We start from the raw sequence: 144,179 nt of genomic DNA, 5'->3' as shown, positions 1-144,179 counted from the left end.
AGGCTGGATTAACCCATAGGTAAACATAGCAGTTTAATCCTAAATGGACCTGGCACCCAGACCACTTCATTAAGCTGAAGTGGTCTGGGTGCCTATAGTGGTCCTTTAAGGTCAAAGAGACACGCTGGAAACCTTCTCTAAGTCAGCTATGCTTTCAAATCAGCCACTCTCCATAAATTTGAAATTCACTTTGAATTCTCACGTTAGTTAATAGCCCTGATATTGTGCCCTTGCCTGGACTGGTCACTTACGAGTTTTACCTAATGTTTGCTAGAGATGGGGGCCATATGATAAATTGGGCTTGAGCTGTCTGTTCCTAACGCGGTGCTGGGATTATACTGGTTACATCTCTCGAGAAATTAAACTGTGAATGTAGCCGGGTCTGGTTTCTGTTGATGAGCTGAAAGTGCCTCAGTTTTCCTCCAGGTTTAGCTATAATCTGAGGAATAGTGAAACTCTTTTACGAACAACAAAATGGGACATTTTTCACTCTTACCAAATGACATTTGTACATTTTCTTACAAGCCTGTTAGAATCTTTACCATCACTGCAGACATCCAGGGGTCCCTTCTCTTTACCAGGCTGAGAATGATGGGAGTTACTGCATTTTGTAAGCACGTTCCCTAAACCCTACAGACCCCATAACCCTTACCTTAACACTGACATTTAAAATAACTGCACTCTTTGTAATTGGTCAAACAACGCTTACAATTGAAAACCAGCCCTTTCAGGGGGAATGGAAGGATCACTTGCCACCTTTTAAGTGACAAACCTCTTACTGTTTTTTTAACTAAAGTGTTAGTTGTTGGGAGCAAAGGGGGGGATTCAGAATTTCACAAATTGGACAAACAAATAGCCAAATTGAAGACATAGCTGACATGGAGTTATCTTTTTAATTCTCTTTGAATAACCCCTGTTAGTCTTTTCTTGTTTCAATTCCAAGCTGGACAGACTAGACTCCATGTACAGTACGTGGTTCTGTCCCTTTATTTCCCACATTGGCCCTGTGCTACTTCCATGACCCTTCGCCCTCCAGCAAGAAGCTTGATTCTGGCACTGTCAAAATACTACACAAGAGGGACATAAGAGGACCCATTTACTGCCCCGTTCACTGTAAAACACCACTAATTGTTGTGTGCCTCTCACTGCGGACAAATGGTTTCCCGGTGAGATTTATTTATTTTATATTGATCCCGGGGAAATGAAGAGTATGTAGATTCTAAGTGCCATCTGCCGCTTCTGTGAGCAAATGAAAGCTCCCACCTAGCCCCGTTGCAGGTCATCCTCTATTGATTAATTCTATTTTTGTATATATTGATTAACTGCAAGTGGCTGCCTGGTGTTTAAAATTCAGGATTAGCCTTCCTTTCAGACTTTCTTTATTTTAAAATGCAGCTGATTAGTTTAAATCCAAAGCCACAGAAATGTACAGAATTAAGGAGAAATATTTGGATTATTTTAGTACCAATTCATAAATAGACCAGGATTTAAAATCTATACCATAGAACCGTGAGAACATTTGGCTCGGGTGGACCGTGTTTGTCCTGACAATAGAATTTCTTTCGTCCTAATGTTAGTTTGGATCCTCTGAATTCAGAACTGGCTTTCTGATTTATGAACCAATTCCGAAGAACCAAAAGTGCACGAAAATGGGCCAGTCAGTATGCTGCAAAATATATACATAGTGGAATATTGTTTACCAAGTATATAAATATAGATTTATTTTTTTAACACTCCTTTCCCCCCCCCCTCCCCTCTGTTGCTCACTTCTAATCTAATATGTAAATAAAATCAACATTCAGTGACTGCCTGCTAGTCATCAATCACATTTTTTTAAATCAATAATGTATTTCTTTATTAGACCCAGAAACCTGAACAAACATACATTGCCCATTTTGACTCGGAGTTTTGGGAATTCGACCAATTACCTGATTGAACCAAATCTGGCCAATATGCAGTTTGGCCCAAAAATAAACTCCAAGTCTATAATAAAACTCTATAATATTTTACGGAAGTTTTTAAGACCCTAACACTAATTTGGGTGCACTCAAGGGAGGTAGCCATGGCAAACTGGTGTAGGAGAAGGAGCACTTATCTTATCTCTAAGGTAGGAAAAAGAAGACAGAACCAATTCTAACTTGAACACTAGTTTTGTTTACACTCTCCTAAGTGGTATATAAACACAATAAAATATTCACATTATTTAAATACTGCTACACACCGGAAGAACAATTCAAAATGATGATTATTAAGGACAGATGGATGAATAGAGGATGGATGGGTTGGTAAGTGGGTGGACAGACAGACAGATGGACAAATAGACAGGCAAATTTGGGGGAGGATTGGCAAAGAGAGCGGGGTGGCAACAATGATTTTAGGCTGCTGTTACATAAACTATTTAGTATTGTACCATGTAAGTATAGAATTGTATTATTTTTTATTATTTTTTTTAGCAGAATTAAAGATTTCCTTTAATTTAAAAATGACAGAGAATTGACAAGGGAATTGCACGTTAACGGCAAAAACTGCAAAAAATAAAGACTCTCCAACTCAGCTGTTCACCTAGCTTGACTATTTTTGTATCAGATTTGCAGTTTTCTGCATTTTCAGTTTAAACAAATAAACCATAGATTGTCATTGTTAGAGGTATCATAGTGCATCATTACCATCTGGGTACATGGCCACCGATTACTACGCATGGAGCAATGATTGGCACCAATGCCAGTTGTTGCTGCTCGGGAGTCAGGGTCATATTTAGCATCCAAAGCCAGACTCGCAACACCTGCCTCAATCATCGTACTAGAAAACCCCAGGGTGTGCTCCGACCAGTTCTTGGTTATTCACTGAGTTTTGCTTGTAATCCAGCATTCTTCATCATCTCCCCTTGTACTCTTCCTAAATTCCCACGCCTAGTATCTGACTTTACTAATCTAGTTCTTGACTTCTAGATGTCAAACCCTTGGTTTGATTCTTAGATGGTTGTGACCTTGAGACCTGACATGAAGATGAGACTTCTTTGACCTTCATCAGACGTGGCAGCCTCTGTTGTTCCTGAAACCCCCAGTTCCAGTTTCGCCAGTGCCCCTTTGTTTTTATTTGATTGGGCTTCCTTCTGTGGATCACAAATGTCCCCTTAGCTTGTTCCCATCTCCAGTGATTCATTGGAAAGGGTACTTTGGACATCCGTCCAATATAATTATTATACAATTGGCTTCCAGCTCTACAACACAGTGTGCTGAATATTCATTATTTCAGTGCCATCAGTATGATACGCATTCAATCCAACTATTGCTTTGAATAAACTGTGTGAATATTGCATTGTAAAATTGGGAAATATTGCCTGACAATAAATTAATTCTTAGCTGTACATCTTTGTTATAGTGCAAGAAATCAGGCTAAATTTTTATTATTATGTTTTTTACAATAAAGACAAATTGTGTTTAAAAAGAGTGAGTCGGAAAAACCTTCAACTGAGCTGAAATACTTTTCCAACTGTTATATTCCTTTTATTTTTTAAGTCGGTTGTTGGTTATTTTTATTATCATTATTATTATTATTTTTATATAGCGCCAACAAATTCCGTAGCGCTTTATAATGGGGTACATTGTTATGTACTTTTTAGTGAATAAACCCTCTATAGCAGAATATCAGCAACCCCTTTGTTCTCCCGTAGTGCTAACGCTGAACATGTATGAGATGTAGCTGTAGGAATGAACATATTGCACTATATGATACTTTCTTTCTTTCTATTATAACAATGTGATATTATAAAGCTCTGTCTCATTAATAATTCATTGCTGTGAAGGTCATTTTAGGCAATGTTGTGCCTTGGCAGGAATGTATTTCCTGATGGTGAATGCAATCTACTAGATTAGTGGAGACTTTCTGAATGTCCAAGTACATCAGCTCGTAAGAGATACACAAAAGTACCTTTAAATTAAACAGCAAACCTGATTTCATTGAAGCACACTCCACAGTCCTGTCTGCAAATGCAGCAATTAAATTAAAAAGAAATCCCATAGAAGATTGAAATTAGCATTTTATGTCACCATCTGGCATAAGGAACGGGCGACGGAAAACAAAAGCAGCCTTGGGAGAAGTAAAGAGATGAGTGTACCATCTCCTTGACCTGCAAGAGGGTCTTTGTCAGTAAATTAAAGCTTCCCAGACCCCCATGAACCTCCCAAAATGTGTACCATTAAAACCAGCATGAAACAAAGGCCCAGCCCACGTTCAGACTGTGCCCACGCCTTTTACAAAGCCATTCAATATAGAATAATATAATACACAAACAACACAACATAAAATATCATATAGAGTATAAATATAATATGGTATCTTGATACTGTCTAATAACAGCACTAAAAATGTCATTTATAGTATAAATATCACATGGCATCATGACACAGCATGTACAATATCACAGTGAGACGTAATAATGTCAACACATAGAATTGTGTATACTAGTATGTTGTTTTGTCCAGAATCACAGTATGACAATATTAAACATTATAACGCAGCATAATATCATACTGCATTCTGCCATGTAATAACATGAACATATAACGTGTTTGAGTGTCAACTTGTACAATATGATGGCATAATAGACTATAATATACATATTACATTGTACAGCAGGTGCAATATCACAATAAACAATAGATTTGCATAGAAAACAAAGGCCTAAGCTGCCTAAACGACACTTTGTACTCTTGCACACGTGAATAGTCATATCCAAATAATCACAAAAGGAAAAAAAGAATAATATGTCTAATTACCGGTAAGTCCAAAAATGGTTAAAACAAATAAATATCACCTAACGACGTTACATGTAAATGTGAATTACCAATTACTCTATTATCAAGGAATTGCCTGTATTATCTCAGGTTTATTGACTACAGAGAGAAGTCTAGGGAACTCAAAGTGAATTTCAAATCTGAGGTCAGAACAGTTAAACTGTAACCAGCGAGCACTAAACATATGTCTACAAACCTTTTAATATATATCTCGCAGACTATCACCCTATTACTAGGACATCTCACCTTTTGTACACTCATAACTTACTTAGTGCAGACAGTATACCTAGCTTGAGACGAATGTCCATAATAAAATAGTGCAGAACCATTAAGAACGCCATATGACGCGAAACTGGGATATGCGTCTCCTTAGGAAACGTGTTTTATAAATCTTGCGGGCAAGTTACTGTCCACCCATATGCATTATTTGTACCATACTAATCAGCCTAGCTAAGGGTGCTCTCTGGTTATCAAATGTTACAACTAGTGGTTACTCCTCATGTCCTATGCATAATTGGTCTGACGTGTTTAAACTTTATAACACATCTAGGTACGATATATCTCGTTAATCATCAGATGACTACTCATGCATATCCAACTTAAACCTGTGCTTCCTGATGTATTATTGTGATCTCTTACAATGTTTAATTTTCCTTTTACTTTTACAAAAAATTTGTGCAGATTACCTTGACATGTAAACTACTTTTGTCTCCCTACTGTTCATGGATATACTGTATGTCACTGTGTTATTACCACTGCACAAGAAAAGTAAAGAATTATACAAAAAAAAAAGAACAGTTAAACTGGACAAATAGCTTGCTTTTTCCAGTTTTCCGCATATTGGTCATATATACGAAATGCACTTTACGTTACGGACAATTCTCACTTGAGTGAATAGCCTTTCTGTGTAAAAAAGAAAAATTTTAAAGATAAATTGGATAAAAAAAATAAAGTGTATATATTGGAATACCAAATATACATTATTTTCACGCACAATAATGATAAATAATGCATTGTATGCAATAACATGGCGTATGTTAATGCCATTTATTAAACACAATAAAATGTACTAACATGGCGTATGTTAATGCCATTTATTAAACACAATAAAATGTACTAACATGGCGTATGTTAATGCCATTTATTGAACACAATAAAATGTAAACAATACATTAAACAATATTACAGTTAATCATCATACTTACATAAGGCTACGTAAGTTATAAATTATATTATGATACATAACACCATATAAGAATTGCACAATACATGCAAAATCACAGTGTACAATAAAACCCTAAAGTAATAACGTTACAGTATAGAGGTATTTAAATTGAAGTCTTAAAAAGTAAAATGAATAAATCATAATTGATAGCAATCAAAGGAGTTAAATTAAAGGGTCTCACACTATTGTATGAGTAATATTAATTTAAATACATACAATTTTTTAAAAATGCTGTTAATTGGGAATTTTTAAAACAAAGAAAATGTATTCGGGTCAATATAATGCTTAAGTGCGTTATGTATTAAAAATGTATTAGATATCTTAAATTGTAAAAAATCTTTTACTTGTTTCGTTTGAATCTCTACTGATCTTTTCTATACTTTTTAGTAATTTTAGAAGCTCCCTAATTATTTTAAATTTCTTTAGACTATTCCTTTTTTTTTTTTTCTTTTCTTATTTCATATGAATCCGATTAAATAATATTTATTTTTAACTGTCGACCTATCCACAGCACTACTCGGTGTAAAATGATTATTATTATAAAAAAAAGCACAATATAAACAATACAAATACAGTATACAAACACTCCACGTTAGCAGAATTTAAAGTACGTCATGTGACCTATATTATCCATTCAGTGAGATGTATTTGTTTTACAGAACACTTGTGTGTTGGGGACAGAGATTAACAAAGTAACAATGTCCCCAAAAGGCCAGCGCATGTCCCTCCCCCCCTCCTCATTTGATGGATGAGCGATACATTTGACAAAGTGCCAGCCTTAAAGATTAAGTCCTATGGATTTTCTTCTCTAATCTCGGAGAAGTGAATACAGATAATCTTTATTACCCTGGGGTTTCCTAGCAATGTCTCTCCCATTGTCCGTCCCCTTTTATTCCCCTTTCTTTCTTTTGATCGCAGGTGTCTTCAAGTTGATGTTTGCTCGTCATGCTCCCGTGTTTCTGTAGCATTTATTGTCTACGCCATGCTCCGATCAGCTTGTGTTTCTATTGACAGATAGCCCGTCTGGTATTACAATTAAGGCAGGAAAATCTTGCCAGCTCAAAGGGTTAACGTTTTCCTTTCTCTCTTCAGTAATCTAAAAGGGAGTTGTCAGGAGGTAAATAACCAGGTATTAATCGACATAATGAGCAGAGAACCATTTTATAGACATCCAGCCTGTGATTTTCAAAGATGGCTTAGTATGACCGTTATGGCCTCTATCACTAATTTATGCAAAGGACTCATTTCCTAACATTCTGAGTTATAAAATCAAATCAGTCGCCGGTTAAAATGAAAGAAAACTTTGACCCTCACAGGCTTCCTGCAGAATATTGACTGGAATTTTCGTATCATTTGAATATATATTTTCTGTAATTATTAGAACAAAGGATCTAGGGATTATATATAACGTTTGGATTACTCTTTTAAACGTAGATAGAGTATGGATATGGGCCAGCAATTCAGGATTGGATTACTTTGTTTGCCAAATTTAAGAGAATGTCCTTTACGCCAGTTGTATCGCTTCCAATCTCCCCATTATAGCTACGTTCCCAGCACCTATATGCAAATGAAATACATGGCAATATCCCATGCCCCCTGTCCTCATTAACATATCTATGTGGACCTGCGCTTCGGGTTACGATGTGGAAGGTTTTTTCTCTGTGCCAAAATCTGATTTCATGCTTGAATTGGATTGTACCTTGACATGGTATAGAAAAGCAGTGTTCTAATCGAGAGCAAGCACCATACCCATAATACTTAGTTGGATATTATAAATGGCCTATTTACTAAGCAGTGATGAGTACTAGGTCATTAAAAATGGTTGGTTGTACCAGTCAGGAGAGTCGATATCCCAACCCGAACAACCATGCGATGAAAAGGCTTGCTGGCAGTTCAGTGACGTGGTATTTTGCCTGGCACAATGGGGGTTCCCGTATAAATAATAATTCTGGGGAAGCGTTCTAGAAGTGGGGCAATCAGAAGGAACATTGCATTGGTTTTTATGAATAAGTCTCTACCTTTAGACGTTTGCCCTAGAATTAATCTTTACTCATAACTCCCTATATTTCTGGGGTATATGGGAACTAGAGGGGGGAAGACTGGATGTAATTATATGTAACAGGATTGGAGAACCCTTAGTTAATTTTCAAGTATGGCTCCATCCCACTGAACAGAACATGAGGATAGTAAGATGAGAACTAGTGGCCTCATTACATAAAACTGAACTTTTCTCCTGGTTAATAGTGGTTACACAGATGCCCCTGGAATCCCACAAGCCAAGGTAGTACATGTACCCCATATTGGTTTATGAGAAGTTAGGGTCACTCATCATTTTGACCCTATTTAGTATGGGGTCCTTGGGACCAATGGGAACATTTTTGTCACCTCATATTTCTGCATATAGTGTCATGTATAGGGCACATAGTGATATGTATGGGGAGGCAGATGTGGAGGAACCCTCACCTTTAAAAAATATAAATAAATATATTTGTATTTGTTTTTTTTTTTTTCTTTTAAGTAGCTTTCAGCTCTTCTTTTTACATTTTGTTTTAAATTATACATTTAAAGGTATATTTTGTGCCTTTTAGAATTGTACACTTGCCGTCACATCAGTAATTGTCCACCACGTATAACTAATGATCAATTTGCTGATAAAAATTAATTGCAGTAAATGTGAATGATGAGCTGGTGAATTAGTAGGTGCCGCACAGCCAATATAAATAAAAAGTGCTAATCACACTGCACCTGTACACTGTACAGTGTTTATTATATCCAGTCTTGTATAGGTAAAGCATTCTTTGTATTTACCACCACATAGTGTAACGTAGTGTAAATTGACAAAATAATTTTATACAGGCAGTGTCGAAAATGTACACACTTACCGACTAATGTGAGTTCCGTTTCTAATAATGCAGCAAAGTATCGGAAGTTATCCTAATCTAATTTCTAGTTTCTATATATAACAACACGTAGGAAATCCCATAATCCCAATGTGTTTCATCCAGACACTGGGCTCCCAGGAGAAGAATGGTCAAAGTGTTGCTTGCACTTGTGATCTAATAATCAGCGAATTTTTAGCACAGTTTATTAAATCTGTCTGTTTTTTTTTTTTCCATCTGCTGCCTCATTTGTGCCATAACCAACGGTTTTGAATATATGGCAATGGTTTTATCAGTCGTTCTACTACTTATTCAGACAGAAAAGTGTTCTATTTAACATACTAAGCCCTCATTGAATACTATCCTAGCAACCTACTTTTCTATCGTACCCTTACCTTTTGTGTCACATTACCCCACTCCCTCTAGCATGTAAGCTAATTAAGCAGGGCCCTCAATCCCTCTGTTCCTGTGTGTCCAACTTGTCTGGTTACAAATACGTGTCTGTTAGTCCACACATTGTAGAGCGCTACGGAACTTGTTGGCACTTTATAAATAATAATAATAATAATAGCTTGTGTAGAGACGCCAATACCCAGCTATTAACCCCTTAAGGACCAAACTTCTGGAATAAAAGGGAATCATGACATGTCAGACATGTCATGTGTCCTTAAGGGGTTAAAGTAAGATAAATTCACCTAGAGAAGAATTAAGTTTCCTTGCATTTGTAAAAAAAAAAAAAAAAAATAGTGGTATAAATTTTGGTTTTCAGGCAATTCTCTTCCAGATTTGGCGAGGGCAAAATCATTGTTCCTACCTCTAAAGCTCACCTTAAAGACTTCCCTAGGGCTGCACCGTTCCTATGGAACGCCCTTCCCTTCTCTGTTAGACTTTCACCCAATCTCCACTCCTTCAAAAAAATCTTTGAAAGCTTACTTCTTTAGGAAAGCATATCAATTAAACTGTGAACAGCTTTCCCTCCCCGCACCCCGATTCCTCTCCTGAAACTGTCATCAAAACAAAAAGACTAAGCCCTCAATGAATACTATCCTAGCAACCTACTTTTCTGCCCTACCTTTACCCTTTGTGTCACTATACCCCACTCCCTCTAGCATGTAAGCTCATTGAGCAGGGCCCCCAACCCCTCTGTTCCTGTGCGTCCAACTTGTCTGGTTACAAACATGTGTCTGTTAGTCCACCCATTGTACAGCGCTACGGAACATGTTGGCGTTTTATAAATAATAATCTATTTATTATGCCTCTCTAATCTTCGCAGCCTTTCTTTCTGTTAAAACTTTACTATGAAGAAAAACACCACTTTTTAAATCAATATTACAACACACCAATAGATACAATCAAAATAATGATTTATTTAGAATTGACAATTTATTTTACCATCGTTTTTCAGTTGATAAATCTTTCCTAAAGTATCTCTCAGGAAACATCATCTAACAGCCAATTAGTATCAAGAGATCTATCAGTCTAAATTCAAAGTCATACATTTATGAGACTCTTATTTAAATTAAACCCATGCTTTTATGAGACTCTTATTTCATTGAAATAAACATATGCTGAAATATTTGAGGCTTTAAATGCTAAACTGAATTGTAGAGAGATTTTGGAGTTTTATTTTTACAACTTAGGCCTCGGGTTTAACATTTTTATTGTTGGAAAAGCATTTCAAACGGTTCAATATTTCTGGACAAACTTTTAAAATTATATCATATATATTTTATTTTTGTAACATTTTTAAATATTGATATTGTCTTACATGTGACACATTTTTGATATTTACAAAAAAATATCTCAAAAGTTAAAAAAAAAATAAAAATTATTAACTCATTTGGAAAATGTATCCAACAATATTAAATCAAGGTCTAATCATGTTGACCTATGTGTTAATTTTCTGTTTAGTTATGAAATGCCAAAGAGATTTTAGATGGATCTTGTATGCATGTCATCTTAATGGAATTGTGGGTTTTTCCATATTCGTATATGAGCAATTTAATTTTGGGATAACAATTAAAGGCACGACATGGAATTTAAGAGAGGAAATATATTAATTTTCGGTTGCATTGTTATAGTATGTCCATTCACTCTTAGATTTGAGTTAAAGGTTGGTTTCACCCACCTACATGGCAGGGGGCAGTAGTTGGACCAATTTCAAAATTCTGTGCAATAACAATTGGTCTCCTTTATTTTATACATTTAACCAATATGATAATGCATCTCCAACGTCACAGACAGGGAAAGAGGTCAAGTCATTCTTTATACAATACAATAACACAGTTGTTACACTAACGTCTAACAAAGACTACAGTGTTCTGGTATCAGATTCTAAATAAAATATTACAAAAAGCTACGAGACAGCAGAGAGGTAATAAAAAATGTATTCTTCTTTTTTTTTTATTCTTTTTTTTTTTCTGTGCATGACATACAGAAAAGCCCGCTATGCCACGACAGCGTGAGCAAGCCGAATGGAATCAATCAGAGAAAATCAAAGGCATGGCACATGAGACATAAGCACAATTTTGTGAAGATATATATATACTCAAGATGTCAAATATGTCTGAATAATAAACAAGAATAAGATAAACAGTTGACGGAGTGTTTCTAGACATGAGATGATTTGTTGGAGATGGATACCACTGGTTTTGAATCTCTGAAGCGCTACTGCACCATACTATGTAGAGCGTAGAAATTATAAATGTACTAAACATAATAAAAGAACAACCAATATAATCATGTACATATGAAGACAATTAGCCAAGCATGTAAGGGCCAGATGAGGAAATCCTGATACTGACAACTGTATTCGAAGGCGTCCCATTATGTGAGCGATTACACAGCACTCGGGGGCAAGCCAACATTCAGCCTATTCCCAAAGATGGGAAATGTGAGTCCTGGATGCGGAAGGTTTCAGAGCCCGCTGTTCCCTGATGGTGCTGTGGGACGTCCCCCCAGCCCCTGGCCAGTTTACAGGTAAGCATCTTCGAACCACAGACGTGGGGGCTCCTAGAGTCCAAGTCCATCCCCAAAGGGAATAAACAGAAGGCTTTGGTGGTACATTGCCGCTGATAGGGGTAGGTCCTCCGTTGGTGTGGACAATGCTGTGGGGCCCTACCCCTATCGGGCCAGTAATAACTTACATGCGCTTGGGAGATGTAAGTGCCTGGAAGAGGCCCACTCACCGCCCAGTCTTAGGCCCCACTGAAAACCTCCAGGCAAATGCGCTGTGCAAATTCAGATCAACAGATCTGAGGCAACACGACGGGCTCCAGGAACAGGTAAGTCGCAAACAGTATCGATATGGCTGCTAGTCGATTAAGTAGCCGATTAGGAGTATCGGGCTCCGAGATCGCACTAGGCACAACCAGCCGCCATGAAGCTAAGGCCCCGCCCCATGTATTCATTTTTCTTCTTGAAATATAATATCCTCAAATAAACAGATTTTAGGAAAATCCATGGTAAATGTGCCTCATATCCTTATAATCTACAAATAATTTGGTTTAAAGCAAAAATCAATGTTGAATTCCCCCATCCCATTTTGTTTTATTTATCTAAATTATATATGTACTAAATTATATATACTGTACAATATATAGGCTGTTTTACCTTGTAAGTTCTTTATACAAGCCCAATGTAAGGACAATATACTGGTCTTCATATAAGGCTGCTATGCATGTCACTATTTATGGTCTTTGAACAGGTCCCCATATAAGGTATCGCATAGGTCCCTTTGTTGTGTCATTATATAGATCCCTATATAATGCTGCTATACTTGTCTGTTATTTTAGTTTCTGGATTGCCTGAAAGTCATCTCAATCCATGATAACCGGTACGGATACATTGGGCAGCAACACCAAACAATGGTCTGTGCCAACACCAAAGCCATTACATTTAGCTCAATAGTACATATGGCACTAGAGATAATGATTTGGTGGCACACAGTGACAATGATAACAATTAACCCCGTCTTTTGATGACAGATGGCACAATATCACAATCTGCACACACGGATTTACTGCATAATGGGGCAATTGCCAGAAATGTCTATTTAGATTCTAACAGCGCAAATTCGCAATTGAAGAGAAAATAATATATTGTTTTCTGTTATATATAAATAATAATAACAAAGTATTTAACCAGGAAAGGTACATTTAGATTACTCTGGTTTCCAAGTACGTCCAGGGGATGTTACCTTAGCCCAACATCCAGAATACTTACATTCTGTTCTGCAGTCAGAATTGCATTAAAATCTAGTGCAGACATTTAGTCAAATAAAATTCACCAGTCTAAAAAATGTAAATCTTAATTTTTAGGGGGGGTCTTATGGTAGGCATTTTGGCAGTTTACACATTTATTTGCTCAAAGAACAAAATTAATGCAATTTTTTTTTTTATCCATGTGAGGACTCCAACTACACCACCAGAAAGAAGAGACTCTGGTTAGGGAAGACCAAGCTGCCACATATACGAAGCACAGGCGCCAAAAGCCCATCCCCTTATTATTCTCATCTAAGTGTGCCTGCTACAGTTTGATTCGATTGGTTTGCATGCTTTCCTGCTCGACCTCAAAGAAAGAGGAAGTGGGAGGGTCTGCCTAAGTGGTTTTATACTGCTGTTATTTTGTTCTGATTGGTTGTTCTGAAAAGTTATGTTAACTGTTTCTTTGCTGCTGGAGGTTTTCAGTAAAGAAGGTAAAGCAAATATTCGCCTCCCGTCTTTAATAAAATTTAGATGATTCCCTCACCGAGGCTAGAATAATCCCTAATTGGTGTTTACTGGGGTGAAAGAATGAGGAAGTGTAACTCCTGTGGAAGTGGCAGTTCTACTTCAAGTTTGACATGTCAAATACACCTTTTGATGATTGCTTTTCCAGAACCTCTAGTCCGTAATAAGATATTAGATTAGCCTGCAATGCCTTACCTTGAACACATTAACAAAACATTTTGATCTGTACATTCTCTGCATTAGTAATAAACACTTTTATCACTCACTGGGTTTATATGTAATTATCTTACCTTAACCCCTTCACTGCACTCAAAAGGCACATTCAACTAAAGCTACGATTAGGAGCTAACCCTTTAATCCAACCTCTGGGTGAGGTATGAAATAAATACTAATCCCAAACATTCAGTGTCACACGCTGTAACAACAATGCCCACATCTAGAGGCCGTAACTAGTGTAGAAAGTAATTTATAAAACTATCTTTATATAGTCTATGCTGCACTGACCTCTAGTGGTTGAAATGGAAAATGCTACAAACCAGTTTGTGCTGTTTGCTACCTTTTTTTTTGTAAATCTTTATTTTATTTGGGCATAGAGAGAACAAACATGTTTGCACTGCCACAATAGCTGGTGCAAGCAAATATATAGACATAGCTGAACATTTGTCTGGCATTTAGAAACTTTGCACATTTTTTGTTTTAAGAGTCAGAATATGAAACGAGTTGAGTTTTAAACAGTGAAGGTGATCAGACTGATCAGTGTTCCGTTAGTAAAAATTAAAGATAGCTTGGAAAGGGTTAAAGGTATGTCAAGGGGAGTAAGCCACGCTTGTATGTTAGCGACCTACTTAACGTGTAGGTCTACACTCAGGGTAATTCTTGGCAAGAATAATTACAGATTGGTATGGTTACAGGCTTAAACGTGCAGCTATGGTTAAACGTAGGCTAGGTTGTGGCTGAAGGTAAGGCTGCATTAATTGAAAACAATGCAACATGACTTGTCTTGTCACTGGTTGCAGATATAGAGATATCGCTGGTTGCCAATATAAAGCGTGTGAAGGTTATCACTGGTTCAAATTTAAAACATTGTAAGATATCGCTGGTTGCCGATATAACATATATAAAGGATATCACTGGTTGCCGATATAACACATATAAAAGATAGCAATGGTTGCCATTATAAAACATTTGGAAGAGATCCCTAGTTGTCTGTATAAAACATATGCAAGAAATCACTGGTTGCCAGTATTAGACATGTTAAGGATATCACTGGTAGCCAACGTAGAACATAGGAAAGATACCACTGTTTGACAAGGACCTAGTCCCATGTGGCTGGCATAACTTTAACTTTAGCTTAACAATATCATCTGCCTGGGTATCATTGGGTGGGTATATAGCAGTAAGTCCTGAGGGGGGCACGGGTACTTCGCTCGGGGGCATGTGGCACTGTTAGCCGATGCCTCGGCTTGGTAGGTCCGTACCGTCCCTGGGGTTCATCAGATGCTGGCCTCGCTGCCTTGCCTTGCAGAGTCCCGCTTGTCTCGTGTGGATGGAGACATCTAGGCAGTCACTTAGGGCTGTAATGGTGATGAGGGAGTTCATCCCTCAAGCTTTTACCCCTTTTCATTAGGGAGGTTACACAGCGATGTTCAGATGGGGTTTCCCCTCTGCCCCAGGACTGTATCAGAGCCGGAGCCATCTTGCCACGAGCTTGGGAGCCGGTATGGGCCTTTCGGGATAATGCGGGGAGTCCTGCTGATCGATGCTGGTCATCGTTTTGCCGCTCTCCGCTGATGTGGCCGGCACCCATGGGGTATGTCCCCTACTGCTCTCAGCCTGGGAGGGCTTTTAATGTGCGAGTTAGTGGCGTGGGACTTCTTTGTGCCCTGAGGTGGAGTCCCGGATTTCCCAGCGCCATGAACCCTGTCCCGGGTGAAAGGATTGCGGTGGGTCATCGCCGGTTGTAGATGCAGTGCCAGCTTGGCCCAGAAGCGGTCAAAGATTTCGTCGATGGAGTCTTTAGCATGGCCACTGGGGCCTGATGGTGCATGTTGGTGCTGTCACGTGTCTCTTGTGGTTGGATCAGGCTTTTCCGCCATGTTGGAGGCCCCCGCTCTCATGCTGCTTGAGGGGATCGCCAGGACTGTCGTGTTATATTGCGGGTGGGGTGCCTCTTTTGGCGGGGACCGGGATATCCCCCACCGGTCCACAGGGGGGGGGGGAAGCAGTACTTGCTCGTGTGAGGGTTTCAGTGACGGGCGGGAAGGCGGCCGTCCTTCCCCCTCGCCTCTCTCAGTAGGCCCAAACCGGTTGTTGCGGTTCCCGGACAGATCGGGTATCGAGTAAGGTGTCTCCGGGTCCATAAGAGCTTCTTTAGTCCAGTGGGCTGTGTTGTGGGTGAGTCGCGTCACTTTACCCCGTTTTATCGGCATAATTGAGCCTTTGCTGCAGGAGCTCATTTTGAGTGCGTCTGGTCGCCTCGCTAGCTCGGCTCCGCCCCTGTTTGCTACCTTTTAACAATATTTAAATTGCAAATTATCTCAGTGTTGTAGTAATGTAGTAATTTGTTAATATATGATAAACATTGCAAAGGTTGTAAGAACCAAAGAAATTTAGTTTAAAAGATAATTTGGTGTTTATCCTCCTCTGGTTTCTCTATTTCATAAAGTTAGGGTCAGTGTCCCCTAATAAGTGTCTCCATTACCAGTTGGTGTCTCAGGGTACACAGCAGCTCACACAGGAGGGGGACGATTAACCAAAACCCCAATATCTTTTATACTAAAGGGATATGGACATTATAAACAGCAGCTCATACTGGAGGTATCTATCCGTCTATCGACCCGTAATTTCTTGATTATAAGACGAACCTGATTATAAGACAACCCCCAAATATTTTGGATCTTCTTGAAAAAAATTCACATTTCTGAATATAAGACTACCTTATGGTAAAATAATCAAATCCACTGTTTTTGCTAGACACATACTGACCCATACAGACACAAACTGGCCCATGCAGATAAACACATTGACCCATGAAGACACAAACACTGACCCATGCAGACACACACACTGACCCATTCAGATACACACACTGACCCATTCAGATACACACACTGACCCATGCAGACACTCAAACTGACCCATGCAGACACTCAAACTGACCCATGCAGACACGTACACTGAACCATGCAGACAAGCACACTGACACATGCAGACACACACACTGACCCATGCAGACAGGCACACTGACCCATGCAGACAAGCACACTGACCCATGTAGACACACACATTGACCCATGCAGACACATCTCCCATGATGCTTTCACAGCCATAATGCAGGCAAAGCATAAGGGGAGCTGTAGTTCTTGACATTTAAAGTGCTAAAGGTTGCCTACCCCTGCCTTTGGCCCTTAAAGACAGAGTTGTGTAATGTTTTTCTCTTTAGGGCGACCATTGAGCAGCAGCATAAGAGGGTAGAGCTGAGCCCAGGGCTGGTGCCACCATTAGGCGAACTAGGCATTCGCCGGCCTGCTGGGGGCGCCCACTGGATGTTTCCTGGTGGGACCCCCTGTCTGGGGCTGCAACGCTGGGCGAGTGTGTGTGTGTGTGTCTGTCAGTGAGTGTATGTCTGTCAGTGAGTTTCTGTGTGTGTCTGTCAGTGAGTGAGTGTATGTATGTCAGTGAGTGTCTGTGTTTGTGTCTGTCAGTGAGTGAGTGTATGTATGTCTGTCAGTAAGTGTCTGTGTGTGTGTGTGTGTGTCTGTCAGTGAGTGTATGTCTGTCAGTGAGATTCTGTGTGTGTGTGTCTGTCAGCGAGTGTGTGTCTGTCAGTGAGTGAGTGACATGAGGGGCCGGCAAAATGGATCTTTGTCTAGGGCAGCAGAAATCCTTGCACTGACCCTGGTTGAACCCATATTGTTTATGGTGTTGAACAGGGCATGTCTTCTCATTGGTTAAGGGGTAGAATGCACAGTGTTACATGGGCAGATTCCTACAAGTCTGAGGCTAGAATCGAGTTCTATGGTAGAGTCTGTCTCCTGATAATCTTTAAACTTCACCAGCCACCATGGCACTGTTTATAAGAGTACTATAACTACTCACTTATATGGGAGGCAGTGGTTTAACTACCATGGTCGCAGGGGTCAGACCAGCATCACTTCAGGGTAGGTGCATAGCCACACCGGCTCTGAGTGCACGGTTGCCTGGTGACTGGCAAGAGGGCAGGGCTGCTCCCCTCCTGCTGTTCATTTTATGTAGCATGGCTGAGTGGACAGCTGACAGGAAGTGCTCACTGTCACACCAGGTACCACAGTGAGCATTTACAGGAGAGGAGGGGGGAGAGACATATGGAGGGGGTGGAAGGATGGAATAAGACACATGGAGGGGCTGAGGGGGGAATGAGATACATGGAGGATCTGGAGGCAATAAGACACATGGAGGAGCTAGGGGTGAATGAGACACAGGGAGGAGTGGGGGATGAGACACATGAGGGTCTAGGGAGAAATGAGACACATGGAGGGGCTTTGGGGGGAGGAAATGAGACACATGGAAGAGCTAGAGGAGGAAATTAAACACTTGGAGGGGATGAGACATGGAGGGGTTGTGAGAATAGACACACATATGGGCTGGGGAGGCATGAAACACATTGAGGGGGGAGGGAATGAGACACATGGAGGGGATGGAGAGGGAGGGAATGAGACACATGGAGGGGAGCGAAGGAGACACATGGAGGGGGTGGGAAGGAGACACATGGATGGTGGGGGACGGAATTAGACACATTCCAGGGCATATTTTTGCCATATTTTGGGGGATGGAATTAGACACATGGAGTGACTGGGGGGAAATGAAACAGATGGAGGGGTTGGGATTAGACACATGGAGGGGCTGGGGGGAAGGGAAAGAGACACATGGAGGGGCTTGTGATTAGACACATGGCCATCCATGTGTCTAATCCCAAGCCCCTCCATGGGGCTAGAGGGAAGGGAAAGAGAAACATGGAGGAGCTGGAGGAGAATGAGACAAATAGAGGCGCTAGGGGGGGAATTGACACATTCCAGGGCATATTTTTGCCATATTTTGGGGGATGGAATTAGACACATGGAGTGACTGGGGGGGCAATGAAACAGATGGAGGGGCTGGGATTAGACACATGGAGGGGCTGGGGGGAAGGGCAAGAGACACATGGAGGGGCTGGGGATTAGACACATGGAGGAGCTGGAGGAGAATGAGACAAATAGAGGCGCTAGTGGGGGAATTTACACATTCCAGGGCATATTTTTGCACTGGGGCCCAGTGGTTTCTAGTTACACCTCTGATAGGAGGCTTGTCAGGGTTTCTTTGCTGTTTTAAACAGCAACCCTTTCTGTTTCAGTGATTGAGTTTTCAGCTGCAATTACTATGAGCTGCTTCTGCTTGTTGCCACGGTTACTCACCTGTGAGTAGTAATCAACCCTGCTGCTAATCAGTTCTGCCTATTTAAGCAGCTAAGCCCAGAACCTCCTTGCCCTTGCGTGGTTTCCTGTTTCCCAGAAGTCTCCTTGTTCCTGTGTTTCCTGTTTGCTCCTGGTTCCTGACTCCGGCCTTGTTCCTGACTCCGCTGCTCTCCGTGCTCCTGATCCTGGCTTGTCTGACTACCCGCTCTGGTGACTGACCCCTGCTTGATTCCTGGACTTTGCTTTTGTTATTTATTAGTTATTTATTAATAAAGGTGTGTTTGCATCTACTTCTGTCTCTGTCTGGTTCCTGGTTCCTGACATTACGCAAGGGCCATGAATACAGATGGTACAGGCAAGACACCTATACCTAAGGACCTTTTGGACCAGTATGCCCATCTGGATCCAGTACCCGGCCAGCCTGCGATTGCGGCCGCCTCTGCCTCACTTCCTGTTCTAGCACCGGTTGTAGCCTCCAAACCTGTAGCGGCTAGAGAAATGACTGGGTCTGTCCCGCTCCCTCAGTATTTTGGGGGCGACCCAGCACAGTGCAGAGATTTTATAAATCAGGTTAAAGGATACCTTGAAACCCTGCCCCAGGCATTTCCTACAGACAGTGACAAAGTTCACTTCATGATTTCTTTGCTGTCTGAAAAGGCCCTAGCTTGGGCAAAACCTCTCTGGGAGGCAGAGAAGCCTATTATTTACAATTACCCTGAATTTGTTGCATCCTTCAATAGGGTTTTTGATATTCCAGCTCGCTCCACCCCTACTGCCGAACTACTCATGTCTAATTCTCAGGGCACAAAAACTATTGCCGAGTATGCCAGTGAATTCCGTACCATGGCAGCAGAGGGTGGCTGGAACAACGAGACTCTCGTGGCTGCCTTTGCACAAGGTCTCTCCGATGTGTTTAAAAATGAGATTGCAGCCAGAGAATTACCTAAAGATCTCGAGGAACTGATATCATTTGTCACCCTCATTGACATCAGACTCCGAGAGAGATCCTCATCCAAGGAGCGTCTGCGGAGGCCTCTTGTAAATTTGGCACCGAGCTTTTCTTGCCCACCCGAACCTCCCTCACCTCCCATGCCTCCTGGTCCTGAGTCCTCTGTCTGTGTGGAGCCAAAGCAGTTAGGCTTCTCACGCCTCTCGGTCGAGGAGAGAGCCTTTAGGAGGAGGGAGGGTCTGTGCCTATACTGCGGACACCATGGTCACTTGTTAAAATTTTGCCCGATTCGTCCGGCAAAGGGCCCGCACCCAAGATACTGTCAGGGGCAGATCTTGGGTGGTCTTTCTGCAGACCCAGAGATATGTGTGCGCAAACCCTTGGTGCCTGTTATCCTCTCCTGGCCTGATTCATCCATTGAAACCCGGGCGTTACTTGATTCTGGGGCCGCAGGCTTGTTTATAGATTGTGCATTTGAAGCAAAGCACTCTATACCCTTACAGTCTCGCAACTCCCCACTAGCCTTCGAAGCCATCGATGGCAGACCAATACAGCCAACCCACGTGACCCAAGAAACCGTGCCCATATCTCTGGCTGTAGGGGCTCTACATCATGAGACGACCCAATTCCAGGTCATTTCCTCTCCATATTACCAGGTTGTTTTGGGATACCCTTGGTTACAGAAGCATAACCCCACAATTGATTGGCGCAAAGCTGAGATATTATCATGGTCCCAGCAATGCACATTGTCCTGTCTCCAGAAACCGGTCAAAGTTTTGGGCGCATGTTCTGCCTCTTCCTTACCCGCTGAGTACCAAGAATTCCAAGATGTATTTGACAAGGGTCAAGCCAGCGTTCTGCCACCACACCGTCCGTATGACTGTGGTATCGAACTCCAACCGGGTACCAATCCTCCCCGGGGCCGGATTTACCCACTGTCTGTAGCAGAGAATCGAGCCATGGAGGAGTATGTTACCGATGCACTGTCTAAGGGTTTTATTCGGAAGTCATCTTCTCCTGCCGGGGCCGGCTTTTTCTTTGTAAAGAAAAAAGATGGCGAGTTGAGACCCTGTATCGACTATAGGGGTCTCAATCGCATTACTATTAAGAATGCCTACCCCATTCCATTAATCACGGAATTATTTGACCGCCTCAAGGGAGCAACGGTCTTCACCAAACTTGATCTGAGAGGGGCATATAATCTCGTCCGGATAAAAGAGGACCACGAATGGAAAACCGCATTTAACACCAGGAGCGGCCATTACGAATACCTAGTAATGCCCTTTGGTCTTTGCAATGCTCCGGCGGTTTTCCAAGAATTTATAAATGACGTCCTGCGAGATATGCTGCAGCAATGTGTGGTGGTTTATCTTGATGATATTCTGATCCATTCCACATCTCTCGAGAACCATCACGCAGACGTTTCTCGTGTTCTACAGAGACTTAGAGAAAATAGTCTGTTCTGCAAATTGGAGAAATGTGAGTTTCACTGCAAACAGGTTACATTCTTGGGATACGTTATCTCAGATACTGGATTCTCTATGGATCCGGAGAAACTTTCGGCTGTACTAAAATGGCCTCGACCTACGGGTCTTCGCGCTATACAACGGTTTCTGGGCTTCGCCAATTATTATCGGAAGTTCATACGCAACTTTTCTTCCTTGGTTAAACCTCTCACGGACATGACCAGGAGAGATGCTGATCCACAGCATTGGTCACAGGAAGCCATTACTGTCTTTGAGTCTCTCAAAGTCGCCTTTGCTGCTGCTCCTATACTGGCACACCCTAACCCTGCCTTACCATTCATTCTTGAGGTCGATGCGTCTGAGACAGGAGTGGGCGCCCTCCTGTCTCAACGTCCTAACCCAGAGAGCTCCAGGCATCCGTCCGGGTATTTCTCGATGAAATTGAACCTGGCGGAATGCAACTACCAGATTGGTGATAGAGAACTTCTAGCCATAATTTTAGCTCTCAAAGAATGGAGGCACCTTCTTGAGGGTACTTCAGTGCCAATCCTCATACTCACAGACCACAAGAATCTAACATATCTTTCTGAAGCTAAGCGACTTTCCCCCCGGCAAGCTAGATGGGCTCTCTTCCTATCAAGATTCAATTATGTGGTTTCTTACTTGCCCGGTACAAAAAACATTCGGGCTGATGCCTTGTCTCGACAGTTCTCCCCTCCATCTAGAGAGGAGATAACCCCTACTCCTGTGATTCCTCCGGACCATATACTGGCAACCATCCGTACTAACCTCACCTCACCCCTAGGCGAGGAGATTCTGGCTGCACAAAGTAATGCTCCTCCAGAGAAACCTAATGGCCGTTGTTTTGTACCTATTAACCTCCGTACAAAACTATTGAGTACATACCACGACCCCAAAGCAGCTGGACATCCAGGCAAAAACCAGTTAATCTGGTCCGTATCCCGGCAATTTTGGTGGCCTAGTCTCCGTTCGGATGTCACCGCTTTTGTAGCTGCCTGTCCTGTGTGCGCTCAAAACAAAACCCCACGACGCCCTCCAGTGGGTCTCCTGCAAACCATACCTAATGGTGAACGACCCTGGACCCACTTGTCCATGGATTTTATCGTAGATCTTCCGGTCTCCCGTGGCAATACAGTCGTTCTCATGGTTGTTGACCGATTCTCGAAGATGTCGCATTGCATTCCCTTGAAAAAACGACCAACTTCCCAGGAACTTGCAACAATTTTTGGTCGGGAGATCTTTCGTTTGCATGGGTTACCCAAAGTGATAGTCTCAGATAGGGGTAGCCAGTTCGTGTCCAGATTTTGGAGAGCTTTTTGAACGCAAATGGGAATTCAGCTTTCCTTCTCCTCGGCCTACCACCAGCAATCCAATGGTGCAGCGGAACGAGCTAACCAAACACTGGAACAGTTTCTGCGTTGCTACATTTCTGACCACCAGAACAACTGGTCTGATCTGCTACCCTGGGCGGAGTTTGCCCACAATAGTGCGATTAATGCCTCCTCCCGGCTATCCCCGTTCCTGGCAAACTATGGGTTTCAACCGTCCATGTTGCCTGATACGTTCTTGCCACAGGAGATACCGGCATTGGAGGAACATCTCAGGGAACTCCGTTCCACTTGGGTGCAGGTTCAGAGTTCTTTGCAACGCGCAATGCAGAACTACAAACTCCAGGCCGACCGCAGACGCCTTCCTGCACCTACCTATCAGGTCGGAGAGAGGGTCTGGCTGTCTTCCCGCAACCTACGCCTCCGTGTTCCCTCACAAAAACTGGCACCCCGATACGTTGGGCCATTTCGTATACTTCGAAGGGTTAACCCTGTAGCTTACGCACTTGACCTTCCTGCTAACATGCGCATCTCAAATGTTTTCCATGTTTCCCTCTTGAAACCGTTGGTTTGTAATCGCTACACCACCTCAGTGCCACGTCCACGTCCTGTTCTGATTGACAATCATGAGGAATATGAAATACGCAGCATCATTGACTCACGGGTCTTCAGAGGACAGATCCAATACTTGGTGCACTGGAAAGGATACGGTCCAGAGGAACGCTCCTGGGTTCCAACCTCTGATGTCCATGCACCATCCCTCCTTCGTTCCTATCACGCCCGCTTCCCCATGAAGCCCGGACCCACCAACAGAGATGGGGGGAGTCGTTGAGGGGGAGGTACTGTCAGGGTTTCTTTGCTGTTTTAAACAGCAACCCTTTCTGTTTCAGTGATTGAGTTTTCAGCTGCAATTACTATGAGCTGCTTCTGCTTGTTGCCACGGTTACTCACCTGTGAGTAGTAATCAACCCTGCTGCTAATCAGTTCTGCCTATTTAAGCAGCTAAGCCCAGAACCTCCTTGCCCTTGCGTGGTTTCCTGTTTCCCAGAAGTCTCCTTGTTCCTGTGTTTCCTGTTTGCTCCTGGTTCCTGACTCCGGCCTTGTTCCTGACTCCGCTGCTCTCCGTGCTCCTGATCCTGGCTTGTCTGACTACCCGCTCTGGTGACTGACCCCTGCTTGATTCCTGGACTTTGCTTTTGTTATTTATTTGTTATTTATTAATAAAGGTGTGTTTGCATCTACTTCTGTCTCTGTCTGGTTCCTGGTTCCTGACAAGGCTACGGGAATCTTTTCTTTCATAGTATAAAAATTACAGAATCCTCTTTATTCTCTGCTATGGGATATTGTTTTTCTATCGAACCTGTTTTTTCTAGTATAGAAAAGTACACATTTCTTCCCTAGCATGGGAAAGTACAGAGATTTCTATCGGCTCATTTTCCCAACGAGTGCACTGAAAGTAAAAGTGACTGGCTCGATACAATGTAAAAAACCTTCTCTTCTATCAGTGAGTAAGCAGTTAGAGAGAGGGAGGGAACTGTGTGAACTTTGCTCTAAACTCAGGAAACAGATCAGGAAATAGAGAAAGCCGTGCAGAAAATTTAAACTCTCTGATTATTTTAATTCTAAAGCAACTTCAGGCAAGAACCGTACGAGTCTGGGTCTACAAGACAGAAATGGCCTCGGTTCCAGGACAGCCCAGCTCCACCCGCAGAATTATCCGGATGACATATCTAATAGCCACAGTTGATATTTCCTGTCTGTTCATGCAGTTTGCAGTGACACCAGTGAGTATTGTGTTCATTCAGCGAGCGTACGAAACACAGCACTGCCCCGCACAAGGTCACATGCTGCAAGACGTCTGCAAATTCCCTTTTTCAATGCTGCACACATATCCCATGATGCCTCGGGCTGCCATTACGTAAAAGTGGCAAAGACTTCTGGGAAATGTAGTTTCATGCGGTTTGTAATATTACCTGGTTACCCCTGCCATAAGAATAAAATCATATTAGTAATATTATATTTTAGCTTAAATTAAACATTGCAATTTAGTACCCCCTCAGTCTGTTTGTTGTCTTTTACTATCACTGTAATAAATGGACTAAAATAATAATAGACAATAGTTACAATATATATAGTTTGTACTGTGTGGCAAATGCCAACAAATCTGTGTGTACTAGTGTCTTGGGAGTCAAATGCCATTGTGCCCTCCTTAAAATAAGATACAAGACTATGTCGCACTAAGGACAAAATATCACGTGAAAGTTTATTGTAAATAAATAAAAAACATACACTAATAAAAATGTTAAACTTATATTGTATAATACCATACAATGAGGCAGGCCATAAAATAGCTGAATAACTGCAGGGGTCGCAATACTAACATTAATTCAAGGGATCCTAGTGGCAGGACTACCCCTCCCTCCACCCTCTCCAGCCCTCCCTCCCCCTCCCCCAATGGTAAATAAAGGGTTAAAAATCCTTTATTTATTTACCTTATCCCATGGCCAATGTCCCTTAGCTCTGAGTCGATGTGTCACCCCCTCCAACATCCCATGACGAGCCGGCGCTAATGCGTGGCAATGGATATTAGACCTACTAAGTGCAAAAAGGACACTGCACCCAGACAACTTCAATTAGCTGAAGTGGTCTGGGTACCTGTAGTGTCCCTTTAACGATACAATAACCAGCAAAATGCCGCCCAGCAAACAATGAAGTGGGACCAGTCGCTGGTTAAGAATTCTCTAGATATCAGGAAATTAATCCACTTATAATGTTTACAAGCTTAAATAATCACACAGTATTATAAGTGGATTAATTTCCTTTTATCTGGAAAAAAAAATTCTTATCCAGCAGATCATTTTATTTTTTTCGGCACTGTATGCTTAGGGTTTGGCATTTTGCTGGTTATTGGTTCCTTAATTCTGGCAACATTGTGCACACATTGGAGTTAATTACTTTGTGTCTATTTAATATTGTGATCTCTGCAGTTCAGGGGCTGTTTTATGATCTGCCTCATATCCACATGACGGCATTGTACAATATGTTTTACATTCTTAGCATTACAGGTTTTATTTCTTTACTGTGAACATTCAGATGATATTTTGTCCTTAGGGCGACCAAGTCTTGTATCTTATTTTTCATTTAGTATTTAACTGGACACCCCCTTTTTTTGTTGACAGGTGTGCTGCTGTTTCTTTTAGTGTAACATACGGTGTTTAAATGTGACAATGGCCAGTGTTTTTGTTTTATTCACTTCGTTATATTTTACTATTTAAATTCTTGTAGTTTGGGTACGTTTATTGTAGTTTTTTTTTGTTTTTGTTTTTTTTACCTCCCATGAAAAAGATTTAATAACATTAAATTATGGTGATGTATTTAACACATAATAGTAACACATAGTAGCCAACATTTCAATGCAAACAGTATCTCTCTCTCTCTCGTTCATCTGCCTCTATCTCTTTATCTATCTGCCATGGGGCCTTTGTCAATGCATACAATTGACCATTAAAATTATTGAGTTTGTAAAAAATATTCTTATTTTCTTAAAACAAAATCCACAGCCCACTCCCTCATGAAATGTGCTGTGTGTATATAAATATGTATAAACCCTATTTTATTTTTTTTAAATGGTCACTATCTGCACTAGAACCAAATGTAGTGGTTTTGGGACATAGAGAATGCCCCTGCAGGCTGAGCAGCGTAAACAAATGCAGTACTTACATTGCTGCCTAACTCCACCTCTAGAGGCTGTCACTCAGCCACTTGAGGAACTTCCTCCATTCCTGGTTCCTGCATATCCCAGGTGGGGATTATACCACCAAAGCTGTCAAAGGACCACTATACATTTTTTTTTACAAAAATCCTCTCCCCCCACACACACACAATTTAGTAGATAAACCCCCAATGAATACATGCATGCATATTTTTATGCATGTATTCATAGGGAGTATAATCTAAAGAAAAAGAGTACACGATTACAAAAGCTGTAGTTATGACAGCAGCATGAAATAATTAAATAATTAAACTATATTAATTAACTTTATGAAGTATAATGTATATAAATGAAACCAAGAGGGCTGCACTCAGCTGAACATGTATACATTATAGGGTGCTGCTTTGGCCAATAAATACAACATACAAAATACACAGTCCAGCGCACTCGCTTATTCACTAAACAATGATTTCAAATCTCGCAGATTGTAATAGTTTTATTTAAAAACACCTCACCTAGGCTAAAATAATGGGGGTTTAGTTACATTATATGATCATATATTGCATAAGCCTGCCACAATGTCAATGTACCCCATTCTTGGCAGGTCCTACTCCAGCCAAACCTTATGAGATTAATCCACTTACTTGGGAACTACTTCCTCCTGGGACTCTCTGCAGGTCAAGTCTAAATAGGGTCCTGGAATGAGGCACCTGTGACAGGGAGGCGTGCAAAACCCAGGAGTTGGTCTGGACTCCCAAATATATAAATGAAACCAAGAGGGCTTTACTCACCTGAACATGCTTACATTATAGGGTGCTGCTGGAGTAGGACCTGCCAAGAATGGGGTACATTGACGTTGTGGCAGGCTTATGCAATATATGATCATATAATGTAACTAAACCCCCATTATTTTAGCCTAGGTGAGGTGTTTTTAAATAAAACTATTACAATCTGTGAGATTTGAAATTATACATATATATATATAAAATAAAAGAATATTAATAGAAAACAAATAGGGGGCAGCAGTATACACTTTACATGTTTCTCCCAGCAGGGCTTCCTCTGAAGCATACATTTGGAGCTAGTTATCAGCCTTGTCTATCTAAATTTGGATTTCTGGACACCCCATAAGGTGCTGCTTCGCTCCCCCTTTTTCTACCAGTATTTATCTATGACCAGAACGAAGAGACTCAGGTTTGGGTTGTTTAAGCTCCCTACCTCATACTGTAAACAAGCACTAGAAGTCTGCCCCTGTGGACTATTTTAATCTGTAACCCCTTAAGGATGGCAGGAGGGCCGGATGCCAGGCAAGTCCCCCCATCGCAGTCGCCGCGAAAAAATATGATATACTTATATATATATATATACATATATATCTTTTAATTCTACATATATATTTATGTGATATTTTTACATAATTAAGTCATTTTATTAATTACAATTTGCTGGACCTGTCTGATAACCCAGGCAGAAAATCCAGAGAATTTAATTTGCTTGCACTATATTTAACCCTGTAACTTTCCAAGACACCATAAAACCTGTACATTGGAGGTACTGTTTTACTCGGGAGACTTCGTTGAACACAAATTTTAGTGTTTCAAAACAGTTAAATATTTTACAATGATGATATCATCAAGTTTTTGGCATTTTTCCCACACAAACGGCAATTACACTGACGATACAATTGTTGTGATTTGTTTTATGGTTTTGAAACACTAATATTTGTGTTCAGCGAAGTCTCCTGAGTATAACAGTAGCCCTCATGTACAGGTTTTATGGTGTTTTCAAAAATTGCAGAGTCAAATATAAGGCTCGTGTTTCAGTTTTTTTCACATTGAAATTCGCCAGATTGGTTATGTTGCCTTTGAGACCATATGGTAGCCCAGGAATGAGAATTACCCCCATGATGGCATACCATTTGCAAAAGTGGACAACCCAAGTTATTGCAAATGGGGTATGTCCAGTCTTTTTTAGTGGCCACTTAATCACAAACACTGGCCAAAACTGGCGTTCAAATTCGTTTGTTGCATTTTTCACACACAAACAAATATTAACGCTAACTTTGGCCAGTGTTTGTGACTAAGTGGCTACTAAAAAAGACTAGACATACCCCATTTGCAATACCTTGGGTTGTCTACTATTGGTATGCCATCATGGGGATAATTCTCATTCCTGGGCTACATACGGTCTCAAAAGGCAACGTAACCAATCTGGCAAATTTCAATGTGAAAAAAATAAAAAATGTGGCATGCTATATTTGACCCTGTAGCTTCACAAAAAAACATAAAACCTGTACAAAAGGGGTACTGTTTTACACACGAGACATCACTGAATGCAAATATGTGTATTTTATTGCAGTAAAAGCAAACAGTATTATGACATTCACAGTTAAAATGTCATGCAGAACTAAAAAATAACATTTCTTAATTTCTCAAATTATATTATATTTTATTCATATGAAATTATTTTTCATAGCTAAATATTTGATGTTAAATGAAAGCCCTGTTTCCCCTGAATAAAATGATATATAATAAGTGTGGGTGCATTTAATATGAAACAGGTGAATTACGCCTGAATAGACATAAAGTCAAATTCCAAGTTTTGTTTACGTTTTATTTTGATCAAAACATGTACATTTGGCTCAGTCCTTAAGGGGTTAATCTACACATCCAATCTGTAAAAATCACAAATTGCCTGTTTTGCCTAAATTTGTATTATTTGTAAAGTTAAAGCATTCTTTTGATTTGGTTTCAAACATTTTATTATATGATAGACCGGTGTAACGGCAGATTTTAGCCATGTCAATAATACAATACTATGTTTCAATCTTTTAGCAACTGACAAAGAGACTTGGTATGGACACAGTTGCTTTTGGTTATCTTCAAACATTCTTTGGCATTCTCCAATTACTCGGTGGCCCCGTCTTTGGAAGGTACGTTCATTTATGCACCTTTTTAGGACTTTGCAGTAAGCCGACCAGATTTAAAGTTTAAGGGAGGGGCTTATAAAAAAACGCAAAAAACCAAAGATCATTAATAATATTCTATAGCATACATAACAACCTTTTACGGTACTATAACAAACTTTTATTGTACATGAATGGGCATTAAAAACTGTATTTTGTGGTTTTGTGCTGAGAGATCGGGGGCTGAAGAGTGACTGTGTCTGCCGGACAGGGACTCTTAAAAGGAAATGCAACTTTTAAAAGTGCACGAGTCAAGGAACCAGGGTGTTCAAAATCCAATTAGATTTCTTACATATATCCAGGACATATGAGCACTTTGATTTATATAAAGTAAAGGTAGGCAGACAATGCAATAGAGCAGCAGGAAATGCTAGCAGAATGCTTGGTTGTATAGGGAGAGGTATTAGCAGTAGAAAGAGGGATGTTCTCATGCCATTGTACAGAACAGTGGTGAGACCTCACTTGGAGTATTGTACGCAGTACTGGAGACCGTATCTTCAGAAGGATATTGATACTTCCCAGGGAGTTCAGAGAAGGGCTACTAAACTGGTTCATGGATTGCAGGATAAAACGTACAAGGAAAGGTTAAAGGATCTTAACATGTATAGCTTGGAGGAAAGACGAGACAGGGGGGATATGATAGAAACATTTAAATACATAAAGGGAATCAACACAATAAAGGAGTAGACTATATTTAAAAGAAGAAAAACTACCACAACAAAAGTCTTAAATAAGAGGGGCAAACCTTTAAAAATAATATCAGGAAGTATTACTTTACTGAGAGGATAGTGGATGCAAGGAATAGCCTTCCTGCTGAAGTGGTAGAGGTTAACACAGTAAAGGAGTTTAAGCATGCGTGGGATAGGCATAAGGCAATCCTAACTATAAGAGAAGGTCAGCGACTAATGAAAGTATTTAGAAAATTGGGCAGACTAGATGGGCCGAATGGTTCTTATCCGCCGTCACATTCTGTGTTTCTATGTTTCTATATATTTGTGTGATATCTACTGTTTATAAGTGAAATGACCATTCATCATTCTACAACAATTCTTCTGAACGTGCGAAGCATTGCAGGACCAGAGATAGCCTTTGTTCTATTATACTTCATATTCCCCACTCAAATAGTTGATGAAAGGACGACTGAATAAAAATAAAAAAAAGAAAGAAAAAAATATTTTTTTCTAAATCTCCAGACATCCTGAACAGGTATCTCTACATGAAAATAGTATGACTCTGGAAAGGTCTTAAATTTGGGTCACATTGAGGTGGGCCACAATTAGCTGGAACAGGCACATTGTAATTGTCAGGTGCCAGGAAGCTGCCCAAATGAAACTGGTCAATGTAAGATCACTGCCTTCATTTTTGCATTGTAGGCCCTGAGACTGTGAGTAGTCTTACGAAGGGACATTGCAGAAATGGCATAGTTACACGTTAACCCTTCATAATAGATGACATGTGATGACTGTCATGTGCGTCATAGGATTTGTCTAATATCCTGTCATCAAATGGTTATATTACAATGGAAGAATGGATTACTAAACTAATTTGAGATTTGACTAACGGATCACCAACATTGCACTATGCATGAAAATTGGAGACAGATAAGTATCTGCTTCTATCGACCAACTCGTGTAATAAATACCATAATCCAGGGGTGAGGTTCTATAGCAAAATATCCGATGTCTGATATAGAATTCCGGTTACTCTATGGAGATGAAAAGTGATACAATTAATCACAGCTTGTTTCCCTTTTTACAGGTTCTCAGATCAATATGGCCCCCGAGCTGCCCTCGCTCTCTCCTTTCTGTCCTCGTCCCTATTTTACCTGATCCTGGCATTTTCCACCAGCATTCCATTTCTCTTCCTGTCCAGACTTCCATGTTTCTTCATGCATGGACTACCAGGTACTGTATACAAGACATAAACACTACATGCTTCATATTATGCTTCATATTATAGACATAACTGTGGATATGAGCCACGGGATCAGCCACTTTATTAACAATTTAATATTTTACAATCCTTATACACAGAGCTTTACTAATTAAATATAAAAAAGACACTGGGGGGTTCAGTTAGAGCACAAGTAAAGGACCCTAAATATCCAACACATGCAGAGTATTAAGGGAGATAGACAACTTATTGTATTCCCTCAGCCTCTCATCCAAACATAAATATAAAGAATACAGTATTTTGGGGTTACAGCTTGTTATCTAAAACAAAACAAATATAGCACATAGTTTAATACTGTTTTTGAAAATCACGCGAGCTAATATGAATTGCACTCACGAGATGTCATAAGTGCATGGCGCTCACTGATGCCTCCCTGCAATGCAGGTGGGGGGCTTTTGGTATCTTCACCTCCTTTCCACTTTCCTTGCGCAATAAAAAGATTATTTAACTTGACTCCAACTCAGGTATCAAGGTGTAGCGGTATAAATGTAATTTAATATAGGCGTCTGTTCAGTAAAACCTACATTTTAACTCCTGAGTTTCCTAGTGAAAATCAGACAGAACAAACAAAGAAAAACTGGAAATTCTCCCACTTATAAATAAACTCAAAAGTGAGGTCCTAAATAGTCACGAAGACGTTAACAGATTCAACAAAAGGCAGTTATTGATGGCGGATTGTTAATAGTTAAAACTTACATGACTTTTATTTAAAATCTTGAAATATAAAAGAAGAACAATAGTTAAAACCCCAATGCTACATTTAAAACCATCGCTCAAATATTTACAGTGAACCAAGACAATCTGTGGAACAAGAATGTCTGTGAGTTGAAGGTTAGGAATGGCAAATTGTTTTCACTTTTTAAAAATGATGGAGCAGCAAAGACTCGTTTGTAATGCTGGCGTTTACTGATGTAACAAATAGAAACTGTTGCAACAGTTTACAACTACTGGACTAATGGACTAAAGCCAGTGTGAAGTCCTCAAAGACAAGATAAAGAGAAAATTGATAAGAGAACTGATGATTGTTAACCTGCACAGTCATTTACTAAAGTGAGTATTCAATGTCAATTCAAAGTAAATTTCAAATTTAAAGCCAGAGTAGAGTAGTAGATAACCTAACATATAGTTCTAAAAGGTTACAATAAAATACGCAAGATTCTTGCACCTAACAGGGCTGCCATCAGAAATTTTGGGGCCCTTGACAAAGCACAAGGTCTGGGGCCCGTCCACGAGTCCGCCCACAGGACTCCTACCTAGTCCGCTGACAGTGATGCAGGACTGAATGTGGAAGTGAATTAGAATGTGTGTAATGGATGTAGTGTTTGTGTGTGTTAGATACTGTTTGTGCAGTGAATGCAGAGTTGTGTGTTTGTGTAGCGGATGCAGTGTGTATAGTGAACGCAGAGTGTGTTTGTAATATCTGCCTGTGTGTTTATTTAGTTGAATAAGTCTTTTATATATATATGTATATATAGTCTTGGGCCAAATGCTCGCCACAATAATATATGTCTATATTATTGAAAAGTATTAATACGCAATCTGACGTTCTTTATAAAAAATAAGTATTTATTCTACTTCAATAGCAAATCATAATATACTTAACAGATGGTATGTCTTAATGGAGTTACAGAGTCGTCTTTGTATCAGCAATTCAGGACATCGGATCGTAGCAGGAAAGGCAAGAGAGCGTGGTCCTTTGTCCTCTGCCCTTTCTAGCCCAAATTACGTCATAACATGTAATTTAGAATAGCCATATAAGGAAATTCTCCATATAAAGACCACCCCAAATCTCTTATACAGCAAATTCCAGAGACCTCATGGTACAGAATAGGAAACACCATCTGTTCTGTTTAACCCATTAGACAGCCACACCTTAATATGTATTTGAATAGGAATATACAGAATATGCAATATTCTACAGTGTTTGTGTAGTGGATGTAGTGTGTGTACAGTGATGTAGTGTGTGTTTGTGTAGTGGATGTAGTGTGTGTATTAGACACAGTGTCTCTGTATAGAGAATGCAGAGTGTTTCAATGTGTGGTGGATGTAGTGTGTGTACTGTGAATACAGGATGTTTGTGTAGTGGATGCTGTGTGTAAAGTTAATGCAGAGTGTGTGTCAGTGTAGTTAATGTAGAGTGTGTGTCAGTGTAGTGAATGCATAGTATAGGTCAGTGTAGTAAATGCAGAGTTTGTGCATAGTGTAGTAAATGCAGAGTGTGTGCATAGTGTAGTGAATGTAGAGTGTGTGTCAGTGTAATGAATGCAGTGTGTGTTAGTGTGTAATGAATGCAGTGTGTTAGTGTAATGAATGTAGAGTGTGTGTCAGTGTAATGAATGCAGAGTGTGTGTTAGTGTAGTGAATGCAGAGTGTGTGTTAGTGGAGTGGATGCAGAGTGTGTGTTAGTGCAGTAAATGCAGAGTGTGTATTTTACTAGTGTAAGCATGTTGTGCAAATGGAGCATTTTTCCACCCACATTAAATGTAATTACTGTTATTCCCCCATCCCTGCTGCTTACCGGGTTCAGGGAGGGGGAAGATTCCATCCCTGGTGGTCCGGAGGCATTGTGGGGTCCCCCGACTCCCTGTATTTGCAGAGGGCGCCCAGCAGACTGCAGCAGTAGATTACAGCTCTTCCCTCTCTCTATCTCCCGCGAGCGTGGCATGCGTGCCATGCGGAGCGTTGCCATGGTAACCTGTGGCAACGCTCTGACGGCCGCACGTCTCGCGGGAGTTAGCGAGAGGGAAGAGCTGTAATGTACTACTGCAGTCTGCTGGGCCCCTTCTGCAATTACAGGAGGGCCCGTGGCTGCACATATATATAGCGATCATTGCTTTATATATGTCCAGAGAGGGAATGTGGGGCATGGGACTGCCAAAGCAGTCGGGGGCCCCCGGGACCGCCGGGACCGTGACAACCATCATGGTTGTCACCCCCTGATGGCGGCCCTGCACCTAAATATCCAGACAATCTCGACGCAGCTGGCCCTACCTGGTCCGAGCTCCATGGCTAAGATCATCAATCTTGATGATCTCAGCCAATCCAATGCTTTCCCATCTCCTCATAGAAATGCATTGAATGAATGCATCTATAGGGGAGAGCTCAGCATCTCCATGCAGTGCTGGGCTAGGAAGCTTGTCTAAGGACCATCTTAGTAACTACCACTAGAGGTGTAACTAGCCAGCAACGTAAACACTGCATTTTTTTCTGAAAAGCCAGTGTTTACATTGCTAAGGCTGCAGGGAAATGATATAGACACCAGAACCACTGCATTGAGCTGTAATGACATTCTGGTGGCTATAGTATCCCTTTAAATAATGCTTAAACGATATTGCTATTGGCTGAATGTTGTCATTGAGGACTTCGCGTTGGGTTTAGACCATTAGTCTAGTACAGGGGTGGGCAACCTACAGCACGTGTGCCATGCACGGCACTAAAGGTGTTTTTGCACGGCACTCAAGGCTGCTAGAGCCAAACAGGATCTGGCCTATCAGGAGTCCCAGGGGAAATATATGCATTACAGCATGTAGAGCAGGGGTGGGGAACATTTTATCTGCCAAGGGCCATTTGGATATTTAAAACATAATTTGTGGGCCATACAAAATTATCAACTTAAAAATTACCCTGCTGTATTTGGCCAAACATTGAATTAACTCACTCCCAATGTGATGGTTGGAACTGCTTCTCTTTGGTGTGATGTTAGCTGGTATTGATGATGTTGCAGTGTGTGTGTGTGTGTGTGTGTGTGTGTGTGTGTGGTGTAGTGTGTGTGTGTGTGAGAAGTTCAGTGTGTGTGAGAGGGGTGTAGTGTGTGTGTTTGTGAGGGGTTCAGTGTGTGTGTGTGTGTGTGTGTGTGTGTAAGGGGTGCAGAGTGTGTGGCGTGCAGTGTGTGTGAAGGGTGCAGAGTGTGTGTATGTGTGTGTGTGTGTGTGTGAGGGGTGCAGTGTGTGTGTGTGAGGGATGCTGTGTATGTGAGGGGTGCTGTGTGTTTGTGCGAGGGGTTCTGTGTGTGTGGGGTCTATGTGAGAGGTGCTGTGTGTTTGTGTGAGGGGTGCTGTGTGTGTGAGGGGGTGTAGTCGGTTTGTGTGAGGGGTTCTGTGTGGCATGCAGTGTGTTTGTGTGAGGGGTTATGTGTGTGTGAGGGGTGCAGTGTGTTTGTGTGAGGGGTTCTGTGTGTGTGTGGGGTGCAGTGTGTTTGCGTGAGGGGGTTTGGTGTGTTTGTGTGAGGGGTTATATGTGTGTTTGCGTGAGGGGAGCTGTGTGTGAGGGGTACTGTGTGTTTGTGTGAGGAGTTCTGCGTGTGTGTTAGGGGTGCTGTGTGTTTGTATGAGGGGTTCTGTGTGTGAGGGAGTGCAGAGTGTGTGTGAGGGGGTGCAGTGTGTTTGTGTGTGGAGTTCTGTATGTATGGGGGGTGCAGTGTGTTTGTGTGAGGGGTGCAGTGTTTGTGTGAGGGGTTCTGTGTGTGGGGGGTGCAGTGTGTTTGTGTAAGGGGTTCTGTGTGGGGCGGTGCAGTGTATTTGTGTGAGGGGTGCAATATCTGTGTGTAGGGTTCTGTGTGCATGGGGGTGCAGTGTGTTTGTGTGATGGCCTGTGTGTGGGGGGGGGGGGGGGTGCAGTGTGTTTGTGTGAGGGGGTACAGTGTTTGTATGAGGGGTTCTGTGTGTGGGGGGGTGCAGTGTTTTTGTGTGAGGGGGCCTGTGTGTAGGGGGTGCAGTGTGTTTGTGTTAGGGGTTCTGTGTGGGGGGGTGCAGTGTATTTGTGTGAGGGGACATAGTGTGTTTGTGAGGGGTTCTGCGTGTGTGTGAGGGGTGCAGTATGTGTATGAGGTGGTGTAGTGTCAGAGGTCTATATTGTGTTGGGGATCAGGGAGAAAATCTATTTATTTTACTTAAAAAGAGGAAAAGAAAACTATGCATGTCTCTAGTAAGAGTCACACATTTAAACATCTATTTTCTGTAAAAACATATATATTTAAAGCTTTTTGTGTGCACACCATCATTTATGCCATGGATCTATTTTATTAGTACGGTAATTTTTGTACAGTAAGTCCTTATTTCAGAAACACTGAAATTGTATGGAACCAACCAACTCATGACTTGGACAAGTTACAAAGAACAATGATATGTAATAATAGTATTTGCCTTCACTGGGTTTTTTATGTTTGGGTCAATCCAGATACTGTTATCACCATACAAATATACAATAGAAAAATAAATTGCATCATTGCACAGAATATAACTATTATGTCAGCTATGTTTAACTACATCCCCCCAGGGCCGTCTTTAATATGAATAGGACCCTGGGCAAAGAATTTTGTTGGGCCCCCACGGCCCTGCGACCCTCTCAATCAACCAACCCCCCAATTACGCCCAACCCCCAATCACACTGACATATTGACACATACACACACACAGACAGACATATTAAAACATTCACAGATACATACTGACACACACATACACTGACACACAAATATATACTGGCAGACATATTGACACACATTCAGACATACTGACACACACACACACAGACACATACACTGACACACATACAGACACATACACTGACAGACGTATTGACACACACACAGACATGCTGATACACACACGCATACTGACACACACAGACACAGTGACACACACAGGGATACTGACATACACACAGACATACTGACACACACAGACAGACATACTAACACACACACATACACAGACACATACACTGACAGAAATACTGACACACACACATAGACATACTGACACACACACAGACAGAAATACTGACACACACACAGTCATACTGACACACACACAGACATACTGACACACACACAGACAGAAATGCTGACACACACACAGACAGAAATGCTGACACACACACACACAGACATGCTGACACACACTGACAGAAGTATTGACACACACACAGACATACTGACACACACAGGCATACTGATATACACACACAGATACACTGAAACACAGACAGACATACACACACAAACATACTGACATACATTTAGCCACCCTCCAACCACCCTTACCTTTTCTGGAGGGTGGTTTCCCTGGGGAACAGTGGCAGGCTGAGGCAGTTGGGAGTTCTCCTCTTAAACTCCCCTCCTCCCTGCCTTTCTCCTCCTGTGCGGCTCTGATCTCCGGTGGGAGGAAGTGACGCGCGGCACTCACTTCCTCCCAGCCGGCTGACGAACAGGAAGGGGCCCGGTCGCGCTGTTTAAGCGTAACAGCGCCCGACTGGGCCCCTGCTGGCACATGTCCACCGGGTGGCCCTTAGTGCATGGGCCACCCGGGGGCCCTCTTTAGCATGCGGGATGGTGCGGCTCTGTGCAGCCGCACCACCGGGTCCAAGGGGGGCTACCCAAATCGCGGGGCCCACGGAGCAGCTGCTCTGGGCCCCTCAGGAGCAACTGGGCCCGGGGCGGCTGCCCCGTTTGCCCCGCGCTAAAGACGGCCCTGCATCCCCCCCTTCTTACCTCTGGCCTGGAAGGAGGGGACGTATCACTGCAAGCCCTGGTGGTCCCGTAGTTTCATGTGCACCTTAGCCTGCAGCTCCTCCAGCTGCAGGCTGTCTCCACTATTTTCTTCCTGCGAGAACAGCGCTGTCGGAGCGTTGCCATGGTACCGAACGGCAACGCTCCGACCTGCCTATTCGCAGGAGGATCACAGCCTCCAGGGTCCTCCTCCTGTTCAGCAGGCTCCCGGGTCCTAGCTCCCTCCCTCTCGCGTAACAAACTGCTCGAAGACCGGTGAGGGAGATCTTTGACCGGCCCGAAAAAAGCAGACAGCAGGGCCGGCTCTCCACAGGCCGGTCCAAATGATTTTGCGAGCCGGAGGTTTCCCACCCCTGACGTAGATTAAGTAATCTCAGATCACGTCATTCCAGCACTTGTTATTGGAATTCCACTCTGGAGTAGAGCAGCCCACAGCTGCTGTTGCAGTTCCTGTCCTTGACATGTACCTGGCCAGCCTGGCCCCCACTGGAACTCAGGGAAGCCACCCACACTGCTAGATATAAACAGAAATGAAGAATAACCCTCCCCTCATACAAATAATACGAACAGCCCACACACAAACATACACACAATCTACACAAACTCAACACCACTAACAATCCACATACGTGCACACAACCCCACATGCAATCTCTCACATGCAATACCACAAGCAGCCCCACACATACACACACTGCCAAACACACCATGTGACATATTCATCCACATACACAATTCCACATGCAGCCCCCATGCACAGCCCACATTCATATGTATCATACACGATACCACAAACTACTCATGAACATATACAATATACAAAGCAACTACAGTATAAATAACACAAGCAGAATACGGCAACATACACACCTCAATTTATAAAAATAGTCCTATTTCGGCACAGTACTGCTAACAGGTTGCCTACCCCTGGTCTAGTAGTTAAAAACTACTGCAGCAAATGAGTCTTGATGATACACCATCAATTTAGAAAGTGAAACCAATTTGCAATTCCTAATCTTCAACTCACAGGCGTTCTAGTCACACACTGACCGTGTTCACTGTAAATATTTGGGCGTTGGGTTTAAATTTGGCAATTGGGTTTAATTTATATTTTTCTTTTTAATTTCAACATTTAAAAACTTTAATGAATTATTAAAAGCTTTAATGAATTATTAGCATCTTGTCACCAATAATTTCCTTTTGTCAAGCAGATTCGGTAGGAGGCAACTGCAATGGGACATAGGTTGTAGATATAACTTTGCACCTGTTCAGCTTCTACCTGCTGCTTGGATTAAGCACTGAGCATTGAGCAGGATCAAATCTACAGAGATATTATGCTGAATAGCCAAGTACTTTCAAAAGCAGGAGAAACTAAGAAAACATACTTATAATTATTAGCCCGTGGCACTCATGTGCCTTACTGATGGTGAAACGTATTTAAAGTTACATAGTTACATAGTTACATAGCTGAAAAGAGACTTGTGTCCATCAAGTTCAGCCTTCCACACATATGTTTTTGCTGAAGCACTTCCAATTTTGCAACAAACTAGGAAAAAATTCCTTATTGACCCCAAAATAGCAGTCAGATGTCTCCTTGGATCAAGCAGCTATTACCCCACTAATTAGAAATTATATCCCTGTATGTTATGTTTTTGGAAGTCCAATTGCAGTTTAAACATCTGTATAGACTCTGACAAAACCACCTCTTCGGGCAAAGAATTCCATATCGTTATTGCTCTTACTGTAAAAAAAAAACTTTTCTTTGCCTTAGATGAAATCTCCTTTCTTCCAGCCTAAATGTGTGACCTTGTGTCCTATGTATAGCCCTGTTTATGAATAGATTTCCAGATAATGGTTTGTACTGGCCCGGAATATATTTGTATAATGTTATCATATCCCCTCTGCGGAGTAGTTTTTCCAAATTATAGAGGTTTGAATTTGTTAACCTTTCTTCGTAACTAAAATGCTCCATTCCTTTTATCAATTTTGTAGCTCGTCTCTGCACTTTTTCAAGTTCATTGACACTCAGACCGATACCTTCAACATGGACCTCATCTTCCATTAGGGTTATTTACTTACATTAGAATTTAAGGTGATTTCAAGGTGAATTACACTTTTAAGGCCAGAGTAGCCAAACTGGAAACACAACTGACTTAGAAAAGTTTTCCATTTTGTCCATTTTGACTTTACATTTTAAATTGACTTTAAAGTCTCACTTTAGTAAATAACCTTGGATATGTACAGTGTAATACCTGGTCTATCCACTGGGTGGCCATATACAACTATTCATTTTGTGTAATGTTCATGTAACAAATTGCAATGGTCCTGCAAAACTCCTCTACATAAAAAGTCATGTATGGAATTTATCATCATCAGTTATTTACTAGGCTCAGTTTTAAAAAAAATATATATAACTTTTAACTTCTTCACATTTTGTTAGAAACCTCTCTCTGGGATACTGTAGTTAGATCGTTTTGTCCATAACCCCTTGATATGCAATCAGAAGTGTATTATGGAAAAGGGAGATTTATTGGAGTGCGCTGTTGTAAAACAATGTTGTAAAATAGTACACATGGGGCGTTTCACTGGTTTTACATTTTTGCATCATTTTGATATGCCCCTATGTGTCTCTCTAACCCAGGGGTCCTCAAACTCCGGCCCCCCAGATGTGGCTGAACTACAACTCCCATGATTATCTGGCTATCTATGTAATTTAAAGAATCATGGGAGTTGTAGTTCAGCAACATCTGGGGGGCCGGAGTTTGAGGACCCCTGCCTAACTAATACAAACTTCATATAGAATAAGTGACTGTTGATAGAATTATAATATTTTCTATTTATTTAGTCACTGGAATTAAAAATGAATGATGTTGAAAAGCCCTTAATTTTGCGTAAAAAAAAAGAAAAAAAAAAAAAGAATAAAATATGGGTTGGAACAAATGCCTCTCGGCAGCAAAAAACAGCATATTGAACGTAAGGGGTTATGCAGCACACTATGTCCCTTTAATAAAATGAGCAGAAGAGTTTGTCTCTAAAAACAAACCTGGTGTGCTATGTCACTGCCTAGTGTAGGCTTGCAGGAAGTATCCACAATTTAGAGTAACGTTTGAGAAACCCAGAAATTAAGGTGAGAAAATGATAAAATTAGGGGATGTGAACGTGAAGATTATCTGCAGTTTTCGAAGGAATAAGTCTGTAGAGTTTGTATTCTCCCCTGTAAAATCTCCATAAAATTAATTTATAAGATATGTTTATTCATGTACTGTCATACTTTGGTTTATCCAAGTCACCTTTAATTGACTAAACTTTAAAATGTTGAATGTCATAATGGTGATGCTACGATGACATTGTAGCCGTGTTATAAAATATTCATGTTGACTGGAATCATTACTGTGCAAGGTACAGCAGTGTACACCACACTGTACCACGGTGTTCTCAGACTGCTTGTGGTACAAAACTGTACCTCCCTAACTCCCTAGGACAAGGGATGGGCAACCTTTGACACTCCAGATGTTGTGGACTACATCACCCATGATGGTCTTACAACCATAATGCTGACAAAGCATTAGGGGAGATGTAGTCCACAACATCTGGAGTGCAGAAGGTTTTCTACTCATGCCCTAGGTTTGCTTAGCTGAGAATGATCGAAGTTTCAACCAACATAGTCTTGAAGGCATCTACTTGTTTCTCCTGACCTTTACCCTAGACCAGGGGTAGGCAACCTTCAGCACTTCAAGTGTTGTGGACTACATGCCCCATAATGCTCATACAGCCATAATGCTGGCAAAGCATCATGGGAGGTGGGGTCCAGGACATCTGGAGTGCCGATGGTTGACTACCCATGCCCTAGACCATATGAAGGTTCGACCCTGGGTACCATTTAAAGGTTCTGATATGAATAGGGCTCTTATGGCTTTGCAGTCTGAATAATGCAGAGTTATAACAATCTGAAATACCATGTAAGCCCTCACAATTATTCTTCATTGAAAATGTTTGCATAAATTGTAGATTAGGGATTATTTAATTTTATATTTTGGCTTTCTGTGCAGGGGCTCAGATGATCATCACGGACCTGACGACAGACAAGGAGCGAGCAGATTCACTAGGAGTTCTTGGTCTCTGTTTTGGAATAGGAATCATTATTGGCTCATCCATTGGCGGGTTCCTAGCTACACGATATGGGTGAGGTACCATGTTGAATGTAATTTGTTATATGTGTCTCCTGGATATGCAGAATCTTACTATTTATTGTATGGCTGCTCATAGAATAGTTGTACGATTTAATGACTTTATATAGAACTTTGACATGGGTTAGGTGGCTGCCTACAGAACCCTCATATGGACTAGGTGACAGCCTGCAGAGTTGTGACAAGGATTAGATGAGAGCCTACAGAACAATGATATGGATTAGGTGACAGTCTACAGAACCCTTATATGGATTAGGTGACAGTCTACAGAACCCTGATATGGATTAGGTGACAGTCTACAGAACCCTGACATGGATTAGGTGACAGTCTACAGAACCCTGACATGGATTAGATGACAGTCTACAGAACCCTGACATGGATTAGGTGACAGTCTACAGAACCCTAATATGGATTAGCTGACAGTCTACAGAACCCTGATATGGATTAGGTGACTGACCCAGATATAATTAGGACGCTGCCTACAGAACCATCATATGCTTTGTATAGAGCCCTGATATGAAATAAGCAACTACCTGTCAAGCCCTGATATGGCACAGTCAACTGCCTATAGAGCCTTGATATGGATTAAGGAATTGCCTATGGAAACTTGCTATGAATTTGGAAACTACCTATGGAGACGTGATATAGCTTAAGTGATTGTCTATATTAAAATGCTAAGCAATATGAAAGCAATCTTTAAATTAATATGTCACATATAATGTACTTTTTTGGAACTTAAGTGGGGTGGTAGGGAGAAAATAAATACTAGTAGCCTTGGCCAGTGTCTTCTATAGTCTAAAAACCCTCACATAGAGGTTGTACAATTCAATGCTGTCCCAGGTCCTCCAGTGTCTGTGTGTGAGGCTGGACATGAAGTCCATCTGCCCACCAACAGCCTCTCACACAGGAAATGCTTTGCAGGGGAAGTAGGGAAAGCGCTGACTGATGCACACTGTATAGCCGTTCTTGCAGCTCAATCATTCGCAGGAAGCTGAATACAGAGAACATCCCACCACCACATCCTATTATTACCCAACAGTCATCTTCTGGGATGATGCTCAGTATTTGTGGGCTTGCGGGATGTTCCACAGACTTGCAATGTTTACTGCCAAATGCATGTTAGAGTGAATCAGGGACCAAAAATCATGTTCTCGGCACATCAAGCATTTCCGGCATTGAATAGGCATGTTGGTGCCAAAGAAACCGGCTCAGGTAAGTATTTAACTTCTCTTCTACCACCAAAGAGATAGTCATGTAACCTTGGGGAACTTTGCAAAAAATGCACAGACCCTACGAATAACAATGGTACTTAATATGATAATAACTCTTTTTTTTTTTTGGCAAGATGGCACGATTGTTTGAAGAATTCACAATTCTCAAAAGTTTGAGGAATGAACACCATAACTTTAAATCACAGCAGCTCTACAAAGAATGCTATTATAAACTATAAGATAGAACTGGGGAAAATAGTTTAAACAAGCGTTTCCCAATTGGGATTCCACCAAAAGTTAAAAAAATAAAATGGCCGCGGGCGGCGAGGGAGCCGTGATCTCCCTGCTCAGCTCCCCCGCGCACACAGCAGTGATGCTGGAGCCGGCCTATCACGTCACTCTGGCTCCATCATCACTAAGAGGCGCGCAAGGTAGCTGAGCAGGGAGATCACTGCTCCCTTGCCGCCCGTGGGTCAGCCGCTCAGCAGCCCCACTGGACCCCAGGGACCACTCACCAGTCACCCAGCAGCCCCACTGGACCACAGGGACTCCATGCCAGCACTCCTAAGGTAGGGGGGCTGGGTGGAGTAAAATGTAAAAAAAAAAAAAAGTGTATGTGTATCTGTTAGGGAGTTTGTATGTGTTTGTGTGTCTGTCAAAGAGTAACTGTGTGTTTGTCAGTGAGAGTGAATGTGTGCTTGTCAGTGAGTGTGTATGAGTGTATGTGTTTGTCTGTGAGAATGTATGTGTTCTTGTCAGTGAGAGTGTATATGTGTTTGTATGTATGTCTGTCAAAGAGTATGTGTGTTTGTCAGTGTGTATCTGTGGGTGCAAGTGTGTGTACATGTCACTGTGTAACACGATGTTGATACACTATGACAAAGGGTTCCACGGGAAAAATTAATTGGGGACCCCTGATTTAGACACCTCGCCTAATGGCAGATCGTGCCTAAATTTAATTTAGATTTTAAGGAGCATTGTCAATAATGTAGTATCTCTGGGAAACCAGACTGTTAGCCCACGGGATTGTTGGCTGTGACTTCTGGAAATTTCCTGACACCAGCTAGGGCGCCGTGTGGAAGAAGGAAAGCCAGAATTTGTTTCTGTTGGAGACATGAAGTTGAACGAGGATGGGAATTTTTTATTCATTCTATAGAGTTTATCGTGTAGACTATTGACAGTGATTTGGCTTATATGTAAAACACTGCTTAATGTCAATGTAAATTTTATGTATAGCACATTATTTTTTCCCAGAATATTTAATCTTTTCTTTGAGAGCTGGATAAGACTATTTTGAAGCACATCAGGGTGTACAATTATACTGCACTGTATTAAGAGCTAAGGGTAGTCTCTGTGATATGTGAGTTTTATTTTATTTAAAGCAATGTAATATGCCACATGAATTTCGTTTATGTTTTGTGTTATGAAATGAGGAAAAACAGGATATGTGTGGTTTTGTTGTGCTTTATCAATTTATATTTATGGTTTTGAAACTTTAAAACCAGTTGCTATGTTTCCAATTTTCCTTACGATACACTTTAGATTAATAGGTCGGTCTCCAGTATTTCTGCAAAACGTATAAGGTCAGGGGAATTTCAGTTTTAATTTCTACTCAGAATGTTTCAGAATGTTTCAGAGTTTTCACAGCAGAGTAACAAAATTCATGGCTCTCAAGTTGATTGATTGAAGTAAGGACACATTTCAGGGTACTGGTAAATGTGATGTGCTGATCTGTCCCAGTAGTTTACACTGTCATTTTAAGGGCATGAGTTTTATTTGGTTTTGTTGGGTTCTAATTAAAAAAAAAAAAAGATGGTCTGTAAATCTGCAGTACCACGTACACCCACTGGGGGATTATCTTGATTATACAGAACTTTCAATAATTTGATGATTTTGCAGCTTTTGATTGTATTTGATGTGAGCCAGGATAGGATAGTCGGTGCCTGTACATAAACTTATGATTAGCGATGTTTACATTCACTAAATATGTTTGGTTGACTCTGATACCTTTTCCCACGCTTCTAATAATCTGATTATGTAATACAAAGCTGTAATCCACTGGCAGAGCTAGACCAGGAAGTTGAACACGATATCATTATCCCACGAGGATCCACCAACCTGAAACATTGGGCTTTTGTTTGAATGCCAACCTGTTATGCCTTGTGTTACTCTAATAAAATATCAATTGTATTCTTCCGCTATAATGATTGCCCTCTGCAGTATACGTTTCTATAAATTCCAGTCCCACAATCCCAAGTAATGTCTCCAGTAGATCCAATGTTATTACTCCAGTGTCCATTTATTTGGGACATTATGTCGCCATGTTACATTACATTTTCAGCATTTCACTTAAAGGAACACTAAAGCGTTGGAAAAAGAAACTTGCATTCCTAACACATTAGTGTCCATATCCCTATCAATACAAGCTCCCTGCCACAATTTGCCATAAAAACAATAAAATTATAGGTTAATACTTTCCTTGATCTAGCTCTGTGGCTCCCTTGGCGCAGATTACGTCTCCTACACCTTTGGCATGGAATCCTCCAGAGTTAGTCTAATTCAATGGTCCTCTTACAGAACCCTTTGGGGACCTGATGCGCATGCATGGCTGGCATTATGTGCATCAAATTTCCCTACAGGATAGCATTGAATTAATGTTTTTCTATATGGGCTGCAGCAAGAAGGGCCTCTAGTGGCCGTCATTATTACAGCCACTGGTGGCGTGTTTAACCCTGCAATATGCAACTTCTAAAAAAAACTGCAATGTTTTACATTGCAGGGTGAAACCAACAGGACCACAGCACCACTTTATTAAGACCTTATTGACATTATTGGTCCTTTAAATCAATGATATCACTGGGATGCTTGGGAAAAGAGCTACAAAGTCATAAAACTGTATTAGACAGAGGGTGGAATAAAGAAGGTGTGTCTTTTAACCTCCATAAAACATATGAATACTAAAAGCTTTATTGTCACAGGAAAGGTTAAAAATAGTAAAGTAATAGCTTTCAGTATACTTTGCTAATATGAGTTGTAATGAGAATCTTTGCATCATATAAAAAGGTAAGAAAGAAAACCATCAAATCTACCATTTCTTTCTCAGAATTTAACTTGGGTCACCATCATACAAATCCTGGGATTCAATGGCACGTGTTAGAGTAGCTTAAAAACATGGCTGTAAAGTTTTTTTTAACTCAATTAACAATATACACCTACAATATACAAGCAACGGTGATTAAAACTCAGAAGAAATTACACCTGTTATGGAGTTCAAACAAGCTTCAAACCAGGTGTAGGCAACCTTCGTCACTCCAGATGTTGTGGACTACATCTACCCTGGTAATGTTTGGCCTGCAAGAGCGTCATGGCTAATGTAGTCTACAACAACTAAAGTGCCGAAGGTTGCAGACCTTTGCACAGTACACGTTAACAACATTCTTACGATTCTTGCCCAGCTGCAACATAACTCTCTCTCAGTAAAAGTGTCAAAACACAACTCAAATGTGTCACTGAATATTAATAAGCAGTTACATTGTTGGGGTGTGTAGGATCCCCAAATAATCTAAGGTTAGCAGGAGAGAAATACCTCAAAAAACAGTGAATGGCCTTCCTCCAAAAAGAACAGGTGAATGGGGACCCATATACCACAGTTTACCAGGAGCCTTACAAAAATCACCCCCTCTTTCTCTATCGCATGAGCAGGAAGGGAATGAATGATCCCTAAAACTTCCTTTATTCCTTGGCTTGTGGAGTAAAGGGTACTATCATGGCAAAGAGACACTCACCCCAAGAGTACAATGATTAGAGAACCAGGGAAAATCCTGTCTGCACCCCATATCTATGGCAACATATGGTTTCTAAACTGTAGTAGAGGACAGACATGGTAGGAGATCAGGGGCTTGGGTACATCTGCCATGAAGAAAGATTTAGAATTGAGACTATGAGATTAGACTTCCTTCATCCTGTATTGTGTTGAATGCTTGATGGGTTTGTACTGGTGCCACAACTCTTTGGGACCCTTTGATCCAAGTGATATCAGGGTTAGGGCACCTGTTTGTGGGCAAGGGGTTTGTGGATTAAAGTGCCACCAAGTATATATTTTCTACTGTCCACTAACCGGCCCATGGAGTGGAGGAAGGGGTAGGAGCCACTTCCAGTGCCCTTAAACTTTTTGAGGGATTCTCTGGGGATCCCTGTTCGTTTTGTTTTCCTCTGAAACCCATTGTGGGGTCCGCATTTATTGTTTAGGGTTAAATAACTACTAAGATTTTCTCCAGCCAAGTCCTTTTTCACTCATCTGTTTGACGTTAATGTAACATTTTTCCTTTTAAATTCTTTTTTCCCTCAATTTGGTTTTCTGTTCATTAGACAGACAGACCAAAAAAAATCATTATTATTTCCTAAATTAATGTTCTGATTTATTGTTCAAAGACTGGTAATCACAGCAATAAAAAGATTTAATCACTGATCCATTTTTTTGAAAGCCAGTTTCTTTTTTTTTTAATTCAGTGATATTTTGTAACACTGATAATTACCTTATGTTTCCATTCTTTCAGTGATTTATATCTTCTTCATCCTTATCCGGATTGTGCCAATACAAATAGTGTTGATCATGTGTCCTCTTTGTCTGTGTTAATATTCTTGGAGAGTTGTCAGCTAATACTGGGTGTTCTAATTCACTGTTAATTTATGGATTTCGTTTGGGGCTATGTTACGCCCTGTTTGGGTGATTTGCTTTGTTTTGTGTGACTTCTGCACCACCCATAAACACTTCGAAATTGTGCAATCTGATATTCACAAATTAGCCTGGCTTATAAAAATCTGCTTATAAGCTGAAGAACCAATGCTATATCTTACATTGTATTGGGGTGAAGAAGGGTGGCTCAAATCCCTACAATTCCTGTGTCATTAATTTGAGGAAGACATGCTACTGACAATGATAATAACAGAGGGACAACATCCTTTAGCATAGTACACATTGCTATTCAAAATGTGGACGCTCACGGTGTGAGTACTTGCGTTTGACTATATGCTTTCAGGCTGTTTGGGTGAATAGGCTGGTTATAGGGGTCTTCAAGAGAACTTCCATGGGTGGTATACTTATCTTTTCTTCTTTCTTCCTCCTTGATAAATCTACTTTCCATAATATGTTCCACTAAAAGAATTGGTAAGAATGGGTATGTTTCTATTCAAATAACAAGACTCTCATGATGCCTCTCCCATTTGGAAATATTTAGGAAAGGATTTCAGCATTGGTACGTGCTGTTACCCCACAGATTGACGTGTATCAAGTGAAATTGTAGCGACTTGGCCTGTCCACTCACAGTCCCGGACTGGCCATCGGGCAAACCTGATGGATACCTGGTGGGTTGTGATGGCTATGGGCAATGGGGGGGGAGATCAAAGTAGGGGTTCACACAAAACTCATCCTCTCTGACTCCACATCCTCCTGCTGGGCTGCTGTAAATTAAAATGTCCAGGGAGAGGGTGCTTACTTATCACGTCATTTTGGCATGATATTTCCCAAACCAACTTACCCCTCCAGCTATATGTATATTAATTAGATATGTTCTGGACTGAAATGCCAATATAAGTTAAGCACATACTCTACATACTCTAGTGGCAGAGAAAAAAAAAGCAAAATCTTGGAGAAGTCCATCTGCCCCAACTGCCCCCAATGTTCAAGCAGCATTGAAAGTAACTAGAACCTAGACAAATTGTCTAACTGGATCACAGGAACATGCAAGAAATATGAAAAACTTTAAAAACTCGCTCAAAATGTTTCTTTTGTCCTACTGTCTCCTTTCTTCAAATGTTATATGCTTCAGTCAATCTGCTACCAAAGACATATTTTATGACAACCATGTATGAGGTATACTATATTCTTACATGTAATTGCCATAGGATTGTAATATATCTGTTGTTCTATCTTTGTATTCTGCAAAATGTTTATCACATCGACACATGGAAAAAGGTCCATTCATTATTATCAGCTCGTCATAGAGGAAGGCTTATTAAAGTGTTGCCAAAACTATCACCCTTAATTTTCAGCACATTTTGGCTTACCTTTATTCAGTTTGTCTGTTTCATTAATCTTTCCTTCTTTTTGCACCCTTTCTATCATTTTTTCGAAGACACAAGAGATTTAGCAATCTTTCAGTCTTTTTTTTCTGATAGAAAAATTATATCTAATTTCTCTTTTTTTTCTGCAACTCTAAACCTGGTGGTCTTGCATAATGGAAATGTCTCCTGAAATATGCAGAATTTTCTATGAAGAAAACCGAGACTTTTAAAATCACTTTTAGAACACTTAATTAAATTAATGATAGAATTTAAAAATCAGTTTTCAGAGCACTTTGATAGATAGACAGATTCTCTACATTTCGCAAAGATATGGGTAGAATGTGACTCTAGCAAGAATGGTGGCTAGTCCAGTTGAGCTGCAGCAAAGTTCACTTAGTCAAATACCTATCCTAATTTCACGGCAGCTCACATTCTAGAGAACAAATGGCTTCACCTGCCAGAGGCACTTATCTGTTTAAACCTTATATTTACATGAAAGAAGGTATGTGGTTGATTTCCCTTTTTCTTTTTTCTTTATTTTTCATTTAAATGCTTAAACTGCTTGAGGGTTTAAGAAATATTCCACACATATCAACAAAGAGATACGTGCACATGACCTTCTAGAAGGTAATATAGTAACTTGCAGTTCAAATCATAGTGTTATATTTATTCAAAAATTAATATTGTAGGTTTGGTAGTTACATTATTGGGTTATTTGATGCAAATTGTTCTTGAAATCATCAGATGGCCTGATTCGATCACTTCTCTATTTAGTGCTCTAGGTGTATTGTGGTATAACTGGACACATTTAGATGGATCTTGTAAGGAGGAGATTGTGACGGAAGCTCCAGTGCCACAGCCTTCTGAAGAGCCTCCAGTCCACAGACTATGGGCCCAGTAATTGTTGTCCCCGTAGTGGTGGAGACCCGGCTGCTTGTTGTATTTATAATAGAATTTCCAGGTCCAGCGGCCCATGGTCTGCAGTTCTTTATATAGTGTTCTTATGAGTGCCTGTTTGTTTCCCCCTATAATTTAGTTATATATATTAAATTGAATGTATTGACTGTCCCGGTGGTATGTGCCTTTCCACGCCTCCTTTTCCATGTTTTATTGGTTTCCCAGCACAGCATTGTCCCATTGTTCCACGGACACTTCCAGACCAGTTTAAATTGTTCCATGCCGCTATTGGTTGACTTGGGATAGTAGTGTGATTGGTTGCTATCCCAAATTCATGCTGCTATTGGTTGACTTGGGATATGTAGTGTGATTGGTTGCTATTCTAAGTCCATGCTGCTATAGGTTGACTTGGGATATGTAGTGTGATTGGTTGCTATCCCAAGTCCATGCTGCTATAGGTTGACTTGGGATATGTAGTGTGATTGGTTGCTATTCCAAGTCCATGCTGTCATAGGTTGACTTGGGATATGTAGTGTGATTGGTTGCTATTCCAAGTCCATGCTGCTATAGGTTGACTTGGGATATGTAGTGTGATTGGTTGCTATTCCAAGTCCATGCTGTCATAGGTTCACTTGGGATATGTAGTGTGATTGGTTGCTATTCCAAGTCCATGCTGCTATAGGTTGACTTGGGATATGTAGTGTGATTGGTTGCTATTCCAAGTCCATGCTGTCATAGGTTGACTTTGGATATGTAGTGTGATTGGTTGCTATTCCAAGTCCATGCTGTCATAGGTTCACTTGGGATATGTAGTGTGATTGGTTGCTATCCCAAGTCCATGCTGTCATAGGTTGACTTGGGATATGTAGTGTGATTGGTTGCTATCTATAGCCAAGTCTATACTTCTAATGGTGGTCTTGGGTTCACTGTTTGTGAGTGGGTTACGGTGGAGGACCTGAAGTGGATCTTTGTGTTCCATTGTAACTCTTTTGTATGTTGGGGGTATAAACAGATGTGCCGATTTTAATAAAGGTTGTTGTTGTTGTTCTCCCCTGCACTAAGTGTCGTCTAGTGCTTGGGGAGGTGAGCTATGATCACTGAAGCTCCATTTCTTCCAACCTAAAGGGACTTGAGCGGAGATACTAAGCCGGAGAATTGGAGCTCCACTACAGAGGTCTAGTGACCCCAGGAATATTGATATTGCTTTAAAAAGAACATTTAGTTTAAGCAACTCATGAAACTACAAAACGTACAAGAAATTTGCTGAAGCATTAAAGGGAACCCATAATTTCTGAAATGTGTGGATAAAATGGTCAGCTTCAGATAGATAGAATTTAATATATAGGCTACGTACCTGACAATGTATAGATTGAAATATATACTGAGCCCATTGTACAGCGCTACTGAATCTGCTGGCGCTATATAAATAATAAAATAATAATGTGATCTTTGTCTCCACATCTACCACTGTGGTCGCCACAATGTATTTGTGTGGATGGACCTGAGATGGATAATTGCAGTTATCTCCTGTAGGTCGAGTCTCAGGGGCCCGCCTGTTTGTTCAGGGTCTATTGGGTCATTTCCAGATTCTCAAAGCCCCTAGGGGTTCAGGGTCAGGATTTCTGTTTTTATACTCTCCAGTTTTGTGTATATTTCCTCATTCTCCAGGGTACAAGGGCATGTTCCCAGTGACTCTACAAGACTTTCTAGAGGGTTGCATATCCAGATTCTCAGGGTTTCTAGGTGCATATGCAGAATATCATGCTTCCTGGGTACATATCCAGATTTTCAGGATTCCTGCGTATATATCCAGATGCACAGGATTCCTGAGTATATATATATATACTGATTCTTGGGGTTTCTGGGTGCATATCCATGTTCTCAAGCTTTCTGGGTAAATAACCAGTTTATCAGTATTCCTTGGTTTATATCCAGATCCACAGGGTTTCTGGGCACAGATCCAGCTTCTTAGGGTTTCTGGATACTTTGCCAGATTCTCAAGGTTTCTGGGTACATATCCAGATTTTATGTATCTTTTAGCACACAGTCAGATTCTCACAGTCAATGGATGCACACTGCCAGATTCTTTAAGTACATGTGTAGATTCTCTCAGTATCTGGGGGCACGTTATCAATTTGAAGACTTTCCATATACAATGAGCAACAGTACTTTCTCTGCTAAACAAAAATCATTTATTGCATTTGGAATAGTGCCAAAACAGGGGTCAATAAAACCAGACAATAGCTCCTCCTAACGCGTTTCATGCATGTGAACGCACATAATCATAGCTATTTTGGCTTTATTTCATATGCAATTAAGGATTTATTTTGTACAGCACAGATGGTGCAGTTATTCATGATATGGTAGGAGAGTCCCTGGATCTGGTCTTCAAATTTATTATTGTTTCCCATGACCTTAGTGGCTAAGTTTCTGGTCCTGCTACAAAGAGGTGAAACTGAGAGTGGACACAATGGGATACTGTAATTAGTGAGTAGGGCATCTTAGTACATTTGCAGCATTAAAAGGACACTATAGTCACCAGAACAGCTATAGCTTAAGGTAGTTGTTCTGGCGAGTGTAGTCAGTCTCTGCAGGCTTTTTAATGTAAACACTGCCTTTTCAGAAAAAAGGAAGTGTTTACATTAAAACCTACGAACACCTCTAGTGGCCACTCTAACAATCTCAGACAATCCAATGCTTTCCTATAGAAAAGCATTGGATTGGCTGAGATCATCACTTCTGATTAAGTCAGCCAAGGAGGCAGATCAGGGGAGGATGCAAGTGCCGGCAGACCTACGTGGCACTGGAAATAAAGTAAGTTTTACAGCTATTCAGGTGGGTCAGGGTGGATTAAATTGGATATGTTTGTGTTCCTGACCCTATAGTGTTCCTTTACGTTTTCTGTGGGTGTATGCCCAAATTCTATGCCAACGTATTTCCATTTAAATACTCTAATTTCAACATATAACACAATGTAGCCTTCCATTCTCAGTAACTAAAGTTTCTTTAAGTATCCCTTTTTTGTTGGTTTTTTTCTTCAGAAATGAATTAGGCCCAGAAAATATTTTTTATCGAAAAAGTAGCAGTTCGTCTGATAATCACTCAATGTCACGTTATTCCAGTGTGATCTGTCAAGGTGTTAAAATTATACATATGAATGCACATTGTTTCATCCTTTAAAGATTCTAAGATTCTGCTCTGGGCTACATGTATACTGGGTTAAACATGCAAACAGAGCACTCAGTGACTGTTACAGGCTTTCTAAAATAGGTCAAACTGCCATGGGTAAATGGTAACATTTGAAATATATCTTTAGATTTATCTAGAGTTAATATTACTAAAAAAAAAAAAAAAAAACACTGAATAGCCAGTGTCGTTCTTTATAGAAAAGTGAACGAGTATCCCTTAAAAGAGGTATGACACCTTTTCAATACACAAGCAAGCCAAAGTAGAGTTTGGGATCTAACTAGCTGTGACTCATGTAATGTCTTTGCATACATACATCATTCCTTTAGATTTGTGTTCATTTTTAATTTATGTATTGAGGATTTTGCATCTTATTGTAATTATTATGGTGCCACAGTCTCTGTGTGTTAAAAAGAGTTCTACTGGAACGTAAATCCTGGTCCATCTGCTGAGGTTGTGTTAAAGGGCCACTCCAGAGCCCAGACCCCTAAACCACTTTAGCTTGCTGGAATTCTTTATATGTGAAGAGTGTTTCCTCTTTGTTTGTTTTTTTTTTTGCTTGAAGGGAAGATGTCAATAGAAATTGGCACTTCTATAAATGAACCTGGTTACACCCTCCTGGCTGTTAACCAGACATCTGGTCCGGTTACTTCCTGGTTTGTTTAGCTCAGTGGAACTAAACTCCAGAGGCAGGAATTGCCCAGAGAACCTGCCCTGCAAAGACGTATCATTGAGCTGCGTTGGGAAGTCTATGATTGGACAGTCACAAAAAGTCTGGGCGGGGTTAGAAGGGGAGGACTTGCAAAGGCTGAAGACAAGAGATAAGAAATTAATGCATAATTAAATGCGTGCACATTTTATTTTGGGGTGTACCTAATAACCAGTCTATATATATTGTTTTGATTTATATATATATATATATATATATATTTTTTTTTAATTCTTTATTTTTACTGTGCACGTAAATTGTACAGGCTGTATAAGTATGTTAGGATGTTGCTATAACAATGCTATAAACAATCTGAGTAGTGTAATTGCATATCAGTAGTAGTAACACGCTAGAAACATGTACATATGACGTTAGATATTCATCGCTTCACGTTGCTAGATTAGTTACGCCTATACATATGAGACTGAAACTCAATAGCGTTGCTAGAATAGTGCAATAACCCTGTTATGGGCAATCCGGTCAATGTAATTGCGTATCATTGGGGATTACAGGTTAGGCATATGAGCCTATGTCGTACGATAATCATCGCTTAACTGTGCTAGATTAGCTATGCTCACGTATATCACAGATTGATAGGATTGATTTGCACGTGTTTTGTTTTAAACAAGATGTAAACGCATGGTCAGCAGAAAGGTTATGCGTAATGACATTGGTTATAAGCCAACTCAAGTGTTAACTTAGCTTATGCATGCATGCTTTCCTTTACTGTTGCTGACACTGAGAGCTTAGTATAGCAGTCCCGATAACAGTCGCTTGGACATGTAGCTGTACAGTCCTCTTGCAAGCTTTCCTCGCTGTTCTCGAGGGTTTAAACCCTGGATCAGTCCATGCATCGACGGTGTTGCTTGTTGATGTGAGGTAGCGTGGTGAGGACTGTCGCAATCTTGGGTGTTTGGAGATCTGCGTTTCCCAGCGGGGCCCGCTTGTGTGCTAACCTGCATGTTCTGCGGGGCGATTGTCACATCTCCAGTCCTGGGTGCCGCTTCAGGGTGTGGGTTGCTTGGCGCTGGTTGTTGCTTAGGCCTGGTGGTGCTTGCACACTGCAGTGGTCTCTGCAGTCTGGTTCCCGCTCTTGCAGCTGCCGCCATCTTAAGTTGGGCCTTGGGCCTGCACGGTGGCAGTGTCTCCGCTTTATGGCCACATGGCTTTATGGCCAGGACCGGGATCACCCCCCCGGTCCAGAGGGGGGGGTCGGGACCGGATCCGCCGGTGTTCCGTTTGGCTGTCGGGTTCCGTTGGGCAGGATAGTGGAGTGGCGGCCGTCCACTCCACTCACCGCCAGGCAGGCCCCCACCCGGTACAGCAGGGACCTCTCCTCCGAGGGACTAGAGCCCCAACGGCAAGCCTCTCCTTGGTTCTGGTAGCCCATGTGCGTTAAGGTACGTGGATGCCGAGCAGTTATTTCTCCCATAACCGCCGATTAATGTGTCTATCTAGGCATGTAGTGCGGGAGCCAGTCTCTCATGCGACCGCTCGGCTCGGCGGCCCGGCCCCGCCCCCTTGTTTTGTTTTTTAATTTGCAGTCTCCATATAATGCATTAGCCCATCCCACCAAAGATGTAAATGTTAGGCTTAAAGCACTGTGATGAGTAAGTCCAGCATTCTAAACCTGTCATTGCCTTCGGAGATTGACTGGTTAATACAGTTATATACAACATGGGTTTACTTCAGGGAGATCATGCCAAACTAATCTTATTGATTTTTTTGATTGGGTAACTAAAATTATAGATCAGGGTGGTGCAGTAGACATTGCTTACCTAGATTTCAGTAAGGCTTTTGACACTGTTGCACATAGAAGGCTTATCAATAAACTGCAATCTTTGAGTTTGGATTCCAATATTGTTGAATGGGTAAGGCAGTGGCTGAGTGACAGGCAACAGAGGATTGTAGTCAATGGAGTATATTCGAAGCATGGGCTTGTCACCAGTGGGGTACCTCAGGGATCTGTACTTGTACCCATTCTCTTTAATATTTTTATTCGTGATATTGCAGAAGGTCTTGATGGTATGATATGTCTTGGGGCGGAGCTATGGCCGTTTGGGGATGGGGCCAATCCGCGAGCGGGGGCGGGGCTTAACACGGCCCTTACCCGCTGCTGTTACTGCTGCACATGGAGGTGCAGCAAGAAGAAATCCCTGCTCCTCCACCTACCAGGCTTCAGGAATCCACTCCTCCTCCAGCTCCTGTCTGTAAGTGTGTGTGTGTGTGTGTGTGTGTGTGTGTGTAACTCTCTGCCTGTAACTGTGTGTGTGTGTGTAATGGTCTGCCTGTAACTGTGTGTGTGTGTGTGTAACTCTCTGCCTGTAACTGTGTGTGTGTGTAATGGTCTGCCTGTAACTGTGTGTGTGTGTGTGTGTGTAACTGTCTTCCTGTAACTGTGTGTATGTGTGTAACTGCCTGTAACTGTGTGTGTGTGACTGCCTGTGACTGTGTGTACCTGTCTGACTGTGACTGTGTGTGACAGTCTGCCTGTGACTGTGTGATGCTGCCTGTGACTGTGTGTGTGTGGCTGTAAGTATGTGTATGACTGTCTGCCTTTGACCGTGTGTGTGACATGTATATGTGACTGTCTGCCTGTATCAGTGTGCGTGACTGTGTGTTACTGCTTGTAACTGCTTGTGTGTGTGTGTGTAACTCTCTACCTGTAACTGTGTGTATGACTGCCTGTGACTATATGTGTGACTGTCTGCATGTGACTGTGTGCGTGTGACTTTCTGCTTGTAACTGTGTGTGACTGTCTGCCTGTAATGGTGTGTGAGGGGTTGCAGGGATTTTGTAGAAGGGGGCAGAGGTTTTAAAACGTTTACAAATTTGTGTAATATATCTATAAATATGTAAAAAATAACACATTTTTAAAACATTTAGTAGGTGTTTTTTTTTTGTGTTTTTTTGGAGGGGGGGGTGCCAAACCCAGGACCTGCCCCATGGGTGCCACATGCTCGAGGTACGCCCCTGGGATAAGAGCAAGATAATAATACATCGTGGGTGTAAAAACAAAAGGTCAAAGTATAAAATATTAGATACAGTCCTAACCTCAACATCTGAGGAAAGGATATTAGAACTTTGGAAAGAGTTCAGAGAAGGGCTACTAAACTGGTTCATGGATTGCAGGATATAACTTACAAGGAAAGGTTAAAGGAACTTAACATGTATAGCTTGGAGGAGAGACGAGACAGGGGGGATATGATGGAAACATTTAAATACATAAAGGGAATCAACACAGTAAAGGAGGAGACTATATTTAAAAGAAGAAAAACTACCACAACAAGAGGACATAGTCTTAAATTAGAGGGGCAACTCTACTACTGAGAGGGTAGTGGATACATGGAATAGGCTTCCAGATGAAGTGGTAGAGGTTAAAATCTGCGAGAGTGTTTAAGCATTTGTGTGACAGGAATAATACCATCCTAGATAAGATCAGGGATTAATGAAAGTATTTAGAAAATTGGGCAGACTAGATGGACCGAATGGTTCTTCACTGCTGTGACATTTTATGTTTTTTGTTTTTTTTTTCCCCCATAAAACGTTTAAAAAGGAAGACAGTACTCTGAGACCACTTGCACCATAACCATTACAATGAGTTGTTATGGTGTTTAAAGTAGCCTTTTAAATCAGAGTCGAGCAAGGTGTGGTTAGAATGCAGGAAGTTATTCCTGGTATATTAGGGGATTTCTGAAATAATCACAGGCCTAAAATAGCCTGCAGGGCTTACATTATTTGTGGCATGTGCTATAAGTGATACAGAAAAAAAAACATATTCTTGTTTAGAGATTTAAGTAAAAACTGAGATCTCATCTGCAGAGCTCTAAAACATTATTTTTATATGCCACTACAATATATCATGTCAAAGCTGAGCATCTGGGAAATATCATCCAGAGTCAAGAATTCCCATTGAGCAACATGTGAAATATGTGCTTAAAACACATAATACAATTTAAGCATTAGAAAATATAACAATTTATTAGAAGAAAATGAACTTTTTATATAAACTGATAATGATGTGGGTCACAGTCTGCTGCATCAGGGGGCCCAGTGCATAAGCAGATGTGGATAGATCCCTAAACCATCAGTACGTATTCCAATAAACAGTATCCTCTTACCTACTCCCTACCCCAAATATCCCATAACACCAGTGGAAAATATAAAAATAGTACTTTTTATTCATGGTGTATTAATTATACTGCGCTCTTACACATGCAGCACCATTAGAGCATCACTCAAGCAATGCTCGACATTTTAACTGCAATAATTTTAATGGATAGCGAACAATGTAGACGCAAAAAAAATAAACCTTGTTCAGCAACATCTGGAAGTCCACGGATGGGTTACCCTAAAATAAAAAATAAAAATAGATAGATTGATACTGCGCTATGCATTAATGCAGAGTTTGGCTGTTCATTAATTAAACAGTACTTAGATGTAAGTGGATGACACCTGAGTAATGACCAAAAAGGCTAGTTTGCTAATTCTCCAGTCTATTAATAGTTTGAGCTTATTAGCCGTCAATTTGCTACAACTTCCTTCTTTGTAATTAAACCCTTTAGAATTTTGTTGCGTTTTTGTGCATAGTCCAATTTATTATTATTATTATTGTTGTGTCATATTTAGGGGTTAGTTGCAGTTGTGATAATTTTAAGATTTCTTGTTTTTGAATTACCAGGCAACGCTTCCAATAAACATAACACACTGCCGTGCAAAATATTTCACTTATTTGCACAATGACATCACTTGTTACAAAAATGCAAAACAGTGAGAATTGTCTGGGTTTGCAAAGATTTCCCAATCCGCCCCTATCTCTGCTGAATATTTGATTCTAGACCTAGAAATGCTTTCAAATTAAAATTATACAGCATAGTGGGATGTGTTCACTTTACTGGGAATTGTGAAGAGTTGAGCAGGAAATGGTCAATTTTAGACAAAAAGTGACAAAGCTGTAAAAATATCACTGAAAAATGTTTCCAATTTAATTATTTTGCACTAAATTGTAAAATGAAAAAAATTTCCTTGTTTCGGTACAATTCCCAGTTTAGTGAAAACAAGAGAGGGAGTTGTTTGGGACTTTCTAAAATGAGTGATAATTTCTTGTAAACTAGCATTTTATTTCATAGAGAAATGAACCACGCTGATTGCTACAGTTGCAATCTGCCACGCTGCTGAAGCCCTAGACAAATGCAACTATAAAGACTTCAAGGAACAGACAAGCTGTAATAATGGGCACTATCAGGGTTTATCACTTGCAGGGAATTCAAAGTGAATTTCATTGGTTCAGCTATTTTGACCTTTAATTTGAAATTTACTTTTAATTCACTTTTAATCACCCAAAATTCTCACTTTAGAGAATAACTTTCTACGTGCATGTTAAGGGCCAGTTAAGGACCAGTAGAGACACCCAGACCACGTCAGCTGAATGCAATGCAGGGGTTCTTTAGTTTTAATCCTGCAATGTAAAGCAGTGCCTTTTAGTAGACACGGCAATGCTTACAGACAGTGCAGGGTTCAAGGGACACTACAGGGACCAAAACAACTTTAGATCAATGGAGTAGTTTTGCTGTACAGATCATGCCCCTGCAGTCTCACTGCTTAATTCTCTGCAATTTGGGAATTAAATCACTTTGTGTATGCAGCCCTAGCCACACCTCCCTCGAATGTGATTTGCACAGCCTTCCTAAACACTTTCTGAAAATAAATCTAATGTTTACACTTCCTGTATTGCACATTCAGTTTTTCAAAGAATTTCTTATCTCCCGCTCTGTTAAGAGCCTTCTAGACCCTGAAGGAGCCTAACGTATGTGATTAAAGTTTACAGAGCAGAAGATAAACACTTCTAAAGCAAGTTAACATCTGATTGAAAATAAAACCATTTTTGTTTCCTGTAGGCTGTGTGAGTCATAGCCAAGGGAGGCATGGCTAGGGCTGCATCAACTGAAACAAAAGAGATTTAACACCTAAATGGCAGAGAATTGAGCACTGAGACTGCAGAGGCATGATCTATACACTGGGAGTCCCACAAACCCGGGTGCAGTAGAGGATAATGGGATTTGTATTTCAGATTTCAACTTTCTACATAACACTGTACAGCTTGCCACATATGCAAGCATAGCCCATGGGGACTTGTCTATAATCCTGTATATATATGTGTGATACCTCAATTTCTACTGAAGTGTAGTAAATAGAATATATTGGTATCCAAATATACTTATCTGATATATTCAATCAAACAGCCTCTCAAGGTCGTGGCCCAGTTCCTGACCTTTTACAACATATATATCAATACAGAAAGAAATGAGATATATTGCTGTATGCAATCTAAAACAGGGAAAAAAAAACACATAGTGTAATACAGTAAAACAAATACTAATGTGCTAAGATTATAATGCACTCACGAGATCAATATGAATAGTGCGCCCAAAAGGTGCCTGCCCCGATAAACTTGGACGGCTAAGCGTCTCCACCCTCCACTGGAAATCCAAGCGGACCAAGATATGGAATGAGACTCCGGTAGGTATATGTAAAATAAATGTATAAATTTATTGTAAAAAAGAGGCCATATATATTAGCCACACAAAATAAAATAGAGGATAGGTCCTACGCGTTTCGTTCCTACGGTTGAGAACTTCCTCAGGGACCAAAATCAAATGATATAGAGGGACTTCTAGGTGTTTAGATGACTTTTGGTCTTCTAAATGACATTGGACATTCTCATGCTATGCCGCGTCACCGGAATCCCCATAGGAAAGCAGTGATTAATGCTTTCTTATGGGAATATTCTAACGCAAGCACAGCCATTGACGTCAGCTGGCGGGGGAGAAGCGTGGGCGGAGCCTGATCCAGCTCCGAGGAACAACTGTGCTGGATTCAGGTAAGAGACTAAAGGGGTTTTAACTCCTTCAGTTAATCCCTTTAACTGTCTTGCCTAAGGAAGTGATGTTGCCACTGCTCTAACCAGCTGATATATATTGTTATTTTTTTTTTTTTTTTAACGGAGCAGTTTTTTTTATTGACTTTTTTTATTTCATTTGTTAATTCATTCAAATCAAAAGCTTTGTGAATAATCAACGTGTAGGATAAATTCACCAAGCATTGAATTGTAGTGATTCGAACACCAAATCCCCAAATTCTGGCAAAAATTGTAGATTTGAAGAAAAAAAAAATGAATTCAAACTCGCTAAAATCACAGTTTGGTTATTTAAGCCTAAATTTAGCAATTTGGATTTTTATTCACTAGAGTACTGTAAAAAAAACCCTAAGGGTAAGACACATTCCGAAAGCACAGCTGAATTCTTACCTAGCGAAATTATGTCACTACGTCAGTCCTTCCCCAGCTTCAAGCCACCAGGCTCTTGTTATGGTATTTTAATTCAACTGCCTAGCAATGTGAATACCACTTAATATTCACAACCTCACATGAGAATAAGCATTGCTCTGTGGGCAATCCAATGCCCACTAGAAAGCATTTTGTTCGTTTTTTTCCAAAGAAAAGAAAGATTATTTTGTTATGTCATGCAAGAGGAATTCGGCTCTGTTCGTCTTCCTACGCTGCATTATTTTAGATTGGTTATTAACATTATACTATCCACTTCTATTCCATATGGGCATGTTGTTTACCAAAGTTATGTAGGAAAGCCGTATTAGGAAATAAAATGTTCAGCAGCGGAATCACTTCTTATCTGTAGGGAAACAAGTTTAAATTTATTGCTGGATGATTAATTGAATATTATCATTATATTCCTATCACATCATTACCTGCAGGTTGTAATGATAAAATATTATTGACTGTGTTGGGATATTTTTTTTTTTTACTTTCTAAAATGTATCAGTTGACTTTTTGTGATGTGTCTGGCCTACACTACGTTTTCTTTTTTCCTTATTTATTTCCTCACTGCAACCATGATTGAACATAAATGATATTTAGATCTTACAACAGGCTGTAAAGAGATCTATTCTTATCCTGGATAACAATATGGTTTCCTGACCATGAATTTTGAGTTCTGATCACATGGAACATTACAATACAAGTGCATCTACAGGGCAATTCCTATAATCTCACAAAGTCTCTGTTTGTTCTGGAACACCCTAACAGATTGCTAACGCCACACACACTCCCAATGGCCATGAGCAATGTTGCAGCCATATTGTACCCTGTCTGTACCAACAATATTGAAGATTTAAACTGTGCCCCTTCTCAGTTCTCTGAAAAATCTCACCAAACAAGAAAATAATGAACTTCAGACTGTAATTTTGATTTATGTTATTATGAATGAAAAAATAAATTTAAAAAAGTCTTCCCTTGACTGCTCCTTAAATGGACATTACACGCACTAAATCAACTTTAGCCTAATGCAGCTGTTTTGGTGTGTAGATCATGCCCCTGCAATCTCACTGCTCAATTCTTTGCCTTTTAGGAGTTATATCCCTTTTGTTTCTGTTTATACGGCCCTAGCCACACCTCCCCTGGCGGTGTCTGACACAGCCTACATGAATAAATGTTTAATTTTCAATCAGATGTTAACCTGCTTTATACGTTTTTATCTCCTACCTTGTAAATTGAACTTTATTCACACACAGAATGCTCCTGCAGGGTCTAAAAGGCTATTAACAGAGCAGGAGATAAGACATTCTAAAATAAACAGAACGTGTAATAAAGGAAGTATAAACAGTAGATCTCTCTTTTTAGGAAGTATTTAGGAAGGCTGTCTAAGTTACATACAGGGAGGTGTGGTTGAGGCTGTATAAACAAAGTGATTTTACTCCGAGTCCTAAATGGCAGAGAATTGAGCAGTGTGTCAGGGTACCTGTGGTCTCTACCTCCGAAAGAGGTAGAGACTTAGCTGTTCCTCCATCCAGACGGTCTGATGGCTCCCTTCCCCGCGGTCTATACGGTCATGCTAGGCCGGCCGCGAGGGAGTGACTGCCTTTTACAGCATCTAGGCAGGAAGTAGTCATCAGGACACTCCCCCGGAACGACCTGTCAGTCAATTGCTGCAGGACCAATCAAGACGCCTCGGAGGCGTGGTTACTGCTCTGAACAGGGTATTTAACAGAGCTTCTTTCATTAGCTCATTGCCCTGTCGTGGTTCTAGCTTGTTCTAGTCACTCAGTGCTTGTGTATTCTATTATCCCTTTTGGTTTTGACCCGGCTTGTTTACCTTACTCTGATTATCTCTGTTACCCTTGATTCGGCTTGTCTCTCGCTTACCTGTCTTCTGTTACCCTCGACCTCGGCTTGTCTTTGACCATTCTATACTGTACTACTTACGTTAGTCCGGCCATTCTAAGGTCCGGTATACGTATCTGGCTACTGTTTGTACTCTGCGTGTTGGATCCCTGTCCCGATCCTGACATTACGACAGGGCCAATGGATCCTGCAAGTACAAACAGTAAGCTGGCTGCTCCTGATCCTAGGTTTGAAGCCATGGATCACAGAATGGATCAGATGGCGCTTGCGCTACAGGCTCTATTAGCTTGTGCCAATAACCCACCAGAGGAGATACGTAATACCCCTGTTTCTCCTGTCGGTTCAGGTCTAGAGGTAGCCACAGTGGGTGCTTCTTCTCACATTACCCCCCCAGTATGCTATGGTGGGGCTCCTGAGAAGTGTCGTGGTTTTTTAAACCAAATTAGTATCCACTTTGAATTACAACCTCGCTCTTATCCTACAGATAGGGCAAAAGTAGGATTTATTATCACCCTACTCATTGAGAAAGCTCTGAGATGGGCCAACCCACTATGGGAGAATGATAACCCATTAGTTTATAACTATAACGCATTTGTAGCTGCTTTTAGAAGAACATTTGACCCTCCAGGTAGAAAGGTTAATGCAGCCAGATTACTGTTGCGCCTGAGACAGGAGAACCGAACACTGGTGGATTATGCACTAGAGTTCAGGTCTCTGGCGGCAGAAATCAAGTGGAATGAGCAGGCGTATATGGATGTATTTTTGAATGGCCTATCTGATGTAATCCTTGATGAGGTTGCTACCAGAGAACTCCCTGAGAATTTAGAGGATTTAATTTCATTCATCTCTCGTATAGATGAACGTCTAAGAGAGAGACAGAACACTCGAGAGAGGAACCAGAGACCTTCTTTTAGGTTAGCTCCCGCTTTTCCAAGTCCTGACTCCACGATATCTTTGCTTACTGAACCTATGCAGATAGGGTATACCCGCCTCTCTGAGGAGGAAAGACAGCACAGGAGAAGAGAGGGTTTGTGTATGTACTGTGGGGCCAAGGGTCATTTACTCTCGAACTGTTCTAACCGCCCGGGAAACGCTCGCACCTAAGTCTCTCTAGAGGACAGGCCTTGGGTGTTTCTATTTTGTCCTCTACTCCTAATTATAAAGATCACAGGCTTCTGCTACCAGTTTCCTTAACTTGGGGGAAGGAAGTAGTAAGGGCTATGGCATTGATAGATTCCGGTGCTGCTGAGAATTTTATCGACCAAGCCTTTGCTAGTAAGAACAATTTCCCATCCCAGCTAACGGAGACACCTTTGGCCGTTGAGGCCATAGATGGTAGACCACTACTAGACCCTGTTATCTTTTGTGAGACCATACCCATTGATTTAAATGTTGGTATCCTACACGTGGAGAATTTATCTCTTATGCTCATTTCGTCTCCTTCCGTTCCCATAGTTCTGGGGTACCCATGGTTGAAAAAACATAACCCTATTATCGATTGGGAGTTAGGAGAGATACTCTCGTGGGGCCAGGGCTGCCAGGATCGGTGTTTGTGCAAGGTTTCTCCATTAGCTAATATTAACATACCGGAGAATCCTACTCAGTCCACAGAAAGACAAATACCAGACCTTTACCTAGACTTAAGGGCAGTATTTGACAAGAAGAATGCCGATTCTTTGCCTCCACACAGGTCATTTGACTGTAAGATTAAGCTTCTACCCGGCACTATGCCTCCGAGGGGCCATGTATATCCTTTGTCTGTTCAGGAAAACTCGGTTCTAGAGGAGTATATTCGGGAGAATTTAGAAAAGGGATTCATCAGGAGGTCTTCTTCTCCGGCCGGGGCTGGGTTCTTTTTCATTAAGAAGAAGGATGGCACGCTGAGACCATGTATCGATTACCGAGGCTTGAATAAAATAACTGTCAGAAATGCCTATCCTATCCCACTGATTACCGAGTTAATTGATCGTCTTAAGGGCTCCAAAATCTTCACCAAGTTAGATCTCAGAGGGGCTTACAATTTGGTGAGAATCCAGCAAGGTCACGAGTGGATGACGGCATTCAATACCCGGTATGGCCATTACGAATACACTGTTATGCCATTTGGACTATGCAATGCGCCTGCAGTATTTCAAGATTTGATTAATGAGGTACTTAGGGAGTTTCAGCATGATTGTGTTATTGTTTACCTGGACGACATACTAATACACTCTAAGGAGATTGAGACTCACCATAGACAGGTCAGAAAGGTATTACACAAGCTGCTGCAACATGGTCTATATTGCAAATTGGAGAAGTGCAGTTTTGATCAGTCTCAGGTAGACTTTCTTGGATACGTGATTTCTGGGGAAGGTTTTAAAATGGATCCTGTAAAACTCCAATCTATTTTAGACTGGCCCTTGCCCAAAGGACTCAAAGCTATCCAAAGGTTTATTGGTTTTTCCAACTACTATAGGCGCTTCATTAAAGGATACTCCTCTATCATTGCGCCTATTACCAATATGACCAAACAAGGGGCTGATACTAAGTTCTGGTCTAAGGAAGCTCTTGGTGCTTTCAAGACTCTCAAGGAACTTTTTGCCTCGGCTCCCATTCTAGTCCATCCTGATACGACTCTGCCTTTCTTGCTTGAGGTCGATGCCTCTGAGACAGCAGTTGGGGCTGTTCTGTCTCAAAGGTTAGGGGTGGATAAACCGTTACACCCTTGTGGTTTCTTTTCTAAGAAATTTTCTGGGCCTGAGAGCAGATATGACATCGGGGAAAGGGAACTGTTAGCAGTCATTAAAGCCTTAAAGGAGTGGAGACATTTGTTGGAGGGGACCCTACACCCTATTACGATTTTGATGGACCACAAAAACTTGTCCTATATTGGGGAGGCTAAGCGCTTATCCTCTAGACAAGCTCGTTGGTCCTTATTCCTGACTCACTTCAATTATGTACTGACTTACAGACCTGGTTCTAAAAACTCTAAAGCCGATGCATTATCTCGCCAGTATGAACCTTCTACTGTACCTGAACCAGTTCTTTCTTCTATAGTTCCGAAATGCAATATCATTGCTAATACGAATCTCAGGATTCATTCTCCATTACTGGCCGAGATCATTAAGTTGCAACATCTAGCACCTAAACAGACTCCTGCGGGCCGTCATTTCGTTCCTCCTGCTCTTCAACTGGAACTTTTACAGTGTTTACATAATAGCAAGATGGCGGGACATCCTGGTATTCGCAAAACTTACGCGTTGATCTCTAAGGACTTCTGGTGGCCTGCTTTACGGAGGGATATTGAGGAGTTCATCGCTGCATGTGAAGTTTGTACTAAAACCAAACAACCCCATACGCTTCCATGTGGATTCCTGCACCCCTTGGAGGTTCCAGAAAAACCATGGTCCTGTTTGGCCATGGACTTTATTGTCGATCTACCTATCTCTAAAAGACAGACTGTTATCCTCACCGTGGTTGACAGGTTTACTAAGATGGCACACTTCATTCCCCTGCCTAAACTCCCGTCTTCTCCCGAATTGGCAGAGATATTCGCTAAGGAGATTTTTCGCCTACATGGGATACCCTCTCAAATTGTATCGGACAGAGGCTCCCAATTTGTTTCCCGCTTTTGGAGGTCCTTCTGCTCTCAACTTGGTATTAAATTAAACTTTTCTTCTGCCTATCATCCTCAGTCTAACGGAGCTGCTGAACGTACCAACCAGAAAATTGAACAATATTTACGATGCTTTGTTTCTGAACACCAGGATGATTGGGTCGGTTTGATTCCTTGGGCGGAGTTTGCACACAACAATCTCGTTTGCGATTCTACTCATTCAAGCCCCTTCTTCATGAATTATGGTTTTCATCCGTCTATTCTTCCTTCGGATTCTCCTTCCCAGGGGGTGCCGTCGGTTGATGTTCATGTTGCCAATTTGAGGAAGTTGTGGGATCAAACTCGACAAATCCTTGTGCACAACTCTATGTTGGTTAAGAAACACGCTGATAAACGTAGAAGGGCGGCTCCGGTCTTTGTTCCAGGTGATAGGGTATGGCTGAGCACGAGGAACATCCGTTTAAAAGTGCCATCCATGAAGTTCGCTCCTCGTTATATTGGACCCTACAGGGTGCTGACCCGTATCAATCCAGTTGCGTATCGTTTAGCTCTTCCTAATACCTTACGCATCCCGAACTCGTTTCACGTTTCATTGCTGAAACCACTCATATATAACAGATTTTCCTCCACAAAAGCCCCTCCTCGCTCCGTTCAGGTGGAGGGTCAGGAGGAGTATGAGGTTAACTCTATTATTGATTCTCGAATCTCCCGGGGGAGAGTACAATATCTGGTTGATTGGAAGGGATATGGTCCTGAGGAGAGGAGTTGGGTACCTCAGGAGGATGTTCATGCTCCCCGTCTCCGCAGGGCGTATCACTCTCGCTTCCCATCTCATCCCGGTTCATTCCGCCCGGTGGGCGTATCTGAGAGGGGGGGTACTGTCAGGGTACCTGTGGTCTCTACCTCCGAAAGAGGTAGAGACTTAGCTGTTCCTCCATCCAGACGGTCTGATGGCTCCCTTCCCCGCGGTCTATCCGGTCATGCTAGGCCGGCCGCGAGGGAGTGACTGCCTTTTACAGCATCTAGGCAGGAAGTAGTCATCAGGACACTCCCCCGGAACGACCTGTCAGTCAATTGCTGCAGGACCAATCAGACGCCTCGGAGGCGTGGTTACTGCTCTGAACAGGGTATTTAACAGAGCTTCTTTCATTAGCTCATTGCCCTGTCGTGGTTCTAGCTTGTTCTAGTCACTCAGTGCTTGTGTATTCTATTATCCCTTTTGGTTTTGACCCGGCTTGTTTACCTTACTCTGATTATCTCTGTTACCCTTGATTCGGCTTGTCTCTCGCTTACCTGTCTTCTGTTACCCTCGACCTCGGCTTGTCTTTGACCATTCTATACTGTACTACTTACGTTAGTCCGGCCATTCTAAGGTCCGGTATACGTATCTGGCTACTGTTTGTACTCTGCGTGTTGGATCCCTGTCCCGATCCTGACACAGTGCGACTGCAGGGGGATAATCTATACACCAAAACTGCTTCATAAAGCTTAAGTTAATTTGGTGCCTATAGTGTCCCTTGAATTCAGAGGATTTTACTTCACAAAGTATATGGAGGCACCTTATTGCTGGTTATTACTATAGGCCTGTGCGGATGTTCTGCTAGACCACACAGGAAGGCGTACATATATGAAGGGTATATTCAGAAATCATTAAGAAGAGAAAAGACAGGTGTAGCAGAGCTCCAGTACTCCGACCGAATACCTCCGCCAGGTCTGCTTCCTCGTAGCTATCAGGGACCCTGGAAGTAATTAACTGTATGCTAAAAAAGTAGCAAGCATGAGGTTCGGATGGCTTTAAATATGTTCTGGATGACCATTCTTATCTGCTATGATAATCTGTGTTTTGGATCTTTACATTGTAAAGTTTGCTTGTTGTGAAACACTATAAAAGTTCCTCTGTCCTAGTCCAGCGTGTAGTTTCACATGGTGGCGAGATGGACCTTTTAAAGTGACGTAACCCATCACTTTCTCAAGCAGTTCAGAGTCTGAAGCTTTTTCTAGACCGGATCCAGCCTGGGGCACTAGTTTGACCTTTCTTCGGCTGCTTATTAACAGTGGTATCCCATACAGTTTTCTTTTCATATCCCTCGGTCTGTCAGAAATGGAAAGTGAGATTTTGCAGACCACAGTTGGAAAAATCCCACTTTTCTCTTTTTTCCTGTAAATTAATTAATTCTTCAGTCAGGAAACTAACCTACAGCATACACAAAGCTTTTTCTTCTGAGTCCCCTTTCCGGGTATAACAAGCAAAGCTTTCGGTTGTCTGTGGTAAATGTCTCTAAACAATGGCTCTTTGTGCTTCTCGGGGTAGTGAATGGGATGAGGTTCATTTTGCTGCCAATTTATTTATTTTTTGGCTCGCTGTCTTCTGAATGTCTGTCATTTGCAGAGACCACTTGGACTTTGCAGGAAGGAGGAATGCCCTCTGTCAGACTAGCCACGATCTAGTCTTATGAGGGGAGGAATGCTGGTGCCACTGATTAAGCGTCCTTCATTTTTACTACCAGGCATCCTGAGTGATCAAATGTGAAAATTCAAGTATGGTGACAGCTACTCATAGATTGTAAGCTCCTTGGAGCAAGGCCTTTTTCACCTCTTGTCTCTGTCACATTCTAAATTACATGTTTTCAAATATCCCCATTCTAGAATTGTACAGCGCTGTGGAATATGTTGACGCTATATAAATTCATTTGCATTTTACTTAACAGCTCTGGAATCTGTTTGAAGAGCTCTAGAACCCTCTATCACACTGGTGGGTTTTACAGAACAGCATTAGCATCTGTCATTAAGAAGAAGCTCTTAAATCTGTATTTTGGCAGATCAGTTCAAGACCCCAGAGGCCTTTTTACCCTAAGCCAGCTTTGCAAGCAGCCAAAATGCTTCTTTTATATTGACAATATCTAGAACATCTAACATTCTATTCATCACCAGCGATATTTATACACTGAGCTGTTCTAGAACTTTTATTACACTGCCAATTCTTGTTTCTCTGTTATAATTAACACATATAGAACATGTATGATACCAAACACTGTTAGATTCTCTATTAACCTGAGCAGATCTAGAACATCAATTAAACGTAACTCTAGTTTCTCTTTTACATTGAATAGCTCTAGATTAGAACATCACACTAGACTAAAACTACTTTATTACCCCGTACAGCTGTAGAGCATCTATCATAATCAACCATTCGGTTTTCTTTATCAAACTGAACAGCTCTCGAAATTCTATTCAGTTGAACATCTCCTAGCTTCGCTCTCCATGATCAACTCTAGTTTACAAGATGTTTTTATATTAAATAAGTAAGAAATATTGCAGCGGCTCATTAACTACATTAATTAAGACATTGTGCTAAGGTCTCTCTCTTTATTCTGTTATCTCTTTGGTTTTTTTTGGAGTATCAAAGATTTCTCCATGATTGAGGGTAAGATTACTCCTTCCACGCCAAGTCCATGAGACCTTCGAGTGATAGACCCAAAGGTCCACTCTACAAATCCATTCGCTGTCTTCCTGTCATGGCCAGCTTTGGGACAAACGTCGGCTTCACCTACTGGGATATGTAATCTAAACATATCTGTAGTGCCAAGGCTACCCAACACTAGCCCATAACAGTTCTGTCATTTTATTCTACGTTTTTATTTAGCACCGCATTTATTATCCTAACTTCAATCATATATGACTAAGCAGTCCTCTACCTGTGTAAACAGCCATTTGTTTGTTTTAAACAGAAAGTGTTTATGTGTTTTCCGTCATACATGTGGTTGGCATCCTAACCTAGTCCCATCCTCGTAGTGTTGATGAGTCACAGCTTTGACTCAGAGGGATAGGTACTCTGTTGCCGTGTGCACATAATCAAACAATCATTTTTCTATTGATCGTTAACTCCTTTCGGGCTAGGCAGCTAAACAACTGATGGCAAAGCATTATTTGTTTTCAGCAATCCCTCCGTTACCAAATGTGTTAATTATTTAGATCTATCCATATTTCACCAAAGACATTTATTGTTTGACATTCTAATCTTCGATACTTTGGCACATTGTACATTGCAGGTATATAATGAAAAGTGCTAGAAGGGGCTTGTGCCCCTGAGTCCCAGAGATACAAAACTTCTCTACCCCTTTACTTTCTTATTGTCTGCCCACATCAATTAAACCGAGTTTGAGAACCTTTTTGTATGATGTCAAGAGCTGACATCATACTCTGGTCATGTATTCTTTACAAAAGCAGAGACTCAACTGAAGGGGTACGAATGGCCCAAGGACCAAAGTTATAAGGAATAAAACCAGCTACGTCAAAGTACCCAATAACTATCCTTTAATTTATACACTGGACAAAATTCTAAATGCAACACTTTTGTTTTTGCCCCTAGTTTTCATGAGCTGAACTTAGACCTAAGACATTTTCTCTGTACACAAAAGGCCTTTTTCTCTCAAATATGGTTCACAAATCTGTCTAAATCTGTGTTAGTGAGCACGTCTCCTTTGCCGAGATAATCCATCCACCTCACAGGTGTGGCATATCAAGATGCTGATTAGACAGCATGATTATTGCACAGGTGTGCCTTAGGCTGGCCACAATAACTTTGAAGGATGGAGATCGAATGAGGTTGAAATAAAATGAATATGGTTTGTTGTTCCAAAGAAGTCCTTGGCACTTCTTTATCTGTCTGTATTGATTTTATTTATTGAGATAATACAATTCAATCTGTTTTTAAGCATTTTAGGCGCCCTTAGTTTCATATTACAAAGTTACTTTCAATGTATCAGTTCTTAGGTAACTTTCCTTCCAAGTCTCTATAGGATCTGACATTTATACTTTGTCTGTCTACAGCCTCTATACGCCCTCCTTCTTTGCCCTGGCAGGAAGCCTTCTCAGCGTCATGATGGTGATGGCGTTTTTTCCGGCGCAAACCAAACAAAAGAAACAAGAATCAACATCTGAACAAAGTAAGATTAGGTCCAAGCATGTTAACCGCTCCAGGCTTGAATACTAAATGATGTTTAACATTGCACTAATGAATACAAATCTGTTTCAGCGTGTCTTAAAGCACAACTTATTTTTTTTTTTCAGAAACATCAAAATCCTCTAGCGTGTTCAACTTCGGTGAACTTGGACGACTCATGAAATTTCCAGGCGTGACAGCAATTTTTACCATAAAAATACTTTCAGGATTTCCAATAGGTACAACATTTATGTGGTTTTATAAAAAAAAAAAAAAAAAAAAAAAAAAAAGGGTAGCATAACTTTGATCCCGAAATTAATTCCAATATTGTTTGGCAGTAACCCTTTCCCTTCTATAATGTAAAAACAAAGTTTAGTTTTACAGTGGAAATGTAGCCCATAAAATCTGAGTTATGTTTCCCTTTGGTCCAGCGCTGGCCTTCTCCCTGCAGAGAACACAAATCTCTCCACCCGTTCTACAGTGACATTTATAGGTCGCTCTTGATGACTGCGTTCTCACAGATATGGAGGGCAAAAGAGGCAGAGCTTTGAGTCCACTACAGAGGTTCTATGCAGGTTGCAATGAAAGTCTGTAGTGTGATGGATGTGAGAATTATGCCCACATGCACACATTATTTGTACATTCTGGTGGCATTTCCTGATGGTCTAGGTCATGTAAAGCCATACTGCTAAACATCTTGTAAGGCAGACTGGTGGCATTCCATGGCAAAGTTGTTCTACCAGTCTTGCATGAATGTTGATAAATGCCATAGTATACAATTCGGTAAGACACAAACTCTCTAAAAACACTGTACGTCCCCCTTTTTTTTTAATGCAAATTCCAAAATGTTCCAATTTGACTTTTTTGGCCTAAAATTTGAAATTCACTTTGAATTCCCATCGACCGAATCTTTAGTAAATAACCCTATGACACATAATACAGATATATGAAGGCAGATCTGGAATCTAAATGTTACAAGCACTGAAAACTGGAAAAAAAATATTGAAATGTTTTATCTGTTTTTAAATGACAATAAAGAGTTTATCAGTTTTTGTATTGTTTTAAACAACATTTCCCCTTAAACTCTGTGTCTATTATACTTAGCTCATCTGAGCAGTTTTAACGCTTTACAACCTGTAACTTTTTATATTAAATTAATTACCCCCACCCCAACATGTATGAATTTTTCCTGTTTCTAATCTTTATAGATACCGTAGTAAGATAAAAAATACATCCCAAAAAGCCTGCATTGATCATTTGTAGGTAACATTGATCTTATTGATCTGCCTTGATCTTTTATTTTGTATATGATATTGATCTGCATTGATCTTATATTTTGTATATAGTAGTTCTTACTGCCGCCATAGGCATTTTCGTTCTAACAAAAAACAAAGCCAGTCTGTCTTCCTTTATTACTGAATTCTACCTTTTAACTTGTGTTTTTGTTTTGCGTTTGAAAATGCTTTGAAGTTCCATTCTTTATATTTTTTAAATGGAACTGTCAGAAATTAGATGTATTTCATTAGAATTCTAAGCAGTTATTATTTGTATTTTATTTTATTTACATTGTATGTTTAGCTGTCATGACAAAGTCAGGTTCTACCATGTAAATTAATACAATCTCCACGCATAATCCCATTTGCGTAAGAACATGCATGGAAGGAATGCCCGTTCATGCGTGTGCTTGTACGATGTGCTTCAGCAGATGCACTCGTAGGTAAATGACATTGCCCTGGACACATTACAGCTGTGGAGTTAAGTGTGTGTGTTTTTTTTTTTATAAACCTACACTGTTCTAGTCACCCCAGCAAGCATTTCAAAAGCGTCTACTTGGATAAGGGTAAGAGGCATCTTCAACATTGTCAGTGTGGCAGTCCGGTGCCCGGGACCCAGACACTGTCCGGGCAGCGGTGCGAGGACCGGGACCCAGAATGCCTGATGTTCAGAGTAGGAGTCACAGTGTGGAGGTGGATTGGCAGGGTCTGGTGCAGGGTAACCTCACACCCCCTGGTGTTGAGCATCAGCGTTTGTGCAGCCACATACCAGAACCCTGATTCAGCTTATGCGGATCCCAGGAACTAGGAGCAGGAATTAAGCAGACCTCCCAGGAGCTGAATAGGGAGGCTCTGCAGCAAGATTGTATCCAGTACAGTAACAAGGCAAGACTAGAGATAGGCACCAAACATGAAAACAAGACAAAACTAGGAGAACCCAGAACCGGAGCAGGACAGAAAGCAGAACCCAGAACATGTACACAAGACATGAGGAAAACAAGAACAGGGCAGGACAGACCTGTACATGAACTGGGAATACAAGACAAAATAAAACAAGACAAGACATACAAGGTAAAACAAGAGGAGAAATAACGAAGCACTATATATGAAAATCATGGGGATTTAGTTACATTATATGATCATACATTGCATAAGCCTGCCAACAACGCCAATGTACCCCATATCTGGCAGGTCCTACACTGCCTAATGTATGCTAAAACAACCAAAGAAGACATATATAGCACTTACCTGCAAGAAAGGGCAGAAGCCATGAGCAGCTGCCTGCAGGAACACTGAAACAAAAGGAATGATGGAAAACAAACGGTTGTGGCAACATAAAACAAACATTTAAAGGAAACCTGGAGACAGGGAATTCCAGGGACGGATTACAGAAATGAACCCAGAAAAACCCAGCATAAAGAAAACCAGACATAGAATAGAAAACCAGAAAAAACAAGAAAATCTAAACAAGAATAGTAACAAGAGTACTGGATACCAGAAGCCATCACCAGAATGATCCGCAGCCAGGAACAGAACGTGACAAACATACAGTGGTTAAATGTGCTCCTAACAATCACATTCACAGTGTTCTACATGTTATGTGCTCAAAGCACTTTATCAAAACCAAGTTGGAGATTGTACAAAGTTTGCAATAAAGATATTATATAATTTCATAAAATGGACAGTGGCGGTATTTACTCGATTGGTGCCAGTTTCATTTTGAGCATTTAGTACAACCATATATCCAACCAAGCTTATCATATATCTAAACAAGTTTACCTTGTATCCAACCAAGCTTATCATATATCCAAATGAGCTTACCATATACCCAACCAAGATTACTAATACCTAACCAAGGCTACATAATATAGCCAACTGAGCATACTGTATATCCAACCAAGCTTACCATATATATCTAACCGAGCTTACTTTATATCCTACCGAGCTTACCATGTATCCAAACAAACTTACAAAAATCCATCCATGCTTACCATATACTCAATGACCTTACAATATATCCAATCGAGCTTACCATGAAACCAACCTGGCTTACCATATACCCAACCGAGTTTACCATATATGCAACCAAGCTTACCATATATCCAACTGAGTTTACCATATATCCAGCCAAGTTTGCCATATACCCAACCAAGCTTACCATAAACCCAACGAGGCTTACCATATACCCAACCAAGCTTAGTATATATGCAACAGAGCTTACCATATACCCAACCAAACTTATTATATATCCAACCAAGGCTTACCATATACCCAACCAAGCTTACCATATATTTAACCGAGCTTACCATGTATCCAAATAAGCTTATCATATATCCAAACAAGCTTGCCATATGCCCAACCAAGGTTACCATATATTCAACTAACTTACTATGTACCCTCAATGGGTCAGACAGAGACTAAATAAGTGATGGGCTATATGGAATTACATTTGAAAATTTATGTCTTTGATAGATATACAAACTTGCAATTCGATGGAGATTGCTCTGGATCTATACAGACTAGGTATATCATATCCATCTATTCTATCAGCATATTCTCAATATAAAAAAAAGAACAGATCAAAATATTTTTTTCTAATATTAAAGGAAATATTCACTAGCAATATTTAATATTTTTTTCTTAATTCCTTAAACTATGCCTGCTTTTAAACAGAATTCTGTTTATAATTAAGGATTATTCTGAGTATGTTAATTAAATTTTTATATATTTTCAGGTCTGTTCATGATTATGTTTCCCATCACTTCTGTTGATTTCTTTGGCCTGGACACAGCTGGTTCTGGATATTTAATGTCTTATTTTGGCATTCTTCAACTGGTAAGAAAATGTTGAGGATCAAAAAATAAATGATGTAGCCAAGAAAATTGTACTTTGGGCAGACCTTCCATACGTTTCAGTAAGTTTTCAGTAAAAAAAAAAAAGAAAGAGTAACCTTTAATTATTAAATTTGATATGGTGTAAGGAGGTCCCCTGTCTCCCTGCACACAGTGTATTATAACTGCAGCTATAAGGTTATGGTGTAAGGTGGTCCCCTGTCTCCCAGCACACAGAGTATTATAACTGCAGCTATAAGGTTATGGTGTAAGGAGGACCCCTGTCTCCCTGCACACAGTGTATTATAACTGCAGCTATAACGTTATGGTGTAAGGAGGCCCCCTGTCTCCCTGCACACAGTGTATTATAACTGCAGCTATAAGGTTATGGTGTAAGGAGGCCCCCTGTCTTCCTGCACACAGTGTATTATAACTGCAGCTATAACGTTATGGTGTAAGGAGGTCCCCTGTCTCCCTGCACACAGTGTATTATAACTGCAGCCAGAGGCGGCTCTCTAATTAGGCGGTTTAGGCGGCCGCCTAAGGCCTCGCGCTGGCGGGGGCCTCGCGGCCGCCTAAACCGTCTCTTGGCAGAGTGTGTCAGGTCCTCGGTCACTGACCGAGGACCTGACACCAGGAGGGGGCCCGGCGGCTTGCCCGGTATGCCGCCGGGTGCGAGGCCCCTCCTGGCTGCCCGGCCACCATCGCAGACACTGGTCTGCAGCTCCGCAGTGTGCAGAGCTGCAGACCATGTGACTCGCGATAATTGGCCAATCAGAGCGTTTGGCCAATCAACGCTCTGAAATCTCGCGAGACTACTCGGTCTGCAGCTCTGCAGAGCTGCAGACTGAGAGCAGTGGCCACCGGACCACCAGGGAGCCCACTGGACCACCAGGGAAATCAAGGTAGGCTCTCCCTCCCCATCACCCCCCAAAACACTCAGCCTCACCCCCCCAGTCACCATCACCACACTCAGCCTTACCCCCAGCCTCACCATCCCCCCACCACCACCCTCAGCCTCATCACCCCCACCACCCTCAGCCTCACCACCCCTAGCCCCCACCACCCTCACCATCACCCCCCACCACCACCCCCACCACCCTCAGCATCACCCCCCTCAGTCTCACCCCCAGCCCCCCTCAGCCTCACCCCCCACCACCCTCAGCCTCACCACCCCTAGCCCCCACCACCCTCACCATCACCCCCCACCACCCCTAGCCCCCACCACCCTCACCACTACCCCCACCACCCTCAGCCTCAACCGCATCCCCCCTCAGCCTCAACCCCCCACCTCCCTCAACCTCACCACCCCTAGCCCCCACTACCCCCACCACCCTCAGCATCACCACCCTCAGTCTCACCCCCAGCCCCCCTCAGCCTCACCCCAGCCCCCCTCAGCCTCGCCCCCCACCCCCCTCAGCATCATCCCCCTCAGCCTCACCCCCACCACCCTCAGCCTCACCATCACCCCACCACCCTCACCCCCCTCACCATCACCCCACCACCCTCAGCATCACACCCCACCACCCTCAGCATCACCCCCACCACCTTCAGTATCACCCCTCACCACCCACCACCCTCAGCATCACACCCCCACCACCCTCAGCATCACCCCCCACCACCCTCAGCATCACCTCCCCCCACCAGCCTCACCCCCACCACCCTCAGCCTCACCACCCCCCACCACCCTCACCATCACCCCCACCACCCTCAGCCTCACCACCCACCACCCTCAGCATCACCCCCCACCATCCTCAGCATCACACCCCCACCATCCTCAGCATCACACCCCTCACCACCCTCAGCATCACACCCCTCACCACCCTCAGCCTTACCACCCCCACCACCCTCAGCATCACCACCCCACCACCCTCAGCATCACCCTCAGCATCACACCCCACCACCACCCTCAGCATCACACCCCACCACCACCCTCAGCATCACCCCCACCACCACCCTCAGCATCACCCCCCACCACCACCCTCAGCATCACCACCCTCAGCCTCACCACCCCTAGCCCCCACTTCCCCCACCACCCTCAGCATCACCCCCCTCAGTCTCACCCCCAGCCCCCCTCAGCCTTGCCCCCCACCCCCCCTCAGCATCATCCCCCTCAGCCTCACCCCCACCACCCTCAGCATCACCCCCCACCACCCTCAGCATCACACCCCACCACCCTCAGCATCACCCCCACCACCTTCAGTATCACCCCTCACCACCCACCACCCTCAGCATCACCCCCACCACCCTCAGCATCACCCCCCACCACCCTCAGCATCACCTCCCCCCACCAGCCTCACCCCCCACCAGCCTCACCCCCCACCACCCTCACCCTCACCATCACCCCCACCACCCTCACCATCACCCCCACCACCCTCAGCCTCACCACCCACCACCCTCAGCATCACCCCCCACCATCCTCAGCATCACACCCCCCACCATCCTCAGCATCACACCCCTCACCACCCTCAGCATCACACCCCTCACCACCCTCAGCCTCACCACCCCCACCACCCTCAGCATCACCACCCCCACCACCCTCAGCATCACCACCCCACCACCCTCAGCATCACCCTCAGCATCACACCCCACCACCACCCTCAGCATCACCCCCACCACCACCCTCAGCATCACCCCCCACCACCACCCTCAGCATCACCCCCCACCACCACCCTCAGCATCACACCCCCCCACCACCCTCAGCATCACCCCCCTCTCACTCTCACATTATCCCCCCTCTCACTCTCACATTATCCCCCCTCTCACTCTCACATTATCCCCCTCTCACTCTCACATTATCCCCCCTCTCACTCTCACATTACCCCCCCCTCTCACTCTCACATTACCATTACCCTCCCTCTCACCATCAACCCCCCGCTCCCTCTCACCATCAACCCCTCGCTCCCTCTCACCATCAACCCCCCGCTCCCTCTCACCATCAACCCCCCGCTCCCTCTCACCATCAACCCCCCGCTCCCTCTCACCATCAACCCCCTCTCCCTCTCACCATCAACCCCCTCTCCCTCTCACCATCACCCCCTCTCCCTCTCACCGTCACCCCCTCTCCCTCTCACCATCACCCCCCCCTCTCCCTCTCACCATCACCCCCCCTCTCCCTCTCACCATCACCCCCCTCTCCCTCTCACCATCACCCCCCCTCTCCCTCTCACCATCACCCCCCTCTCCCTCTCCCTCTCACCATCACCCCCCCTCTCCCTCTCACCATCACCCCCCCTCTCCCTCTCACCATCACCCCCCCCCCTCTCCCTCTCACCATCACCCCTCCTCTCCCTCTCACCATCACCCCCCTCTTCCTCTCACCATCACCCCCCCTCCCTCTCACCATCACCCCCCCTCCCTCTCACCATCACCCCCCCTCCCTCTCACCATCAACCCCCCTCCCTCTCACCATCACCCCCCCCTCCCTCTCACCATCAACCCCCCTCCCTCTCACCATCAACCCCCCTCCCTCTCACCATCACCCCCCCTCTCCCTCTCACCATCACCCCCCTCTCCCTCTCACCATCACCCCCCCTCTCCCTCTCACCATCACCCCCCCTCTCCCTCTCACCATCACCCCCCCCCCTCTCCCTCTCACCATCACCCCTCCTCTCCCTCTCACCATCACCCCCCTCTTCCTCTCACCATCACCCCCCCTCCCTCTCACCATCACCCCCCCCTCCCTCTCACCATCACCCCCCCTCCCTCTCACCATCAACCCCCCTCCCTCTCACCATCACCCCCCTCCCTCTCACCATCACCCCCCTCTCCCTCTCACCATCACCCCCCCTCTCCCTCTCACCATCAACCCCCCTCTCACCATCACCCCCACACCATCACCCCCCTCTCACCATCACCCGCCTCTCCCCCCCCCCCATACACACAACACACTTCAAGCAGCTACCCCATACACATAGGGTCTCAGACAAAAACGCAAACATGTTCAGAGACATGCATTCACACACACAAGGATACTCTTTGTTAGACACACTCTCAGGCACATACACAGGTAGACAGTGCATCAATGTGTATATGTGACACTTTTTTTTGTTAGTGGGGCCTCATGTTTGCGTTTCGCCTAAGGCCTCATAAAGTCTAGAGCCGCCTCTGACTGCAGCTATAAGGTTATGGTGTAAGGAGGTCCCCTGTCTCCCCGCACACTGTGTATTATAACTGCAGCTATAAGGTTATGGTGTAAGGAGGTCCCCTGTCTCCTCGCACACTGTGTATTATAACTGCAGCTATAAGGTTATGGAGTAAGGAGGTCCCCTGTCTCCTCGTACACAGTGTATTATAACTGCAGCTATAAGGTTATGGTGTAAGCAGGTCCCCTGACTCCTCGCACACTGTGTATTATAACTGCAGCTATAAGGTTATGGAGTAAGGAGGTTCCCTGTCTCCCCGCACACAGTGTATTATAACTGCAGCTATAAGGTTATGGTGTAAGCAGGTCCCCTGTCTCCTCGCACACAGTGTATTATAACTGCAGCTATAAGGTTATGGTGTAAGCAGGTCCCCTGTCTCCTCGCACACAGTGTATTATAACTGCAGCTTTAAGGTTATGGTGTAAGGAGATCCCCTGTCTCCCCACACACAGTGTATTATAACTGCAGCTATAAGGTTATGGTGTAAGCAGGTCCCCTGTCTCCTCGCACACAGTGTATTATAACTGCAGCTATAAGGTTATGGTGTAAGGAGGTCCCCTATCTCCCCACACACAGTGTATTATAACTGCAGCTTTAAGGTTATGGTGTAAGGAGGTCCCCTGTCACTGTCTCGCCACACACAGTAGCTCGGTTTTCACACTTTAATTGTTTAAATTTTTCCAATATATATTTGTATGCATTTTCTATATAATACATTACAAATGGGGATAATACTTTTTTTTTTCTCATTATATTTTTATAAATGGTATAACTAGCATTGAATCATTGCTAGTTTCCCGCCCCCTGTCTTAGAATGCACCAAAGTTTTTCGTTGTTACTAAATAGGCTAATGTCATCATGAATTACGATGGAAAAAGAAGAAAAAAAGAGATCTGTTTACATTAAACATTACTTTGTTTATATTTAAAACACAAAAGACAGATGTAGAAAGGAAGTGTACACAGCGTCCGATTTCCTACAAAAATAAAAAGCTTAATGGTACACCCAGGCACCATAACAACGTACGGTAATTAAAAAAAACATTCACATACATAAAACTTAAAGACATAAAACCAGAGCATGCATTTCTCAGTAGTGGTACTGCCGTAAAGGTAAAAAAATACAAAATACAGATTGAGGAACAGCGCACACACAAAACCACAGCGTTGTTGACTAAACTACAATTTTTTACAATTTAAATCCGATTGGCAAAACTGTTTTTTTTTTTTTTCATTTGTATTTAATTTACCAAAGTACTGTACTGAGTTTAGTGAATAAATGTTCTGTCCTGTCCTGACAACATTTTAATCAAAGGAAGGGTACACATTTGGAAATCTATTCATAAACAGGGCTATACATAGGACACAAGGTCATTTAGGCTTGAAGAAAGGAGATTACATCTAAGGCAAAGAAAAGGTTTTTTTTACAGTAAGAGCAATAAGGATATGGAATTCATTGCCGGAAGAGGTGGTTTTGTCAGAGTCTATACAGATGTTTAAATTGCAATTGGATAAATACTTGCAAAAACATAACATACAGGGATACAATTTCTAATTAGTGGGGTAATAGCTGCTTGATCCAAGGAGACATCTGACTGCTATTTGGGGGTCAAGAAGGAATTTTTTCCTAGTTTGTTGCAAAATTGGAAGCGCTTCAGACTGGGTTTTTTGCCTTCTTTTGGATCAACAGCAAAAGCATATGTGAGGAAGGCTGAACTTGATGGACGCAAGTCTCTTTTCAGCTATGTAACTATGTAACTATGTAACTTGCCCCTATTGCCCTATGCTACGCCCTTAGGTGACTGTAAGAGACCGACAGACTAATATAGGGGTGCCCAAAAGGTAGATCCCCAGATGTTTTAAAACTACAGCTTCCATGATGCTCTGTTATTGTAAAGGCATTCTAAATGCATGCAAAGCATCATGGGATCTGTAGTTCTACAACATCTGGGGATCTACCTTTTTGGCACCCCATGACTAATATTTTATATAAGGAGAGGAAGACATGAACACTGGGAAGCATTTTCTAATAACACAAGCTGCACCTAAACTGTACATCACGTGTCGCGTGGCACGTTTGTGTTAAGCTGAGACCTATTTTGCCCTTGGCATGCATACAGAGATGCAGGAGGCTCAATTATTCCACTTGAAATGTGCTTCCTTCCTTTTTTGTTTACTAATGACAGAACAGATTCCATTAAGCTTCACTTGCTTTGTTCAGCTCTTCAAAGACATTCAGAACCACAAAGAGAAGTAAGGAATATGAAAACTGGCTGGGTGAATTAAAGTTTAGTTTACTGTGGACACACAACACCATGTCTCGTTTTGCAAGAGAGATGATATTTGAAGTAGAAATTCAGCTCTTTCTATCTCTCTATCCCTCTCCAGTTTACGTGACCTATGTTATTTATTTATTTTAGTGCTGAAAATGGTTAGTCTGCCAAAAAGATCTGACCAAGGTTCTTGGCCAGTACCTGCACATTTTCGAACTTTGTGACATCAAGGGTTGCGACGCCTCTGCTCTGGTGACAAGTCAAGCAAGCAGAGAGTAATCTCATCCCAATAGTAGACACGTTCCTTTCAGTTTTTCCTTGTAGATTTCTGGTAGTGCGGAGGTTAAAGATATAGGAGACGATTATGCCCAGATTGCTATTAAGAGTAGATTCTTACAGCTGCTATTTGACTAAAGATCCCCACCCTGGGTACAAATGTGCTTTTTTGCCTTTTTTATATATATTTGATATTATTATAGTTTTTTTTCAACTCCAATGGCCATTAGGTGCAAGCCCACCTGCCACGTCAAGGCAAACCTCTTTATTTTTATTTTAGCTTCCACTTTGTGTTACTTGGGCTAATGAAGAAGTATTAGACCACCCATTGTACAGTGCTACATAATTTGCTGGCGTTATTTAAATAATAAAATAATAATAATGAGCAGCAGTGGGCAGCTATGATTGGCAGAGAGAGTCAGCTGACTGCTTTCAGCCTATCACAGTGCCCACTGCTGGTAGGAATTGTTATGGCTAGAAGGAAGTGCGTGATCTCTGCCTTAGCCACACTAAGGGCCGGGCTATAAGGAGTCAGCTTGGCCAGAAACCCTCATTCAGTTTTAAACAGCTCAAATATGATTTAACACTGAGTGGAGGGATAGCGCCAGGGGACTTCAGACACCATAACCAATTCAATAAGATGATATATTTCGAGTGCCAGGAGTGTGCCTTTAAAACATTCTCATTTCAATGGACATATCCTTTTGTGTTACTGCCAAGTGCTTCCAATACAGTCCATAGTATTCAGTGATACACATATAAGCTGAGCTAGCAGTACTGTCCTAGAACATTCTATGTTAGGACACAGTGTATCTGGTGGGCTTTGTTGATGCCTTCCTCACCCACCAGATAGAAACTCACCAGCCAAACTATGTTTAAAAAGAGGGATTATTTTATTACAGCTTTCTTACTTATAGGGAAATAGGGCATATGTTTAAAGCAATGTTGTTCCTACTACATCTAACAAGGTTGTAACTAAACTGGTTCAGCAAAGAACCGAACCCCTCCATATATAGGTCACCTATAAACACATACCCTCGAACATTTTAAGTAGACAAGGAGGGGCAATTTCATTTTAGTGGTGTGGCTGGGGTGAGGCTAGGGGCAAGGCTGTTCTGAGATACAGTGGGACCTCGGTTTACAAACGCCTCGGTTAACATAATTTTCGGTTTACAAATGAAAATCCATTGAAAATAATGTCTCGGTTTACAATTTTTTTTCACAATACAAAGCAAGTTTCCCCAGGATGCATTGCACCTGGGAGGTTTATAGCACCGCCCCCTGCATGCTGGAGCATGTGGGCAGGGACATAAATTACCTTGGGTGGCAATTTCCAGGGGGCAGCAAAAAACGACACCCCCAAATGCGCAGGCAAATACCTGTTTTCCCTCGATTTATGGGAGTGCAAGAGCTGGCCGGCTGGCCACCTTTGGGCTCCCCCAGGGCAGGCGGTCAGTGGTTTCCTGGGCGGGTGGCGAGGGAGCACTTTCCCCTGAGTGCTCTGCTCAGCTCCCTTGTGCGACCCGCAGTAATGCCGGGAGCCTGAATATGACGTCATATTCCGGCTCCCGGCATCACTCTGCAGCGTGCAAGGGAGCTGAGCAGAGAGCTCAGGGGAAAGTGCTCCCTCGCTGAAAACCTAGAGCGCCCGCCAGTCTGCCTGCCTACCTGCACATTCGTCCACCTCCCTGCCCAGCAGACCCACTGGACCCCAGGTGAGAAATCCACCCAGCTATCCCAAACGTTGGGAGGCTGGATGGATGTCAATTTAAAAAAAATAATTTATAATAGTGAGTGGGGGAAATGTGTGTGTGTGTGTGTGTGTGAGTGTGTGTCAGTGAATGTGAGTGTGTGTGTGTGTCAGTGAATGTGTGTCTGAATGTGAATGTGTGTGTCAGTGAATTTGAGTGAGTGTGTATCTGTCAGTGAGTGTGTGGGTCAGTGAATGTGAGTGAGTGAGTGAGTGTGTGTGTCAGTGAGTGTGTGTCTGTCAGTGAATGTGTGTGTGTGTCGGTCAGTCTGTGTGTGTGTGTGTCGGTCAGTGAGTGCATGCCTCTGTCAGTGAGTGTGTGTCCGAGTAAGTGTATGTCTGTCTATCAGTGTGTCAAATTAGTGAGTGTGTGTATGTCATTGTTTGTCAGTGTATATGAGAGTGTGTGTCTGTCAATGAGTGTATGCATCTATCAGTGAGTGTGTGCGTCTGTCAGTGAGTGAGCGTCAGTCAAAGTGCGGCCTTGACAGGAAGGGGCGGGGGAAATTTAAATTAGGGGGGGTGCCTGAGCACCGTCCTGCCTAGGGCAGCACAAATCCTAAATACATCACTGCCTGTGGGTAGCACGTGGGATCGAGTGTGGAGGTGTTGGAGCGGCTTTTGCATTGAGTTTTGGAGCCATTCTGGAAATAGTTTGCAGTTGTTTTGGGACTTTTTGGTGCATTTCTCAAGCTGTGGAAAGGGAGGGAGCTGAGCTTTGTCGTTTGCATGCCTTTTATTGTGTGTTTGCATTGTGGGTTGGTTTCCATGCCAGCTCAGTTTGACTTTTTTTCTGACCTCCAGAACGGATTAATTGGTTTTTAATGCATTCCTATAGGAAACCGCGTTTTGGTTTACAAATGTTTTGCAATAAGAAAACATCCCGGAGAACGCATTAAATTCGTAAACCGAGGTCCCACTGTATATTAGGTGACTTACTAATAACAATTTATGTAGTTAAAATGTACCATATTTTTCCATGTAAAAGTCTATATTTTTTTCAAAAAAGATTCCGCCTAAAATTGGGACTTGTCTTATATACGGAATGTCAGTGCAGGGGTTAATAAAAAAACAACAAAAAACACTTGCGCGCAGGGCCTGACAGCCAACCAAGTTAGTCACATGTGGCTGTGTGACTGGATCTCCTTCAAAAATTGAATTATTAAAGGACCACTATAGACCCAGGAAAACAAATTTGTTTTCCTGGCACTATGTAGTCGTTAGGTCCCTCCCACCCTGATGACCCCCCTCCCGCAAGGCTGAAGGGCTTAAAACCCCATTAGCCACTTACCTTTCTCTAGCGCCGGGAACTCTCCTCCTCCTGACGACATCAGCGCCGATTGCGCATGCGCTGCAAGAGCCGTGCACGCATTCAAACCGCCCATAGGAAAGCACTCAGAGTTCAATAGGATAGAAAAGAGGGACAAAGGGATTTGAGCCCAAAATAATGACTCCTAAATAGGGTCACTAGAGCGGTATGTAAACAGAGAAAGATTAGTATCCCACAAGGCCACAGGCGAGTTACTAGTTTAGGGCCCCCTCTTTATTCTTCACATAGTGATGTTGTATTGGGCCAAGCTAGGGCCCTCTCTATCCCCAGGACCCTAGGCAGCTGCCTACAGTCATTTTATAGTTAATGCTGCTCTGTATATAACAAGTGCCCCATGAGGCATACAAATGGTGGGACAGCCTGTTGTAGTAGGTCAAGCAATAATGTAAATAATATCATTAGGATTTTTGTTTCCTTTGGTCAAACCAACACCCGGTTTCACAAGGGTAAATCCCAGCAGCTATTACCCTTTTACCCCACATAAAGAGTTCAAGTATAGTTATCAAATATACTTTACCTGACATGACTCATACATGCTTATTAAAATAGTTTTAAAATAGACTTGCAAAAAAATGTTAAATTATATTATACCTCAAAGGCAGTAAAAGGTCCAAAGGTGTAATATTACAAGGCATATTGCAGAGAACCATTAACTAATGTCTTTCTTCAAAGCAAATCCTCCGTAATTTACAGACATTCTACAAGCCTGAGAAATATTGCCAAGAATGTACTTTTTTCACGGAAAATAACTCCTTCGCTCCATTGCGTCCATACATCTACAGGGGATTGTCTTTCTTTCTTTGTTCTGAGGGGAGCGGTGTGCATTGTTAACTTACAGGGGCGGTAGTTACCAGTTCTCCTATTTCCAATTTCCAAGACAAGTAGGCTGCTGATTTTTGCCTAGGACAGTAAAGGCTGCTTTATTACGTGTTTCGACTTGTCATTTAGGTGGAGTTCCCCGACTATTGTACTGTGTTTTTTTTTTCTTCTTCTCAATGAGCCATTACGAGTTTTCTCACGCTTCTCAGCTGAGAAGGAGAGCATTGAGACATTGTTAACATTTAGTATCCAGCCTTGGGCTATGATATCAGCTGCAGCCGGCTAGCCTGACATTTTGCTTGAGACATTACCTCTGTTGGGGTTGAAGATATGATGTTTCCTCTGTTGACGTTTAGAACTGCCCCCTTAATCACATGCGTACGACCATTTAGAACAGTAGAAGTTTTACTCTCACAACTTTTATTCATATATTCAGAACACATTTGTTACAAAAAAAAAACTCAATATAAAACAGGTTTGTGCAGTACGCCACAGGTTTTACCTACCAAAAATGATCTTAAAACGCATCTTTTTTAAAAATGTCTTTATTCCGGTGAGTCAGATACATAACACGGTCAGTATAAACGGTCAGTATAAACAGAAACAAAAACATAAACCTATGGATAAGGCAGGTGCTCGACATGAATATACAGCTTGTTCCATGGGCATAAACTGGTCAACCCACCCAACATGCACCCTGCTACGGCAGATGTCAGCATGGTACAAAATGCACAGTGTAAACCTGATTTATTGTTACGTGGTGTACTGCCAATTCCTCTAGCGTCTATGTCTGGTGTCTATGCATCACCTTGTATAGAAATATGTATTCAGGGCCAATCTTGAGCCGTCTCTGGCGAACCTGTCGTATGATGCCTTACCCTTGAGTCCACCAGTTTTGCAGAGTTACCCAGCACTCAGCTGGATTAGAAGATAGTAAGTCTAATAGAAGAGAAACGAGAGATAGAGAGAAAGTAGAGAATAGCGGGTGAGTTCCAAATAAGAGGTATACCCCTGTGGGGCGTGATGATGGAGCAAGTGAGCGAGGGTTTTGGTGGATGGTGTTGAGGGTTCAACTTTTTGTTGCTTGTGGTGTTTTGTTTTTTGGGGGGTAATATCTAACCTGGTTCTTTGGTCACGGATCTTTGACCCCAGGGGTTACTAGTGTTGTGATATACCTTGGTCTCCCAACCATGCCTCCCATGCATTCCAAACCTTTAACCACTTGTTGAACCTGCTGGAGCTCAGGTGGGCCATTTTCTCATATTGCCCGTAAATGGCTACCTGCTGAACCACTTCATCTAATGTGTGGGTACTTGTGGATTTCCATTTCTAGCCAACAATAAGCTAGCGGCGATCAGTATGTAAAACGTCAAGGCCCCTTGTTGTCTGTTCATGTTTTCTGGGAACATTAACAGGAGAAAGAATTCTGAAGATGTTGTCCCCTGGGATTTTTAGAACCTCTGAGATGAGTGTGGTGATCAATTCCCAAAAGTGTCTTATTATTGCGCACTCCCACCAGGTGTTTAACATGGTTCCTCTTTATGATGCACACCTCCAGAATTTGTCTGATGTGTTTGGAACATATGTGCTAACCATGCCAATGTAAGGTACCATCTAGTAGCAATTTTCGTAACAAATTCAAAAGGAGAATTGCATTTTGTGAGTGATTTGTGTATCATAAAGGCACGGGTCCAGGCGGTATCAGAAATCGCCAGGCCCAGTTCTTTCCCCCAATCCTTAGTATATTTTGGTAAAGGGTGTTTGGCATCCCATAGTAGTGTATTGTAGCAGACTGATATAACCTTCTTTTGTGGTGTGAGACCCATGCACATTTTCTGTATATTGGATATGTGTTGCACTTTGGGCAGCTCAGTTGACCTAGTTTGCGTAACGTGTCTTAGTAGGGATTTTATTTGCAAATATTGTAAGTAAGTCATCTGGGGTAAGTTATAATTCGACCGAAATTGGGAGTAGGCAGTCAAACCATCTCCACTCCCTGTCTTCCCACCCCCCTGCTGTCAAACATATGGGCAAAGTATTTAAAGCATCTGAGTGGTGTAGCTAATGAGACTGGGTTCCAGGAGGAAAACCTGGCTGTGTGGCCACCAAAAGCCTTAAGCATCGTAAACATGGTGAGTAGAATGTTTCTCATCATTGGACCTGGGTACCATTGGACCTGGGTGCCATTAGATACTGGAGCTCCTCAGCTAAAGACAAATGGGACTTAATCTCCACCCACTGAGGTGTGGCTGTGGAGTTGTGTGCATCTATGGCATGATTGAGGAGTGGGGCTAGGTAAAAGGTACGTATGTCTGGTCTCCTCACTCCCCGTCCCCCAACTTCCTGGCAATGAATTTGGGGTTGCGAGCTTTAAATTGGCCAGTAATGAACCAGTCAATGTGTCTTTGCAGCTGGGTAAAGTAGGACCACAGGCAGGGAACGGAACAAGAAATGCAGTAGCATCATTTTGAAGGCCGCTATACCAAGTCCTGAGTCCATATGCATGCTTATACTTTTCAGAGGTCCAATATTGTTCTATGTACACTCCTTTTTTATTGATTGCATGGAATATTCTAATTTACTGAGATTGTGGATTCTGGGTTTTCATGAGCTGTAAGCCATAATCATCGCCCTTATGACAAATCACGGCTTGAACTATCTTGCTTTGCATGTAATGCGTCTATTTCATATATTAGTTTCCCCTTTTACATTGCATTACTGAAATAAATGAACTTTTGCACGATATTCTAATTTTTTGAGTATCACCTGTATATGACTTTGTTGATTCTGGCTACTATGATAAAAAATCTTCCCTGCTGGTCTGCGACTTTTTTACTAAGTGAAAATTGAGAGTTGGTTACTAATCAGCATAGACACGCCTTTTGACTTGGTGTCTGAAGTTGCGTGAAACTGATAGGGGAATTGTTTGATACCAAACCTACAAGGGTCAGATTTACGAGAGTGGGTCTCTTGCAGGTACACTATGTCACCCTGGAGTTTTTTAAGTTCCTTGTATAGGGCATGACGTTTTGAAGGGGAATTCAACCTCTTGACATTATGTGACACTATTCGCATACAATTTTGCTTGGTCAGTGCTTGCTGATACTTTATACCAGGTTATACCCTCAGCCCTCCTCCCTCTGCCCACCCCTGCATTAATGAGGAGGAGAATAGAAAAGAAAGACGAAAGAGAAAAGTTGCTGTAGAGAAGACAGTAGCAGTAGAGAACTGCTCCTGTAAGTAGTGTGTTGATTACGTTTTGGATTTGACTGTACTGGGTGTGACACCCAGTTCCCTGTGGGGTTCAAGGTGTACTTTTTTGGTGTAATGTCACAGCTTGCCACACCCCACACAGGCGGATCTGCACATTTAACCACTTCTTTACCATGTCCCAACTCGAAAAGCATGCATTACAACTGAACTTTGATTCACACATCACAAATTAAAACTAAACATGAACGAAAACACATTGAAAACACAGTGAAGCTTAGGGTATTAAGTCACCTTTTTTTCATACTAATTTTACCGCTCTCCCCTGGGTGTAAAACCAGGGCCGCCCCCAGTCATTACTATACTTTACTGTACTCCTGAGTGCTCTTGGTTATATGCTGCAGTGTTTATTGAAGCTCGTGGACAATACCTCAATAGTTGGGCACTTCCGCTGTGTCTTGATCTCAGTAAAGCCCGTTGAGGCCGTAATTGACCTTCGTCTGAGCAAAGTCCTCAGGGGATCAGAGAGTGAGTAACAACTGATGAAAACTATTTACAAGTGACATTCATGAGTAAGTCTAGCGTCTCGTTCTTTTCCATACCGGTGAGAGCGGGTTGAGTTTGACAGATGCTGTAGGCGTAACCGCTGGCTGGATGTCCCATTTCTTCATGAGCATTAGACCTTCCTCTGGGGTTAATATCGAGGTTGTCTGCCCATTACGAGAGATTAAGAACCGGGTGGGGAACCCCCATCTATAGGGGAATTGGTGCTTTCCCAGCATAGCTGTTACAGGGGTAAAGTCCTCCTTGCTGTTAGTGTAGCCAGGGAGATATCCACAAAAATGTGTATATCTTGAAATGCTGCCACTAGAGATTTTGTACTCCTGCATGCTCTAAGTGCACTGATTTTGGGCCTGGCATGGAGCTCTGGCCATCTTGGTCGGCGTTCGGCTCCGCCCCCCACACCAGCTTTTAAAAAGAATAAAAAATAAAGTTGACTTCATCTTATTCCAGACAATTGATTTTTTATGTGCCGACTGGTAGTCCTTTAATTTAAATGAGTCTGGTTTAAAACAATACTTCTGGGAGCAGCCATTTTTTTTCCCCAGCAATCAACAATTGATTGGACATGCGTTTCAGAACAAAATGCAGTTCGGACAACTTTGGGCTAAATTCTGAGCCGTAATATACCCAAAATATGTAGTGACCAAACTGGGCAATATTATTATTATTACTATGTTTATATAGTGCCAACAATTTCTGTAGCGCTTTACAGTGGGTGGACTAACAAACATGTAATTGTAACCAGACAAGTTTGACCCAAAGGAACAGAGGGATTAAGGGCCCTGCTCAGTGAGCTTACATGCTAGAGGGAGTGGGTTAGAGTGACACAAAAGGTAAGGGAAGTATTAGGGAAGTAGATTGGTAGAATAGTGCTCAATGAAGAATTTGTGTGTTTTTTTTTGTTTTTTTAATGACAGTTTAATTGATATGCTTTTGTGAAAAGTGAGTTTTTAATGATTTCTTGAAGGAGTGGAGACTGGGTGAGCGTCTAACGGAAAAGGGAAGAGAGTTCCACAGGAACAGTGCAGCCCTAGAGAAGTCTTGAAGGCAAGCATCAGAGCTGGGAGTACGGACAGAGAATAGCCGCAGGTCTTTGGCAGAGCGCAGGGGCCTAGACGGGACATACTTGTGTATTAGGGAGTAGACATGTGCAATTCGTTTCGGTCCAAATTAAAATTTGGCCGAATTTCAGGTAATTCGGACATTCGGGTGCTTCCGAATGTCCGAATAGTTGAAGTGCCGAAGTGCTGAATTGTTGAAGTTCCGAAGTGCCGAAATTACCGAATTTCCAAAGTGTAGTAGTGCCGAAGTGCCGAATTGCTGAAGTGCCGAAGTTCCGAAGTTGCCGAAGTTCCGAGGTGTCAAAGTGCCAAAGTTCCAAAGCACAGTATTGCCTAAGTACGAATATACTTACCCAGTGAAAGAAGAAGAATGTTACATTGTATACAATTTTAAATAAAAAGTATACAAACATAGCCAGGATTCAGCTGTAAGCATTTGCAACACTTACAACAATCAAGTAACACACATTCATATAAAATGTAAGTTACTTAGTCAGTTAATGTAATGACAGGAATGAATAAGTAGATAACTCCCTAATTCCCATGGTATTAGGGAGCTATCTACTAAAAGGCTGAAAGACCTAAATTGGTCTTTCAGCCAAATTTACTAATACTAAGTAAAGATTACTTAGTATTAGAAAATTCAGCCCCTACATGCTATACCGCGAGTAGGGGTATGTCTATTAAACAGTGAGCAGCCTGTGGCTGCTCACTGTTAAAAAAAAAAAAAAAAGGTCCCCCCTGCCTGAGCGGGTGGGGGCCCTAAAGTAAAAAAAGGGGGGAGGACCTATTGTCCTCCCCACCGGCCCCCACCCTAAGCGGTGGGTGGGGTCCCTAAATAAAAATTGGGGGGGGGCCTAATGTCCTCCCCCTTGGCCCCCACCCCTGAGCGGTGGGTGGGGCCCTAAACAAGAATAAGGGGGAGGACCTAATGTCCTCCCCCCTGGCCCCCACCCCTGAGCGGTGGGTGGGGGCCCTAAATACAAATTGGGGGGACCTAATGTCCTCCCCTCTGGCCCCCACCCCTGAGCGGTGGGTGGCGGCCCTAAACACAAATTGGGGGGGGACCTAATGTCCTCCCCCTGGCCGACAACCGCTGAGCGGTGGGTGGGGGCTCTAAACAAGAATAAGGGGGGGACCTAATGTCCTCCCCCCTGGCCCCCACCCCTGAGCAGTGGGTGGGGGCCCTAAATGAAAATTGAACCCCCCTCCCCCCAGGTGACTAGGGGTCCCCAAACCCCTAGTCATCCCCTCCCCCAAAAAATAAACTCCTATCTACCCCCCTCATGCTAAAAATAATGAGGGGGGACCATTTAACTAAGTACCTGTAAAAATAAAAAATAAACTTACCATTCAATGTTTTCTTTCTTCTAAAATCTTTTATCAGCCAAATAAATATCCACAATAACCGACGCAATTAAAAAAAAAAAAACGAGCGCAATTTTTTTTAATCAATTTTTACCCTGCGAGGGCTCAGGGGTGGGGGCCAGGGGGGAGGACATCAGGTCTCCCCCAATTTGTATTTAGGGCCCCAACCCACCGCTCAGGGGTGGGGGCCAGGGGGAGGACAATAGGTCCCCCCCCTTATTCTTGTTTAGGCCCCCACCTACCGTTCAGGGGTGGGGGCCAGCAGGGGAGGACATTAGGCCCCCCCTTATTCTTGTTAAGGGCCCCCACCCACCGCTCAGGGTTGGGGGCCAGGGGGAGGACATTATGTCCCCCCAAACTTTTATTTAGGGCCCCCACCGCCGCTCAGGGGTGGGGGCCGGTGGGGAGGACAATAGGTCTTCCCCCCTTTTTTACTTTAGGGCCCCCACCCGCTCAGGGAGGGGAGACCCTTTTTTTATTATTTTTTTTTTAACAGTGAGCAGCCACAGGCTGCTCACTGTTTAATAGACATGCCCCTACTCGCAGTATTGCGAGTAGGGGCACAATTTACTAATACTAAGTAATTTTTACTTAGTATTAGTAAATTTGGCTGAAAGACCAATTTAGGTCTTTCAGCCTTTTGGTAGATAACTCCCTAATACCGTGGGAATTAGGGAGTTATCTACCAAGCGGCTGCAACAAAAGTCCCGAAATGCCGAAATTTGCCGAAGTGCCGAAGTTCCGAAGTTCTGAAGTGCCGAAGTGCCGAATTTCTGAAGTGTCCAGGATCCGAAGTGGCGAAATTCCGAAGTGCCGAAGTTGCCGAAGTCCCGAATTTCGGAATGCCGATCCGAGCCGAATATTTTCCCCATGCACATGCCTATTAGGGAGGATAGATAGAGGGGAGCAGCATTATGTAGAGATTTGAAAGCAAGAACCAGAGAGCGTGATCAGGAGTGGCTCCATATTCTGAATTATGCTTGTGGCACCAAAAACACAGATGATTGGGGACAGTCACTACATTTTGATTTTACTCACAGATCAAGTGAGAAGTGAGCAATTAAGGAGAAATAGGAGGAGCAGTAAAAACATCTATATAAATTTATATTTTTCCCGCTGCTGGTTACTAACAGATGGTTGGAAATCAGCTTACTGCAAAATATATACACACTGTTATATTATCTGCATACTTTAATGATTGTTCTACTTTCTCGTCTTTTTGGTTTGTTATCCGGATTCAGTTCTCGAATCGACATTCAGTCGAGCCAAACTGATATCCAGTGTCCTGAATAATCTTCTATCTTTGAAAAAAAATGATTCGGCAGAAACAAAATTTCTCCCCATTCACAAGTGTAATAAACATCTGCAGTAGCTTTCGATCTCGACAGGTGTTTTCATATGTATTTTTTCTTTCCTTTGGATCTGGCTGTGCATCATTAATTTAATAATCGATTGTCTGTTAGTTAATTACTATTTGAATTGTAACACATTGTATTGAATGTATTGTTGTTTAATTCTATACCCTATATATTAGTGTTTTAAGCACTTTGGTGTTAGCTTGTCTAAGACCCTCTTGTGGGTCAAAATGTTGCTATTTCTGTTTTGTTCTAATACAACTGCTTTTTAAGTGGCCTTGAGTGCCCGGACCACACTACTTTTCACTTTATGTATATGGGCAGATTCCCCCCGCCCTCTCCCCCCCCCTGGTAGACAGCCACTAGAGGAGACGTTAACCCTAACAGGTAATTATTGCAGTTTATAAAAAAAAACTAACAGGTAGTTAATAATTACCTGCTCAGGGCTAAGGGTGCTGGGACACTGCACCCAGACCACTCAATGAGCTGAAGTGGTCTGGGTGCCTATAGTTTCCCTTTAATTTAAGTTAATATAATAATAATAATAATAATAATAATATAAAAGTTAATCATAGCCTAGCTAGATGTTATTTGCCAAACTTAAAGGGACACTATAGTCACCAAAACTTTAGCCTAATGAAGCAGTTTTAGTGTATAGATCATGCCTCTGACATTTCACTGGTCAATTATCTGCCATTTATGAGTTAAATCACTTTTGTTTCTCTTTATACAGCCCTATCCACTCCTCCCCTGGCTGTGACTCACACAGCCTACATGAAAACAAAATGGTTTAATTTCCAATCAAATGATACTTACTTTAAAAAATGTTGTCTCCTGCTCTGTAAATTGAACTTTAATCATATTCCGGCAGCTCCTGCAGAGTCTAGCAAGCTATTTACAGAGCAGGAGATATGAACATCTAAACAGAATTTGCAATAAAGGAAGTGTAAACATTAGATCACTCTTTACAGGAAGTGTTTAGGAAGTCATGGTGTCACATGAGGGGAGGTGTGACTAGGGCTGCAGAGAATTGAGCAGTGAGACTGCAGGGGCATGATCCATACACCAAAACCACTTCATGAAGCTAAAATTATTTTGGTGACTATAGTGACCCTTTAATGGTACTTATTCTATTGACTTCAGAATGAAGAAATGCTTACTTGATCAAACTTGTCTGATGCCGATGCTGTAACTGGAGCGGCTGAGTAATTATTAGCACAGCTGTTACCTCCTATATGATCTTCTGGAAGATATGGCTGCTGCTTTGTAGTTTCAGTTTTGAAAACAGATTTTGCATAAATGACAAATTACAGTTTCTAGGAAGCCAAACCTATATGTAGTAACTTTTGCAGGAGACTGGAATAGCTTTCTTGGATAAAAAAAAGCAGCAGTGCGTGTAAAATTCTACTATTAAACTGGGCAATGGACTACATTGTTTTATACAATTGAACGACAAATAACTGAAGACCATCTGATAAAATGATATTCCATAACTTGCATAACTTTGCTGCAACAACAACCACTAAAGTGCTTCATCCGGAGAATAAGTGGTTTTGGTATATAGGGCTTCAAAAAAAACATTTCGCTGACATTTAAGCAATGCCTAGTAAGACCAGCATAAGGGAGAGCTACACCGGTCTAACTAGTATATATTAGTAATTTAGTATTAGTAAGGTAATAATGTCCTACTACGGTCATCTCCTTGGTCTCCTTAACCACACTTTTATGCTGAGCTGTGACTATTTTATTATATTAAGTCACATCATTCCTAACAAAATTAACTCTACAGGGCCTATAGGTAATTGATGCATTAACAATTAAGGCTTCTTATGTTTATGCAAGGCTACATACTCTTCCCATATTGCCTCCTGTTCCTTGAAATTAAGTAAACATTAGGAGTCCACATGGACTTCCTTTCAGACCTGCCAAGTTAATCTTGCTCTTCGTTTGCTCAGGGAGTTTATGCCAATTGATTCTACATTGATATTAATATGGGTTATTTTGGGGGTTAATTTGTGGCTTGTTATGTTTTTGTCATTAGACCACAACTATTTTAACATTTCTCAATATATTTTCAATAATTCCCTCACCTTCTCACCATTCCTAGGTTATTCAGGGAGTTTTGGTCAGCCTCCTGGTCAGACGATTCTCAGAAGATGCTCTTCTCTCCCTGAGTATGGTGGTCTCCATGGCAGTTGGACTTGCAATGGTAATAATGCAGTTGTATCTTCACAATAAAGATGTCACTTTAGTTTGGTTCAAGGTTAAAATCGGTCTAGAGCAGCGGTAAGCATCCTATGGCATGCATGGTTCCTTTTCATGGCATGCAAGCCTGCCAGACCCAAATAGGCTGGTGAGATCTGTGGATCTCTCCTGGAGGTGGTCTATTGGGATTTCTTTAGATATCTGTGAATGCCAACAGAACATTCGGCCCTAACGATGATTGCAGATGGTGGCAATTTACTAAATGCAGCACGAGGAGGAAGTGATATATGATCACTTCTTCCCATCACTTGTGAAGGGGAATCCGCACTGGAGGAGACTGTCCGCAACAGTCACCGCAGCCCCTGTCCTTGACCTGTACCATGCCAGCCTAGTCCCCTCTGACCACACAGCAAGACCTACACTTACAGCTTTAGAAGAAGCCTCCCCTACGTGGGAGTACTACAAACAGCCGACACGCAAACACACACACACAGCACCTACAAACACAATGCCACGACAACACACATACACGCACACAAACAAACAAGCAGTCTCCAACATGCAATACTCCACGCAGCCCCACATATACACACACAACACCACACACATAATATGACCCCAAAAATACATTTTAATACTTCAGAAGCCCACGAAAGTATTCATATCACCGAATAGCTTTGATCTGAGCGCATACTTTGACGAAATATCACTCAGATCCCCGTGAATCGTTCGGGAACGCCATTCGAATTAAGTTTTGACCGGTTGACCACGAGGTGATGCCCCAAAACAGTTCCAGAGAAACTAAGGCAATGACCGGTCATCTTTTGATGGTTCTCGCACGAACACTGATGAATATATCCCCTGGCTGTTAGGATACAAATGCTCCACCTGTTCGGTAGTTTATGCCTCTTGAACGCCGTTCTCCTAACTGTTTGTGAAGTTGGATGGGCAGCGATACCAGTTTACCGGGTGTTCGCGGGGTTGTGTATCTGAAATTAGTTCCACGCTGTCGATTACCATGTACTGCTGCCCGCGTTCAGGAGACAAGATGGCCGCCAATTGTTTGAACATGTGCGTTCGGTTATACGAACGGCGGCCATACAGGGGAACACTTGAACTAATAACCAATTGGTTAACAGCCAGGGGCTGTCGGTAATTAAAAGGTGCGAACAAGGGGACCACACAGAGTTGATTCGGTAAACGAACAAGGACGTATGGACAGCCTAACAAAAGGGAATAAAAGTGTAGCTAGAGCATCCATCCCGCTACACAACCTAACAAAGCAACTGCAGCACCCAAACATAACACAAGCAGAAATCACATGTTAATTTTAAAAAATAGGACCAGCACGCCAAGGGACTTCAAAGTCTTGTTTTGCCACAGTGCTGCTATGGGTGCCTACATATGGTCTAGTCTAGTCTATTGATGCAGGAAAAGTTTCATGAGTCATTAATCAGGAATGTGATTCAGTTGGACTATTATGGCCTAAAATTTGAAATCCACTTTGATTTCACTATAAATTTCCGGCAATGCACACATTACCTGTAGAGAAAAAAACCTGTTTAGTATATTACCCTGGAAAAGACGGCAGACGTTTTTACTTAAGAAAATTAGCCTTCGTGCACTTAAAACTAATTGATAGAACAAGGTAGATTGCTTCTGGATATCGTGCCTGTACAGACTTCTGGACTCCTTAACACATATCATTTGGAGCCTCTGGAATTATTCTCTAAATAATAAAATCCTGTTTAGTTTGTGCTGGATAAAAATCTGGATATTCTGGTTTATCAAAATTGGCAAGAGCCCTAAGCTTGCAATAACTAAATATATCAATTTGCAGGCCATTAAGATCATTAAACCGAATAGTGTTTATCTTCAACCCATTTAAACCATTTAAACGCACAGAGCCTTGAAACGGAAGAGCAATATTTCCAATGGTTTCCCTGGATAAACAAACCGTAGTTTTAAAGATCAATACAGAGGCAAAGGGGAAACTGACTCAGCTATCTACAGACTGCTAGCGAAGAGATGAATGGGCTGGTTTATTTTTACAAGACAACTGAAAAGGTGCACAATTATGCTATGGAAACAAATGCAAGAATAGGTCTCTTGAAATGTACTTTAAAAAAGGACTTCTTAAAAAAACTTCCTATTATTCCTGTTATAGAGACACCAAAAAGAATCCTGTTGATGTCACTCCTTTTCAAAAAGCGTAACTACAACAATAGAAGTTGCCGCCGTACAGACGCACAGACACTTGTGCTCCAGAGAAAAAAACAAAGGCTTATTTTTGTGTGTAATATTAAAAAAAAGCAACTCTCAGCAGTTACATATTGTGATTTTTCTAAACTGGAGTTTGATGCATGGTACTGACACCGAGGGATATACGCACACCTCTATTTATTTTAGATTTATGGGTACATATAAGGCATTGTAAAAATACAATTTAAAAAATGCATGCTCACCTTTTAAATCCCTGCAGCTGCTGAAAGGCTCTAAGGACCCAGACTAGACAGAGTAGAATATACCCAATGCCATGCATATATTTGTTTTCCATTAGAAGTTCAGTTTATCAGAACAGGCGAATGAAAGTTCTTTTTAAGGTGGTACCAGCCTTATCATTGATTATTTTTATTGGGGAGGTTACTTTTATATTAGTTTTTCCCCCAATTAATTTCAGTCTACAAACAAAAGTAAACTACACAAAATGGTTTATTTGAAAAAAATAAAATAAACTAAACTGAGCAATACAATATTTGTTTACTTAACAGACAAGTAAATGAATGGCCCCAACAGATGCATTATCATAATAACCAATAGGTGAGCGCTAAAATCCCATACAGATAATATGGCAGCGTTTGAAAATACAATGCACAAGAAATGTGAAAAGCAAAATAATAATTACCACAAAAACGCACTAAATAAATCTGTAAACATAAAGAAAACAAATAATAGTGCAGACCATCTGGTAATGGTTATATGAAAGATAGGAGTTATAGGAGAAAAACTCACATGTCCCAGAGCCCTATCACCCCTGGCTCTGGGTTTGTAAGGCTCTTTAGAAGAGGGGATGTCCCCACACTGCAGGATCATCCAAAGGATATGTCAACTGGTGATTCCGGTATGCTGTGTGTAAGAGAAAGAAGGGCAGGACCTCCAATTGAATAATATCACGATTTGATTTATTGTACAACAAAGTTAAAAACCCTTACTTTGGATGTGGTGGGTATAAACTCGCAGAGTCACCCACATAAAAGCATAAGACAAGTGTATACGAAAACGCCTCCTGGTTGCAGCCTCCTGGTTGCAATGACGTCTGTGTGACGCGTTTCGCCCGCCTCCACAGGCTTCTTCTTCGGAACGTCATTGGAGGGCGTCATTGGAGGGCGGACCCGGAAGCGATCACGTGACCGGACTGCAACCAGGAGGCGTTTTCGTATACACTTGTCTTATGCTTTTATGTGGGTGACTCTGCGAGTTTATACCCACCACATCCAAAGTAAGGGTTTTTAACTTTTTTGTACAATAAATCAAATCGTGATATTATTCAATTGGAGGTCCTGCCCTTCTTTCTCTTACACACAGCATACCGGAATCACCAGTTGACATATCCTTTGGATGATCCTGCAGTGTGGGGACATCCCCTTTTCTAAAGAGCCTTACAAACCCAGATGCATTATCATACCCATCTTTACTGATCTGGATGCAATTCACGAACTGATCTTCAATAGCTGTTTTCCTACATTTGGTTGTAGTGATCACTAATTGGAATGTCGCTAGCTTGTAACACATTTGCTAAAATGTCAGAATTAGTCAGTCTAAAGAGTATTTTAACATAACACACTAATCTTGCTTTTTATCCCTCTATTTTCCAGATGGTAATGACAAATGTGTTTCATTTCTGCATTATCGCCATCCCCATGATATTTGTACTGTGTATCTCAGGTGTTATTACAGACAGTATACTGACTAAGTCTGTCCCTCCTTCAGACACAGGTAGGTGGAACTTAACATAAATAATTGGTGGTGACAGGTGAGACCTCAGGGGTGGGGCTAGGGCGAGGTAGAGAACAGAACCAGGTAGAGAACAGAGCCAGGTAGAGAACAGAGTCTGGTAGAGAACAGAGCCAGGTAAAGAACAGAGCCAGGTAAAGAACAGAGTCTGGCAGAGAACAGAGCAAGGTAAAGAACAGAGCCAGGTAGACAACAGAGCCAGGTAGAGAACAGAGCCAGGTAGAGAACAGAGCCAGGTAGAGAACAGTGCCAGGTAGAGAACAGAGCCAGGTAGAGAACAGAGTCTGGTAGAGAATAGAGCAAGGTAGAGAACAGAGCAAGGGAGAGAACAGAGTCTGGTAGAGAACAGAGCAAGGGAGAGAACAGAGCCAGGTAGAGAACAGAGTCTGGTAGAGAACAGAGCCAGGTAGAGAACAGAACCAGGTAGAGAACAGAACCAGGTAGAGAACAGAGCCAGGTAGAGAACAGAGTCTGGTAGAGAACAGAGCAAGGTAGAGAACAGAGCCAGGTAGAGAACAGAGCCAGGTAGAGAACAGAACCAGGTAGAGAACAGAGCAAGGTAAAGAACAGAGCCAGGTAGAGAACAGAGGCAGGTAGAGAGCAGAGCCAGGTGAGATAGCAGCTAAGTGCTGGTTAGTATTGGTGATGAGAATCAAGCAAATGCCAGGAGCAGGTGACTGAGTATTGCATAGTATTGGGGTTAATATTCACATAGAGAGCAATCTAAGGTGAGATCCTGACCTCAAGCTATGAGCAACACCTAAATGAAACATTAGTATTGGAGATTACTAGAGTTAAATGACAACTGTCATGACATTTTCACTTTTAAGTTTTTAAAAATATCTTACATTTATTGAAACGTAATGATATTAAATGATGAATAATTATTTTTTTCCGCTTTTTTTTAATCTGGCTGAGCAGCCATGTATGGTCAGACTCTGCTGTTATCTGACCAGCTGTTGCTCAACCGAACATTCACAGAGAACAGTTAGGTTGAGCAGAAGTTGGTCAGATAACCGATAACCGATCAGAGTTTGATCCAATATGGCTGCTCAGTCAGATAAAAAAAAGTGAAAATTTCTCAAAATAATCAATATGCATAATTTAAAAAAAAAAAAGTCATCAAGTTTCAATAAATAAATGTAATAAATGTTTCGAAAATGAGAAGAGAAAATGTGATGGAGGTTGTCCATTAAGGGCCGAGCAGCCATAGAAAAATGTCAAGGTCATTCTCTCCAGGTAAAATCTCACCTGAAACAAGTTTCCTCTGTGGTCAGACTTTTTTGGTTGTCCATGTGGACTCAACTGAGTAATTCTTTGGAAACTTTTATTTGCTCCAATTATACTCGAGGCAGTGAGCACTCCTACTCATTATTATGTGTTTTAGCTAAAAATAAATTGAGAACATCACATACATTGCCTAGAATAAAGAATTGAATAATTTATTTTGTGTACCACATTTTTTTTCTTTTTAGGTGCCATGCTTGGTATCTGTGCCTCTATACAACCTTTCACACGTACCATCGGCCCAACCATTGGAGGATACTTGTATAAACATTATGGAGTTCCATCATTTGGGTTCTTTAATTTGATAGTTAGTCTTTTATTATTAATCTATTTTTTCAGAGTTCAAGACAGTAGAAAAAAAACATAACTAGGATTTTTAGAAAATTGTTGTTTTATTTTTATCTGTTTTTAATGGAAGCATTCCAACACTGGTTAATAGAATTTAAAAAAACAAAGCACAAATAGGCTGTGATTATCTAGAAAAAACATGCAGAATGTTGGGGTCAAATGCTAAACTTGGAACCCTCAGCAGGAACATTCAAATGATATCAGTGATGATTGCTTCAAATGTATGAACTTCCCGAGAATTGCTGCAGTTTTGATTCGATAAACATTGTTCGTGGTAAAGTAATTATTTTTAACATTCATCCAAAAATCTAAATAAATTGAATGAGAAAAGTCACGAAATATTGCCCAATGGGTATAAAAGAATCACAAATGCCTCTCTGAGACGTCATCTTGAATAGGAAGAGAAAACATATGGAACATGCACGTCTCCATGCATGGCAATGTTCACTATGAACCCAATTTAAAATATGTCACAAATCTTACTTAAAATGCAAATGCTGAGTATATGTTTGGCCAAAAATGAGATTGACGTTTAGAAAGATTATTCGTAATTTACTATATCCGTGAACATTGCAACTGTGATTTTTCTTCCTCTTACTTCTTGAGCAAAAGACAAGCAGTAAATGTGTTAAATAAAGGATTTGTAAAATATTCTACTGTTCTTTTCTATTGCCAAAACATTATTCAGATCTCATTTGTAAATATATTTTTATTGAGTATTTTTCAACATTGTGGTAAAAGAGAGAAACAGTAAGAGTAGCTATCGTAAATGCAAGCATTGGTGACGCGCAGGTCACTCCGTTACGTATTGGGCATTCACATGTTGGACTCACAGGTCCCATATTATATAGGCCTTAGGTGATAGCCCAAAATATTTGTTGGAGTCCCCCTTTCACTTTAGCAATGACGGGCTAGTGCGGCTTATGTATCTCTTATAGGAAAGCTGCCGCCATATTAGTGATAGTGTCACCCAGAGTCCAGGGAGTCGTATAGGGCGGGTACCGGGTTTGGAGTGTATTTTTCCCCGTGGAAGGGGATTTCGTTCCCCGGGCCCTGGGTGTGCATCAGTTTACCCCTATTAGGTTTGCTGGCCCCGCTATTGCGGGGGATCTCCGCTCTGTGTTCCTGTCATTGGTTATCCTATGCTGTAAACCTTATTGTGTGTGTATGCAGCAATACTAAATACCTTTAAACTATCAAGGTGTGTCTGTGGCGGGCTTGTAAGCATGAGTGGAGTTTCCTTCCCTATTTAGATCTCATTTGTAGCAGCTACATCCTACAAAATGACACACAAAGCAAAGTAAGAAACTAAACTAAACAAAAAAAGAAGCAATGAGAAAGCATCTAATAATATGTAAGGCTCATACCATCTACAAATCGGACCCTGAAATCAACATACAATAAATAAACATACAAATTTTTTGTTTTTTTTTAAATGACACTCTGTATTCCGCTATTAAGTGGACCTGGCAATGCTTGGACCCTAGTAAGAGTCTTTAATTAAGGAGCTTGTCAAAGACCCGTACTAGAGTTGAAATGTTGCCAGGTCCACTCAATGGTGTAACAGAGCCAATAAATCCCACTCTTTGGATATATGCGGCTTTTGATGCCTTGCAAAGATGGCAGCAGACTCCTTTCTTGGCTCACTCACTTAAGTGGTAAAGTAATTTCTTTGGATCCATTCAAAATCAAGAAGAGAATGACAAACAAACAGCACAGAGAAGACATGCATTTGTTGCATTTACCTTTAAACAAATTTAATTAGTCTGAATCGAAAATCCTTTTTGATTTTGGTTTTAATTTTATCGGTTCATTCAAAAATCTATCACCCAACAAGCAAATAGTTGAGAATTCTAACTCTGAATCATTAAATAATTAAAAAAACGTTCCATCCATAAAATAATGAACTGGAAGTATTTTATGATTCGGAAGAATTCTCATGCCACAAACAGTAATGGTCATATTGTTTTATTCTTTTTTAGTCTGTTTTAAAAAGTTGTCTCAATTTTTTATTGTAATTTTATATTTTTTTTTTTTTTATCGTGCCCAATGCCGGTTTCGGTCAAAATGTTGCCGTGTCCACTTGTGGTGGAATAAAGGTTGCCAGACACAGAACCTAGGGTGTTGAGGCCGACTCTTTACTAATTTCGTTATCTTTGATTTATAAATTCATAAATGTAGATCATAAAGGTTTGTGTAACTTAAATTTTGATAAATCTCCCCCAAACACACCCTGAATAGGTCCGCATTGTTTTTCAACAGGCCGGTTTTTATTACATGATCGGAAATTACACTCTCGCCTGTTGCTGGTAAATGTCAGACAGTAGTGGCTGTTCAAACAAAATGTATCTGAATCACTGCTAAAGCAAGTGATCCCCATGGCAACCAGCTCGTAACTCACCTGCCTGTATATAAATGTATATGTTATGTATTACATGCTATATATTTTATTGTGTCATTTAACTTTGTTTTGTTACAAGATATTCATGCATATTTATAGTTTATTGTCTGTAAAACAAGAAAAGCAAGCCGATCTGGCGATTCTAGACAATATCAGCGGTATTAAAACCACCTGCCTAATATCGTGATGCCAAAACTGCTTTGATGCGTCGAGACATAGGACTGCATAACCTTTGAAGGTGTCCTATGGTATCTGGCACCAAGACATTAGCAGCAGATCGGTTAAGTCCTGCATGTTGCGAGATAGGGCCTCCAGGGATTGAATTTGTTGTTCCAGCAAATCCCACAGATGTTTAATAATTTCAAGATCTGGGGAATTTGGAGGCCAAAGCTACACTTTGAACTCTGTGTCATGTTCCTCAAACCATTCCTGAACAATTTTTGCAGTGTGACAGGATACGTTATCCTACTGGAACAGGCCACTACCATCAGGGAACACCATTGCAATTGAAGGGGTGTATACGGTCTGAAACAATCTCTAGGTAGGTGTAAAAGGTTTTCCAGCATACCACTGCCTGCGTACTTCCTATAGTGCATCCTACTGCCATCCCTTCCCCAGGTAAATGACGTACCCGGCCATCCACCTGATCTAAAAAAATGTGATTCATCAGACTAGGCAAACTTCTTCCATTACTCCATGGACCAGTTCTGATGCATACATCCCAATTGAAGGTGCTTTCGGCGGTGGACGGGAGTCATCATGAGCACTCAGACCGGTTTGCGGTGACGTAGCCCTATACGCACCAAACTGCGACGCACTGTGTACTGACACCTTTCTATCATGGTCAACATTGCATGTTTTTTTTTTTTAGCAATTTGAGCTACAGTAGCTCTGCTTTGTGATCGGACCAGACGGGCTAGGCTTAGCTCCACATGTGCATCAATGATCTTTGGGCGCCCATAACCCTAATGCTGGTTCACTGGTTGTCCTTACTTGCACCACTTTTGGCAGGCACTAACCACCACCCAAGACTTGCTGTTTTGGAGATGCTCTGACCCAATCGTCTGCCATCACTATTTGGCCTTTGTCAAAGTCCCTCAGATCGTTTCACTTGCCCAATTTCCCAGTTTCCAACATATGAAATTGAAGAACTGACTGTTCACTTGCTGCCTTATATATCCCACATCTATCCTACATCTCACTTTACCTGTGGTTTTAATATTGTGACTGATCAGTGTATACTACCAAGTAAAGGACACAGCTCTTAGTCTCAAAAGCTGATATTGAATTTTAATTCTGTATTTTCAGTAATGGGACGACCCATTTTTCCAAGTTTTCTCAACTGGACAAAAACACTTTTCATATATATGTTAATTACTTATACTTCCCTTTTAAATTAGACTTTACTTATCGTTGTCAAAGTATATCCAGCCCCAAGGGTTACATTTTAGTAATGAACTTGAGAAATGCTCTCCAAATGCCATTGTGCTTATGCCGCATAACTTCACCAATTTTTGACCAAACAGCCTATCCAATTATAGACTGGTATGTGCCTTGAGGATTGTCTGATGTCACTTTAAACATCCATCCGCCACAGTAAAACTATTACCGATTAATTTCTTGTAATAAAATAACACTTTTCCATACAATTCAGCAGGTGGCCAACTACTCTAAATCCAGAGTAAAGTTGTTTTCTGACACATCCACAAATTGAAAATTTAAAACGCTACAGAACATGTTGGTGATAAATGATAATAGAATTAAGCCCTACATGCCAAATCTATCTATAAAATCCCACCAGCTTAGAAAACATCCTTGTTTGCAATTTTTCCCCCAGACAGGAACATCCCAAACAAATATATATTTTTAATGTTCAGTTTGACACAAATACCTACACTATAAGGTTAATCTTAAAGGGACACTACAGTCACCTGAACAACTTTAGCTTAATGAAGCAGTTTTGGTGTATAGAACATGCCCCTGCAGCCTCACTGCTCAATCCTCTGCCATTTAGGAGTTAAATCCCTTTGTTTATGAACCCTAGTCACACCTCCCTGCATGTGACTTGCACAGCCTTCCATAAACACTTCCTGTAAAGAGAGCCCTATTTAGGCCTTCTTTATTGCAAGTTCTGTTTAATTAAGATTTTCTTATCCCCTGCTATGTTAATAGCTTGCTAGACCCTGCAAGAGCCTCCTGTATGTGATTAAAGTTCAATTTAGAGATTGAGATACAATTATTTAAGGTAAATTACATCTGTTTGAAAGTGAAACCAGTTTTTTTTTTTCCATGGAGGCTCTGTCAATCATAGCCAGGGGAGGTGTGGCTAGGGCTGCATAAACAGAAACAAAGTGATTTAACTCCTAAATGGCAGTGAATTGAGCAGTGAATTGCAGGGGAATGATCTATACACTAAAACTGCTTTATTTAGCTAAAGTAATTTAGGTGACTATAGTGTTCCTTTAAAAAATACTTTCACTCTCTCAAATGCTTTACCCTCTCAAGCAGCTTTCTAAAATGTCAAATACTGCCCTGTTATTATCACACTCATTTTTGAAATATTTTAAAAGGAATTGTTACCATCAATTTGGTGACAGCCCATGTTCCCCAATCCCTTGTAAATGCTGGGGTGATTATTATGAAACCTCCATATGACTATCACCCCCTCTTTAGCCACTCATACCTCTTTAACCACTGCAATACTGAATTATTTAAAAAAAAATAAAAATAATTAATCAACAACCATAATCTGCCTTGCTTTTTTCTGTTCTAGAAACAATTATGTAAATTAGTCTTTCATTTTGATGCAAAAAATAACATCATTTGATGGCAAAATAACATATTGATCCTTGCTTAATGGACCGTAACATATACACAATCTCAGCGGACTTGAGCCTAAAATGTCAAATTCAATATGTTCACTGTGAATTGACACTTTATTGAATAGCTATTGTAGTAAACTTATCTGAACTCCGCAGTTTTCTTTTACGTAACAGTGAAGTCTGGTGCTTCATTTCAGAATGCTGGGAAAGGAATTCCCCACACTCTCCAGGCACTTCCTGCTCACTGTAGCAGCGATCGGTTGTTAAAGAAACATTCCAAATACCATAATTACAACAGCTTGCTGCAATGCAACGCAGGGCGCAGCTCAGGAGAGATAATCAAAGTTCCTTCTGAGGAACTTCTAGCTCTCAGGAGATGGTAGTAGTGGCAGGGAGTGGTGCCCCATACACACCAGGTAAGGGCACACCTGGCACCATAACTACTACAGTGATATGTAGTGGTTATGGTGTTTGGAGTGTTCCTTTAAGAAACTGATCAGTTAGAGCTTATTAGAGGAAGAAAAACTAAAAATTGCTAAATTCATTCAACTTGTATCTTAAATTGCTTGAAGATATAGAAATTTTACACATGCACACATACACATATACATTTATGATGGAAAGCTGAATTTGGGTCCTTTGGTATAATTAGATCAATGCACAACCCATGGAGAGAGGTCGCAGGCCCACTATCTCTGCAGGATCTGGGGCGGCTGGGTCACGTCTTCTCAACATCTGCTGCAGATATTAATGACTGGAGACTCAACTATGGGGGCTGTTGTCATATTAGAATTCATCCTCTGGGATGCCAAATAGTATTGTTAAAATCTAGGTCTTAGTGAACAGGGTTACCCAACGGTTGGCGCATGGGCCTAAAAAATTTAAATACAATTATAGATGGGCACACATACACATACACAAATTCCAAACCGCTGTTACCCACCTGACAAGTCTGACCTTAATGAAACTAAAGAGTAAATTGTTTTGTATAAAAAAATTATTTTTAATAAAATAAGTTAACATTTCATATAACATTTATTCGGAATTAACAGTCTTGAAATGAAATAAAAATATATTTATATATTAAGACAGGAAGCAACTGAAATAAATACAAATACACATATATAGATATATAAACAGACACTGTACTGCTTAATAAATTAGCCGGTCGCGTCCGGTTTGTATTGCATGTTTTTTTTTCCTCAGTACAATAAATAAGGCGAAACAAATTGTGTCTCCCATCATGATGAATCTTTCATCTGCATTTCTCGTACGTCAGTGAGGGGACATTCCAACCAGTGAAGCTCAAATAACAATCTCAAAACTTGCGCTATACGTGTAAGCAAATTGTTTCCCGCTTCATACGGAATCTCCGGAATCTGCTCTCGATTTGGTCCATGATATGTGCACTAAGGAGAGGAAAACACGAGAAATATAAATATCCGCCCACGTTTATATAGCATTAGTAATAATACGCTACAGGATTCATGATGTTCAATTCATTGGTCAATTATCCTAAAAGAATAATTTACTTTTCCAATAATATTATTATTTTATTATTTACATAGCGCCAGCAAGTTCCGTAGCACTTTACAATAGAGTTGTGACTGTCGTAAGGGCACGTGGCACCATGAATTTTGACACTATCACCTTTATGGCTCTTGCGAAAACACACAACTCATTGATTGGCCAACTCATATTGGAGAATTTAAAATTGCACAATTTAGGGTTTATTCACTAAACTCTGAATTGCATTGAAGGGAAAACCAAATGGAAAAAAGTCATACAAAAATAGCAAATATGGGGGAAATCTCCTCTATAAGCAAAGCTTGGCTGGTTCGGGCTAAGAATTGTCCTTTGGGTTTCAATCCAGTACAACTCAGAGATTAGTGAATACATCCCTTTGTTTCAATTTGATGAGAGAGCAAAAAAAAAAAAAAATTAAATCCGGCTGACCTTCTAACTTTACATTCTTAAATAGATATACAGCCATTCACATAAAAAGATGATAAATTGTATAGAATGTATAAATAAGTGAAAGATACAGCTCAGGAGGTTTAGAGGAGGCTGCCTGCCTCTCTTTTTCTGGGAGTATTTAGAATAAAGTAGTATTGAATGCTGAGATTATCGGAACAATGATAGTGGAAACAGAATAGGAGTTATTTCGATAGAGTAATCACTGAGCAAATTCTTAAAACATTTATCAAATAAAAACTCAATTTCCATGATGGCTCCCACGCATTTTACGACATTCTTAAACCCTGAATGTATAAGAAGGATGGGCTTCAAATACATACAGAAACTGGCACCGCCAAAAAATATATATTAACCCTTGGACAACTGGGGTCCAGTACAACTGTACCCATTGTACAGCGCTACGGAATTTGTTGGCGCTATATAAATAATAAAATAATAATAATAATAATACATAGTAATGAGAGCTATCCTTCGCACTGCATAGGCCAGTGAACTTCAATTCCCACAATGCTTTGTCATTCAGAGTTAGCCAACACAGGTTATACAGATGGAAGAGATGTTGCATGCAGTCTATATATAGCTCTGGCCTGAGGATATACAGGTGATAAAGACAGGTAAGACCATGACTATGAGCTATACATCTTATGGGGTTTATTAACTAAACAGTGGATTGCAAAGACTTTGGCCAAGTTATAATTTTTATATCTTTTTTTAAGAAATAAAAAAAATCCAATTCTTCTACTTTTCCAGTTTGGGCACTTTTTCCTAAATATCACAATTCACATTTAAAACATTTTTTAAAACAATTTTGTAATTCACACAGCTCCACGTGGCTTGCCAGTTATTTATTGCCACCAGGGAAGTGACTTTAATTAATCAATCGTTAACACTTTAGTTTCACTGAGTGACTCTCCTCCTGCCTCATGGCTGCTCCCAATTTATTTGCTCCCTAAAACAAAACACCCCAAAACACAATCTCATTGCAATACAAACTATACCAGAAATACAACGAGCTATGACAGCGGAAGACGTTCTCCCGAGGACAAAAGCCCAGTATTACCCGATAACTGGGGTGTACTGAGCCGGGGGGTGGTTACATTGTAACATTCTGTCATTAGAACGCTGGGGTGCATTGTAAAACTGTACCATTCCATTAGAACACTCAGCTATTGCAGGTTATATTGTAACATTCCATTAGAACGCCGGCTCTCACCTTCTAAGCGCTGCTGCTCCACGTGGCCGCCTTCCGCTCACACACACGGTGCGACCCTCCGCTCACTCTCCTGGCGGGACCTGAAGTGTTGGATGGCCTTCTTGTTCTGGAAGTCTATGAGGGCCATGGTAATGGCCGCGTTCCAGCAGCTATCATCCGGGCAGCGGAAATCGATCTCCTTGTTGTCCGTGGTGACTATGGTGAAGTAGATGTACTTGCCGGTCCTCTCCACGCAGTCCAGCTTCTTGATGGACTGGAACTTGAGCTCTTTGCACTTGGTCTTCTTCTGCCCGTCAGCAAACATGTTCAGGCTGTCCTTGGTCAGGACACACATCTTCTTCCTCCAGAACTGGAGCAGATTGTCACTCCTCTTCTCCAACTCCCCCTCCATGATCACCTCTGGGGCTTGCATTCTCATGGTCTTCTGCACCTCAGCTGATGCTGCTGGACCTGAGATAATGGCTAGTGGGGCTAGTCCTGGAGATGTGGCAGATGGTGAAGACAATCTAAAAGATATGACACTTGGTGAGTTTGTTCTTGTAGCAATTAGTGGTTTAGGAATAATGTCCTCTTGCTGGGGTTGGTCTTGGTTCTGTGGCCACTAGTGGTCTAGGAACTATGTCCTCTTGGTTGGGTTGGTCAATGAGCTGTGTCCTGCTGGTGGGGTTGGACTTGGGATAGGACTTCACCAGCTACTCCTCTTGTTCTTAGTGAATGAATGACCTGTAGCTTCCTCAGCTGTGGCAATGAGTGAATGAGAAGAATGAGAAGCTATGTTAGAATTTATTTCGCCTTCCTGCTCCACTCCCTCCAGTGACAGGCTCAGGAATGTTGGCTGGGGCCGCCCAGCAACGCTGAGTCACAGGTCTCCTCCACTCCAGTGAGTTAGGACTTCACCCAACCACTTACTGTCCCACCCACAGCCTTGAGGTAACCATTAGCCACTGATTCATTCAGCTCTGTACCACACAGGCAGAGAGTGGTTACACTTTGATCTCTCCAAGGGTCTGCCTGGGGCAAAGGTTATTGTTTGAGATTTTTCTTTTTATTTGATGTTCAAATGGCCCACCAGCAGCACTTCCTCTGGATATTATGTTCCTGTCAAAATATGTAGTCCTCTTAACTTTTTAACTTTTTTTTAGTTCAGCTTCTGCAGAACCTCTTGGATCCAGCATTGTCAATCATTGTCATTCAGTAATCTATTCTAAGAAAGACACATTTTCCCAATAGTAACTAATGGGTTTATACTAAATCCATGGACAAAGGGGTGTTGAGAACTAAAGGGCTACTTACTAAACAGTGATTTAAGGTGTGTTGAAATTTAAGAAGTTACCCACTAAATAGCAGTGAACTAAAAACTGAATTACACAATTTTAGCTGAAATCATCAGGATGTTAATGTAGCAAATTTAGAGACTTTTTTCAAACCAGCACTTTTTATCTTGATTTTGAAATTCAGTTTATTTTTCACCGCAGTTCACAGTTTAGTGAATAAGGCCACATGTTCTAACATTTTATCCAAGGAAAGCCACACTTTAGACATTTATCAGCTGCTCTAATTTGTCAAGTCCATTGTCAGCCTACGGCGTCTCACTGTTTAGTAAATACACCACTTGGTCTTCCAGAATGTTCTATTGAAATAAAAAGAAAGTTTGAATTATGTGATATGGCCCTGCACTCAACAGAAAAACAGGGTATTATTATTATTATTACTAGGGTTTATAAAGCGCCAACATATTCCGCAGCGCTGTACAATTGGAGTGAGCAAAAAATTCACTGTCATGACAGTGTTGTACAAGGATACCTCCCCTTCTCAGCCAGGCAGAGCATTGCCTGATGTGATAGGAGTTACAGTCCTCATTACGCTAAATGAATGTTCCCAGCCTAAACCCATGGACAGCTGAGGAGTGTAGCTTCCACCGTTCTCAGACAGGCTTCTCCTGGCTGGAAGTGATAGGAGGTTACATTCTACTGTAGCAGGCAGCCCCTGACATTAACCAACATTATACTACCTGTGCCCTGGGTACAAGGATGTACTCACCATGGACATTAGAGGTGGTATGGGCTGCAATTCCTATTACTCTAATACAGGCTGTTTCTGGCTGGTTATGACATTCCATTACAATATTCTACAATATTTTACAAAGCCTAACACTAAACAAACCATGCTGCGTTCTATGGATATACGTTTTATTATTATTATTAATGCTGAGAAAATATATATTATTATAATCAATAAATGATAAATTATTTGTAAAGCACTGATAAATTTGGCAGTACTGGAATAATGTTATATAGTTGATATTCTCATTTCTCATGGTACGATTAAGAGTGAATATTTGAAAAGCGTCCCCTTTAAATCATTTTTGGGTAAGGCATAAAACGCTGGGTTTATTGAAACTTGTTCCAATAGAATACTCTCCGTTTTGTGTTTTAACAGTATATCTAAACATTTAAAGGGACGTTGATACGTATTAAGTATTAAGGTAAAACTTTACCTATATTGGTACGTACGATTATACTTTCCTTATTTTATATTTATTTTGTTATTGGTTATTTATGCATTGATCAGAAACCATTCCACTTCTGTTGACCTTGAGGGATTGTTGACTTATAAATAAAATTATGCTTAAAGATGTCCAAAAATTATGAAAACACTTGTACATAGGTTGTAGAGAAACCCATGACCCCCTGTCTCTGTTTCACACACCCCTGCTCCAGTCCTCTCATTGGGATCCCTGTGTTGCATGCACAATGCCGTCACGAACATTATTTCGTTTCTTTATTATTTAATGACTGGGAAGTGCCTGGGTGAATGAACTGAAACTGTCAAACTATTGATATCCAAGTGGAGTCATGGAAACACAAAACATTAGCCACATCCTGCCAGTGGGCCTCCAATTATACAGCCATGTCCTGAGAGTCTTAGCCCATCTGTTGCTGCGGATGTAGGTTGGAACACCATGAATTACTGCAGTGATTGACAGCTCAGTGGTTACAGTATTTCCTGCATTGGCCCCTTTGATGAACAAGTGACCCAACATGTTGACCCAGACCATAAAGCTCCCAGGAGCCTGGGGGGGAATTACGCTGTCAGCAGATCTGGCCCCTGTCTCCTTCCTGGCCTCTTACACCACACATTCTGCCCTCATGGTGGATATTGGTTTAGAATGCAATCTAGCTGGGTTAGCCCAGTACAAACAGGTTCTGGAGTTTATATTTATATTTCGCAAGGGAGAGTTGATACATTGTTACATACTGTTTAACTTCCTATAACATTCAAGCAGATATAACATTACAATAAGATAAAGCAGTTATTTTAAAATAAAACACTTAAAAAAAAAAAAAGAAAAAAAGCATTTAACCCCAACAAGCAGATGGCTCAATCCATGGTGGAGAAGGATGACCTTATTTGACAACTTGGATCAGTGATGGGGAACCCATGGACACCCCAAGAATTCAGCTACAGAACTGTATGGGTGTCAGTATGTCTCACCAATGTAGGACTGCAGCGAGATGCACAAAATAAGCTTTAAAAAAATATATATATTTTATTATAATTATTATTATAGGATCCCGGCCTTGCAATAAGTTTGCTGTTGCCTGCTTTTTTGCAAACAAGATGGCTGCACAGCGGTTTGCGAATTAATGCTTTGCAACCGCCTGCTCACACATGATGTGTATGGCGTCACACAATGCCTAGCATGCACATTGTTGAATCTATTTTTATTTATTTAAATGTTCTTACATAGCACTCTAATCCACAACGATTTACAATTCATGCAAAAATAACATTGGCATTTATGCAAACAGGGGATAAATATTTAGACACATAGAAAAAAAAAAAAAAGAAGTAAACCCTACACATGAGCTTACAATCTAGAGGGGGCACTGTACACCGAGACAAAAATAGAATTATGAAATAACAGAAATGTATCCGTGATTGAACCAATATAAGGAGTACTGATTAACAATCAGTATGATGTGTGTGCTGAATTAGTTGTCAGATGGGTGTCCATATTCCGGTGGCCATATTTTAGCTCAGCGCAGTCGATCACGTAAGGAACACAGTGGTGGTGGTGCCAAGGTCTGTGTGTGCCAGTAAGTCTATGTAAATAACTCTGTATCTGCACAGTAGCTAGCTGCTTGACAAGCACAAAGTATGAGTTAATTGAAGAGATCTCTAGAAAGGAAGTTTATCATATTTGACATGACAAAAGCCACTTAAAGTGCATAACTTGTTCTGCATACTTCTCATTGTTTCTTAGAGTCACGCCCTTCACTGCGTGCCGACACAAGCAGCTCACAACTGGAGAAAAGGAGATCGATATGGAAAACAAAAAGGATACCTAATGGAGATGTTAGATTGAGTCCAGTAGACGTTCTACTTTTTTACATATAATACAATTGTGAGAGATGTGGTCACATAAAGACAGATGAAGGGTTACTGTAGTACCCAAACACAAACAATACTAAAATCCAATTCTCTCTCTGCTGTTAACCTTACAGCCTGTTGCCACAAAGCAGGGTTAAGGATAAGCCAAATAGTGAAAAATGAAGGCAGCGCTATAAAAGATACAAATGTGCACAATCAGCGCTATGTTCAGTTTTATAGGAAGGACCAGGGAAAACAGATGATTTGGGTTGCCCCCTTCTCAGCGCCAAATGCCCTTCACATCCCCTAATCACCAGGTTTTGGCCTATGAAAAGGGTGCTTTAAAGCACTGACAGATTTTTGCAAGTTATGATAACAGTTTGTAACTAAATCAATACTTAATACAATATTACCTAAGGTGCTATTAACTAAATATATTGTATCAATAGGTCAACAGCCTCATTTTAGAGTATATATGTTCAGACAGGCCCATCTTGTCACCAGAGGCGTATCTAGGTAACATGGCACCCAGGGTGGAAATGTATATTTGCACAACACCCCCTCCCCCTGCCCTATAACATTTTCTTGATTTTTGTGTCTCCCTAATACCCTATTATAAGGAGAATAAAAGACACACATATTAATATACACACATACTCACGAACAAACCCACATTCATATACACACACACTCACAAACATTCATACACACGTGCTTTCACACACAAGATATTTTATGCACACATACATTCATATACACACATATACATTCATACACACACTAGTTCACGTTCACATACATATACTCACATTTATATACACACATTTTCACACACACTCACATTTCTATTCAGACATACACATTCATTCACACACAGAATCACACACATATGCACTCACATTTATATACATACACACATACATTTATACACTTTTCATACACATTTCATTTTTATTTACACCTTTATTATTATTTTTTACTATTTTATTATTTATGTAGCGCCAGCAAATTTCGTAGCGCTGTGCCTTTATCCCTTGTGTCCAATGGTTTGCTGATGGGATCAGTCTGTGAACTGAATGTGTAGTCTGTGTACTGATGTCCTGGCTGGGGTGATTTTACCTCCCACTCCCACCATGAGCACTGCGCAGCGAGGGAGCTGTAAAGTCAGATCGCAGACTGATCCCAGCAGGTCCCTCGCTGCCTGCAAGCTCTGCTTGTTTGACTTGGTAGGCAGTGCCTGCATTGGCGGGAAGACATGCTCTGTCCAATGGCTTTTGTGTAATTCAATATATTTTCAACTTTCTGTTTATTGTTTTTGTTCGCTTATAATTTGATTTGTGGGATCATTTAATAAACTAGGTGTCTTTGACAATTTTGTAGCCATTTTGGATTAAAAAAAAATATATTTTTTTAATCTTCAGTTCCTGGACAAAAAGTATAGTCAATTTTAAAATGCAGAACTTTTTTTTTTTTTGTTCTTTTTTTTTTTAACAGTAAATTGAAAAAAAACACTAAACAAGAAATATACAAGTAAGCAACTCGTTCTTAGAGATTCTCAATAACTGGATAAATTAAAAGAGGTATACTGCATGTAACTGTCAGGTATACCTCGCCCATCTGATTGTATCAAGTAATAGGAAAGTGATTGTGTGATCTGGCTGAAATAGTGAGTGGGAATGGCTTTCCTTTAAACGGTACATTTTGTTTGAATGAGAAACATAAAATTGAAAGTGCAAGTAGAAATTCTCCAGAAATTCCATGGGCGAGAATGAAACGAAATCCTGCGTGTACATAAAAGGTAAAGAATGAATCAGCTGATATGAGAGACACAGCCAGGTCCAAGGCGTTATTCAGTAACAGTGACAATAAATATTTTTCAATGTCAGATGTAAATTATTCACCATGTAGGCCCAAATACAACTAGTGAAAGGAAATTAAATATATATTTTGCTATAATTAATTGCAAAAGTTGACAAAATGGTTCCTATAAGCAGCCAACATGTATTCCTGACCCTATAGTGTTAAAACTACCATTTAGGTGGCTTGCCCCCCCCCCCCCTAATTCGCCAGCACTGGCTGAAATCTGCCAGGAGACACAATGGGGGTGGGGCCAAATGCTGACTTAGCCAATCAGCACTTCCTTATAGAGATGCATTGAATCAATGCATTTCTATGAGGAAGGTTCAGCGTCTCCATGCAGAGTGTGGAGACGCTGAACAGCAGTGCTGCACACTGTGCAGCACTGCCCCAGGAAGCACTTACTGGGCCATCTAAGGAGTGGCCACCGGAGGTTTCCCTAGGGGGCAATGTAAACACTACCTTTTCTTTGAAAATACAGTGTTTACATGAAAATGCCTGCAGGGCCTGATTATACTCACCAGAATAAATGCTGTAGTTGTTCTGCTAACTATAGCTGTAGTTGTTCTGGTGACTATAGTGCCCCTTTAAGTTTTTTAGTTCGTTTTATACAATTCACTTCTTCATGAATAAACCCCTCAACATTTCCTAGTTTGGAAAATTTGACACAAACTATGTCAGTTACCAATAATTTTCTGTTTAGTAGCAATAATTGGTGTAGGTCAGGTCTCCCATTGCAGTTCTTTGCCTGACCTATGTGCTCTTTACTGCCCCCATAGGTAAGGGCAGCATATTACACCCAGAGGAAATTACCCTGTGTATACCTTATTTCAAAATGGTAATTTAAAATTGAGATGCACAATATAATTTCTAACAATAAAATGGGAGGGAGCCTGTGGTCTTACGTGTTCCCAACCTGCCCTGTTACAGTCTATAATGAATACAGTGGCAATGCACATCTTTCTGTCTGCCCGCACCTTCCATTACTCGCCACTTTTTCAGTCCTTACACAGGCATCCTGTAAGATATAAGGCTCAATTTACAATTCTAGTCCTTGCTTTCAAATCTCTCCATGGTCCTACCTACCTATCCTCGCTCATATACAAATATGTCCAGGCCCCTATGCTCTGCCAAGGATCTGCATCTATTCTCTGTTTGCACTACCATGTCTAACACCTGCCTTCAAGACTTCTCTAGGGCTATGCCGTTCCTAGAGAACTCCCTTTCCTGATCCGTAAGACTCTCACCCAGTCTAAGCTCCTTCAAAAGATCATTAAAAACACTTCTTTAGGAAAGCATATCAATTAAACTGTTAATAGCTTTCCCTCCTCGCACCTTGATAACCGACCCTGCTTTCCATCCTGAAACCGTGTCATCCAATAAACAAACTCTTCACTATTACTACTCTAGCAACCTAATTTATCCCGTACATGAAATAGATCCTAACCTTTTCTCTTGTGTCACTTTACACATGGGCACGCTTGGCACTTGCCTGGGGGCCCCACAAGCATAGGAGCCCCACAGCATTTCCTATGTGCCCAGGCCGACAGGGGAAATCCTTTGATATCCCCTGCCGGCCCTGCTCATTTGCTTTGGACCAGTGAGGAAATCAAAGGTCCTTCGTTAGTGAGAGGGAGGTAGAACCTAGGAGAAAGAGCGCTCCTTCCGCGAGCATGCTGGTCTGAGCGTTGCCGCGGTTGCTTTGACAGCATTCTGCTCGCGGGAGTAGTGAAGACAGCCTGCAGACAGAGGAGGTGCAGGCTACAGCTCTATAGCATTTGCCACTCACCACCGGACCACCAGGGCTCCTCACCAAAAATAAGAAGGAGGGTGAGGGACACACATGATGCTCTTTTTAACATTTATTTTAAATAAAAAACAAAATACCTTATACCTATGAACCCTCCAACACACAGCACCCCTCACATACACACACACAGTATCAATCACACACTCATCCCCCCTCACACACTGCCCACCCCTCACACACTGCGTACCCCTTACACAATGCATACCCCTCACACACACACACACACTGCACCCCTCACACACACACACTGAACCCCTCACACACACACTGCACTCTACGCACACACACAGCACCCCAAAAACACACACACTAAACCCCTCACATACAGCACTTCTCTCACACACACTGCACCCCTCACTGCTGTATTCAGCAGTCTGTGTGCATGTATTCAGCAGTCTGTGTGTTTGTATTCTGCAGTCTGTGTGTATTAAGCAGTCAGCGTATGCATTTAGCAGTCTGTGTGTGTGTATTCAGCAGGCTGTGTGTTTGTATTGTATACATTTGATGGAGGTACCAATAAATATAGGCTTAGTTTTATTGATAATATAAATTTTTATTCCTGTAAGTGGTTGTGTAGGCTGGGCCCCAGTGCACTGCTTTGCCCAGGGGCCCATAATGCTGTTAAGATGGCAATGACTTTACCCTGCTCCTTCTAGAATGTAAGCTTGTTTGAGCAGGGCCCTCAACCCCCTCTGTTCCTGTGCGTCCAACTCGTCTTGTTACTAATTCTAATGTATGTTAGTTCACCTATTGTACAGCGCTACGGAATTTGTTGGAGCTTTAAAAAAAATGATAATAAATGCATTCAATCGGCTAAACAATAAGCTCTTTTTATGCAGTTCTATAGGGAAAATGCTGCTCGTACATGTGAGGACATGTCTCAAGCAAGAATTTCTTTCTCTTCTGTAAATAAATGTTACTCCCACGCCTGGTTTTCCAGATGAAATCTGATCTGTGCTTTTGCAGAGAACTTAAAAGATATCCGACAAGTTCGTTCTCAATATTCTGGGTGTTCACTCTGCAAACAAAACAAAAAAAATCCCCAGCATAAAACGAAGGTATTTTTTACGCTCTTAAATCCCCTTTAATTCATCAATGATTGTTACTTTATAACATTTCTGTAGATTCTGCAACATAATGACCAGACACAATCTAATTAGTTAGTGACATAAAGATTAAAGGAACATATTGGACACCATAACAACTTTGCCGGAATGTCCCTGTAACAAGCTGCATACTAAGGGCTGAAATAACAGAACTGGAGCAATTGGTCACCTCAAACACGTTGGAGAACTACCCTAACTCTACTAGTTTGGACTAATTTAGTAACCTGCCACAGATTAGTGATTAAACTCCTTATAAATGAACCACTACTGATAGGCTGATCAGCTGACACAGCCTGTCAGTCGCTCCTTATTCACAAAATGGAGTGAGGACACTTTGCACACTACTCGGTGCAGTTTTGGTTTTTATGGTTTTCCCCGTGCTTTTCCTCAATGAAGAAAGTTAAATCTGCCAGAAATTATGGTGGTAATTAAAGAAGCGACCTGCCAGGTCTGTGGTTCTCAACCTTCTTGACAGGAACTAAATGACATAAATGGTATTAGCTTGAAGACCCATTCATAAAATGACACTAATTCATCAACTGTTATATAATGTATAATTAAAGGACCACTCTAGGCACCCAGGCCACTTCAGCTCAATGAAGTGGTCTGGGTGCCAGGTCCCCCTAGTTTTAACCCTGCCGCTGTAAACATAGCAGTTTCAGAGAAACATTGAGGGTTAATCCAGCCTCGAGTGGTTGTCTCCCTGACAACTACTAGAGGCGCTTCCGCGATTTACACCGAGTAAATCGCACTTATTTGACGCTGGACGTCCTCACGGAGTCCAAAAAAGATCCCCATAGGAAAGCATTGAGTAATGCTTTCCTATGGGCGGGTTTGAATGCGCGTGTGCCTTTGGCCGCGCATGGGTATTCGGCTCCACTCGGAAGCTGATGTCAATGGAGGAGGAGTGGTCACCAGTGCCGAGGGAGCCCAGCCCTGGATTAAGGTAAGCAAATAAATGGTTAATTAACTATTTATTCGCCATGGAAAGGGGACCTAGTCACCTAAACGGTGACTAGGGCTCTATAGCGTTAGGAATACATATTTGTATTCCTGACACTATAGTGGTAAAATAACTATTTAGGTCTCTGTTCCCCTTCTCTTTTCTCCTACGCCATGATTTTACTCACCTTTTCTCTCACCGTGCCTGGCCCACCTTGCTCCGCCTCCTTGACTGAGATAATCAAATACGATGCTGTCAGCCAATCCGATGCTTTTACATAGGTGTCCATTGGGAGGCTATCTCGCATGCGCTAATCAGCATTTCCTCATAAACATGCATTTAATCAATGCACCTCTATGTGGGCCGTTCAGCGTCTCCATTCACTGTGCATCACTGACCCTGGAAGTACTTTTAGTAGCAATCTGAGAAGTGGCCACTACAGTTGTTACTAGGCAGTCATTGAAACACCGCCTTTTCTCTGAAAATACAGCGTTTACATGAAAATGCCAGAAGAGACTGACTATACACACCAGAACAAATACATTAAGCTGTAGTTGTTCTGGTGACTATGATGTCCCTTTAAGCATATTCTGAAAAAAAACATCATTCAGTAGGAGGGGCTTCACTGCACTGTGCAAGACAGAACTGCTATAGTTAGCAAGTTATATTGTGTCTGGTCTATGAATGTAAAGTTCTCTGGCAGTAAGTAGAGGCCTGCAGTGTTGCTAGGGATGTAAAGCTATACTTAATTTGCCTGTAGTTCTAATTACCTCTTGCCCCTATTTCCCTTTAAGCAATTAGCATCATGTGACACAGAATTATAGAACGTTCTTGCCTTTGAAGAACACACACGTTTTTGTAATTGAAATATTTAACCAGAGAATGTCACTGTGTTTATCAAGGTGTGTTGAAACATACATATGATTGCACACCATCCGAGGATATCTGATGACATGGATTACATTTTCAGAATATTTATATAGAATTGGGATTTCTAGGATGCTTAGGTTAAGAATGGCCAGTTTTAATTCTGAAAATGTAAAAATGGCATATCATGTATTCAGATCGGATTTCATTCAGAAAACACGTTGTACACCTGCAATTAATGGCAAAGCTGACTCATTCCCGTGTGACAGATTCTAGTTAAGATGTCATGGCTTCATTGATAAAATAGGAACTGAACGTATTCCAAAAATGCACCTCGTAAACATAAGAGGACAAAAATTATAATATCATCTATATGATCTGATAATCTGAAAATAGTTGCAAATGTGAAGCATGTTTGTCTAAGAGGTATTCCAAGCTGAAGTAGGCCCATTCTTTTTTTAATGTCTATAGATCATGCATTCAACAAATGTGCAAAAAAGAGAAAATCTGTGAAAATATTGTGCTTTAATACAAATTAAAAAAGGAATGTATAATTAAAAGCTGCTACCACACTAGTGTGAGCAGGGACAGATTAAGAGCCCAGTGGGCCTGGTGCTGACAATTATGATGAGCCTAATTACAGAATCTTATTGACCAAAAACACTAAAACAGTCATACCTCCCAAGCGTCATGTATCTGATGGAGATGGTGTTGGAGGGAAACTCATAGGATGCAGCTATAAGAAAACACATACTCTATGCTAATCTCTTTATCTAATTTATGCTTTCATCTTTCAAGTAAATCCATACCCCCTAACAGCAGTGTTCAGTGAAGCAGGAAGTCAATGGGCGAGGTAAAAGGGTGGGCCACTGATGTGAATCACGTGACCAGAACTGCCAAAAAGCGGCGAACATGCCCAAAAAGGGGGCATGTCTGTTCAAAGAATTGGAAGGCCAGCCTGGCATTAGTGTCCCTATGTATCACAGTGCCAGTGTCCCCATGTTGCCCAGTCCCCTAGTCTCCCAGTGTCCCCATGTCTCAGTGTGTCCTGTGTCACTAGGATACTAGAGGACACTGAGAGACATGGGGACACTAGGAGACATGGGGGCACTGAGACACATGGGGACACTGGGAGACATGGGGGCACTTGTGGATACAGACATGGAGACACTGGGAGACATGGGGACACTGAGACATTTGGGTACACTGAGAGAAATGGGGTCACAGACACGAGGGACACATAGACATGGGGGCACAGACACTGGGAGACATAGGGACACAGAAATTTGGGGAAACTAAGACACTAGGGACACTGAGAGACATGGGGACACAGACACTAGGAGACTTGGGGACACTGGGAGACATGAGGACACAGACACCATGGACACTAGCTGGGATGCATGGGGATACAGACACTTGGGGACACTAGGAGACATGGGGGCACGTGTGGACATAGACATGGGGACACTGAGACACATGGGGACACAGAGACATGGGGACACAGACACTGGAAGACATGGGGACACTGAGACACTAGGGACATTGGCTGGGAGACATAGGGACACTGAGAGACATGGGGACACTGAGACACATGTGGACACTGGGAGACATGGGGACACAGACATTTGGGGACACTCGGAGACATGGGGACACATTTTCTAAATGGGCCTATTCCATGGGCCTGGGCCTGGAGCTGCAGCTCCATCATCCCCTATGTTAATCCGTCCCCGAGTGTGAGTCTCTCCCACACTCCACACAAAGTAAACAATACAGGTGGATGAACTAAGTGGTTATACTACTACCAGTGCGTTAATGGAGCCCTAGAACATAAACACTTACCCTTATATAATAAGGGATGCGGTATACAATAAAAGCTACTGTAACGGATCACCTGGCACCCCGACCGGGTACCTCCGTTAATGGATGCTCCTAGTGCTTCCTGAGGACTCCAAACACTCTGGCAGACACCATAATCACCGAATCCGAGAAACCTTTAAATTCTCCCAAGCGTATGAATGCTGTAGACCATTGAATAGGAACCATACGAATAGGCTTGTACTCCTAGCAGTCAACTGGAACAGCATGCAATAAATCCTTCCCCCCAATAATGAGACGACACATCACTTTGAGGGTAAAACAGGAACTCTCGCCTGGCTCATCCAGCCTGGCTTTTATTACACTTGTACACTTACAGGCCACACCCAGGGGGAGGCATAAAATAACCAATCACATACATGGTTCAGCCCACACATCCCCTCCCCTCAGATAACATTAAACTCAATTATCCGGTACACTTTTTCAGCCAAGTTCTGGATGTACCCCAAAACCCGGGGGTACACCTTTAAATCCAGCATCGCTGGATAGCCCTTATTCAGGGGGACAACATATCCAAAATTCAAGTAATTCGGATGAATGGTTCGTGAGATATGGGGTTCCAAAGATTTGACCGACCGCATGGGTAAAGTATCCGAAAACAGTTCCATGCATTTTGGCCCTGCGGTCGGTCACAAACAAGGGAATGAAAACAGGCGAATTGCCTGTGTTATAGAGCCTGGAGAGGGTTTGAATGAATTCCCTTGTTTGTGGGGTTCTTTCTACCGAACGGCGGGTCATTCGGTAGTTTCCATACGAATTTCTGGAAGTATGGAGGTCTCAGCGGTGTTTGCCTAGTCAAGTGTCCGATTTTAGTTCCAGACACGCGACGGCAAAACACCGCTGTTCGGTAGTTTAAGATGGCCGCCGCCACGTGTTTGTTTCCCGAATGGCGGCCACCCAGAGGACAAAGCATACATTACATGGATTGCCAATTACCCGTTTGCAACATTGTTGCAAACGGTAATTGGAGGCACACTTAGTCCTGGGTGGTCTGGTTGTTCGGTAGTTTCCTCAATATAATGAATGGAGTGATTCTACCGAACAATCAGATGAATGCTGTACATATATATAACCCAGGTTAAACTGCATACAAAAATACATACATGACATTAAAGTATTAAAGGCAGGATTACTGTACTACGCTCCACCGTCTTAAAGGTACAGTAGTCCCAAAAGTTCCAATATGTCCATCGCTGCTTTTAAAGGGCCAGCAGCAGCAATACAAATTATTACCTGCCCAAATATAGTTTCTAAAGTGCAACACGTCCAGGGGCCATAGTCAGCGGGCAGGAGGCCAGCAGCCAGGCCTCTCCAGTTCACAGTGGCGAAGCTGGTTTCGCCACATTTCTCCCCTTTGCCAATTAGACTAACAGGGTACCTGACTTTCTGCCGGTCAGTGCCCTGGTTAGTCCAGCAACCCACCCACAAAACAGAAATAACAGAGCAGCCCACCCACACTAACCGGTTACTACATCTGGGTGAGGAAGGATTTTGTCCAAGTTCTGGTGTTTCACCACTGCTGGGTGGGAGACGGGTAGGCTGCCTTGGTGGGTTGCTGAGGGGGCAGAGACCAGCGGTACTCTGTCCTGTTGCCAGCACTACCACGGGAGTAGTCTGGTGGGCGTCTGGTTGCTGGAGACTGGCTGTCTCCCCTTTAGGTGCACAGCTCGACTGCTGGAGGGGGAGACCGACTGTCTCCCCTTTGGATCCATCACACTGAGGCTGGGGAACAGGACCGACCGTCCCTACCCCTTGTGCTGTAAGTGCAGAGACTACGGTCCCATCTGCACAGTTGTGGGGCTTAACATCTCCCCTTGGTGGGTTAGGTTGCCGTGGGAGAGAGGGTGTAACAAGTTCCTCTCTCTGGATGGCAAACTGCCGCTGGGGAGAAAGGATGGCACCTTCTGCTCCCTGGGGTACACACTGCCGCTGGGGAGGAAGGACGACACCATCAGCTCCCTGGGGTACACACTGCCGCTGGGGAGGAAGGATTGCACCTTCTGCTCCCTGAGACACACCCTGCCGCTGGGGAGGGAGGACACGGCTCTCCTCTCCCTTTACTTCACACTGCCTTCCTGGCACATCACTTTGCTGCTGGGGGGCAGGAACAACAACCTCTGCCCCCTGTAACTCAGCCTGCCGCTGGGGAGGAAGGACGACACCTTCATCTCCCTGGGGTGCACGCTGCCACTGGGGAGGAAGGACGACACCTTCATCTCCCTGGGGTACACACTGCCGCTGGGGAGGGAGGACGCTGCTCTCCTCTCCCTTCACTTCACACTGCCCTCCCGGCACATCACTTTGCTGCTGGGGGGCAGGAACAACAACCTCTGCCCCCTGTAACTCAGCCTGCCGCTGGGGAGGAAGGACGACACCTTCATCTCCCTGGGGTTGCTCACAGGACCAGTCTAAGAACTCTGCTACCTCGGGTACTGCTGGTTGCTGTTGGGCGGGAGGACCGGTTGTCTCTTCCCAGGCCTCATTGATGAGTCGCAGGTAATCCCCTTCCAGGTTCCATTCCTTGGTGACCAAATATCGTAGGTCTGCCTCGAGGTCCACAGCGCCAAAGAGACCCAGCATGTTCTCCCGGATGCCGTACAGGTCCCAAAAACGATAGTCGGCATCTTCCCCAAAGTCCTCGTCACCACTATTATCCCAAAATAGACCGGGGCCAGTGTATTCTCCGCCTTCTGGGAACTCATACTCTGCCATCCTGGGGACACACTGAGCCGCGTACCACTGTAGCGCCTGGTACGCGTTGTCGAGCGTCAGTTCTGCGTATACTAGAATCTCGAGTCTAGTCACCCACTTTTCTGTGGTCTGTTTTCTCAGGAGGGGCATCCGCTCTGCCATTCTAGCCAGAATTCGCTGCCTTCTGCTGCGGCGCCGATCCCCTCGTGAATACTGTACTTCTTCTAGGGCTTCGTCCCACAATCTGGCTCTGGCCATATCTCTGTACCTCATCATGTCCTCCTCTGGGACTACTCCAGCCCACAGGCTTACGTAACCGGACATTACATCCCGAAGCCTCCTCTCCATTTTCTGAGTTCCTTTGTAGATAGGGTCGCTGTACGGATACTAGCGTTGCCCTCAATTTGTAATCCAGAAATGGTGTTGTTTGTAGCTGTCCCTCTGTTTGTAGGAACGATCCCGCCGCTTGCCACCAATTGTAACGGACCGTTTCACTTACAAGAGGATAAAACCCAGTTTAGGCGATAATCCCCTTTCCAGATGCACAGGCAGCTACTGCAAACACCATTCTCCCGACTGGAACCACACGAACACTGGAACCGCTGAACAAGAAAAGCAGACATCGGCTTACACTCTTGGCAGTCAGCATACAATCCCATTCCCCCAAAGACCGAGACGACACATCGCTTTGAGGGTTAAGCAAGAACTCTCGCCTGGCTCATCCAGCCTGGCTTTTATTACACTTGTACACTTACAGGCCACACCCAGGGGGAGGCATAAAATAACCAATCACATACATGGTTCAGCCCACACATCCCCTCCCCTCAGATAACATTAAACTCAATTATCCGGTACACTTTTTCAGCCAAGTTCTGGATGTACCCCAAAACCCGGGGGTACACCTTTAAATCCAGCATCGCTGGATAGCCCTTATTCAGGGGGACAACATATCCAAAATTCAAGTAATTCGGATGAATGGTTCGTGAGATATGGGGTTCCAAAGATTTGACCGACCGCATGGGTAAAGTATCCGAAAACAGTTCCATGCATTTTGGCCCTGCGGTCGGTCACAAACAAGGGAATGAAAACAGGCGAATTGCCTGTGTTATAGAGCCTGGAGAGGGTTTGAATGAATTCCCTTGTTTGTGGGGTTCTTTCTACCGAACGGCGGGTCATTCGGTAGTTTCCATACGAATTTCTGGAAGTATGGAGGTCTCAGCGGTGTTTGCCTAGTCAAGTGTCCGATTTTAGTTCCAGACACTCGACGGCAAAACACCGCTGTTCGGTAGTTTAAGATGGCCGCCGCCACGTGTTTGTTTCCCGAATGGCGGCCACCCAGAGGACAAAGCATACATTACATGGATTGCCAATTACCCGTTTGCAACATTGTTGCAAACGGTAATTGGAGGCACACTTAGTCCTGGGTGGTCTGGTTGTTCGGTAGTTTCCTCAATATAATGAATGGAGTGATTCTACCGAACAATCAGATGAATGCTGTACATATATATAACCCAGGTTAAACTGCATACAAAAATACATACATGACATTAAAGTATTAAAGGCAGGATTACTGTACTACGCTCCACCGTCTTAAAGGTACAGTAGTCCCAAAAGTTCCAATATGTCCATCGCTGCTTTTAAAGGGCCAGCAGCAGCAATACAAATTATTACCTGCCCAAATATAGTTTCTAAAGTGCAACACGTCCAGGGGCCATAGTCAGCGGGCAGGAGGCCAGCAGCCAGGCCTCTCCAGTTCACAGTGGCGAAGCTGGTTTCGCCACAGCTACAATATCAAATAAGCACAATATGGTGCAATAAAGTTTGAAAGTGAGCATATACAGAAACTCACTTGTATCTCACTCACAAGTGTAGAGCCAGTGGGACAGGCTCAAGTCAAACTGGCAGATGTGTTCTAAGGCGGCACAGACCCTCTTCTGTCTTTAGTCGAATACACTCAACAGAGGAAAACAAAACAGATGGTAGTAACAGTCTCTAGTGAAGTATGTCAACATTTCAAAGTGACTTGGTGCAAAAACATATGAATAATCTGCTCACCTTTTTAGGAGACTTTCAATTTTGCTCCAAGTGTAATAGCCTTAGTGTCACTTCAGGGGGACACTGCCCTCTCCATAGAGTGGAAGAAGATTCTGAAGATAGCCCCAGACAGTGTAATCCAAAATATGGTAAATTTTAGACTGATTGATAAAGCCATTGGAAAGCCACTGGAAACGATGAAACAGGACTCAGGAAGATTTTAGCACCTTGGACTTTGTTGGTATATTGTTTTTATTGTTTTACTAGATTTACTTCATGAATAACATTTACCATATTTTGGGTTACATTGTGTCGCAACTGTATGGTCTCTGAGGAAGTTCTGATTTAAGTCCTGATTTAAGGGACGAAACGCGTAAGACCGACCATAGTTTCTATTTTATTTTATTTTAAAGAATGTTATCTATATGCTATTTACAATAAAAGCTGCATTTTTGTAACCTACCATCTGGAGTCTTGCTTTGCAGTGGTGGACACTGATTAAGAAAGGGAACAACAGCCCCCCACTGCTATCTGGGTAGGCACCCTTTGAATGCTCGTTTCTACTACATTCTCGTGAGTGCATCAAATTACAGTGCCATAATTTTATTGTACTGGTTTACACTATGTTTTATGTATTTTTTTTATTTTTAGATTATCAGCTGTTTCCCATCTGTTGTTTAAACATTCTGGTTGTTATAAGATCACTGACTGGGAAGTGATCTAAGGAAGGCTGACCATTTACGTATTAGATGAATATAATTTGATTATCACCATTACACTGTGTTTTTATGGTGAAGGTATATATAATTTAATGTCAGTCTGTCTAATACAAAGTACTGAATAAATGGTTTTGCTTCGTTCCCAAGACGACCTTCCACTTCCATTGTACCGCACCCTGTCTGCACCCTCATGGGGCCGGAGAAACACGATACCGTAGGGGTTAAATAAATATATATTGTAATATTTGTTTTGTTTTTTTTAAATGTAATACCTTAACATTTTTATTTAAAGTTTCTGTGTCTTCCTATCTGTCGTTTGAAATATTTCTATTTATGAAAGTAATAATTTAGAACAATACGCTTTATTGGTAATATTCCCAGGCACAGCCTCTCTCGGTAAAGACAATGCATCCTCCATTGCTCCCATATAAAATAAGGCAGGGAGGCTTAAACACCAGTACTTCCCTCCATTAACAACACTCTTAAAAGAAACAGAGACTTTATTATATGTCTTTAATTTGTAATGTTGTCTATAATCTTCATTAATTAACTTGTGAACTGCGAGGTGAATGTGAAGAATTTTTCAATAGGTACTGCAGTGACATCTATAAAATTCTACAAAATTATATTGATTTATTTACTATTATCCGTTTATTTAATAATGTATTTATGGTTTTCTTTTTCTTTGCCTCTTGTCCAGTTTAACCCCTTAAGGACCAAACTTCTGGAATAAAAGGGAATCATGACATGTCACACATGTCATGTGTCCTTAAGGGGTTAAAAGATTTTGTCAAAGTAGAGTTTCTGCGTTTTTTAGAATTCAAATGTTGCAGGAAGAAAACTGATATGGATTTAGTGGGACGGTTCCAATTTTGGGTACTCTCTACCTTCCTAGATTAACTCTCCAATTTCTATTAATTTAATTTCCAGTGTTAATACATTTTCTCACATTTTGATTAATGAGTGTATGGAGCTCAGGTTTTTTTTTGTCCCTTAGAGTGAGCTTCAGAAGTGCTCTGTGCATGGCAATCCTGAGTGTGAGTGGCATACAGGCATCAAGGCTAGCCTAGATCCCTGCTTGGCACAGGATCACTCATGATACTTAATGTGTAGACATGTGCAATTTGTTTTGGTACGAATATGAATTTGGACGAATTTCGGGCAATTCGGACATTCGGGTACTTCCGAATGTCTGAATAGCCCGAATTGCCGAAGTGCCGAATTGCAGAAGTCCCGAAGTTCCGAAATTACCGAATTTCCGAAGTGCCGAAGTTCCAAAGAGCCGAAGTTCCGAAGTTGCCGATGTTCCGAAGTGTCAAAGTGCCGAAGTGCCAAAGTTCCGAAGCACAGTAGTATACTTACCCAGTGGAAGAAGAAGAATTTTACACTGTATACAATTTTAAATAAAAAGTATCCAAACATAGCCAGGATTCAGCTGTAAGCATTTGCAACACTTACAACAATCAAGTAACATACATTCATATAAAATGTAAGTTACTTAGCCAGTCAGTGTAATGACAGGAATGAATAAGTAGATAACTCCCTAATTCCCACGGTATTAGGGAGCTATCTACTAAAAGGCTGAAAGACCTGAATTGAAGTAAAGATTACTTAGTATTAGTAAATTATGCCCCTATTTGCTATACCGCGAGTAGGGGCATCTCTAGTAAACAGTGAGAAGCCAGTGGCTGCTCACTTTAAAAAAAAATAACAATAAAAAAAAAGGGTTTCCCCTCCCGAGCCCCCACTCCTGAGCGCCGGTTGTTGATCCTAAATTAGAATAAGGGGGGGGGAACTATTGCCTCCCACCCGGCCCCCACCTATGAGCAGCGGGTGGGGGCCCTAAATGGCTGCTCACTGTAAAAAAACAAACAAAAAAAAAACACATCCCCCCCATCCCAAACCCCCACCCATGCCACGCGAATGGGGCTTCTAACCTGAAGGGGGGACCTATTGCCCCCCCCCGGCCCCCACCTATGAGCGGTGGGTGGGGGCCCTAAATTAGAATAAGGGGGGGACCTATTGTCCTCCCCCCCGGCCCCCACCCCTGAGTGGCGGGTGGGGGTCCTAACGTAAAATAATGGGGGGGACCTATTGTCCTCCCCCCGCCCCCACCCCTGAGCGATGGGTGGGAGACCTAAATACCAATTAGGGGGGTGACCTAATGTCCTCCCCCTGGCCCCCACCCCTCAGTGGTGGGTGGGGGCCCAAAATTAGAATGAGGGGGTGACCTAATGTCCCCCCCTGGCCCCCACCCCTGAGCGGTGGGTGGGGGCCCTAAATACCAATCAGGGGGGGACCTAATGTCCTCCCCCCTGGCTCCCACCCCTGAGCGGTGGATGGGGGCCCTAAATTAGAATGAGGGGGGGACCTAATGTCCTCCCCCCTGGCCCCCACCACTGAGCGGTGGGTGGGGGCCCTAAATACTAATTAGGGGGGACCTAATGTCCTCCCCCCAGGCCCCCACCCCTGAGCGGTGGTTGGGGGCCCTAAATAAAAAAATATTAACCCCCCTCCCCAGGTGACTTGGGGTCCCTAAACCCCTAGTCACCCCCCTCCCCAAAAACATTAACTACTACCTACCCCCTCACCCTAAAAATAGTGAGGGGGACCATTAGCTAAATACCTGTTAAAAAATAAAATAAAACTTACCATTTGATGTTTTCTTTCTTCTAAAATCTTATTTTTTCAGCCCCAAAAAAGGCCAAATAAAAAGCCACCGAGGCACTTTACCGAGACACTTTAAAAAAAACCTAAAAAAAAACGAGCGCATAAAAAGTCAGTCTCTTCATTTATGTCAGAGCACTCTGATGGGATGGCTTAAACCCACCAATGAGAGTGCTCTGAGCCTCATTGCAGGGTGGGGCAAGGCTTTATAAGCCTTCCCCCGCCCTGCAAAGCTCAGTCTGCGCGGAGCCCTCGCCGGGTGAAGATGGATAATTTTTTTTGGGCGCTCTTTTTTTTTTTTTTTTTTTAAAGTGATTTTAGAATAAAGAAAACATCAAATGGTAAGTTTTATCTTATTTTATTTTTTAACAGGTACTTAGCTAATGGTCCCCCTCACTATTTTTTGCATGAGGGGGGTAGGTAGGAGTTAATTTTTTGGGGGAGGGTGGTGACTAGGGGTTTGGGGACCCCTAGTCACCTGGGGAGGGGGGGTTAATTTTTTATTTAGGGCCCCCACCCGCCGCTCAGGGGTGGGGGCAAGGGGGGAGGACATTAGGTCCCCCCTAATTAGTATTTAGGGCCCCCACCCACTGCTCAGGGGTGGGGGCAAGGGGGGAGGACTTTAGGTCCCCCCTCATTCTAATTTAGGGCCCCCACCCACCGCTCAGGGGTTCGGAGCAGGGGGAGGACATTAGGTTCCCCCTCTCATTCTAATTTAGGGCCCCCACCCACCACTCAGGAGTGGGGGTCAGGGGGAGGACATTAGGCCCCCCTAGTTAGTATTTAGGGCCCCCACCCACCGCTCAGGGGTGGGGGCCAGGGGGGAGGACATTAGGTCCCAACCCCTCATTCTAATGTAGGGCCCCCAACCACCGCTCAGGGGTTACTGATTACTGATTTTCCGAATTGCCGAGGCCCGAAGTTCCGAAATTACCGATTTTCCGAATTGCCGAAGTTCCGAATTGCCGAATTGCCGAAGTCCCGAATTTCGGAATGCCGAACCGAACTGAAATTTTTTCCCCTGCACATGCCTATTAATGTGTTCTTGACTTGACCCCGGCATTCCTGCCTCTTCCAATGCCCTCACTCCTGTACATGATGTCATGACTTAGGTTTCAATTAATTTTAGTCGCGCTGTTAGTTCTCTGGAGTAGAAGGCTGTCAATTTAACTACAAGTCCCAAAAACCCATGCTGGTCCCATGAAGCACTGTTTATGGGATAAGCTTAACAATAATACAGAAAACTTTGTAGTCATGATGATTGGCTGAATCTTTCCTGAATCACTTCCTGGTTTGATGAGTTCTCAGTGTATTATTTTTTGGTAAATCATCAATGAAAGCTTGGGGGCAAATAATAAAAATGTGCACAGAGTTTAAAAAAAACAAATAAAAAAAATATTTTTTTTTTCAGTCTCCACTTACAGTGCACTTGTCAAGCCATATATTAATTTTTCTCATGTTACAGGGTACAAACTGCAATGCATATTATTTGGATGGTTTGTGCCACACAACTGCAATGACTTCTCTTGTCCCTACCCGGTGGCTACAGGGGGGTAAGGGGTCTTCAGGCCACTATACTTTTTATAAATTAGTTATCAATGTTATTTACTAAAGTGAGAACTGTCTAGAATTTAAAGTGAAATTCGAAGACTTGAAGAATTTTTCCAATTCAGGTATTTTTGGCCTTTAATGGCAGCTATAGGCACTCAGACCACTTCATTTCATTGTCTGGTCTGGGTGAAGTGCCCCTGTCTCTTTATCCTGGCAAGTAAAAATATTGCTGTTTTAGAGAAACATCCAGGCAGAAACTAGAGGCATTTCCTGACTTCTCACGGAGTTTAACTCAATGTAACGATGTTGGACATCCTTACACTATGCATGAGGACATCCAGTGTCTTCAAAATCCCCATAGGAAAGCAATGATTTAGCACTTGCCACTCATGCCCATTAAGTACTCCGTCTGCGTGACATCACGGGAAGAGGAGACGGAATCAGCGCCGAGGGACCTCGCCGCTGGATTTAAGATAAATGAAAACATGTTTTTTAAATCTTTCTTGCCGGTGGGGGGGGGGGCAACATACCTAAAGTTAGAGACAAGGGCTAACTATAGAGTTAGGAATACAGTTTTGTTCCTCTTGTCATTTATCTATTATTTGCTACTTTTAACCCATTATAAATATGACAGCGGAACATGTTGGCGCTATATATGTGCTAATAATTACAGTTGCATTTTAAAAAATATTTTATTTTTCTAAATCAAATAGACCCTTTAAACAAATATGGCTATTTTTTTAAAAATAAATAAACTATTTTGAAAGTTTACTAGCATTTTAATTTTAGTATTTTGTGGAGCCACCTGATTCTCTTTTGGCAACACTGGGTATCTGCCTACTCTGTTACAAGGGTATTTTGTGGAGCCACTCGATAAACAGAAGTCAAAAAATAGTTAGATCCATTACCATTACCCAGAATTCCATGGGGGGCAGGAAAGGTACTACAGAACCATTTGCCATGTGGGAAGAGAGCTTTCTGATCTGTCTTTAAATGTGATCTTAATGTGGGGTGGGGAGTTTTTGATAATTTTCATTTTTACCCACTTGGTCTGGAATGTTGTAACATTCCAGATTCTGAGTGTCCAACGCCAAAAAGCAGGACCAAAAAAGCAAATAATATCTGAGATCGCAATGCAGTGAAGATGGCTTTAGATTTGCCTAAGGCAGGAGAAGACGGTCACAGTGATTTATTTAAAAGAATGCTAAAACATTATCTGTTTACTTTGTAACAAATGTTTTAACTACTTAAATATATATATATGGAAATGCCCCTCTTGACAGTATATTAACTAAACCGCTGTTGTCGACTCATTTTGAAGAACTGTGTAATTACGTTTCCCGACTACACAATCTAAACACTGTAAATAAATGAAGATATAGTTTTGTTCTAAATATGACCTTTTTTGGGATTTGTGCCTGTCTTTTTTTTTACGTATATTTAGTTGGCAGGGAATTTGGTGACTCATTTTTTCCGCACAAAAGGACCGTCACTTTTATTTATTTATGTCTTTGAAACGTCTCTTAAACTTTAGTTAATAGGGACAAGGTAACCTTGGCAGGGAATGTACTTTTAAAGATCCGCAACATTCATCTCTATCGTCTGCACATTAAGCAAACACGGGTTTAACCTTCTAATGTCCCAAATACACAATTGCAACAGAGTTGGAACAAATACCGTGGTTAAATATTAGTTTTTGGCCACAAACGGTTAATAACACAGGAACCCTGGAACCACAACTATATAGGAAAAACTGAGATCGAAAGGCTAGGGAATTTCTTGACATACTAGAAATATTATTTCACAAACAATAATTTAACCTTTTTTTATAAATAGCTTCCAGATAACTGGGATTGTCTCAACCCTTAAAAGGGCTTTTGTAGAGCGTAAATTATTGTCTCTCTTAAGTCACTGGCAACGTTGGCTTTTGTCAATATGGCACTGATGTGACGCCCGTAGGAAGGGGCCATTCTAATGGCCTGGCTGCACCTCTTAGTCCACAGAGCTTGCCCGTAGCAATGGTTGCTCTGATACCCAGACTACAGAGGCCTAGCACTGTCTGGCTCCTGTCCCTCTCCTGTGATCTCGCTTCTTGTCTATTTCCTATTAATTTCGGTCTCATACCTGTTCTACTGTTCACGCTAACTCGCTGCCTTCTCTGACCACTGGGTATTCTGACTTTGTTTTCCGTCTTGCCCTTCATGATTTGAACCTAGGAACTCTGTCTTTCTTTATTCATAGGTTACCAATAAAGCACCTGTGCCATAACAGAACTCCCAGGTACCGGTTTCCAAGCTCCAATCATTTAGGAGGTCCTGTAGGCAAGGGTATGCTGTCCACCTGCTATCGGGTTCTGGCTCCTTCAAGAACCCCCCTTGGGTCATGATATATGTCTACTATTCATTCTTTCCTAACCAGTCTAGTTTTACAGATTAAAAGTTTACCTTCAATTTACTACAAGCTATTGGTGCAGCCCACCATGGAAGGTTAGACAAAGCAGAACCTTCCCTCCTCGGGTGTCATCACATTAAGCTATAGCATGTGCCGTGGAGGGTGGCAAAATTTCAAGATGGAGGGACTCTAGACTCTGAAATTTAAATCTGCCCACTTAGCCCCATGCACTAAACCCCTGACTCAATGAGACTTAATGCTATGTTAAACACAATAAGTCTTTGTTAACAACAACCACTTTACAGAGTTCTGACTCCACCCCCTGATGATGTTACCCAATGACACCAGGCTTATCTTAAGGGGAATACAGAATCTGATAGACAAATCAATGCAAAGTCAATTGGTGACATCAGAAATCCAGTCATTATAACAACTTCATCTGAATAAAGTTGTTATGGTGCCAAAAGGCCCCAAGACACATTCTTGCCTTAAGGGGTTAAACCATTCTCGAACAGTTTAATCCCAAAAGTTGCCTCCAGCACCGATCTCCATGTCCCCCAGGCGGCTTCCATCTTCTGAATCTCAGTTACAGGAAGTACAAGGTCCTGCCGGGGAGGGGAGTGCCGCTGATTGGCTAGAGCGGTCACCTGACGCGCTAAGCCAATCAGCAGCTCCCCATTGATAAAAAAGAAATGTAACATTTTTAAACTTGCACAACAATATTTAGAATGACATGGAAAAAACTTCAATTCCTGGTGTTATTCTTCAAGATTTTGGACAAACCTTTGCAACTCTTGATGATCACATTTTACTAAGAAAGGTCAAAACCTCATGCTTAGGCAATCACTTGCAAAATTGTGTTCTTACTGAATAGACAGGATATTATCCACTCCATATCATATGGAATGTCACCTGTAATGTTATCTATAATGTCACCTGTAATGCTACCTGTAATGTCACGTAATGTTACCTATAATGTCACCTATAATGTCACCTGTAATGTTATCTGTAATGCTACCTGTAATGTCACGTAATGTTACCTATAATGTCACCTATAATGTCACCTGTAATGTTACCTATAATGTCACCTGTAATGTCACCTGTAATGTCACCTGTAATGTCACGTAATGTTACCTATAATGTCACCTATAATGTTACCTGTAATGTCACGTCATGTTACCTATAATGTCACCTATAATGTCACCTGTAATGTCACCTGTAATGTCACGTAATGTTACCTATAATGTCACCTATAATGTTACCTGTAATGTCACGTCATGTTACCTATAATGTCACCTATAATGTCACCTGTAATGTTACCTGTAATGTCACGTCATGTTACCTATAATGTTACCTGTAATGTTACCTATGATGTCACCTATAATGTCACCTGTAAAGTTACCTATAATGTCACCTGTAATGTTACCTATAATGTCACCTGTAATGTTACCTATAATGTCACCTGTAATGTCACCTGTAATGTCACCTGTAATAAACCACAAGTATCCAGGTCAGTCTCAGAATTTGGAAGAGAAAACTTTTAGTAGTGTCCATATTATTTGTATTGGTAAACACTTTTTTGTATACATTTTAAAATGCAATATATTTATTCATTTATTAATTTCTAAATAGATAGAGTATATTTATATTATTTCAGTCTTCTAAGTGGGTTCTAAGCAATGAAGAGACCTAGACACCATAACTACACCATGAATTTGTCAAATTTGATCTACTTGGTCTTTTCCGCCAACTTTTATTATTTTACTAAAAATGTACACAGTACACAGTGGGCTGTTTGTATCTTTATGCCAAGATGTAGCATGGGATGAACAATGGAAGGAGATGGGAGATTTTATTCAATATTTATTATGTTATGTATCTCTCACTATTTATCTATCTCTCTCTCTCTCTTTCGGTTTCTCTCTTTCTCTGTTTTTCAATGTTGTGGTCTCTCGCTCTGCCTATCCATCTCTTCAATTCCCTCTCACTTTCTCACACTCTCTCTCACATCCTCTCTTCCCTTCTTTCTCTCTCTCTCTTCCTCTATCTAACTGTCTTTGTCTTTCTTTCCCTGTCTTCTCTCCCTGTCACTCTCTGCCCATTTTATCAGCAGTCTCTCCCTCTCACCTTTATCCTTATCGCTCACGCACCCGTAGTCTCTCTCTCTTAATACTAGCTTGCTATGCACTGTCTATGTATTCATTCCCCCACGGTCTCTGTTCTGTAAGTCAAAAGCTCTCGGAATTATTTATTTTGTACATCTTTCCCATCCATTTTACAGCGCCGCAGACTATGTTTGTACTTTATAAATTACAATGATAATAATAAACACAGGATGCCTGGTAGATTTCCTTCCAGTCTAGTCATAAAGTGAAAAAATATTTTTACGCTTTGTTTTGTTTTGCTTTTCTACTGTTGATGTTCCTGCTGGAACCAAACATTACCGGCCTCGGCTCTGACACGAAGACATTGTGCTCACGTCACATTGTTATTTTTTACATTTTTTGAAAAGTTCTGTAGCGCAGTTCCTATTCTTCCTCTAAATTCTTTTCCCGTGTTTGGTATTTTGCCGACTCTTTCAGGCTGCTAGACTGAGGGCGCCTGTTTTTGTGTGTTAAACAACAGTTTTGACTAATACGTGTATGTCGTTTATACAATTTACTGAGATTTGAGTGTTTTGGGGTGATTCAATGAACAGACGCGTTTTTGTGCCACCAGACAGTTTGTAAATGAGACTGCCAGCATTATGTGCAGATTTAGGGTTTTCCAAATCTCAACAAAAACAGAGAATATGAGAACTCTAAGAACGGCCAAAAGTTTAGAGAAACTTCTTGCCCTTCGGTTAGTCCCCGCTCAGGTCTCACAAATGTTTTTGCTCACTTGTGCCATTACAAGGAGAACCGATACCATGTGCATATCAAACTGATCCGACACATAAGAGCAGTCCAGAACTAAAATGTCGACACGTTCTCTCTGGACGAGAGATACAGTAACCCTGGACGATCTTTTTGACCTTCTGTGGGCCTTCTTTTTCTATCTGCGGTTCTCCCTGGCCTTCTGGTGTCCTCCTCATTGCTGTCACTCTCTATCATATTAGTGCCTTTTCCCATCTACTACCCTCTTCTTTGACTCTATAATTCTTATCTGTGTCTGCCAGTTCCTAGTTTGTGCAGAGCTTTCTGCGAAAACCTAGCAAATGCAAGAACTATTGTAGCAGACCCCTGGTAACCCAACTGGTTACCTCCGATAAACTCTCCTCTCAGCCAGAACTGGAACTGTTGGTGAATATAGCTTTGTTACCCTAGTAACTAGACAACCCATAGCTCTGGGAAGATAACTGGTTTTATTTCTTTGAATACAGCCCTTTATGCACAGATTACCAGCATGGGGTCTCCATTCAGGACATACAGATCACGCCCAGATGCCTCTGTGTCTTAGAGATAATTGAGTCAAAACTCATTAAATCAATTATCTCTTAGATACAGAGCAGAACACTTGAAAACCCCCAAAATTACATACAAAACAATCAAGTACCCCAACAAGTCATATCCACAGATAGCTCTTGGTGGAGCGCCCAATCTCTCCAAATAACGCTCTGATCCGTGGAGGTTTGGGGAAACATCACCCCGTTAAAGTTTAGACCGACCGCCAGCGTGGTCTAAGCCGAAAATAATTCCAGGCGGTTACAGGTATTTACCGGTACTGTAACGGGATCTATGGATGGTCGGAATAGGGGGGCTTACCCTGGCTCATAGGTAGCAATTGTTCCTCCCAAGGTATTGTAGCTCCCCTCCCTAGGGTATTGGGAAAGAGGTGAAAACCAGGGGGCAAGCTAATCAGGACATGGCTCAGGAAATGGTTTGCGAACAGGTAGAACCTGCTGGGCTCCTATGGAGGGGAGGAGGAACAGAGGGCCAGGGGAGTGATAAAGACTTTCGGGCTGTTTTAATGGTATCCACCACAACTATATAAGGTATTATATGAACATTCTGGGCACAATAACCACTTAATTACCAAGCATACATCTTTAAAAAAAAAAAAGGGAGGGGGGCACTTACAATATTGAATATTCCTTTTAATAGGCATTGGTGTTAAAATTAAGTTTTTACACAAACCTGTTTTCTTTTAGCAAAATCTCTAAACTATAACTTTTATACAAACCTCCCCTTCATTCTCTGTAAATTTGGCCCTTGATTTCAGCAAAAAAGTTAAGATTTTCTTTATCACTAAAAGATACAGAAACCGGGGGGCGGAGCCAAGCACTTGAACAGAACGGTCGGATATCCCTCGAGCTCGGACCACAGACCCCCTAAAATCACAAAAAGAACGAACAAATACCCCCAAATTTACAGGCACTACTGGACCCACAAACAGCCATGGGCCGAAAGAGCAAAAAACAAAAAGCAGACAAACCAAGAGCTGGAGCAACCATAGGAGACCTATGGCGGCAAGCACATGGCGCCCCTTAATCCCAGCTATCACACTACATGGGAGAGAGCTCCGACATAGCGTAACATACCCTCATGCACCACGTATTTCCTGCTGCATATAATGGGAATAACGTGAATAATATTGTATTCCTGCAACAAAAGCATGCAACAGTCTATTTTTCACCGTAACGTTCAGCCTGATTGAATATGTTTAATTTTAACCTATAGACTCATAACGTTAAACTTTATTATATTAGTTGAAAATGTAAAGAAAAGCGAGTGACTGAATATAAAAACCTATACTGGGAATAACATGAATAACATTACATTCCTGCAACAAAAGCATGCAACAATCTATTTTCCACCGTAACGTTAAGCTTGATTGAATATGTTTAACATTTCACCTAAAGACTCATAATGTTTGAACTTTATTATATTCGTTAAAAATGTGCAAGGCACTCATGCCACTACCTAATCTGTATAGCTATGCATATATGTACGCTGTTGTGGCGTCCAGACAAAGATTTTGTATTCACCTGCACAAAAAAAAAAGAATAATAAAAAAAAAAAGATACAGAAACCATGGATTCTAACAAAAGACAAAAACAAGTGTTCTCCGTGTTACCATTTACAATATGTGTAATTATAAAATGAGTAATTGAGCCACCCAAGACCTGCGTAAACCATGGCTGCCTCTGGAAGTTTACAAGATATGATCAAACACGGTCAATTATTTATTCAACAATTGGATAAAATTAACAAATGGTATTTTTAAAAAAAACAACACAATGGCAACAGGTGCAGATGTACAGGGAGTGCAGAATTATTAGGCAAATGAGTATTTTGACCACATCATCCTCTTTATGCATGTTGTCTTACTCCAAGCTGTATAGGCTCGAAAGCCTACTACCAATTAAGCATATTAGGTGATGTGCATCTCTGTAATGAGAAGGGGTGTGGTCTAATGACATCAACACCCTATATCAGGTGTGCATAATTATTAGGCATCTTCCTTTCCTTTGGCAAAATGGGTCAAAAGAAGGACTTGACAGGCTCAGAAAAGTAAAAAATAGTGAGATATCTTGCAGAGGGATGCAGCACTCTTAAAATTGCAAAGCTTCTGAAGCGTGATCATCGAACAATCAAGCGTTTCATTCAAAATAGTCAACAGGGTCGCAAGAAGCGTGTGGAAACACCAAGGCGCAAAATAACTGCCCATGAACTGAGAAAAGTCAAGCGTGCAGCTGCCAAGATGCCACTTGCCACCAGTTTGGCCATATTTCAGAGCTGCAACATCACTGGAGTGCCCAAAAGCACAAGGTGTGCAATACTCAGAGACATGGCCAAGGTAAGAAAGGCTGAAAGACGACCACCACTGAACAAGACACACAAGCTGAAACGTCAAGACTGGGCCAAGAAATATCTCAATATCTGATTTTTCTAAGGTTTTATGGACTGATGAAATGAGAGTGAGTCTTGATGGGCCAGATGGATGGGCCCGTGGCTGGATTGGTAAAGGGCAGAGAGCTCCAGTCCGACTCAGACGCCAGCAAGGTGGAGGTGGAGTACTGGTTTGGGCTGGTATCATCAAAGATGAGCTTGTGGGGCCTTTTCGGGTTGAGGATGGAGTCAAGCTCAACTCCCAGTCCTACTGCCAGTTTCTGGAAGACACCTTCTTCAAGCAGTGGTACAGGAAGAAGTCTGCATCCTTCAAGAACAAACATGATTTTCATGCAGGACAATGCTCCATCACACGCGTCCAAGTACTCCACAGCGTGGCTGGCAAGAAAGGGTATAAAAGAAGAAAATCTAATGACAAGGCCTCCTTGTTCACCTGATCTAAACCCCATTGAGAACCTGTGGTCCATCATCAAATGTGAGATTTACAAGGAGGGAAGACAGTACACCTCTCTGAACAGTGTCTGGGAGGCTGTGGTTGCTGCTGCACGCAATGTTGATGGTGAACAGATAAAAACACTGACAGAATCCATGGATGGCAGGCTTTTGAGTGTCCTTGCAAAGAAAGGTGGCTATATTGGTCACTGATTTGTTTTTGTTTTGTTTTTGAATGTCAGAAATGTATATTTGTGAATGTTGAGATGTTATATTGGTTTCACTGGTAAAAATAAATTATTTAAATGGGTATATATTTGTTTTTTGTTAAGTTGCCTAATAATTATGCACAGTAATAGTCACCTGCACACACAGATATCCCCCTAAAATAGCTATAACTAAAAACAAACTAAAAACTACTTCCAAAAATATTCAGCTTTGATATTAATGAGTTTTTTGGGTTCATTGAGAACATGGTTGTTTTTCAATAATAAAATTAATCCTCAAAAATACAACTTGCCTAATAATTCTGCACTCCCTGTATTAATCCAAACCTCATTAAACAGAATTTTGAATGTAATCTCCATATTTACCGTATATGTGATTAGAACTCGGAAACTCACTTGTCAACGGGAAAAAATAACAAGTAACCGAGTGTGTTGTAGATTGTGTTGAAAGGTTAAGATAACATTGTATATCGCCATTTAAATCCCATTACATGCTCTTTGAAGGTTGTTCTATAAGTGGTGTTTATTCAGAAAGGCGCAAGTGTCTAATGTCCCCGTGGCATTAATTCCTTATCTCCATTTCATTCACAAACCCTCTATTTATTTTTTCACTTGCCAAATCAATGTAATTCCAATTCATCTGAGAATGTATTGTGTGAGATTATCCTTTTCATATTAGCATTGGCAATTTACATTTTTAAACGGCAGTTACTTAAACTGTGCCAAATAGTTTGACCCTTTCACTTCCAACTTCCAAGACACTATAGTCACCTGAACAACTTTATCTTAATGAAGCAGTTTTGGTGTATAGAACATGCCCCTGCAGCCTCACTGCTCAATCCTCTGCCATTTAGGAGTTAAATCCCTTTGTTTATGAACCCTAGTCACACCTCCCTGCATGTGACTTGCACAGCCTTCCATAAACACTTCCTGTAAAGAGAGCCCTATTTAGGCTTTTTTTTTTATTGCAAGTTCTGTTTAATTAAGATTTTCTTATCCCCTGCTATGTTAATAGCTTGCTAGAGCCTGCAAGAGCCTCCTGTATGTGATTAAAGTTCAATTTAGAGATTTAAGGTAAATTACATCTGTTTGAAAGTGAAACCAGTTTATTTTTTTCATGGAGGCTCTGTCAATCATAGCCAGGGGAGGTGTGGCTAGGGCTGCATAAACAGAAACAAAGTGATTTAACTCCTAAATGACAGTGAATTGAGCAGTGAAATTGCATGGGAATGATCTATACACTAAAACTGCTTTATTTAGCTAAAGTAATTTAGGTGACTATAGTGTTCCTTTAATAATATAGTGTGATTTTAAAAAATAATATTTTTGACATTCAGGACGCACTGCTACGTAAAAAAAACACCCAATAATATTAGAATATCGGAGCAATTTCGTGTATAGATTAATGTTCATGTAAATACATTTAATTATACAAATGTACACAAATATAGTTTTTCATATATTCATACTTTTTGTCATAATTCTTTATTTAAAGCAGGAGTGGGCTTTAACCAGAAAAAAAACAGGACATTTTAAAATATTACATACAACACAGAAGCTATCGAATCCTAAACCATCAGTCAACCCATGAAACATGCGTGCACACCCATTGAGCCTTTTTACAAGCGTAATAAAATACAAACCAAAGGAGAAAAAAAAAAGAAAAAACAAGATATTTAAGAAAGAGGAAAAGTAGAAGGAGCTGGAAAATGCAAGAATGTAAAAGAAAAGAGAGTCAGGAAGGGTGAGGGAGAGGGAAAGAGAAGGGGTAATGTGCCTTAACCCCTTAAGGATCAAACTTCTGGAATAAAAGGGAATCATGACATGTCACACATGTCATGTGTCCTTAAGGGGTTAAAGGGACACTATAGTCACCAGAACCACTACAGCTTAAACCCTTGAGGACACAACTTCTGGAATAAAGGGGAATCATGCCGGAATATTTACGTCATGTGTCCTTAAAGGACCACTCTAGTGCCAGGAAAACATACTCGTTTTCCTGGCACTAGAGTGCCCTGAGGGTGCCCCCACCCTCAGGGACCCCCTCCCGCCCGGCTCTGGAAAGGGGAAAAGGGTTAAAACTTACCTTTTTCCAGCGCTGGGCGGGGAGCTCTCCTCCTCCTCTCCGCCTCCTCTCCACCCCGTCGGCTGAATGCGCACGCGCGGCAAGAGCTGCGCGCGCATTCAGCCGGTCACATAGGAAAGCATTTACAATGCTTTCCTATGGACGCTTGCGTGCTCTCACTGTGATTTTCACAGTGAGAATCACGCAAGCGCCTCTAGCGGCTGTCAATGAGACGCCACTAGAGGATTAGGGGGAAGGCTTAACCAATTT

The 144,179-nt window shown here is 41.9% G+C and overlaps 2 protein-coding genes across 2 annotated transcripts; one reads left to right on the top strand and one right to left on the bottom strand.

The window, feature by feature from the left end:
- The first annotated feature begins 24,386 nt into the window (after nucleotides 1–24,386).
- SLC22A18 (solute carrier family 22 member 18) lies at nucleotides 24,387–102,750 on the top strand. The gene is made up of 10 exons (XM_063437824.1): nucleotides 24,387–24,607; nucleotides 29,370–29,467; nucleotides 31,259–31,404; nucleotides 42,011–42,143; nucleotides 71,836–71,951; nucleotides 72,076–72,186; nucleotides 75,956–76,056; nucleotides 96,310–96,411; nucleotides 100,283–100,403; nucleotides 101,897–102,750. The coding sequence occupies exons 1-10, from the start codon at nucleotides 24,497–24,499 to the stop codon at nucleotides 102,073–102,075; spliced, it is 1,218 nt and encodes a 405-aa protein (XP_063293894.1). The 5' UTR covers nucleotides 24,387–24,496; the 3' UTR covers nucleotides 102,076–102,750.
- Nucleotides 102,751–108,310: 5,560 nt separating this feature from the next.
- Nucleotides 108,311–111,231, bottom strand: PHLDA2 (pleckstrin homology like domain family A member 2). The gene is made up of 2 exons (XM_063438707.1): nucleotides 110,470–111,231; nucleotides 108,311–108,688 (listed from the first exon to the last, which is right to left on the bottom strand). The coding sequence occupies exon 1, from the start codon at nucleotides 110,885–110,887 to the stop codon at nucleotides 110,507–110,509; it is 381 nt and encodes a 126-aa protein (XP_063294777.1). The 5' UTR covers nucleotides 110,888–111,231; the 3' UTR covers nucleotides 108,311–108,688; nucleotides 110,470–110,506.
- Nucleotides 111,232–144,179: the final 32,948 nt, after the last annotated feature.

The sequence above is a fragment of the Pelobates fuscus genome, chromosome 12 (assembly GCF_036172605.1).
Source record: "Pelobates fuscus isolate aPelFus1 chromosome 12, aPelFus1.pri, whole genome shotgun sequence".
Lineage (NCBI taxonomy): Eukaryota > Metazoa > Chordata > Amphibia > Anura > Pelobatidae > Pelobates > Pelobates fuscus.
This window is presented reverse-complemented; position numbering and strand designations above follow the sequence as displayed.

Coding starts and splice junctions, on each gene's coding strand:
- SLC22A18 (XM_063437824.1), top strand. CDS start 24,497: ATGGCCTCGGTTCCAGGACAGCCCAGCTCCACCCGCAGAATTATCCGG. Junction 42,144..71,835: donor TTCCTAGCTACACGATATGG/GTGAGGTACCAT, acceptor GTCTGTCTACAG/CCTCTATACGCCCTCCTTCT. Junction 71,952..72,075: donor AGAATCAACATCTGAACAAA/GTAAGATTAGGT, acceptor TTTTTTTTTCAG/AAACATCAAAATCCTCTAGC.
- PHLDA2 (XM_063438707.1), bottom strand. CDS start 110,887: ATGAGAATGCAAGCCCCAGAGGTGATCATGGAGGGGGAGTTGGAGAAG.